The following is a 144,179-nucleotide window of genomic DNA, read 5'->3' as shown; positions in this document are numbered from 1 at the left end:
TGAGGGGAAACAATTGGCAACTGACTTATTTTCAAAGAAAGGTGAGCACAATCTAGAACTCGAAATCTGTAGTGCTAAACTGCTTGAATATCTCCGCGATCGTTAGTGCTAAAAATCAACTGAGACAACCCATTGAAAGAGCAGAACATACACTTTCAGATGATAATTTGGTTATACATGTTGGGCCTGTTTCAGAAAGGAGTTTCAACCAACTCTGAGTTAAAACTTGAACTCTGAGTTGACTTACCCTGAGATGGGAAACTCAGAGTTTTCGGTTACAGAACAGCTGAAATGAATTAGTTCAATCAACTCTGAGTTGACCTACTCTGAGTTAAGCGCGTGCACCACAACTATAAAAAGCCATTATCAATGGAGCACAGATATTATGAGTCACCATGACAACAGCGCCAGACAAAAAGAGGTCTGCACGTTTCTCACCTTTACATTTTAATTAGTTATACAGTGTTGGGTGTAATTAATTACCAAGTAATCTAAATACTGCAATTTAATTAAAGGGATTACTCTTGGAGATGTCGTCACGACACAGCGCCCCGCCCTCAGAGACCACGTCATCCTCCCCTTTCCGCCATTTTGGGAGGATACCCGCCAGCACCGTTCATTGTTTGTATTGATAGTAGAGGAGGTTGTCGCACTATTTTAGAATGCCTGGAAAACACTGCTGTGTAAAAAACTGCTCCAGTGTCTTACACGATTGTCATGGAAACCGTAGGAGCCATGTATTACAGTTTTTTCGTATTTAAAAAAAATAAATAAAAAAAAAAATCATTTTTGTTTGGCATTGGTAGTAAGTTTCTCCCTGTAAGGACCCTTTTCTTTTGCCACATTCTTCTCCATTTCTTCTTAATTTTCTCGTAATTTCTATTATAATTCCTCGCGCCGTCTTTCCTGCTCCGTCTCTGTATCCGATTGTTAAGTCTGACGTCACGCGTGACGTTTAGCCTTTTCCGGGTCCGAGCGCTCCTCTCGTCCAGAAATAACAATGGTGGAACCTGTAAATTTATTTACGACCACGTCCTTCTTAGTGAGGCACCCTTGGCGGTCAAAAAGGGTTTAAATTCCTTTAACACCAACAGAGTGGTTAGTGTAGCTCATCATTAATTAAGGGTAGAGTCCAGGCATCAATGAAAAAGAAGATTTACGAGGTTGAAGTGAGTTAGCTCGGGACACGGGACACAGCACTGCGGCATTGTAAAAACACTCAATAATAACCAAAACACTAGCGAAAGCGGTAGGTAGGTAGAGAGGACCTGGACTTTGGACCCGGAAAGAGTATTATCGGAGAGTGGTTACGTCACGACTTAACAACCGAATTGCTCTTGCACTGTTGCCCCTGGCAACCCATAGTATCCTCCCAAAATGGTGGACGGGCTCAATTCGTCACGTGACAGCAAGCTACCTATGAGTATGTCCTCATTCTCAATAGAACAATTCTGTATATTTAACATACATTTTTAAAAGGTATATTTTTTTATGTAACCTTCTCCCTCTACACACTTTGGTCAATTCAAGAATAATTCATGCAATTGTATATTGTTTATTTAAAAGCATTAAAAGTGCAGTTTCTTGTCTCTCCTTGTATTGTTCAAGTGGTTGAGGTTGATATGGGATTTAGTAATTAGTAATAAGTAGACATTAATCTAATTACATTGTTAAAGATGTCATTTGTAGTTAGTAACACAAGTAACTTACCCAACTGTTATAATATCAGAGGTGAAAGAACAGAATGTTATTCAACCTAATTTTAATTTCAATCCTGCAGGCATTAAAAGAACATGGCAGCAGCTGAAAATGAAATATAAAATCATAATTCAATTAGGTAAGGCTTGAGCATATCATGGGTGTAGGCTACCTGACTTTACATTTGACATAAATAACTAAATAGCATCCAGTGTCAAGCAGTGCAGCAGCATTTTTGGCTGAGGGAATTCCTGGAGGGACTTAAGAGCCAGTCACTCCCGAAGATCCAAGGGCCTTCGTAAAATGTAAGAGGTTTACATGTGTCATTTTTAATATAGGCTATTTTTGATATTTCCATTTATTTTACTTTGGGTTGGTTTTTTTGTTGGTCCCAACATATTCTGATGGTAATATCTGTCTTTTGGAGCCTCCTGTCCCAACAGAACCCCAGGCAGTTGTAAGTAGCCTACTCAATACACCAAAAATTATGATAAATAGTGTTATAAAGTGTACTCGGCCAAATGCTCATCTTCACATGACAATGAGGATAAAGAGTTTCTGCTGCCACAGAGAGGTAATGTTAATATTATGTGTCTACACATCACACAATCTACACATTCAGATTTTTTTCACATATTTATGTGGAGTAGCCTATAGAATATAAGTTTATATCCAAGTATAAACGGGTATTCTTATCCCCTTCCTCTGAGTATAAGTTACCTCTCTTTCAGAAACAGGCTTGACTTACTCTGCTTTCTCAGGTTTAACATACCTCCCATTCTGAAACAGAAAACTCAGAGTTTCCCTCATTTCAGGGTTAACATACTCAGAGTTTTCACTTAACCTCCTTTCTGAAACAGGCCCGTAATCTGAGGTAAAGGCTAAATAAATAAACTGTAAACTAACAATGCTGTTTGCACAACACACCATTATAATAGCCTAAATTGAAACCAGTTTAATTTTAAATGAATAGGCTATAATATCTAAAATTAGCAATTATATAGCCTACGTTGAGTGTTATATACAAAAAATAATAATAATATCATTTAGCTTAAACTTAGTAACCACAGTAAAGTAGGCTAGAGAATGTTGAAAGGAGGTTTGAAATGTGGGTGCACACATGACAAATTATCAGGCTACTCTAAGCATTTACAGTTAATAGTTATTACGCTATAAATATCTAGGTCTACAGATTCATGTGTGCAGAGGCCATATTATTATTATTATTAATTTTTTTGTGGAACATGGGGGCCCATCAGGACTGCCTATGCATAGGGCCCGGGATCTTGTGCTACGCCCCTGTACCTCACACAAATTGAATTTTTTTTTTTTTTTTCGTTGTTAATAGAAAACGACAAAAAGAAAGTATAGTATTAGACTGAAAAAGCCAAAGTCACCCTCTCCACGTGGGAACCCTCAGACGCCCAAACCTCCCCTCAGAGAAAGAGAGCAGCTAGACCAAAATAGAGAGGATACATAACATATCCGGGTTACCGGGTTAAACTCACAAATGGTCTGGGTAGGAGGTTGGGTTTTGACTTGCCAAAACCAAGATAAATCCCTAAACAGTATTATAGATACTAAACAGTCATTCTGTCAGTCTTCTCCCATTTTCTTTCTATACTGTTGGTTAATTGCAAGGATAATGGCATATAAAGAAAAAATGCATCAAATATTCAGCATTTTCTGTGTCACATGCTGTGATGTCTCCTCTTTTGTTTCAAATGATGCAAAACTAATTAGAAAATATAAATTATTCTTTTTGGTGTTCTCATCTGAAGCATTTCTTTTGTTTTTGCCTACATAGAGATGTAAGAATGTCTGACTTAAAAAGAACTGTAGTTTTGAAGTCAACCTTGATCAAAATACACCCAAATGCTAAAAGACACACAATTGAATCCATATGCACAAACAAAAACAAACTGTAAACATTAACAATGAATAAGTTTCAGCTAGAAAAATTCTTCTGTTCTCTCTGGTTATTAATTCACAGTGATCAGAGAGCCAATAAATATCATTCATGGTTGAGTAACAAGGTTTTTCAGAGCCAGCGGGTATCCTCTCACTCAATGCTCAAGGCCTAGATGGGGCTAGTCCCCAGGGTTGTACAGAGTTGGAGTTGGTTAATGAATGGTGAAAACTCTGAATATGCGGCTCAGCATACCTCTGACTCTCCAGATAGTTACAGCGTCTACGTACAAGCAGGTGCTAAAAGGCTCATGCTAACATGTCAAACCTTGATCTCTTGGTGCAGTGGAAGTGAATTAAGATAAATTCACATTGTAAAACAAAACAAAAACAACAACAAAAAACACACAGTGTATTTTTTAGATATCTATAGAGCCTTCACTAGCCTTCATTAAGCTCCACCCCATGTTGTTAAAGTAACTCACAGAAATTAACTGGAAATTTTAATTGAAAATGTTGGCCACAAAAAGTTACAATTGATTGGATATTGTTCATATAAACAATCATAAACTCACAAATCAGTTGTGGTAAACAGAAGCTCAAGCTTGTTCGCTTGACGTGCCATAACCAATAAGGTTCATTCTCATATGTGTTACATAGCACGTTTGAGCTTCCGCAAAGACCAATGAGGTTTGTTCTAGTGCATTTGTTCGCAATAGCTTCTGTTTATGTTTGCTGATCAATGTTTATATGTGAATAAAATACTAAATTCAATTTGTTCATCATATAAAGCGATCGTGTCTCTTCAGAAAATTTGGACTAAACCGCTCAATTCATAATGGATTAGTTTTACGATCTCTTTATTAACCTTTTGAAGCATCAAAGTGCTAGGTGTATAGCTGTCAATGGAGAGTACAGAATTGGCTCAGATTTTATTAAAAATATCTTCATTTGTTTTCTGAAGATAAACGAAAGTCTTACAGGTTTGGAACAACACAAGTGTGAGAAGATGATGACATAATTTAAACTTTTGGGTGAACTAACCCTTTAACTCTTTCCCCGCCATTGACAGAATTTTCAAGCAAACCATGTTTTTACTGTTATACGGTAGGGGGCCCTATTACGCATCTTCTGAAAGAGAACAGAATCTCTGGATCAAAACACAGGATAGAAGCATTGCTTATGCACATGTAAAATAACGTGAACATTAAACAGCATAAATCAAAACTGCCTAACGTTAAGTTAACTAATGTATGATGTTCACTTAAAGAAAACGTACAAGTATACTTGCAATATAAAACAACTAAACCAGTAGTTTACCGAGAATATACTTCGAAGTGTACTTTCATAAACGAAAAAAGTATTTAACTATAAACTATCAGTACACCTGACCTGTTTACTTGTAATATAGTTGCATTACAAATGAAAAACGTAGTTGTAAACTAGTTGTGTACTCAAATTTGAAAGTATACTTATATAGTTTTATACTAAAACATGGGCAAATTTATTCCCAAGTAGTATTGAAATAGTACACTTACAAGTATACTACAAGCAGTGGCGGATTTAGCAAATTGGGGGCCCAAGGCGAAGGTATGTATGGGCCCCCCCATCCGATCTTTAAAGGTGCAATGTGTCATATTTCTGAGGATCTATTGACATAAATGCAATATATAACTATGTTTTCAGTGCATAAAAACCTTACTTAATGAACCGTTATGTTCTTATTACCTTAGAATGAGTCATTTATATCTAGGCCTACATAACCGCGAGAACCCCCTTCTATGAAGATCGACATATTGTGACGTCTAAAAATCACACACTGCACCTTTAAAAATCTTTTTTTTACAGACTGAATGGCAGGTAAAGGTTGGAGAGGAGAAATAAAGCTTCCCCTTTAAACCTTGCATACACTTATTCTTATTCACACCTAAACAGAAACGTCACAATGTTTACATGGTACAATTTCTGGTAAGCTCTGTTTTTATTTTATTTTTGCTTGACAAATTTCGATTCAATTCTTGCGATTTGATTCAATACTGGCTCATTTAGATACATATTAGGTACACAAGATAGACGTTAATTTTTCTCAAGAAAAAAAAACTATGAACATAATGCGTTTTAGTAAACAATACTAAATAAGTAATATAGTAGGCTACACATATTTAGCTAAATACTCTTTATATCTTATTTTTCTAGTCAACTAACATGCTATAGCCTATATTATGGTAATTAAATGGCTTTCCTGAGGTAACGTTATGTGACGATTGTTCTCCAGCTGTTTTACCTCTTTCCACGGTTGAAAAACACTGATTGGTCGATATTATGAATAAGGAATATACTACATTTTGGTAAGTTATTACCGAAGATGATCAGTTCACGTGCCTCTAGGGATCGGTCACGTCACATTACAAGCTCCAAAGGGTATTTATTGTTTGAATTTCGTAATAGAATTGACAGAAACCGAGAGCTGAGATTTTTCATATCATAAGTAATTTAAACTGCTCTGTTTTGCTTCACGATTTTTCTGTGCGTTGGACGTTTGTTGTTCCTAGCCATAAAAAAGTTTGTCATCGTTAGCAGCTTTCCTAAATACTTACAGTATCTGAGTCTTTTTTTTCTTTTATTTGAGACTCTTGGGTAACTTCGAAACTTTTCATTTTCACGTTTAGACTCATCTTGCTCTGTTTGTGTAGTTCCTGTATCGTTAGCGTTGTTGTCATTGTCAGCGGGCATCACAAAACAAGTTTGTTACCTTATTCGGCAATTTGTCCTCCTTTTTTCAGCACCGCTTGGGTAGCTTCGCTTCATTTTTACTCTACTAGCCTACTCCTTACACTCTGTCAATCACTTCTTTTTCTCTGTCAGTTTTTTGTCGCAATACAGGCTTGTCACTTTCGCAGATGCGTAAGATAATGGAATAGTCCAATGTAGTGAGGTGGGGGGCCCCCTCCTTTCTGCGACTAATGATTTGATGCCATTTTTGCAAATGGAGTTTTAGAAATATATAATTTGCGAAAAGTAAAAAAAAACAAAAAACAAAAAAAAAAAACTTAAGCATAAGTTAATGGGGCATTTTGGGGGCCCCTAGGTAGCTCGGGGCCCAAGGCAATTGCCGACCTTTGCCTAATGGTAAAGTCCGCCCCTGACTACAAGTAAATTGATCTAGTACACTTATTACATAAAGTATACTTTAAATTTACTACAGTATATTTAACTTTTTTTTGTAAGGGTTTAGAGTTTAGTAGACTGAATTGGTATAAAGGCCCATTGACACCAAGAACCATATTAAGATAACTATAACTATATTATCATCCACACCAGTGCATGATATTGTTCTGTTTATTATAAACACAAACTGCTGTTCTGTTGTCTGCTGCTTAAAATGCTTGAACTCTTTATAGGGGTCATCGGATGCCCATTTTCCACAAGTTGGTATGATTCTTTAAGGTCTTCATGTAAAGTTTGTAACATACTTTGGTTAAAATTCCTCAATGGTTGTGTAAAACAACACCCTTTTTACCTCCTCAAAAACAGCTTTTCACAGCGACCCATTTCGGTGCATGTCTCTTTAAATGATAATGAGCAACTGCCCTTTAAAGCATGCAGGATGGAGTCTGATTGGCTATTTTTATATCAATGTTTTTATCATTCATCAGCTAAAAATCGTTTTGAAAGTGATTGCAGCGATTTCGTTCCCGTTATTGTTATAGTTATAGTTGTGGTGTGGACTTTGCTATTCTTTTACATTTAGAATGATTTTAAAATTATATCTTTATCGTTATAGTTATCGCCCTTGGCATGAACGGGCCTTGACAAATCATCATCAACAAAATGTTCAAAATATTTTAAATATAATGATTTAAGGAATATTGATGGCACACTGTTTAATAAATATATATATTTTTAAAAACATCCGATATATATAAATGCAGTCACAATGCAAGGTGTATTAGAATTATAATTTTATAAAGTGGAAAAAGTTAATAATATAACACCAGAGGACAATACTCGATTACTAACAAAAACCATGATCAGAGTACCATTGTAGGCTGTATTTCAGTTGAAGAAGTGATTTTACTTTACCTCATCTAATTTTTGGGATATGGAATTCAGAGGAAGATTTGAGATCTTGTTAGTTTTGTCAGAGGAGAGGCCCATGGATATTAATGGCTAACTTTGTGTACGGAAGGGGCTTTTAAAAGTGTGTTGATTTCTAATCAGAAAAGGATGTCGCTGAATTTATTTTTCAACTCTTGCCCGGCTGCCAATGAGTAATATTGCAGCTCTTAAACTCCTTCTATCCATAAATAATTCATACATCCCCTTGCCCGTCTTCATATAACAAGCAATAATTTGCCTACAATGCATGTCAGATGCTGTGTCAGTAGTAGAAACCCCCCCCCCAAAAAAACAGTGATTGAATGCTGAAATCATGGTTGTGTTTTGTGCACTTACCTTCCCTACTCACACACACAGACAGTAAAGCACACCTTTCAAACAAATGAGGAAGATAAATCTGTTGTTGCCAGATAGATAACATTTATCTATCCCACAGCCGTTCTTTCATGACTTCCTATATAATCATAAGGAGTCACAGTACAATACTGGATGTCTTTTGTCAGTTTTGATGCTGTCCCTGCACTCTTATAAGCTCTCCCTGAGCTTGGTGGCTCGTCCAATTGTACCAGTGGCTGAGAAAATAATAAAAAATAAAGCAAAATAAGTGTCTGAGCAAGGCATCACAAATATCGTGTTCGTGTTCAAGCAGAATAAGTGTCAGTGGAAGATCTGAAATAAAGACATATCTTATTTTTTGCCATCTCTAATCTGTTTATATCTGTGTCCTCTGCTTTTGTCGTAAGGGATCGATCCAAAGCTGCTTTTGTTCATCCGTTATCTTTTTCTCTGAAGTAGTATGAAGGGGGTTACCCAATCTAATTCTCCCCATGTGTAATATTCTGGTGAACAATAATCACATTCAGCTCCAAGTTGATAATATCACACCACAAAAGAAAAGGCAATATCTCCCCATCATTCTATTCTTTTGCTTTATTTCTTTTCCACAAATGGACCTTTTTATAAAAAAAAAAAAAAGAGAGAGCGGGAAATGGTTGCCTGCTAATGGCTGTGGGTGTGTACATGATCCTATATATTTCCAAGTAGTTTTGTTTGGTGTTTTGACATTCAAACCATCAATTCAATAAAACTTTAAATGTACACTGACTCAAATCCTGTATTACCTTGAGATTCAATGGTTGTGACTGCTGACAGTGGAATGAAAAATGGTCAAACAATTATTAAAAGCAATTTATTCCATTTATTATGTTTACAAATGGTCAAGTAGCCACCACAAAATGGATCTTTCAAACAAAACTGAAATAAGTTTGAAGCATTCTCTTTGTATGGCATGAGATTTTCTTATTTCCCGCTGCTTTCATCCTAAGGTGTTTTAAAAAACATTTTAACAAGATTGTAAACCAACCATCTGAGAACATACAAGTCCCAAATGTATCTATGTTTGCCAATGATTTTAATAATATCACAAATTCTTAATTTCTTCCCCCAGACTGCGAAAGCCACTAAGCCCACACCAATATGTGCTCATCTCCAAGCCAAGACAAATTTTAGCTAAAACACACAATTACACACCAAACACACAAACAGCACATCTACAGCAATGGCTGATGATTTCAGACCACACACATGCAAACTTTAACCAGAGCTAAACAGGCTTAAAATTCTGGTCCCATGTTGGCATAAATTTACTCAGTTAAATCAGCCTATATTATAATCTGATCTACATTATTAAGCATGAAAATAATTCATATTAGAGTTTTGCTCAGTCATCTAATTGTGCATCAAGTTAGACTTTTGGAAGGATCTCACCAGGGCTGCAACTAAAGTTTCGACTGCAACTAAAAACATTTGCAAATGCAACAATCTGTAAAATCATTGTGTACATACATATGTAATTTTGTCTGATATCTTTCTTAGAGTGACCAGTAGTGTTTCCTGTTCAACAACGAACACAGTCATGATTTACAGATTGTTCAAAAGTTCTTCTTAATGAGTCAGCCAAAAAGATTCACAAGCCATTACATTCACAACTGACTACTTACTGAATCATGATTCATTTTTCTGACATGCCCAATTATTTTGAATTGAATCACTTATGAACAGCTATATTTATTGAGCTACTATATTTATTTCTGACCTACAAGTCATTTAGATATGTTTTCTTCTTTGGCAATCATGTCATTTCTTTTTTGTCTGGAGCATGGATCTCACTTTTTTCACTCGTTGTAATGCATGGCAGTGCGGTAACTGACACATCCTTTTAGATTAAAAGTCACTTTGGTCAGGGTGACTTTAATCTCCCATGGTAAGAATCCATGAAACACACATCATTATATGGCATCGTCTCACTTCAAGGTGAAACGTTTATGCTTTTCATTTCACAAGGAAGAAACTCTTCTTCAAATGTCTGTCTTTCCCCCAGGAATAAGAGGTCGTCTTCTTTGCCATGAAGATCTGACAAGCTTTTAAGGGTGTTTCATTAAATAGTCTACATTGGAGCAGAATATGCCGTTACATTTATGTAACTGAAAGACAATCAAAAAAAAAAAAAAAACCTGTAGGCCTATGGATGATCTTTATTCCCTGCCCATGTATCAAAGTCCCTGTCTTCTAATCAGCAGGACAAATTTGTGAATCTGCAGTCGGTGATGTAGATTGGTATGCAGAAAAACCACAAGGCACGTATCCTTTTTACTCACTCGCCTTATTGGCATTCAACGCCATTGTTCTCCCATTTCAACGCTTCACTGTTTCCATGGCAACCAGAGGCGTAATCAGAGGCAGGCAGTTAAAGATGTGCCTCTATCACAGATAGCGGCACCAATTTCTGATAAAAAAGAGAGCTGAGATAAAATGTCCGACATATGTGCCTTAAGAGAGAATCTCAACTCTTATAATATATCACATAAGAGATAGACAGAACACACTGCAGCAACTAACTTCAGCTCAACATGTCTTTAAGCAGAATCAAGCATGGACACCATGCTACCTTCTAATTAATGGCTTTGGATATTTCAATTACACCTAGTAACAGGCAGTGGCGGAACTAGAGTTTTATACATGGGGTGGCCAGGGGGTGGCCACTGCCACTTTCGGGGGTACACCGTACACACACACACACACACACACACACACACACACACACACACACACACACACACACACACACACACACACACACACACACACACACACACACACACACACACACACACACACACACACACACACACACACACACACACACACACACACACACACACACACACAGACACACAGACAGACAGTGGAAAAGCTTATGGAAGGAATTGGGTCACTCTGTTTGTGTCTATAAGTGTTGTTGAACATCCAAAATATTTGCAGAAAACAAAGCTGAAGCACCAAGGAGATAAGATTCCGTAGCATGAACTTCTGCGTTTTTTACAAAAAAACCTCACATTTACAAAAAAAAAAAATTTTTTTTACATTTTTTTTTAAATTAGATATGGCAGGCATCAAGCAGACATGTACTTGAAAAATTGAAACAATTTTATTGCCCATCAATATAAAATCTTATCCTAGGAAGATTTAATACAACATAATTCTTTCTTTATAATAATTTATAATAATTTTTTGTGTTCATTTTTGGGTGAACTATCCTTTTAATCTGGCAAAATCATCTCAACTTAAATTCCTGAATTGGGTATGTGATTGACTGCCTGTGTCTGGTAGATGCTCTGACCTGTTGCTGGTTCTGAAGTCTGACCACAATGACTCTGACTAGCCAGTGGTGATGCAAGGGCTGGGGTCTGTTTGCACCTGATCTGCCTGTTAGTCCAGTCATTTTAAGCCAAAATGGGGGTCAACCTTGAACAAATTGCAACGGAAGCAAACTCAACTGATTTTGTATCCTCAATATGTCCTAAGTAAGAAAGAAAAAAAGCCCAGAAGAATCCCATTAGGGGAAAGTTTCGAAAAAGACCCAAATATAGCCTATTCATACGCCTTTTCATTCTTTCTCTCACATGAATAGGGTAAAAATGTTAACCTTTAGATATCACCATGCAAATTACTGAGTTGATTACTTACATCAAGACAAACAAAAAATGTATTACAAGTTTTTTTTTAATTGTTTGTTAACATGGACAAACGGTGCATAATCTAATTACGTATGTGCTAATTTGCATAAATACCACAACAGATCTAAACATTGGGTATAGCCAGGTGAAAATGTCTTGTTGAATCTTGTTGAGACATAACAGCAAAATACTAAATGTTAAGGTCTGAATGGAACCCATTACGGCTACCCATGAGCATTAATACATAGAGGCAGGAAGAAGTACTTTAGAAACCAGCCTTTATTCATTTTTAAGAGATGGGGTTTGGGGCTGGGTCCGTGGGACTGTTTCTGGGGGACGAGTCTGAGGGAAGAACAGGAGACAATGGTAAGGAGAATGCAGAAGACAAAAGGTAGGTAAAATAAAAAGTGAATCCCCAGAAACAGTTTTCTAAACTTTCCCCTAATGGGATTCTTCTGGACTTTTTTTCCTTACTCAGGAAATAATGAGGATACAAAATTATTTGAGTTTGCTTCTGTTGCAATTTGTTCAATCTTTTTTCATAAAAATGACTGGACTATGTTTGTGCTTATTTAAAAAGAACTCTGATATCTCTCCCTTTCTCTTCATGTTTAATTGACCCTGTTCAAAAATATGACGCATTTAAAATATGATTCCAAATTCCAATCATATTCATATTCTAATCATCATCCAATTACCAACATTTTTATCTTAACTCTTTCTCGCCAGTATATATAAAAAAAGAAGGTGTTTTTGGTCATTTTCACAATTTCATGGCACCCCAGAATATTGTATGAATATCTGAACATACCAAAAGAAAGAACAGACCCTGTGCTTTAAAAAAATAAAAAAAAATAAATCTGTTTTATTCTAGCTTTGTGCGTCTTTTTTTATCAACACTTGAATGTTGGCAAGTTTCATAAAAAGCAACATGAGCAAAAAGCTGAGAAAATCGCATTTTTATCAAAGACTACATCTAGATCAGATTTAATGATGATCAAAACACAGTAGATCGAGTCCATCAACACCCTACTACACCCATAAAGCTTCACAGTCCTATAGTGATCGCATTATGATATAGCCTATCACTTGTTTCTGCTCTTCTTTAGTTTGCCTGCGTTTTGATCTCCTATCTTCACATTAGCTAGAACATTTGTATACTGTAACGTACGGCAAGGTAGCCTACTGTATGCGTGTATTAGGCCTAATGTATTCGGAGCAAACCACCCTGATGCTAAACCTTGAAAACTTACTTCAAAAATGATGTTTTCTTATTCGGTGAAGTTCGGTATCTTGCAACCATCTCTCGTCCTCTGCTCGTCCGTTTGAAAACTGCCGGCGAACGTTTTTTTTCTTTTTTTTAATCAGCATCAGCAACTGCCAGTAGCAAATACAATTTTGGGGTGGCACCCGGGGTGGCCAATCGCATGTCAGGGTCCAGTGCCACCCCGGACCCCCCTCTGGCTCCGCCACTGGTAACAGGTGCATTAAATGAACCATACAGAAATGCAGGCTGCATCCAAAAACCTAAAAATGCTGCCTTTGGAGGACATCAAAGCATGTCCGAATCCAATGTTAGCTTCACTTCCTGTCTCCTGATATATCTTCATCTGATCGATTTTTTAAGGCAGCATAGATGTATCCTTCGCTGCCTTTGATATTCCTCAATCCAATGCATTTCATTCCGTGACAGTTGAGCTAGAAAAAGAAAGATGGTGTCTGAAAGTTGCGTTTTCTAGTCAGTTTGTGTGTAACATTTTTAGTAGGCTATGTACATTTTTGACCAATGTTTTCCACTTTTGATGTCATTTCTAGCGAGAAATTACTGCTGTAGTAATTAAATATTTGTTTAGTTTTCAACAAAGCTCACTCTATTTTGCTGTAGATCATTAAACTGTTACGCAGCCTCTGAAGGCTGTCAAAAATCAGTTTTGTGAGGTACCTTCGTGCACAAATGCTGCCTGCAGAGTCATTACCTGATAGGGCAGCGAGGCAACAAGTCAGCTGCCTACATTTTTAGATGCAGCCACAGTCAGTCTAGAGACAATCAAGTTTAGGAGAATGGTGGCCTTTCCTATTGCAGAAGAACCCAAGATGCCCGTACAAAGGCAAGACTTGAAGTCCACAATCTAACCTAACCCTAACGGCAGTACTTAACCCTTTCACACATATTCTGGCTGACCCCCCAGCGTGAGTTTTTCAAGGCGACCGTTATTTAGAACGTGTCACTTTATGGTTTCCTTGGTGACGCGTCATTGCTTGTTACGTGACACACCGCAGCAACAACAGAGCTGAATGAACGATGATCTGCTTTTATGTAATTTTTCCTTTTTTATTCAAAATATTCACAAATTTGTTTGATATGGCATGAAATATCTGATATTCCGATTGTCAAATATATGCAAGTGGAAGTGTTTTGTTGTTTAAAGACCTGTATAACGATCGCGTTAGTTGAGCTGTATGCGCGATGGGCGCCGCCATCTTAGTTTGTACCGCAGACGCAGTTCAGAGAATCGGATCTGTTGGATTTACAACACGTGAATCCATCCACTTCTCCCGAAATACATAAAAGTAAGTGGCAGGTGAACTGGGAGAAGAATAGAGTAAACTTTAAAGTTACTTACACAATGTGTATCTGATATGAATAAAACTAATTATAATGGAAAGGAATATTATTGCCTCTTCCTTTGACATCAGTGTGTATTTTACAAACTCTAAATGTATTGTTTTTTAAGTACTTATATACGGTGGCCGAGAGAGCTCAACGCGCTGCAACTGAAGAAAACACATGCAAATAGAAAAAACACCCGCAAATTAAGAAAACATCTTCATCAGTTTCACAACACATGTGTGCTCCAAATACTCACAACACAACCAAATACAGAAACGTGCTGCAAAAGTTCACAACACAACCAAATACAGAAACGCGCTGCAAAAGTTCACAACACAAACAAATACAGAAACGCGCTGCAAATAGGACAGAACACAACGGAAATGTTTCCGGGGAACCCAATAAGTGATGGAGCAATTGAAAACAGTAACCAATGTAAACTTGGGGGCTTTAAGCTAATACAGAGAGTGCTTTTCCAACAAAAAATAAATAAAAATTAACAGTGGGAGCCAGCAGCCTGTCATGGCGTCCTTCCTGAACCAACAGAATTGAACATTTATGTTGAAAACACATAGTCCTAGCTTACTGAAAAAAGTGCATATTTTAATTCTTCATTCACATAAAAATAACAACAACGTATAGTAATACACTCTGCCACTCACCTTTTTCTAAAAAAAATAAAATAAATACTAATAAAAAAAAGTGCTTAACTAGAATTTAAAGGTACAATATGCAAGAATTTTTGCCGCTAGAGGGCGCTACATTCCAAACAACAACAACGGCGTAGCTTGATGACGATGTGAAGGAGCGTGGAATGATGGGAACTGTCGTTTTAAACTCCACCGTGGATGTAAATCAGTCAGACGGGAATCGAAAAATCATGTTCATGGATGATGAGGCTAAGTTCTATTTTTATAAATGTTGCGTTTAATGACATGCTTTTTGTGGCGAGGGGGGCGTGGTTCAGCGCGGTCTGTGATGGGAGAGAAAAGAGACGAGCAAGTAGGTCAAGTGCAAATGCACCTGTGTCTTATTGCAGTGATCGGCGTGGAGAGACCGCTTATAAGCCGCGCTGGAACGAGAGAGAGACTGGAGAGAAAATTGGACGCAGAGGAAGAAAACCGGTGGATCCGAGCTCTCATTTTTGAACTGTTTTGTGCCGTCGCGGTTGCCACAGTGAATGCGCGTTGTGCGCGGCTTTTGTTTGTTTTGCTTTATTTTAATAAAGTACGAGTCCCAGTCACGACGACGCGTCTTCTTCCTTCCTGACTCTTAAACCTCATCACACTTTTATTTCATTAAAATGAATTAACCGCAAGAAAAGTAAGGTTTAATACTTCATAGATGTTACTGTATTTGTTGAATTCATTGTTGTGATAACGCTGCGCAGTTTTACATGTTCTAAACAATTGTTGTAAAAGTACATTCGAACATGCCCACATCATTTGCCAAAATACTGATTAATCTTTATGTATAACACATGCTATGTTTATTTACATGGCCATAAACACCAGACGTGATAAACAATGTCAATAAACTAAACACAAATCTAAAGCAATAATACTTTCCTTACATAAACATAACTATTACCGAATGCTACATTTGGAAAATATAAAATTAAGCATGCTTTGTCGACAGAACCAGCTGCAATCGGTAAAGAATAATTGTGTCCCATAACGACTGCAAGAAACAAGCTAAAGTTTGTAGCTTGATAGACGCTACAACTACAACTTTCGCATTTGTCCAGGACTCCACGCAGTACGAGCGGAAACCGAGGGTGACGCGGATATGACGCAATTGACTGGCGACTCCCAGCTCCCCCCTGCTCTAAGGCCCCGTTTCCTTGGTTAAAATCGCAATTTTCTCACGATTTAAAAATAGTTGGAAACATTTGGGATATTGTAAGTAATCAACTTAACAAAATATATAACACTGGCCTTGAGATTTTGGGATATTTTAATGCAAAATTCTTACATATTGTACCTTTAATAAATGGAACATTATTGTAAAGTGTTACCGATTTGTTATACACCGATTCAGACGCCTCGTGAGTTCAGTGTTGGACAGATCAGTTGTTTTAACCATTCATTAAAGTGAATCGGTTCAAATTAGTCATTAGTTCGCGAATTGGACGTGTCATTAGTGGACGTGTAGCCTACGGCAAGCGTTGTGTGATTATCCCGGCAGTTTATTTTTTACCACAATTCACACTCCGCGGTAATTCAAGAGAAAAAAATCTTAAAAGATGATGATTCTATTATGTGGGTGAATGGAGCTTAACCAGAATAAGTTTAAAGACATTTTTTTTTAGCCGTTTTTGCCTTTTGTCATGATAGGACAGAATGCGGAGTTGGAGAGAAAGAGAGAGAGAGGGACGGGATTAGGAAAAGTCCACGAGCCGGACTCGAACTTTGGCAACCTGAAGCACAACTCTGGTTAAGCTCCATTCACACACATAACCACCTTTTAAGCTACTACATCAACATCTCTCATTATAGGGATGGGGGAACAGATTCCGACAGCTGGATTGTTTGCCGTCGGATTCTGTTCCCTCCTAATGACAGTGGTGGGCTGTCAATAGTAGATTCTCTTAATTCCATAGCTTTTCTCTTGTTTATGCTGCTTCCAGTAGTGTATATTTATGTTAGAGCTTGTATCCAATCATATTTCAGCCATCATGTGTTGCCAGGGTCAAAGAAATCTGCATTGAGGCCTTCAGAATCAATAGTGCGGGCGCCTGTAGCTTAAAATGAATGGCAATGAAACAGTTGCTTTCACCAATCAGATAATCAGTCAGATTTAATCAGCCAATCAGATTTCAATTTGACTGCACCAGGGCCATCTAGCAGGCGTACAATAACGTCTGCATTTTCACGTCCTTTGATTGGATAGTCAGAGCGCGTACTATTACTAGTAGTCAGAGCTAGGACCTCAGCCATATAAGTTAATTATGAGCCTGCTATGCAGCCAAGAGAGCAGGGACAAGTCAGGATTAAACAGAACAACGGCAGGTGTCTTGGTGAGTATGGGGGGCCGGAATGTCCAAAAATAGGACTAATGACTTGTCGTGGGAAGTCACTTTACTATAGCCACTAGCTACTGAGATTCCCCACTGATAGGCCGGCGGTGGATCAATATACTCACTCTCCTCACGCAGCGAAGCGTCAGACATCGAACAGGCACAGATAGACTCCGAAGATGTCTACTGATGAGGTAATGTTTCACGATTTCATACAAATATTCCAGCTAAAGTTTGCATAAGCACAGTACACATGCCATACGAAACCTGAACCAGACAAAGGACTACGTGATAAATACACGTCACAACACCTGAGTTCAGCTGGTAAACTTGCTCGTGAGGCAAGCTGAGCAATAAAACATAACGCAAAAACACGTAAGAGAAACAAGTGTTTGTTATCAAGTCTGCTAATAGCTCTGCTAATCGACAGCTAGCTAGACATATAGGCTATGGAAATTAGTGGACAGGTCTTATTATCAACAATGGATGAATGAACAACTTCGTAAAAAATGACAAAACAAGCAAGCGCAACAACATACAACATAGAACGCAAGCAAGTTTACAAATAAGAGATTTACTTACTAGTCCATCAACAAGAACGCCAGGTCAGCATCGCTGTTGCATCCTTTGCTGCTTTTTAGCTCTCGCCAACGAGTGAAAGCCTGACCGAGTGGGACTCGTGTGTCTCACTTTCTCGTTTTCTTTTCCTTGACTCTTCCAGCCGTGTTTTCTTCGTCGACTCTGCCATGATTCACGTCTGAAATGCATGCTAGTGTCTTCCATAGAGGCTGCTTCATATGTTGTTGATGTATGTGACATTGTGCCATAAAGCAAGTCGTGATTCTCGCAAGATTTGTCGGAACGACACCTCTCAAACTTGCATTGCTACTTTTTCCAGTGGCGCCCTACTATGAGTTTGTTTACCATCGAAATGATTTTGAAGCTGTTATATTAAGGTACAAATCTTGCATAGTGTGCTTTTTAGTAGGCTAGCTTAGGCTACAGAACACTGATGGGAATATTGGTTCAGAATAAATTACATTTACAACACAAAAATGTAAAAAACTTTTCTGAATGTAGTTAGTTATTGCACCATCACAGTATTTGAAAAGGGTAGAGATTTTATTAGAATATTAGGTCAATGTACATGAGTGAGTCGCTTGCTGCGTGAGGAGAGTGAGTAGCTCACTGTTTGAGGAAAGTGAGATGCCAGCTGAGGAGAGTGAGTCGCTCGTTGCGTGCATATAAATTTTTTTTATTAAACATTACAAAGCATTAAAGCAATACAAATAAACATTAAAAAAAAAAGACAAAGATACAGAGAAACAAACAAGTTGCCAGGGTAACACAAAAACAAGAACAATGCAATGCATTTACCTTAGGAGGATTAACAGAGCTTTGGATAGTATCCATGTATTTGTCTAGATCATCTTTGAATAGAGAAAAGAGAGGTTTAGAGCCAGTAAATATTTGCTTATGTATGTGAAATTTAGCTAGAAGGAAACACAAATGAATTACTGTATGTAATATTGTCCTGTTTTCTCTTTTGAGTAGTCAAACAAATCAAAGAAAACAATAGCATATGCATTAGCAGTTATAGGAATTTTATATTTCTGTAAAAAATCTAAATAGTTGTTCTGTGAATTAAAAAGCTGTCTAACTAAAAGAAGGTCGTTTTTGAACCAGTTGTCAAAAAAAAAAAAGTGAATTATTCTTGTAGAGAATATCCTTATTGTTCCATAAGTAATATCTGTGTGGGGAAAAGTTGTGTTTGTATATCAGGGACCATGCCAAGAACATCTGCTTATGAAAATTAGAGAGTTTAACAGGGATCTTTGTAACATTATAGTTACAAAGTAGGAGAAAATTCATTTCAATCATTCAATTCAATAATTAGGGATAATATTCCAAAGTGAAGAGGGATTATTAAGGGCATTTTTAAGGCAATTAATTTTAAGTGTTGTTTAAGGTAGTAAAAAAATAAAAAAATAAATCCAATTTAATTTAATAACACTATTATTATTTCTATACAATGTCCTGATGGCTCTACAAAACGCATCTCCAAATCCAAATTTGGTAAGGCCCATATGAAATATGAAATTATGCTCAAGTGAGTCAAAGGCTTTGTATAAGTCTAGGAAAAGCAAATAGCTATCATTAGGGATGATATCCTCGTACTCTAAAATATCTAGGACTAATCTTATATTATTTGTAATGTGACGTTTTTCCATAAAACCTGATTGTGATTCATCAATAATACAGTTAAGGACATCTTTTATTATTTTTGCTAAAATTAAAGCTAGAATTTTGTAATCATTATTCAAGAGGGTAATCGGTCTCCAATTTTCTAAACATTCTTTATCTTTATTGGGTTTGGGTATCAAAGTGATGACCCCTTGAGTCATGCTTGGTGGAAGTGCTTCCGATTCCAAACTTTCCTCAAACACTTTTAGTAAGAAAGGGGATAAGCTCTCTGCAAACATCTTGTATAACTCAGAGGTTAAACCATCACAGCAGGGACTTTTATTATTTTTTAAACTCTTAATAGCCAGTAGAATTTCTGGTTGGGATATATCATTATCACAAGCTTCTTTATCTTCTAAAGGAATAACTTTATTTTGATTAATAGATTCAAAAAAAGATTCTGCTGAATTGTCACAATACCTTGATGTATACAAGTTATTATAGAATTTGGAGAAAAAATAAGCTATTTCCCTAGGATTCTCAAGAACTCTATCATTTGTACAGTGACGATCAAGAGAAAAATTCACAGCATTGGATCTTTCCAACCTAAAAAAAAAAAAATAGGCTGAATTTTGCTCTCCTTCTTCCAGCCATCTAACATAGGCTCCTTTAGCTTTGGATCTATAGAGGTAATCTAATTTACTTTGTAGTTTGGAATATTCAATGCTTTAAATATCTGTCATTGGTTCCTTAAATTATATAGCAGATAGTTGTGAAAGAACTTCATCATCTATTAATCTATTTTGCTTTGCTATATTACTTCCAAATTTTCTTAAGAATTTCCCTAATTCATATTCTAAAAGCTCCCAGTTACGTCCATAAGCTATTTGTGATTTAGCCCTTTCCCAGTAAATTTGAATTAGTTCAATAATCTGTTGCTTGGCCCTTTCATATTTAAGGAGGGAGCTATTTAATTTCCAGAACGACGGTTTGCAGCCATTAATTGTGATATTTTGCGATAAATTAACTAACATGTAAATGGCATTATGGTCAGTCAGTGGGCTGTTGCTAATATTAATAGAGACATTATTGCTACTCAATGTTTTAGAAATCAACCAATAATCAATTCTGGACTGCCTTGAACGGTCTTTGTTACTCCAGGTGTACTGTATTACAATGCTTATGATACATTTCTCTCCAGATGTCAACTAAGTCAAATTTATCCATAAATGCTACAAGATATAAGTTTGGGGAAACTGCTTTTCTTGGAGGGTGCCTATCTAGCATGTTATTCATTGCTATGTTAAAATCACCACCTAAAATCAGAAAAGCAGAAGGATATTTGCCTAAAGCATATGAAAGTTTTTGATCTAGGCTGTTAAAGAAAGCACAGTTCTCTGCAACAGAGTTGTAACCATAGATGTTGACAATACTCAATATAAAATGATTGACAACAGCAACCATTAGCAAGGTTATCAATGTATCCTGAAAGATCAATTCTGGTTTCCAAAATGTTACCATTAAAATTATACCTCATAATCCCTACTCCAGCAGAATGTTCTGACCCATGTGACAACCAGATATCATTGCCCTACTGTGACCTCCAAAATTTGGCATCTTTAGAAGTAGAGTGACTTTCCTGGAAAAAACAGAAATCTACTTTGTGCCTCTTAGAAAACAAAAAAATAAAGCCTTCCTTTTGATATTGTTTTTTAAACCACTGGCATTTAAAGAGAATAAAGAAAAAAATAAACAAGAGTATATAATACCTGAAGAACTAGGTATGAAACAGGATATCAATTAGAACATAAGAGACTAGAATAACACAAAAAATGCAGTAGTTCGCCTGACTCTGCAACATTATATAGATCCAGGAGTAACGAGTACAAGGGCATGAGTAAAAGTCTTTTTCGTTTCGCGAAACTTAAATTTTACGAGACCACTAATGAGCTCACCTTGCTTGATACCTCTTCAATTTGATTGCTCATAAACTCAAGCGCCTCAGTCACACTGTTTAGCGAGGCCGTATTGACTTGCACGGTCGCCTTTGCATTCAATTCATAAATTCCAGTTGCATTTTTTCAACTCTCTCCAAAACTTCCATCAGGTTTGAATTGGAGACCATCTGAATATCCGACGCCGCTCTTTCACCCAATTTAGATTTTTTGGCAGGCTGTCTAGGAGTTTCAGGTAGGGGAACTTTACATCCTGATGTATTTTTAGCGTCATTCCCTTTGAGCGAGGCATCCATAGATTTCCTTGCATATGAATGCATTGCACCTCGAGTAGGCTTATCTTCTTCCATCGCGCTCGTTGAAAAGTTAGAGAAATGAAAGAACGAACAAAGACTTTCTCAGATCAGTAAAGAAATTATTACTTTGTGCCCTTTTACATATTTATTATTTTGTCAATTATATAACGAATACAGAGCTTCGGCACAGGGGTGTTACTCAGTCGCCATCTTGGCCCGCCCCCCCTGCGTGAGGAAAGTGAGTCGCCAGCTGAGGAGAGTGAGTCGCTCGCTGTGTGAGGAAAGCGAGTCACCCTCTGCGTGAGTAGTGTGAGTATATCCACCGCCGGCCTATCAGTGGAGAATCTCAGGCCCTGTCCCAAATGGCACCCTAAGCACTCGTGGTCTTCCTACGAGTCCGCACTTTAGTGACGTAATGCTGCTTTGACTGTCGGGAAGAAGTCTGCTGCGGAGCCCCCATCAGTGCGGGCTCGGCAAAAGTGCGCATCGAGGGCGCATATCGACCGCAAAGGGGGCGCTCGCGAGCACCCTTCTGAGGCCTAAAATGACAAATGGGACACCTGGTCTCACGGACTTAAAGGTGAACTAAGTAACTTTTTTTACCTTAACTGAACAGCTTCGGAGTCATTGGAATGGTTATATTACTTATTTCGGGTTGAATGGTGGTCGTTTCGCACCCCCCTGGTGCCCGTGAGCGGAAAATACGCACTTGCAACTTTGAGCCGGCGGGCCGCCGGCCGCTGCGTCAGGAAGTCTCGCGTGATATCAGGTCTCGCGATGTAAACAATTGCTTTACGGCCAAAAGAAATCTGCTAAAATGCGGTCATTATTGCGCTCCCTCACGCTGTTCGAACCCGAATGAAGAAGACGTTTTAAAGAACGTCCCATCTGCTTTGATGTCGTTGATCTATAGCCTCTGGTGTCTGAGAATCACCAACGAGTTTTTACGACAGTGTTGTCAAATATCTATTCCGAAGCTGTGGGGGGAGCTCTAGAGAGAAACCTGCGAGCAAAAAGCGAGAATACAGCGAAGAAGTCCCGAAGCTACTGAGTGCTGCTTTAACGGACACGCGCACGCGGCAGCCATTGTAAGTCCACAATACCAAAAGTGCATATGAAGTGTGCCATTTGGGACAGGGCCTCAGTAGCTAGTAGCTGTACTTCCCACGACAAGTCATTAGTCTAGTCTTATTTTTGGACCTTCCGGCCCGCCATAGGAGAGAGACCAGTGTTAACTTATAGATATATCCACGTTAGCTGGCGATATGTATAACACTATGCTCAAATCACAATATTGCAGGCTACAGATTATTATCATGTATCATGCAATAGCAAAGTATTGGACCTTTACCTGCACGTGCTGTGTCAGCCATTAGGAGACAGTTTCCAGAAAAAGAGGGACTTTATAAAGGTTTTGAATGGCCCCATTTTGGTGACAATGAATAAAAAAATAATCACAATCACAACTGTCGCAACACATAAAAACTTTATATGTAGAAACAGCCAACACAAACATTAAAGTGGTTTTGTATAGATTGAAAATGAATTCTAAAACTATTTATGATAATAATAAGTTTGGTCTGCTGACTAATAACAAACACATAAATGCATTACATTACAAGTTTATGCAGGATATGTTCATGAATTAAATTAAGACAAGGCACATTTTGTAAAACAGATGTGCAATGAGTGATCTCTGATGGATCCGTGACCATATGTTTCCTGCCGGCGGCCGAACCACACTGTGACAGTGTGCATATATCGCCATCATCATATAACTCCATCCTATCGCAGGGATTGTAATCATCCGGTCTATCCACTACACATTACCGTGTTTTTCGAAGCAGATGCAGAAGTGAAGTCCCGTCTTTTCACCTGCACATAACGTACCCAGGCACAGAAGATAGCACAGTCCTTTATCTTGTTCGGACCTGACAGGCCATAGGCTAATTCACAATAATTTACCACGACGATGATACATTGAAATACAATAACCACCAAACACACTGAATCACGACCACTCCTATGAATACCAACCTACTCTGCACTAAGCGAACGCAGAGCCCGGCAAACGACTCCCTCGTGATATGACGCGATGATGAAAAAAAAGCTTTTTTTTCAACACGGTCAAGGAAACGGTCACGTTTTCTATTAAATGTGAGCCCTTATTAGCCTAGAAATCTAGACACACCCTAGCGGCTGCAAATTTTATTTTGCAGCCAGTGTCGTCAAGAAACTCTCCATTGGCTTGCGAGCTGGAAAAACCAAACTCCAGTCAGGCCAATCACATTGTGTATAGAGTCGGTGGGCGGGCTTAACATAATGACGGCAGAGTTGTGACGGTTCCGCGTGAATTCCCTGCTACTTGAAAACAAAGAAGATGGCTGCTGCTGCTGGCGAACAGTCTTCGGCCGCGACTCTGGAAGACTTGGAGTTCAGCTTTTCTTTGAGAAAAGAATAAAGAACGGCAATGAAGTCATTCTTAAAAAAGGAAGATGTGTTCAGAGTTTTGCCGACCGGAGACGGCAAAAGTTTAATCTATCAACTTGCTCCGCTGGTGGGAAAACGCTCTGGTTGGTTGTAGTGCTATCCTATTGCGTGCAGAGGGAATTTGAAAGACAGCCGTTTATCCCGCCCCTCGGATTGAGCCCTGCCAATGGTGTGTTCCCAGACCCAACATCTTGATGTGGGTCTGGCTTGTCAGGCTAAGCCCTTATATCTTGCAAAACTATTTTAAATCCTGCATTAACTTTTCATATGGTATTTTCATACAAGTTTATATATTAATAAAAAATAAAAAAATAGACCTTTAAAATATGCTGATTCTATTCTTTGGGTGGTGCTTAACCAGGATCAGTTTAAAGATTTTTTTTTTCGGGGGGGCGTTTTTGCCTTTTATCATGATAGGACAATATGTAGACAGGAAGCTGATTTATTTACTTAGCCATCACATTTCTGCCTTGTAAACAGGACTTTCACAAAAGACAATGCTTTTAAAGACAAGAAAGCAGTGGTGAAAAGATGTTTGAAGAGTTTGTTTTCTTACTTTTAAAAGACTTTAAAAAGTAAATTTATTCATGAAGGAGGCATTTAATTGATCAAAAGTGAAAACTTTCTATTCATCCTAAAATCCACAGTATTCATTTTGAATTACCAATAACAATATAAATGTTTTATTTTCTGCTGTTACCATCAACATCAACAAATATTTACCAGCAAAATTCATCCAACAGAGTGAATACTGAAATTATAACCACAAATGGTTGAAGTTGGTCTTTTCATGTGTTTTTTTTCTTCTTTTTTTTCTTGAAGGACATTTTACACTTTCTATGATTTAAGAATAAAAAAAAAAAAAAGACATGCAAGATGTCTCTGAATCTTTTTCTGGTCAATAACAGAAAGGTGAGAGACTGTTAAAGTAAATTAACTTTGTTGATGTTGATGAGACTTTCTTTTAGCTCTAAAAATCCTGTCAAAGTATCAAAATTTCCATTGCACCATGTCAGTTCCTTCAGTCATTGATTGATTCCTCAAAGGTGAAAAGTTCCAGGCACATCTCCGTAATAACAAAGCCACTCTTTTTACCTCAGTCTGACTGACATTTTCAACTGCTTTGATTCTTTTCATTTTAATGCATTTCACCTGGTTGCATCACCAAGATTCAAGCACTGTTAAAAGAATAATTATGTTAAAATTGTCAAAAATGTCACCAGCAGTGTTTGTGATTGTATATGTGTGTGCAGAGATTAAAAGGTATGTGCTAAACCTTCTTTTAGGACGTTTTAAAAATTAGGTTAAATGTAGATACCGCTATAGTGTCTGGAGTTGGAGTGTCCAGTTCCTCAAGTACACTTAACCTCTCTCCATACTACAATACTACAACCAATAGCAAATTTCACTTAAAAAAATATTTTCTAAGATGCGTAAAGGCTTGCAAACTCATTTTCTCTTTATTGAAAAGGGGATGGACTGGAGGGAGTAAATGCAAAATGTTTACTCAGAAAATTGCACCTTATCTCACGCCTTCTTTTTTTTCTTAACCGTTTCCAAACAGGTTTAACAAAAAATATTGGAGGGTAGGATGGGGAGCGTTCCTCGCTAAATTTAACACATAGTGCTTATTGCAAACAGTGCATTGAGCAAATCACAAGGAAGAGATGTGCACACGCTCAACTGACAATAACTGCCTACAGGCTGCTGCTGCTTCGCTGACTTTGAAAACAGTCACTGCTTATTGACTGGGCCTGGAAAAAGCTAACGCCCCTCCTGAAGTTAATCAGCATGCAGTCTGTTGGGAGCTCACCTACTGCTCCTGTCTCCGTAAATTTAACAAGGCCAATGCATTTAGTTTCATGGACGGCTAATTCTGTTTGTTTTGAATGGCATGCACCATACGTTAACTGGGATGCTTAATTAGCACTATTATGAAAGTCTGTTTACAAATGAGCTGAGTAATCCCTGTGCCAGCATGCTAAGTTGTGCTTCTCCTTTTCCCTGGTGCTTAAACTGCAGCACCGGGCAGAATGAAAAGAGCACAGCAAGAGGTTAGCAGCTAGTGATTTTCCTCTAAATTCCATAATGTCTATACACTTTCAGTCAAGAGCAACTGAAATGAATAGATAAAGGTCCACACAGCTGTGCCTCCTGCAGAACTCAAAATGTTTCACACTTCTTTAACTATAGGAACTGAGAGCTGCATGATGCATAGTGCATAAATATGCATGCAAAATATGCTTTAGACAACATCCTTGGGCAGAAAGGGATCTCGTATGTGGCTTGCATATCTCCAGAGCATTCAGTGTACTGTAAACATCTGTTTGAAAGATAGAGGGATGATTTGTGTTTACATGATCACCTTCAAAACCATCAAAACTCATAAGGATGTGTCCATCATAGCAACTCACTTCTAAATAGTTTATTATGTGTTATCATAGGAACTTGGGGAATTTACATTTGGTTACATTTGCATTTATATGCTGTTCGCAGACATTTTCTTACCAAAGCAATGCACAAATCATGTGAATGGCAATTGCATATACAGGAAGCTTAAATATGATGCACTGGGTAGAGCATTTATTGCAAGTGTGAAGAATAATACACGTTTTTGGAGGTATGGGCCGCTGTCAGTGACAAACAGAGTCTTGCATTAAATTCTAGACAATACTCACCTAGGCAAAGATGAGATATACTGGCTATTCGTGTACAGAAAGTAAAAATAAACCAAGGTTATTATGGAGTGTTACAGTCACTTCGTTGAAATATAGCTAACCCATAGAGCTGGGGGCTGTTCCATAAACCAAGATTAGAGTATAAGCCAGGCATATTTCGGTTAGTCAGTCTTATTTTTGGTAGATTCGGTTTCATAAATCAAACTTAAAAAAGTTCAAACTCAGTTACCCCGGCAACTTATGCTGGCAAATGAACCTGGTCCGGGGCAGGCTAACTGTCAGGCTAAGTCTGAGTTCAGGCTTAACGAGCATACCATTTATACTCACCTGCTGGTATTTCGATGTCATTTTATTTTACTTAACCACTATTAATAATTTTTTTTTTTAAATAAATAAATAAGGAAATGTACTTTACTAATAAATGTAAGAAATTATAAGGTATAAATACACTAAGAAATGTTCAAAACTTATGTGTTTAATTGGTGAGTTTGGTTAATGAGTTTGGTAATTAATTAATTAAAAGTATATAAATAGGGAGCTGAACTCGTTTCCAAACTTAACCATGGCGTGTCCTTTCATAGATGAGGTGGTGGATGTGGGAGTTATAGTCTTGCGGAGGGCATTTCAAAGAGAGAGAACTTTCAGAGACAGGTCAGACCCATTGGCTTTTAATGACAGCTACCTGTATGAGCGATATAGGTTCTCAAGAGATGGGATTGCATATATTTGTAGATTACTAAGGCCACACATTGCAAATAATACACGCCGCAACAGAGCGCTCACAGTCCCACAGACGGTGTGCATTGCACTTCACTTTTTTGCCAGTGGAACATTTTTGTACATCAGTTTGCCGCTCTGTACGAACTGTGTACCTTTCTTTAAAAAGACTACTCAATGTGTTCATCACATTCCCTGGCCACAAAGCTATTCGTACCATTAAACATGCCTTTTATGGAATAGCTGGTAAGTTCAAATAACTATAAAACATGGAAATATTTCTTGACTGTTGATTTTACATGGGACATATTTAAAACAAACAAATAATTTTCCTAGGTTTCCCAAATGTTATCGGTGCATTGGACTGCACCCATGTGCGTATTAAGTGTCCGTCTGGTCCACATGAAGCGGACTTTGTGAATAGGAAATCAGTACACAGCATCAATGTGCAGGTACGGTCCCACTGAGATGATATTGAAGGCTATGCTCTAGCACTGAGTGTTCTGTACTAAGCTGGGCACCAGTGTTTAGTTAATTGCAATTAAAATGTAGTGACCTACAGGTTTAATTTATTTTAGATGATTAGTGATGCAGATTGCATCATCACAAATGTAGAGGCCAAATGGCCAGGCTCTGTGCATGACTCCAGAATCTTTAGAGCCTCATCTCTCTACCAGCAACTAGCAAGAGGTATGCTAGTAATCACTTAAATTGCAAAAAGTCTTAAAAAAAAAAGAAGAAGAAAAACAAAAACTACATTATACATCTATATATATTAATTCTGTCTATGCAGGAGAATTCTCAGGAGTTTTGCTGGGAGACAAGGGATACCCATGCCTGCCTTACCTCTTGACTCCCTATCAGGAGCCCCAGACAGAGGCATAGCACCGCTACAACATTGCCCATGCACGCACAAGTGGTCGTATAGAGATGGCATTTGGGCTGATAAAGTCAAGGTTTCAGTGCCTGAAGCACCTCAGAGTGACTCCACAGGGCATGTGACATTGTAGTTGCTTGTGTAGTGCTCCATAACATTGCTTGTCTGAGGAGAGAGAGGCAACCAAGGATTGTTGAAGAGGAAGACTGGGGCAATGAAGCAGTATTGGAAGAAAACGAAACAGGCAGACTTATACGAGACACATATGCAAATAATTATTTTGCTTAATATGGTCTAAACCATGTGTAGCCTTTAAAATTTTCCACTGGCCCCTCAACTTTCTCCTTAGTTGAACAAGCACACAGAAGTCAAAGTATTTAATGTGATTTGTCTTTATTCAGAGTGAATCTGCCTGTTAGGGGTGAAAACACACAAATAAATGTTGTGGAAAGTGATCAAAAAGGTAATGTTTTTTTTTCCTTTTTTAAAAATGGTAGTTCTACTTGCATTTTTCTGTAGCTGTTGAATTTCCAGCTCCAACTTCCTCATCTTCAGTTTTTTATACTGGATGTCGATATCAATCACTTCCATTTGTTTAAGGAGGTAGTGTTTATACACTCCTTTTATGTTTTCTGGGTTCTGTAGCAACATAGATTTAAGTTATTTCATTGAATACTCTTGTCACATTGTTTTCATTTCTTAATACTCACTTTGTCACATGTGGTCCCAGACTGAGAGGGCTCTAGAACAGTGTCAGCATCCTGAAAACACATTATGATCATTTTATCACACAAGTACACTTTTTAATATTCAATACAGTATCGCATGGAACCTGTGACTACCTCAGGCCTCCTTGAACATACAGACACAGTCTCCTCATCCTCCTCAACTGATGGGCCTTCTCCCTGTGACCACTGATTAAACTCAGTTAAACTCATTAGCTTACATGACTGATTTAAAAGGTCTCATACTCACAGGCAACATGATGTCTGGTGGATCCATAAAGCATACAGAATCTTGATAGAAATTTTTTTTTTTTTTTTTACCAAAATGCACCATTACAGTAGCACAAGTACCTCTACGTGACATTACTGCTATGATGTACTCAGGCTTACAATGCCTAAGGAAGGAGGAAATCAGTTAGTCAGGAAGGAATAATGATAATAAAACACACACACACACCTTTTATATACTCACTCCTTATACTACGTGATATCATTTTAGATGATGTCCCCCCCTCTATTCCCTCAAGGACGGGCCTCCCTTTATTAATTTCCAAAGCCAGCTCCTCTGCAGGAGTGAAGCTGGCTGGTGGTGGCCCTCCCCCAGTGCCAGCTACCTCAGTCTTCTTTTTGGTCGCTGCAATAAAAAAAATAAAAAATAAAAAATAAAAAAACCTGAATAGTTGTAACTTCAAGCTGGCATTGATTACATATGTACATACAGAGCCGATCCTGACCTCCCTGGGGCCCTAAGCAAAATTCTGTTTAGGGGCCCTCATACCTGACCCGTGAGCCATGAACTATTTGCCATTGCCACACAGTCACACCTGACACCCCAGTGTTCCCACTACAATCCCTCCTTTAACTAGTTCTAGTGAAAATGTAATTCCTGATATCAGAAGACATTGTTACTAGTAAAAAGTTAATTCTTAATATCAAGAATTCACATTTTAAATAGTACAAATTGAATTATTGATATCAAAAATGCATATCCTGTGAATGAATAAAAGCTAAAATGGCGCCATAGCATGTCACTGTGTTTTTAAATGATAAAAGTAATTCTTGATACTCTTGATTCTTGATGGTTATTATATACTGAGGGATGTGCATCCATATTGACCAGAATCTCCAGCCAATCAACATTTTAAATTCAATGGAGCCTATCAATAGTCAATGTCAATACATTGCTTTCCATATTGCATTAGTGCAGAGTTGTAACTAAACCTTGACTTAGCGACTAGATAATCATCGTCTTGTTTTAAAACTATAATGAGGAGTGCCATCACACCCATATTGTACTGGTCCCAACTCACAACAGATGTTTCTGCTGGAAAGTGCGCGTTTCATTTCATGCACGTTCATATGATCGCATGTTAACGCGCGACGCGGTTATCTTTTCCGAGCTGCAGCGGCCCACAAGTCTACCTGATAACTGTTGCCGCAATTAACTCTCATGGTGTTTTTTTCTCTCTCTTTTCGTGACCAGAAAGATAGTTCCGCTTCATTTTCTCATCGATATTGTAAACATTGATTGACGCGCTTTGACACGAGGGGAGGCAGGGCCTTGAGTAATTTGCGGGGCCCTACGCACCTTGCGTAGTGTGCGTATAGGGCTGATCGGCTCTGTGTACATACCATTAGATTTACTTACCATTCTGAACTATATTTTTATATTTTATTTTCACCTGCTGCCAGGTTCTTTTTCCTTCACTTAAGTTGCTGCTGCGTGAAAGCAATTAACGTTACACACAAACTTTGCAATGTATTGTGACACATTCAATGTTGATAAAGTATTTTAAATAGTTTACACCGCTACTTACGCATCGAGACGATCAGCAATTTCCTGCCAACCTTTCTCTCTTGCTTTATTTATTGCCGCTGTATTGCCTTTTTTTGGTGATGACATCTTTAAATTCTTCATATGTTTCCAATAGCAAACGCTGTTCCGTTGCCGTGAACATCGCTGCTCTATCTTTTCCTTTTGTTGCCATGGTAGCCCACAGTAAATCGATTGACCCATGCTCGACTTTTCAGGACTTTTAAACAATGGCGTGCACGCGCAATTATCTAGACTATTTAAACCTGACTCAAATTAGTAAGATCACATGATCCTCAACTTACTGTTATGGAACCAATTTAAGCGCGGATGTTTAGCTCGGCTCATTCAAGTCAGGTTTTGGACTTTAATCCCCGCTTTTCTAAGCGGCTTTTATGGAACAGCCCCCAGGTGTCTTACTTTTGAATAACTGACATATTTAATCTCGTCTCAGCCTCAGACGTCACGCCCATGGACAGTTGGCTGAATGTCTAATGCATATGGCACACTTTTCTGGAAACACTTCAGGAGTTGCGAAGTCGTGATCTGATTGGTTGAATTCTACAGGATGTCCAGGAGACGTGTGTGTGGCGTTCTTTATCGGTCCGCCTAGAAACAAATTGCTGTGATGCCAAAACCCCTCGTGGAAGAAGAAGGCTGTTGTGTTTACAACTGTGACAATGAATGCTTACCAGGATCAAAACGCTGGATTTTCAAAAGTATGTGAAGTTTGCGGCTCCATTATTGCAATAAACGTATACAACGTTCTTGTATTAATAATTTATTAGATGCACACCAGTCTGTTATTGTAGGGACATCGACATTATATTTTCACGCTACTAAAAATTACACGGGACAAAACATTTTGTGGGCAGGAGCGGGAGAAGGTAACTAAATCTATCCATTCTCCAAAACAATTGTCATGGGGATTCTGGGATCTATATATTGATTACAGTTAAGAGTTATGGTTTCGGCAGTCTCATGCCAACAATCAAATGCATTCTGAATTTGTAATACATTGCTGTCGGATGAAAACCTTGCATCTCTATTTCTTGTATTTTTCCCCCATAAATTACATTACATTACATTACATTTATTAATTTTGCAGACACTTTTATCCAAAGCGACTTACAAATGAGAACAATAGAAGCAGTGAAACTAACAATAGGACAACAATATGCAAGTGCTATGACCCTTCCCAGTTTAATCTAACGCAGTACATGTACTTTTTTTTTTTTTTTTTTTTTAAAGAAAATAGATATAGAATAGAAGATAAAGTGTTAGTATTAATGGATCAGGTGTTGCCGAAAAAGATGCGTCTGCAGCTGTTTCTTGAAAATGGCCACGGACTCAGCAGCTCTGGTTGAGTTAGGCATATCATTCCACCAGCAAGGAACAGTCAGGAAAGGGTCAGAGAAAGAGATTTTGTGCCTCTTTGAGATGGCACCACAAGACGGCGTTCACTTGCAGAGCGCAAGTTTCTGGATGGCACGTAAGTCTGAAATAATGAGTTTAGGTAAAAGGGAGCAGAGCCAGTGGTTGTTCTGTAGGCAAAAGCCAGTGACTTAAATTTGATGCGAGCGGCAACAGACAACCAGTGCAGTTTTGTGAGGAGAGGAGTGACGTGTGCTCTCTTCGGCTCGTTAAAGACCACTCTTGCTGCAGCATTTTGGATCAGTTGCAGAGGTTTGATAGTGCAAGCTGGAAGACCTGCCAATAGAGCATTACAATAGTCCAGTCTGGATAGAACAAGTGCTTGGACAAGGAGTTGTGTAGCATTCTCTGATAGGAAGGGCCTGATCCTCCTAATGTTGTACAAGGCAAATCTGCAGGACCGGGCAGTTCTAGCAATGTGGTCTGTAAAGTTCAATTGATCATCAATCACAACTCCAAGGTTCCTGGCTGACCTTGATGGAGTTATGGATAACGAACCTAGCTGAATGGAAAATTGTGGTATAGTGATGGGTTGGCCGAGACCACAAGCAGCTCTGTCTTTGTGTAGCAGGATGCAGTTGTCTGGCTCAGTGGTTCCCAATCCTGGTCCTGGGGACCCACAGCTCTGCACAGTTTGCATGTCTCCCTCATTTAACACACCTGATTCAGATCATCATCTCGTTAGGAAAGAGCTCTGAACTGAACTGGGTGTGTCAGATAAAGGAGACATACAAACTGTGCAGAGCTGTGGGTCCCCAGGACCAGGATTGGGAACCACTGGTCTGGCTCATGCCTCCTTAAGTGACGCTAATTTGCTGCAGCTGTGAGTGGTTCTGGGCAGTTAACTTTGAGCCAATCGCGAGGGCTACACCCCTTTATAAACTGGGACTTTTCTTTTGACAAATGATGTCACCGGTACGCGACTTGTCTTGTTTACCTGCCCAGCGACCTGATGTCTGCCTGGTTATCTGTCTACCGTAGCGCCGCAGGTATGGTTGGCTCCGTTTCTCTTTCCACTCGTTAACTTTATAACGTGGGCTTATAGGGAATGTTTCGTGCCATAGAATCCCCGGTGCGACAGCATCCCTTTCACCAGCTGAGTGTGCGCCCTGCAATCAGAGCTCAGGGCCTGTGACGCAACGCTGTTAATCATAGGTATGTTGCTATACTGAGGAATGGTTAATGTGGGACATATTTGTAAATGGACATCCTGTGCATTTTAGGGAGTGCTATTTAACCGGGGGTGCGGCCGCCAGTTGGCTACATCGATGCTGAACATCTGCTGCTTTGCTTATGCTTTTCACGTTACGTGTTTATGGATTTTCGTCATACCCGGCTGCCTTTTCACACGGGACCAAGGATTATTAAACCTGTGGTTAACAGGCGGCTGGCTGGCGGTTCCTGTCATTGTTGTGAATCAGTGTTTGAGTGTGGACTGTTCGATGGACTGACACCATTTTAATTGTTTGTTCTGTTTTATTTATTTCGAACTCTTGTATGGAGGCCTTTTCTTGCTGCTGATATCCAAGAGGATTGGCCTAATTGTGATTGTTCTTTTGTTTGATCTTTTTATGTGATTTGTCCATGGTTAATTGTTTATTTTGATTTATTGTGTGATTGTGAGTCTCTGTTCATATTGTTAGCCCCAGTACCACCTTGGACTTTAGAACGGGTGACTTATTAGACCTTGTTTATTGTGATTTTTGTGTGTAATTTTGTTTAACTTCCACTTGTCTGTCCAGGTGCTGAGAACTGCCAGTGGGAGCAGTGCCCTTGTGGTGGCGGGTCCCTTGGTGTGTGCTGTGGCTGCGTGTTCACCAAGTGTGGTCATTTCTCTTGCGGTGTGTGTGTGTGAAATTTGACACGTGTGATTGGGGTGTTTTTCATGGATGCTCATTGCTCGAGCCACTAGCCTCCCACTGGTAAGATTCCGCCCTATTGTCCTCCTCTCTCGTGTGTGTGTTGCGAATAGAGTATAGTGTGTGGAGTGAATATTGAGTGTGTTATTTTTTGTTGTTTGATTTGGTGTACAGTGCATGTTGTTTGTTGTGAAATCTCAATCATTGTTGAAGTGAAAATAAAGATTCTATCTTTGTACTGGACCACTGTCTCTGGCTATCCATCAACGAACTTGAGTGCCTTGGTTGAACAAAATACTTAATTCTTTGGGTGTAAGTCCCATCGTGGCGTAGTCTGCAAACTGCCTGGGCCTAAGCCCTGAAATGTGTATTCCTTCTGCCACATTTGCAAGGTTTAGTTGAAGGTGGTGGTCCTTCATCCAGACAGAAATGTCTGTCAGGCAGGCTGAGATGCGAGCAGCTACCGTCGGATCATCAGGCTGGAATGAGAGGTAGAGTTGTGTGTCATCAGCGTAGCAGTGATAGGAAAAGCCATGTTTCTGAATCACAGATCCTAGTGATGTCCAGTCAAGTAGATTGTTCCAAAGCGGCTTTACAGTGATAATAGGAAATTAAAGTAACCGAGATTGTTTTGGCTTTATAGCAGCTCTAGAATAAAGTTATTGTCCAGCTAAAGTTAGTTTTGACTGATTCACTTCCGTCGCAGCGATCATTAGTTATTAACTTAGGGGCCGCTAACATAACACCGTTTTAACAGAAAACTCTTAAGTTCTCTCTGCGCAAACCTGTGAGAACGCTGATGGCGTGGACATGCGTATTACGAGTTCAGTCTATAGGTATGCGCGTTTGAATATATGTACGCAGGCGTGCAGTCATTCCCTGCAAACCAACCCTCAACAAACTACTTGTCTGGCCTTAACATTTCTTTAAAAGATCCGGCGGACTGCGGTAAACCTCGGGATAAACCGAGAGACTAATATTACCGTAGACGCCATTCTTCTTATGATGTAACGAGTACATCAGGATTTATGGGAAGTGTTCCTGGTTCCGGCTGACCTAATCTATGCAACCTAACATTGAATTATAGAAGTCTATAATGTGTTGTGTATGCTAGGTCAAATATATGTGTTTTTAGTCTAGCTTTGAACTGACAGAGTGTGTCTGCTTCCTGGACAATGTTAGGAACACTGTTCCAAAGTTTTGGTGCTAAATAGTAAAAGGATCAACTGGCCAGAATTTTGAGATCGCAATAGACGTGAAGGACTATATTGCGTTAAGAGCTCACTCAAGTACTGCGGAGCTAAACCATTTAATGCTTTGTAAGTAATAAGCAATATTAAAAAATGTATTCAATGTTTAATAGGGAGCCAATGCAGTGTTGACAGAATGGGGCTAATATGGTCATACTTCCTGGTTCTGGTAAGAACTCGAGCTGCTGCATTTTGGGCCAGCTGTAATTTGTTTATTAAGCGTGCAGGGCAACCACCCATAAGAGCATTACAATAATCTAGCCTTGATGTCATGAACTAATTGTTCCGCATTTGTCAATGAGAGCATATGACATAATTTAGATATATTTTTAAGATGGAAAAATGCGGTTTTACAGATACTAGACACGTGTAAGATTGAATAATAAAAGATTGGTATCAAAGAACACACCCAGGTTCCTAACCGGCGACGAAGATTGACAGAGCAGCCATCAAGTGTTAGACAGTATTCTAGGATATTACGTGAAGAAGTTTTTTGTCCAATAATTAGAATCCCTGTTTCTTTTCAGAATTAAGTAGTAGGAAATTACTAGTCATCCAATTTTTTTATATCAGCTATGCATTCCGTTAATTTTGTGAATTGGTAAGTTTCATCAGGGCGTGAAGAAATCTAGAGCTGAGTATCATCAGCATAACAGTGAAAACTAATGCCATGCTTCCTAATGATATCTCCCAAGGGTAGCATGTACAGAGTGAACAGCAACCGTCCTAGTACTGAGCCTTGTGGTACGCCATACTGAACTTGTGATCGATGAGACATCTCTTCATTTACTGCTACAAACTGATAACGGTCAGATAAGTTTGATTTAAACCATGCTAATGCAATTAGCTGCGTCTGTACGCGCCGCCATAGGCGTGTACAGACGCAGCGGCTCGACGTCTCTCCAGTATTTACAATTTAGTGTTTATTTACCTGGCTATTTTGCTTGTTTTCACTCGAAATACTTGGGCGAACCGTACCTACAGCAGATACACACTATTGGATATTCAACAAAGCTGCAAGAACTCTGTCTTGGATCATCCATTCAGCTTTGATAAAAAACCTCCGGAGTTAATCAGACAAGCGCGGCCAGAGGAACAACTCATCCCGAGCAGTAATGCTCACCGCCGGCGACGCGATCGTAAACAGAAACGGGGTAAGCGTGGTGGAGTGCGATTGAGGCTAAAGCTTAACCCGCACCGAACTGCACTCCAAACACTGCATATTTCTACCAGAAAGACTCGGGAGATAAAATGATATAACGAGTACATTTATTAATAGCTCAGCAAGCATAGTCTTTGGCGTAGGCCCCGTCCTTAGCAAGCAATGCGAGGGTAACGGAATCTGCAAATCCCGCCTGAAGATGAAGGCAGGGGCGCAGCCGACCCCCTGGAGGCAAAGGAAGGGACCATCCTGGTGGTGGTGGGGAGGATGGAGGGAAGGGACCATCCTGGTGGTGGTGGGGAGGATGGAGGGAAAGGACCATCTTGGAGGTGGTTGGGGAGGATGGAGGTAATTGGCGCCGTCAGTATCTGCGAACTCAGACGGATGTAAGTACCATTCTTTTATACTGAGAGTGTTAACACATGATTGGTTAGAAGTGAGTTAATTCATGACGCGCTGATTGAGTCTTCCTGGCAGAACTTAACGCTAAGCTTACATTTCTTGCCAACGTGCGTTCCTTGTTAAATAAGCTGGACGAACTTAAGATCTGGACCCTCACACAGAAACGACTTATGGACTGTAACATCATGTTTTTCACTGAAACGTGGCTTAACAAAGACATTCCAACCTCCGTGGTGGAGTTAGAAGGACGTTCTGTATTCAGGGTGGACAGGACAGCGGAGGCTTCGGGTAAGAGCAGAGGAGGCGGTTTATGCATTTATGTAAACAAAACTTGGTGCACAGACTGCGTCACTGTTAGTAACTATTGCTCTGCTGAACTGGAATACTTAGTCATCAAATGCAGGCCCTTCTACCTTCCACGTGAGTTCAGCTGTATTGTTGCTATTGCTGTGTATGTACCACCTGATGCAAACAGCAAAGCAGCAATGAAAGAACTTTCCTTTGCCATTAACAAGCTTCAGACTCAACATCCAGATGGGGCTTTTATTTTCACTGGGGACTTTAATCACTGCAACTTAAAGACTGTGCAACCTAAATTTCACCAAAATGTCTCATGCTTCACTAGAGACAATAAAACCTTGGACCACGTCTACACGAATGTGACTGGTGCCTACAAAGTCACACCCCTCCCCCACCTTGGTCAGTCTGATCACCTCTCTTTGTTTCTCCTGCCCAAGTACACCCCGGTCATCAAACGTGTGAAACCAACAACTAAAGCCGTTAAGGTCTGGATGGAAGAGGCAGACTTCACTTTACAACAACAGTTCCAGCACACTGACTGGAATGTGTTTACTGCTGACGCCATTATAGACTCTCAAACAAACATTCACACATATACCAATTCTGTCTTGGATTATATCAACGAGTGTGTAGAGGGAGTGACTACACATAAAACAGTAAAATTATTTCCTAATCAGAATCCCTGGATGAACAAAGAAGTTCGCCTTCTCCTCAAGGCTAGAGATGCAGCCTTCAGGTCAGGAGACCAGGAGGCGTACAGCTCAGCCAGATCCAACCTGAGGAAAGGAATATCCAGGGCTAAATTCCACTACAAGAAAAGGATTGAAGAGCACTTCAACTCCTCTGACCCCCGGCGTATGTGGCAAGGCCTACATACAATCACCAACAAATCCCCCTGCAACTCTCCTCTACCCTCCACTACTTCCCTCCCAGACGAGCTGAACCACTTCTATGCTCGATTTGACCGAGAAAACAATGAGGCTGCCTGCAAGCCAGCTGTTTCACCGGACGAGGACATACTCCAATTTTCCACCTCAGAGGTATGCAACATCTTGGGCAGGGTGAATTCTCGGAAAGCTGCTGGCCCTGATGGAGTCCCCGGACGTGTGTTGCGAGCCTGCTCGGAGCAATTGGCTGGTGTCTTCACCAACATCTTTAACATGTCTCTGACACATTCAACAGTCCCACACATCTCTAAATCTGCGACTACTGTTCCGGTGCCTAAACACTCTACAGCCAAAGAGCTGAATGATTTCCGTCCTGTTGCACTGACACCCATCATTGCGAAATGTTTTGAGAAGCTGGTCCTCTCAAAATTTAAATCATGTCTGCCTGCTACACTGGACCCATATCAATTTGCCTACCGACGCAATAGATCAACAGAGGATGCCATCAACACAGTACTCCATCTGGCACTTACTCATCTGGAAAGCCCCAATACATATGTCAGGATGATGTTCATTGATTTTAGCTCAGCATTTAATACTGTGATCCCCTCCAAGCTGATCTCCAAGCTCAGCCAGCTCGGCATCAGCAATTCACTCTGCAGCTGGATTATGGACTTCCTTACTAACAGACCCCAGACTGTTAAATTAGGTTGTCTGTCCTCATCTATTATCACCCTGAACACTGGTGTGCCACAGGGCTGCGTGTTGAGCCCCCTGCTCTACTCCCTCTTCACCCACGACTGTGCCCCTGTTTATGGCTCCAATGCTATAATCAAGTTCGCAGATGACACCACAGTGGTGGGTCTGATCAGAGGGGAGGATGAAACAGCATATAGAGATGAAGTGCAGCACCTAGCTCTGTGGTGCAAAAACAATAACCTGGCACTCAATACCCAGAAGACCAAGGAGATCATTGTGGATTTCAGGAGAGCGAAGAGCAGGGCACACATCCCCCGCCAGATCAGCGGTGCTGAGGTGGAACGAGTGTCCAGCTTTAAGTTCCTTGGAGTACACATTACTGAAAATCTTTCATGGTCTCTCAACTCCTCCAGTCTGATGAAGAAGGCACATCAGCGCCTTCACTTTCTACGAACTTTGAAGAAAGCACACCTATGCCCTAGGATTCTAACAGACTTCTACCGTTGTACCATCGAGACTGTACTCACTAACTGCATCTCTGTATGGTATGGCAACTGCAATGCTGCTGATCGCAAGGCACTACAAAGAGTAGTGAAATCTGCTCAAAGGACTATTGGTTCACAACTTCCATCAATCCACGACACGTATCACAAACGCTGTACAAACAAAGCCAAATCCATTGTTAAGGATCCCACCCACATAAACCATGGTCTTTTCAGTTTACTTCCATCCGGCAGGCGTTACAGGAGCCTGCGCTCTTGCACCAGCAGGCTCAGGTACAGCTTCTTTCCAGAGGCTGTAACTCTGCTGAATAAAACTTCACCACCTGTATAGCATTTGTACTTTAGCTGTTACTTGTCTACCTGTTTACTTTTTATTACTGCACTGTTTACCTGTTTATACTGCCACTTATCTTTGTAGACATGTCATTTGGAAAGAACCTGTATTACCCAACTATACATTGTACATTATTTATCTCTATTGTGTATACAGTCATACTCTACCTGCACTTGGTACTTAATGCTTCTTTGCACTTCTGGATGGATGTCAACAGCATTTCATTGGCCCTGTACCTGTACTTTGCTAAATGATAATAAAGTTGAATCGAATTCCACTAATGCCAACATAATTTTCGAGTCTATTTAAAAGAATGTTGTGGTCAATAGTATCAAATGCAGCACTAAGATCAAGTAACACTAATAGCGAGATACAACCACGATCGGATGATAAGAGCAAATCATTTGTAACTCTAATGAGAGCAGTCTCAGTACTATGGTACGGTCTAAATCCTAAACCTAAATGTTGTCGATTTAGATTTAACGAGTTTAGAAAATTCTTCCTCTCCTATAGCAATGAATTAATCAAATTTTTCCTTAGGGAGACTACAATGCACTCCCTGATGCGATACTGTAATAAGCGGTTGCATAGTTATAATTTTCTCCCTGATATTATCAATCTTATAAGTGAAGAAGTTCATAAAGTCATTACTGCTGTGCTTGAAAACTTCTGGGCTTGAAGCTTTATTTTTCGTTAGTTTAGCCACGGTTTCAAATAAATACCTAGGGTTTTGTTTATTTTCTTCTATTACCCCTTTTCCACCAACAAGAACCAGGTGCTGGTTCAGAGCTAGAGCTATTGCCAGTTCGGAGTTGGTTCGACTGACGAGCTTACTAAGAACCGGTTTGCGTTTCCACCGGCCAGAGAGCCACAACAGAGCTATATCTTGCGTCACTGCATACGTATCATATTGCCCAGCAACGCTAGTGCAGCAGCGCCAAACACAAACACACCAGACTTGTTCGAGATGCATCGGCTTCTCGCAGAACGATCAGCACATGAAATCAAAGCACTGCGAAAGCGATCAAAAAGCACAAGGAGTCGTATGATCTCCAAACACTCCCGCAGCTCTGATCGGTCCACGCTGCTCCGATGCATCTCGAACAAGGCATCAACAATAATAGACGTTGCGTTACTATGGATGCTCATGGGTTTGCGAAAATAAATCGGCATCCAAACACGGCGAATCCAACGCGTTCGTGCAGCTCGCCGTAACTTACATAGACGGATATTATAATCGAGCTGCTATTAGCTCGACTAGCTGCTATTTAAAAATGGCGGTCACAAGTTTCTCTTCAGTCTTGTTGGCCACGGTAACCCCGCCCCCAGCCTCTGACGCAAGCGGTTCTTTCTTGGCTCCGTTCTAGACCCTGCAATGATTTGGTGTTACTTAAGAACCAGTTTTACTGGTTCGGAGCTGGTGCTTTGGCGGTGGAAAAACAAAGAACCGATTTGAAACTAGGCTCTAGCTCCGAACCAGCACCAGCTCTGCCTTGGTGGAAAAGGGGTATAATAGGGTTGAAAAATAGGCAGATCTAGTAGCTTTTAAGGCCTCTCTGTATGCAATCGAGCTCTCCTTCCATGAAATGCGAAATACCTCGGTTTTGTTTTCTTCCAGTTGCGCTCCATTTTTCTGTCATGTCATGTAGATGGAGAAGAGAAGTGGTCCAAGCACTGAGCCCTGAGGCACCCCAGTAGCTAGATGTTGGGTCTTAGACACCTCACCCCTCCACGACACTCTAAAGGACCTACCTGAGAGGTAAGACTTTAACCATTGGAGTGCGGTTCCCGAGATGCCTTTCGTCTTTAAGATTGACAGAAGAATCAAAGGCAGCAGACAGATCCAGCAGGATGAGAACTGAGGATTTGGAAGCTGCTCTTGCCAGTCTCAGAACTTTAATTACAGAGAGTAGGGCAGTCTCAGTTGAGTGTCCGCTTTTGAAACCAGACTGGTTGTTGTCCAGGAGGTTGTTCTGTGTAAGAAAGGAAGAGATCTGGTTAAAAATAACTAAAGTGTTCAAGTGTTTTCACGATGAATGGAGATTTTCCAGATGTGCTGGATTTAGAGTGGGTTTCTTAAGCAGTGGGGTTACCCGAGCCTGCTTAAATGCTGTGGGAAAAGTACCAGTATGAAGAGAGGTGTTGATGATGTGTGTGAGTGCAGGTACAACTGAGGAAGAAATGGCTTGTAGTAGACTAGTGGGAATAGGATCAAGCGGACAGGTAGTAGGGCGATTGAAAAGGAGGAGTTTGGAGATTTCTGCCTCTGAAAGCAGGTAAATCATTCCTATTGGTCACCCTTTACATCTGTCTGTGGGTTTTGCACATATTAACCAATGAAAAGTATAAAAAAAGAGTTTGTGACTAAACCTCGTAAATTCATTGGATTCTCAAACTGTCAATAAAACCTTATAACTCCACTTCGCCTCTATTGAGAAGAAGTGCCGTACACAGGGCCCTATTTTAACGATCAAAGCGCATGGTCTAAAGCGCACGGCACAAGTGCAGTTAGGGCATGTTCAAATCCACTTTTGCTAGTTTAACGAAGGGTAAAAAGGTCGGCGCACCAGGCGCATGGTCTAAAAGGGTTGTCCCTGTTCTCTTAATGAGTAATGGGTGTGTTTTGGGCGTAACGTGCAATAAACCAATCAGAGTCTCATCTCCCATTCCCTTTAAAAGCCAGTTGTGCTCGCGTATTCGCGTATTTGCTATTAACATGGTGGAATTTGCAAGCGGAAAAACTGAACGCTTCTCTAACGAGGAAACATCTGCTCGTGTGCGAGATTAAAGCGCGCGAGCAGACCATCTACAGGACAAAGTGCATGCGCGTTGTGGACCTGCCTATAGGTCTAATTACTAATGCGTCCTTTATATAACAAAAAAATACTGCGCCATTGACTTTAGACCAGGTTTCAGTTGATCAATGGCGCAGCCTATTTCAGTTGCCTCAAAATAGCAACGTGCCAACAAAGCGCCTAAACACACCTCGTTTTCAGACCAGCACGCCCATGGGTGCACAAATGGGTGCAAATGCATTTGCTATTTATACAAAGTGGCATAGAACGTGAAAATGATAACTGCGTCGGGCTGAAACTATAGCAAAAAAACACTTGCGTCACGCCTGGCACTGCATTGTGCCGGGTTCGATAAGGCCCACAGTTTTGACAGCTTATTCTTTGAATAAGTACATGGTTTTCTTTAATCAAAAACACAATACTGTATATATAAAGCCACAATATAAACTTTGACAATGCAGTGTTTAATTATTTGAGAAAGTGTTTTTTGAAGATACAAAGTTTCCGCCGTCAATGACGAAATACAACACTGAACATGAGCACAGCAGTTTTGTAGAAAATTTAATGTAATGATGTGGATGACAGCAAAGTTCTATAAAATTTGATATATAGTCTGTACAATTTTATTCACATACATACTTTATACTCACATAAAACAACATATACTACTTTGCAAATCTCAAGTGCTTGATAGGTGTTATCATCTCAAAATGTGAACTATATTATTTCCCCAACTTATAAATGATACTATAAGGCATGAAGAAATTAAGATATAAACATTAACTTAATGATTTTCTGTAAAGCTGCTTTAAAACAATGTGAATGATTAAAAGTGCTATAGAGATTTAACTTGATAGTCTTCTTTCCAAAACATCTGGCTGCTGAATGTTGTGATTGACCAATCAGAATAAAGTGTCCTAGAGAGGTGTGGATTATACTTTAAACTCTTCAGTCACTCTCACAGCCTGTGATGTGGCAATATATTATTCATTAAAAATGCCTGCTTGGATATACACAGAAAGATATGTGTGTCTTGTTCACAGAGGCACCTGTCACAAGAGGGGGGAGTTCCTATTACAGGAGCCCTCTGTGTTTTAAAGCCTGTGTGATGACATTTGGTAAATTATTTAAACGTGCATGGCAGGTGTCTGCTGAAGGTGTCAAATGCTATACCAGCGCATTTTATTTAGCCTTTTTATTTTCTTGCCAACTAAAGTCTGCCTCCTCTTTCTTTCTTTTCTTCTTGCTTCTTTTACTTTCCCAGCATGTCAAAGAATCTTTTTCTCCCCTCTCTATGATTGCTATACCCTGAAGCATTATTGGAGGTGCTTCAAATGCAATTCAGAGTGTTGGACCCATTATTTTCATGTCCGTACTGACGTTATGTGTACACACCACGGTAAGAAGAAAATAAGCTTTTTATTTGGTCTCTGGCAATTGTTCCCTTTCGTCAGCTTAAAGCATTTAGACTTACCATCATCTTATGTTTTCTTTTCCTCTCGCAGTGACACTCAGATGTAATCCCCTTGTGAGGAATGTCAAAGGAAGTGCAGTCTCTCCTCCGAGTCCACAGAGTATTTTAATACCATTCCATGATCTTTTGATCAGACTTGTGAACAGCAAACAACAAATTCCTGTGTAAGATTATACCTTTTACCTCACAATCGAATCATTACAAGGGCAAAATACGGACTACACTTTTTCGTTTACTTTCTTTTTTGTCTCGTCTATACTTGCCTTGGATAGTTGCCATATGAACAAACCACTTAGCAATGTCATGATTAGAAAAGGCCATGTGTTTGCATTACCTGGATAAATAAAGTTCTACCAGAAAGACTCGGAAGGCAAAATGACATAACAAAGCATTAATTTATTAACGGACCAGCAAGCAAGTATAATGTTATGAGGTTCTTTGGCGTAGGCCTTGTCCGTAGGTCACAATCATAGGATAACGGAATCTGCATTTACTGCTTGAAGACGAAGGCAGGGGCGCAGCCGACATCTTGGGAGGTATGGGCAGGGACCATCCTGGTGGTGGTGGGAGGATGGAGGTGAATGTTGGCGTCTGTGTAAGTACCGATCTTTTATACTACAAGTATTAGAACACGATTGGTTAGATATGAAGGTAATAAGCGACGTAACAGTTGAACTGCCGAACTACCCGCAAGTGCTAAATTACTACTCAAACTGGTCAGTTTATTTGACGAATTTAACTTGTGAGGTAGCGCAGCACTGTTTCACTTGGTCTAATGTTACACTATCATACTAAACTGCATTTGAGTGAGTTGAAAGTTATGTTATTCTATGTGTTAGTTTGTTGGCTGTATGAGACTAGCAGTAAGCTAGATCAACATTAGAATAACATACTGATCTTTTTATAACATTTCATCATGTTGAGCTATATAACATTGGTTTGTTTATGTACATTTGCTCACCTGTATAATAAAGTACATGCAAGAGAGGCGTCTCTGTCAAGTCGTGAAGCTCCGTCAAGTCAAAATTTGTCGCGAACGCGGAGCTCTCAGCATCTTGAAAACGCCACGCCGATATTGATCCTAGTTTTATTTCTCCTTTTGTCTCAAAGTCTACTTGCCATGGTCCATAATGTTTGAACAAAACAACAACAGCGTGCCGCTTGATGTTACGCAGTTGTCCACGTCTGCTTACAATGGCAGTACAAGCAGAAACCAGGGATAACACAGATATTACGTCACTGACAGGCGACAAGTGACAAGGGACGGGCACTATTTAACTATTTTACTATTTTGAATTTCTCTGAATTTACAAATTCTTGGAAACATTTAGGATAATGTAAGTACACAATTGAAAGAAATATAGGTTACACTTTATTTTAAGGTGTCATTGTTACAGTGCAATTATATATTTAAGTACTGAGTAATATTAAGCAACTACATGTAGCCTACTTATTATATGGTTCGGGTAGGATTAGGATTTGGTTGAGGGTTAGTTGCATGTAATTATGCATTATTTAATGTTATTACTATAGTAAGTACATGTAACATAATATTATGTAACAAGGACACTGTAAAATAAAGTGTTACCGAAATATTATAACACTGTGCAAGTGGTTTTGGGATATTTTGATTAAAAAATTCTTACATATTGTACCTTTAATGTTCTCATCATAAACTGCTGTAATTGGTGAGAAACACCATAATTTTCATATTCAACCCTGAAGAAAACAACTTTTTGTCAAGCACATAAGACCATCAAGAAACACACAACATTGAACTTGACCCATTCACATAAAGGAGTTTTATGATACTTAAAGCAAGAAACCACAGGTAAAACATTTTAATTATCACCATACCACCCAGTTGATTAATCACATTACATTAAACAATTGTTTTGTTTTACAATGTGTTATGTTTAAATATGCAAATGAGGCATCTAAGGAAATACACTAATCTGCATATATTTCCAGACCAGAAATCTGAACATTGAATAACAGGTTCAAAATTCTTGTTTAATTTTGCTGGAATAATTAAAAGGGTCATGACAACCCTTGTGAAAAAAAAGTGCACTTAAGTGTACTTTTATAAAGTGTACTTATTACATAAATAATATACTTTAAATATATACACTTAAGTGTGAATTAAATGCCATCTTTTCGGCGCACTTAATGCACATTAAGTGTAATTAATTTCAGATATATCATATATTAAGTTGAAATAAAATGTAATAAGTTGCCATTAAGAGTGATTTTTTTGGAACAACTTAATTGGTACTTTATTACAACTTTATATATACTTTCATAATTGCTTCTAGTGTTTTTAAAATATACTTAAAGTGCACTACAAAATGTAATGACACGCAATTAATGTGATTTATATACTTTAATGTCAGTTAACAATACACTTAAGTGTGAATTAAATGCAATGTTTTCGACACACTGAATGCACATTAAGTGCAATTAATTTAAAATATATCACATATTAAGTTGAAATAAAATGTAATAAGTTGCCATTAAGAGTGATTTTTTGGAACAACTTAATTGGTACTTTATTACAACTTTATATCTACTTTCATAATTGCTTCTAGTGTTTTTAAAATATACTTAAAGTGCACTACACAATATAATGACACGCAATTAATGTGATTTAAAATATACTTTAATGTCAGTTAACAATACACTTAAGTGTGAAATTTTGGTATGTTTTAGCTTACCTCAAGGGCATCCAAGATGTAGGTGTCTTTTTTTCCGCAGTAGTTTCAATTTTGATATTTTTAGGTCAAACCGTTCTTGTCTGTCAGTCATATAATGCAGGTCTATGGTCACCCCCTAAAGAGCAAGCACAGAGTCCAAATTAAACAATTTCCCATCGTAAGTACACATTGATGGCCTAAGACACGAAACGAGCGGTTTGTGTGAGAAAACGAACAGTATTTATGTCGTTGTTATCTCTTGAACACAACCACGTCCAAATGATCTGAGGGCGCGGGCGGGTATAGATATATACACTAGATGTCGCCTTGGCTACTGCAGTTCATTGGAACGAAACCGTAGCCAAGGCGACATCTAGTGTATATATCTATACCCGCCCGCGCCCTCAGATCATCTGGACGCGGCTGTGTTCAAGAGGTAACAACGATATAAATACTGTTCGTTTTCTCACACAAACCGCTCGTTTCGTGTCTTAGGCCATCAATGTGTACTTACGATGGGGAATTGTTTAATTTGGACGACGGGGAATTGTTTTAATTTGGACTCTGTGCTTGCTCTTTAGGGGGTGACCATAGACCTGCATTATATGACTGACCGACAAGAACGGTTTGACCTAAAAATATCAAAATTGAAACTACTGCGGAAACAAAGACACCTACATCTTGGATGCCCTTGAGGTAAGCTAAAACATACCAAAATTTAATTTCAAAGTGAACTATCCCTTGAACAATTTTAGCAATAATATAGGGATAACAAAAATGTATACGTTTTATCTTTATTTAATACTACCCTGATGAAGCAGTTTATTCTGCAAGGTGTATGTAAACTTTTGACTGTTAACTGTTGATAAATTGTGTGATGTGATTGATTACCTCAGTCATCAGGGCCACATCGTAGTAGAAAGCTGGGCAAGGTTCCTTCTATTTCCCACACACACCAGGATTCCACTGACTACGCCATCTTTACTGACACTGGGCTTAAAGTGATTAAAAATAGAGAACCTTTTTATTGCTACTTTACAGGGAATTAAGCATAACTTTATTAATTACACAAATATAGATATATGACCCATGCAAACCCAGGACCAATACAAATTAAGAAAGGTATTCTTACATTTTAAGCTTGCCCCACATATCTTCATGAAGGATGTTCCTGTTCCTGTATTTACCACGGTTGACAGCAATGCTGCAAGCCTTCTTCCTTTGGTTTGTTACCTATAAAATATATGATGATTAAAGGGGCATGTGTAAATGCACAGGTGGGAATTTATTACTTGCACATGCAAAAGATTCAAAACATTTAAAAGCTATAGGGATAGTTAGTGACTTGAACGTAGTGTTTTAGCTTGATCAGGATGTGCTGTCATGATAAATCTTGTAACATCACCTCCTCAATACAGGTCTGTGATTCCACACCGCTTGCACTGTATCTCCAATAACAAATATGAACTAATCCTGCAAAATGAATGTTTAAATCCAGATAAAGCCAAAAATATTACATATTCCAAAACAAATAGTAATTGAACAACTCTTTAAATACAAAATGAAATTGAACACATTTCAAGCATTTTTTCTAGAGGTGGGTAATATATTAAATATTTATGGTGGTTATAAGATTGATTATTTGAATTAAATGCATATAAACGTCTTCGAGTGTTACAATATTGGATCAGCATTCAGCAAATGTTTAGTAGCTTGTTTAAAATAATTTAAAAAGTCGGTTTAGTTTAAAAAAAAAAATCAGCAACCAAATTCCTCGAACACGACCACACACGCCTTCCTCACATTACAATGTAAGACATTATTAGAATGCAATCATATATAAATGATTGAAAACATGATTAATTCACCTCCCGAGTCTATTGAGTTTATAATATCTGCGAATAAAATGCACTCAGCAACTGACATGTTACGGTGAGAAAAAAAATAACTAAAGAAAGCATCAATATACTTACTTGACTGATTATTTACAGCATAACGTCTCATCTGCAAACAAACATCCAAACGTGGTGCTCCTTTTGTTCTCGTTTGGCTAGCTTCAGTATCATCACGCATCGCAAACGGATCGCAAAACATAGCGCATTTTTCAAACTCAAGTGAAGTAGAGCGTCATAATGACGTAGTATTTCTCGCGCATGCGCATTAAACAACATATTCATAAATCATGCATGGTTAAATGTTATTTCAGCTGTTTAAGTTGTTCTAACTCATTGTGTTGTTAAACTCTGTAAGTTCACAAAACTTTACTCATTAACCTAACTAAAAGTTAATCTTTTTTTTTTCAATGTAGTCTAGTGTTTTTAAAATTAAATGTATTTAACTGAATTTAAATGCAAATTCATTTTGTCTACATTTGTTTAACTTTTGCTCGCAATTAATACAATTTTAAATGTGTGTTTTATTGACTTAGAACAACATAATGATATTGAAAGTATTATGTTCACAGATGTAAAGTAGCTACAACACATTACTATTAGACTCCTCTCATATATAACATTTTATTTTCAAATATTATGTACAAAGCTGACACTAGTTGAGTTCATAGAGCAAGGGCTGGTGATAAAATGTCAACAATAAGTTGTACTGGATTATACTGTATAAGCAGATGTATTGGAAAAATACATTTCAACTGCATAATGCACACAGTATATATTATAGACAAAACACATTTAAAATACATTAACAAATACATTTTGGACAACACACTTGAGTTGGAATTAAAATCAATTATTTTCCATGTTTTCCATTAAAACTGTTATTTTATATTTTAGTCAATACATCAAAATAAATTCCCTTTAATAACTTATAACTTTAACTTTAATAAATTTAAAACACTATAAATCATAATTATTTAAAATGTATTTTTAAATAAAACTTAGCAAACATTACAAATAGCATTTTTTAAAACATGCACTTAAGTGTGTTTATAAATATTGTCATGAAAGTGTTCTTTCTTTAAGTAACATTTAATTAGACATTATTAAAAAGTGCATTTGTAAAAAGTGTACTCAGGTGTGTTAAGAAATATTGTGATGAAAGTGTACTTACTTTAAGTAAAACTTAATTAGACATTATTACAAAGTGCATTTTTTAAAAGTGTATTTAAGTGTGTTAAGAAATATTGTGATGAAAGTGTACTTACTTTAAATTAGACTTAATTAGATATTATTACAAAGTGCATTTGTAAAAATTGTACTTAAGTGTCTTTATAAATATTCGATGAAAGTGTACTTTCTTTAAGTTAAGCTTATAATTAGACATTATTACAAAGTGCATTTTTTTTAAATGCACTTAAGTGTGTTTATAGATATTGTGATGAAAGTGTACTTACTTTAAGTTAAACTTAATTAGATATTATTACAAAGTGCATTTGTAAAAACTGCACTTAAGTGTGTTTATAAATATTGTGATGAAAGTGTACTTACTTTAAGTTAAACTTAATTAGATATTATTACAAAGTGCATTTGTAAAAATTGTACTTAAGTGTGTTTATAAATATTGTGATGAAAGTGTACTTACTTTAAGTTAAACTTAATTAGATATTATTACAAAGTGCATTTGTAAAAACTGCACTTAAGTGTGTTAATAAATATTGTCATTAAAGTGTATTCCCTTTAAGTACACTTAAGTGGTCTTTAATTTTAATTTTATTATATTATCTGCAAGTGCACTTTTCAAAAAGTATACTTTGATTATTTTAAGCACACAAAAAGTACGCTTTCAATACAATTAAGCACACTTCTTTTTCACAAGGGAATTTTTTTGTTGTTGTTGATTATTTAAAAATGTTCCTTGTGGTTCACTTATAATGTAATAAAAAAAAATGTTGTGTGTGTGCGTGCACAAAAAAAAAAAAGAATATATACAGTATATATGGGGGAAAACAGGTCTCATTACATCCGCTTGTCAGAGAAAGTGTTAACGGCAGAATGGAAGGTGATATCTATTGACTTTTAAGGTAATCAGCAAACCTAGATAGTTCTTTTTATTGTTGCCGTTTAATCACATTCGACTTAAATATCTAAATGTGAGTGATAATAACTTTTAGATATTAATCTGCATATGCGATGGACATCGCTTATGCTCATTTCTATTCGCTCCTTTGAAGGTATCTTGAGTAAAACGGCTCTAACGAAGCACATACAAAAGACCTGGGCTGGATTTCCCGATAACGTTGTCTCTTACCGCGCTACGAAGACTATAAAGGTATAACTTATCTAAAGGTATACCATTTATAGGCATGTTTCCCGAACTATACCTTAGGAAGTTGCTTAAAGGTAGGGTAGGTAATCATTTTTCTAAAAAAAAAACATTCCAAATTTGTTTAAACTGTCTTTATACATAATTAAAATGTAAGTACTCTGAAAAAGAAAATATAAAAATCGAGTGACTGTAGACCTTTTAATCTGCAATAAACACAGCTCATTATTTCCATTCACTCCACCCCCTCCCTTCTGAGCTCCTTCCAAAGCCACGCCCCCAAAACACATGAACGCGCGACGCCAAACGCTCAGGCAGGAAAAAGACGCATTTATTACTTGAGACGAGTGGAGAGGAAGGAGCGCAGTACATACAGTGACATCATGTCAGAATCACATGTAATAAAATACCTAACTTTATCACTATGAATATAAACAAATAAGATTTATTTTAGTACTCACTATCAAGCTAGCATATCGATAATGGTAAAGTTTCATTCGGTAACGAGCTATATTTATAAGGCAAAACTAAAAACAGGTTGCATTGATACACGTTTTTCCATTACCATCAGTTACACTGTGATGAAGATGAATTTCGTGTAAGATTCATAACATATACGGTGTTTTGCATGTAAGAGTTTCCATGATGAAAACATTGTTGACTCTAATGAAGACTAACGTACACTCCGAGTCCGGAGACAAGTACCGCATCGTCGGTTCGAGGACAGGTCCGGGGTTGAGGGCGAAGCAGAGGAGGTCGTTCAAGAGCGCGGGCAGGGTCCGAGGAAGTAGTTTTTGCCTTGTTTGCCTTCGCTGACTGCATATGCAGGTGCTTTGAGCTGAATATTTCCGGGAACGGTGACATGTGATGAGTGCACGCCGGGCAGCGCGCGCAGTGGGGCTCGGGGCGGGCACGAGACATGAAGGCATCTGATTGGTTCTTTACATTCGCACCGAATGGCAGTGATTGGTCAGAGTTTTTACTGTCCTGCAGCTGCTACAGAGGTCTGATTTTTTTCATTCCTTTTTCTAAACACATAATGTATTGACTACTATCAGGATGGAAGGACCATTTCACCCAGTATAAAAAAAAAAGTGTTTCTGAACAGGATTACCTACCCTACCTTTAAGATACCTTCTTACATGCGACGTTACCAGGTGCTGTTCGTGGCGATGGTGCTGAATCTGTTGATATCGATGGCTCGAGAATCAATTCACTCATGCAGGGGCTGCTTCACTGCATTATGTGAGGAAGCGGTGTTCTTTATAAAATAATTCAGAAATTGTATTTATTAGGATTAATGAGATATTATAAAAAATATTCCAAACTATAATAGCCGAGCCTACATATTTTAAAATTGTATCATATATTGCTATCACAATAACGGCCCATTTCAAATGTTTCAAATGTAATTTCAGTAATAAAAGTGTACATTGTATGTACGGTGCACCGGCAGTGATAAAAAAGGATTTAAACAGTGAAGTTTGAAGTGATCTCTTCTTGTAAACTCAGAGATGTGGATTCGGACGGCAGATAAATTACCACGCGCACATGACCATGGTATTTGACAAAAAACAGTAGGTAATTTGGCCAAGGATTTTTACGCGGGTGGTGGAAGAAAAACACTGACATTCTGGATTCGGACGGCAATAAAATCACAGACTAACCCCTGTAAATGTTGAAAATACCTTACGACCCCATGAGAAACAATTACCGTCTGAATAGGGCTTAACTGGCAGTATGCTTTCACTGGCCTTTGAAATAGCTCTTAGATTTAGCACAACTGTTCGCTGTATCACTGCCATAGTTTGAGCAAACTCCCCAACTCAATCATTCCCTTTAAATAGAGTCCTAAGCCTTTACTGCCTAATAGTTTGCCAGCTGATGTATACCTTTGGATAATATAATTAAAAAGCTAACAACAATCAGTGTAATGACAATTTTTTTCTTTGCATGAAAACATTTGAATTAGCCTAATTGAACACTGGGTGTATTAACTTCAGAATTATATTCCTATAGACTGTCAACAGTGATAAGTATAGCTAAGAGTGGTCCAGACCAACCTTCCGAACGTTTGACTTACAGAAGATATACTTAACTAAGAATGTTTCGGGAAACACGTATTAACGATAAGGTACAGCTTAAGGAATAACTTAAGAACGACATTGCGTTAAGAAGGTTTCGGGAAATCCAGCCCTGGAATGGAAGTGATGCAACCTGTTTTATAGAATACCCCCATAACCCCCATTGTATGTGAATAAGTATTTTGAAAACATTATCCATATAAAACAGTAATTTACAGACAAAGCATTATGAAATCCTTAACTTACGGTTTGTGGTGCAGCAGCTGCAATATCAGTTGGCTGCCTCATCAACAAAAGTTTCTATGCAAAGTCTCGTTTACAAAACAAAATGCTCCGAACCATATAGTCCTCCGATGCCATTAAAATAATCGATCCACTTGTTTCTGAATGCTTGGATCCTTTACAGAAGTCTATACAGAGATGCAAACGAGCTGTTTAAACCGCGGATCTGTACCCTATACCAGTGGTTCTCAACTGGTTTGGCTATGGGACCCACATTTTCCAATGGTCACTAAGCGCAGCTTATCATAAGATACTAAATCAGGACAACACATTTTTCTTAGGCACTCTTTACTTAAACTGCATTTGACAGAAGTCAACAGCTTTCATGCACGTCTTTTGAAATAAAAATCTCATGTCAGAATTTTTTTTTCTTTGTGACCCACTCTGTGACGCAGTCAGAACGGTCTGGAAGCAGTCATAAGCAAATGTATTTGCCTGTGTGACATCACAGATCCCACAATATCAAAACGAGCCCTTTTTGAGCTTGATTAAATGAATGCTTGGTTTATAACATTTTAAGCTCTGAAACTTGTAGGATGTTTTAATGATACGAAGACCTATTTTAGGTACAGACCTCATTTTAGATATCTCTTTTTAGCACTCCATAAATCACAAAAAATACTATCAACAGACAGAAAAATAATACCATATTTGTTATATAAACTAAGCAATTAATATATAAACAAACCCGTAAAATCCTTCAGAATAGAATAAAACTGGAATGATTGGTGTGAGTGCTAATGAAGTGGACATTTCTGGCTCAGTGCCAAAAAAAAAAAAACATTCTTTACTGATTGTAATTGTAATTGAAATGTACAGACACAAACAGATAAAGTGTCTTGCCTATTCATTAGTATATTAATTGAACTAATTGTTAAAAACAATTAGCCAGAATACACAGCTGTTTTTGAAGGGCTGTCAACAAACATTCAGAAATGAACAAACATTACTTACATTTATATTTATATTTATATTTATTAATTTAGCAGACACTTTTATCCAGAGCAACTTACAAATGAGAACAATAGAAGCAGTGAAACTAACAATAGGACAACAATATGCAAGTGGTATGACCCTTCCCAGTTTAATCTAACACAGTACATGTACTTTTTTTTTTTTTTTTTTTTTTTTTAATCAATAGAAATCGAATAGATGAGAAAGTGTTAGTATTAACGGATCAAGTGTTGCCGAAAAAAATGGCTGCGGACTCAGAAGTTCTGGTTGAGTTAGGCAGATCATTCCACCAGCAAGGAACAGTCAAGGAAAAGGTCAGAGAAAGAGATTTTGTGCCTCTTTGAGATGGCACCAACAGATGACGCTCGCTTGCAGAGTGCAAGTTTCTGGATGGCACGTAAGTCTGAAGTAGGGATGCACCGATCCACATTTTTTCACTTCCGATCCGATCCCGATACCTGAATTTGGAAATCGGCCGATACCGATACTATTCCGATACCAGAGTTGTGTTTGCTTTAATATTATTATTATCATTATTGTTTATTTTATATGATGCTGAAATAAACTTCTCTCAACAGGCAAGTAAGTTATGATATGTAACGTTACGTATGTATGTCCCAAAAGGCAACTTGAGGTAAGTAACGTTATAAAGTCAGAAAAGGAAGTCAGAAAAACAGGAAATCCTGTTAACAGTTAAACAAATCCCATTGAAAACAAATATGCAACTGTAAGGGTTTCAAATTGATTGGCATGTCAATATTTATTACATTCCCAAAATGTCAAATACTTGAGTCTTGAAATATAAGAAAAGTGCAAGTGTAAACATCTTACACACACACTATCTGAAGGGTGATCCTCGCTCCGATGCGGTAACTCTCTCAATGAATGCTCGATCAACATCAGCATCTTGCAAACAGACTAGCGGATTTTGCCTCAGACTCACGTCAATTTCGCTTCAAACTTTTGCTTTTTACGCGCATCAATTTTTCTCTGGACGCGCCCATACAAAAATGTAATATATGGCCATATATGTACTTATATTTTAAATAGCATGACATATATGTATACATATATTTGACTTATCTGAGAACACAATATATGCCTGCAACATATATCTATACATATATTTGACTTATCTGAGAACACAATATATGCCTGCAACATATATCTATACATATATTTGACTTATGAGAACACAATATATGCCTGCAACATATATCTATACATATATTTGACTTATCTGAGAACACAATATATGCCTGCAACATATATGAACATTTATGTGTCCAAACATGTGAAGAAAATATTTGAGTTCATCCATATATGATACCATATATCTGCATATATTACAGTATAGTATTGGTTTCTCGCATATATGGACAACATTAATTATAAATATGTGACATACATATTTGTTTTCCACATATTTAATAAATGTATGTAAACACACTGTAACCCTTTACTGTAAATTTACAACGAATTTCTTACAGAATTGTACTGTATTTCCATAATACAGTATTAAGCTGTATCTTTTACAGAACAGCTGTAAATATACAGCACATTTCTGTTTTCGTCCTGATAAATTCGTTATATAGGATCATACCATCATACTGACTGAAAAGGCATTGCATTGTGGGATTGATTTCTTTCGCGCTCAATTCAGTTCAAATGTGACGCGTCATGCGAGCAGACAGTAACGTTAGGCAGCTACAACAGGCAAACTTGTTTCGTCAGCGGGATTCAACTGAACAAATAATCATTCCTGTTATCAAGATAAACAATAGGTGTTTCTCAATGTCAAGGATACTTCCTTGGCAGGACTGGTCCTTCCAAGTCACTTCCTTCAGAGGCTAGGCGAGGCTCCTCTTTAGCATTCGGAGAGAACACATTTTTCAACGGCTCTGGAACAGGCTAGCAAGTGCACGTCATTGCGTCATTACGTCAGTGAAAATGAAAAACAGAGCGTTGCTATGGACGCAGTTCTGTTCACTCAGGCAATATAATCGTTTTTAAATCAATAAACTCCTTTTTAATCATATTGATTCTTTGACTGTCAAGTGTGTTTAAACAGTGCGGATCAATTTGACCCATAACATAATGGATGTATTTTTTTTTTTTAAACAAATGTTTGGTAACGTAAATATACTTACATTTGAAAGCATATTGCGCCGTTAACGCTCCGACTCCGTTAACGTCCGACATTTAGAATTTTTTTGAAAAAGATATCAAAGCTGCGCGCATAGGATTGTGGGTGATTTGAGAGCGCGAAGAACGCGAAGGCTACACATATGCATCCTTTCCTGTATATGGGTATTTTTCGAACGAAGGACTCAGTCCTTGGTTGAAATTCCGAGGATCCTCGACATTGGAACAGTCCTTCGACGGATGTCGATGACGTAGCATCCTCGAAATTCTGGCTTCCGAGGATCCTTCCTTGACATTGAGAAACGGCTAATGTCTGCGAATCTGTGAGCAATTTTAAAGCTTTTTTGAGGTTCGGTTCGTGTTTCAAACATTAGTTGCCTGTGACGCAGCTGGACGACGTTAAAGGTAGCAGCTACCTGAGGACGGATGGAAGAATTTGTCATTGAATAATCTGCGCGGGACGATAAATGGGATTTAGAGTTTGAGAAGATGGAGAATTGTTCAACTGAGTGATACGGTAAGCCAATATATAAGTTATTATTTATCTTTTTTTGCGTTCGCATTTCTACATTGTTTTCACGTAACGTTATTTGGTTTGATTTTGCAAACGCGGTTTACTACCGTGGCCGCGCAAGCAAGTCACTGACTCTGTTCACCTGTTTACCAAGTAACGTTAACTTCGACATTTCATATAATAGGCAACCTTTACCATGCTATTTGCATGCCGTGCATTTGATATATATTTTTTTCTTTGTAATCTGATGGCCATTGTTAATGTAAGTGCTTTTAAGTAGCCTAGTGGTACATAGTCTATGGGGTAAAAAAAAAATGCTGTCAAATTCTGTCAGGTCTGTGATCGTGCTTTTGAATCGTTGTTTTGAAACAATGAAAATCCATGTTCCTAATTCTGTTTTCAAATGTAGTGGGCCTATTCCTGATTGCCATCCCATGGTCCTACAACTACTCCCTAATTCAAAGAAGTTAGACGGTGTTATCCTTCAAGCAGATAAATAGAGATTATTAAGCAAATCTCATTAATCTGTAATATGTTTTATGTTTTGGTTCTGTTGATCAAGGTTGTGCTGTCCTTTTTAAAAATTGTTTCAGGAATTTGCATCGCTGATGTCCAGCAATCTACATTTGCCAGAAAGTCCACGACTTATTTCCTGGTATGTAAACATTAAAGGGGTAGATGAAACCTAAAATGAAAAGCCATCAAATGACCCCACTGCAAAATATGTTTTTTTTAATTAGTGTTTTTATTTTGTTTCCAGTCCAGATATCTACAATTCTTACATGAAGAAGCATTTAAGAGACATGTAAAAATGGTCTTGTTTTCTGAAAGAATAAGTCAAAATTAACTGAGTTTATGCTTAAAACAAACATAAATATGCCAGTGCATTCTAGCATTCTAACCAATTTTAATTTTTAGTTGAAAATTTTTATTCATAGAACTATGAATAGACAACTACATCGAACCACAGTGGAACCCACAGTAGTTATTTTAATTTTTTTTTTTAATTTTTTTTTTTTTATTCCATTACAGGTCAATCTCTAAGCAACCAGTGCTGGATATTAAGTTTGGAAGGTCAAGGTGTGTGTGAAGGATCACAGCCTGACTTCATCACTGGCCTGGCAGCGCTGTTTGCCTCCTCCTATGAGTTCAGCTTGCAGTACCAGGAAGAGGCAGCACCTTGAGTTTGTTCAGAGGTTAGTCATTGGCATATTTGCCATTCATATATATATATGTATATATATATATATATATATATATATATATATATATATATATATATATATATATATATATATATAATATATATTAGACTGAATTGTGTCACTAACCTTGACTTGACAGTATTTATTATGTTGACTACTGGTATGAACAATATGGCCCTGGTTTCCATACAGGGCTTAGCTTAAGCCAGGTCTAGGCCTTAATAAAATTAGGGTATTTAAGCAGCTTTTATAATAATGTATCATAAAAAAAAAAAACATTACTGGTGTGCATCTTGAGATAAAACAGTGGCAGTCATATATTTTAAGATATGTCAGTGCAAGTTGTTTTCAGTTGAAGGATTAGTGAAAATTCTGTCATTAATTACTCACCCTCATGTCGTTCCAAACCTGTAAGACCTTCGTTCATCTTCAGAACACAAATTAAGATATTTTTGATGAAATCTGAGAGGTTTCTGAACCACCCATAGACAGCAACGTCTTTGCAACTTTTAAGGCCCAGAAAGCTAGTAAAAACATTGTTTAAATAATCCATGTAACTAGTGCAACCTTAAAGGAGAACTCCGGTCAATTTTAACATTGAGCTCATTTTTTTGTAAATTTGGAGTGCTGTCAATACAGAGAACAACGACAAAAATCGGTGTTGCCTACACCGTGTTATCCTCTTTTTAAAATTTGCACCCTGTTGACTTAAATGGGGCAATGTTTAAACCTGCTTTTAGCCTCTTAATATCCTTGATGTGTCATACAAGTGCCCAGCCATGTGAGTGATTCCTTCAGCGTGAACACGGGTGAATCTGACTGCAGTAGATGTGAAATATCTTGTTGAAACATCTACAAATGTCCATATATAGGTGAAAATGCCCCTTGAAATCAATTTAAGGTGGCAAATATTACCCCTTAATAAAAAAATTTAATTTCTGTCAGTGCTGTAAACTGACCACTGCATAGAATATGAAAAATATGAATATCTTTGTCAGTCAGCTGTCAACAGGCCTAAACAAGCCATGGCACCAAGCACAGAAACACAATCAGTAAAATGTTATCTAATTATTATCAAGAAAACTTTGAAAATATCGATCGAGACATATTTTGTCAATATTGCACACCCCTAATGCATGGTATTAATTTTGATTTCTTCGGGTCTTAAAAAGGTCTTAAAAAGCCTTAAATTTGACTTTAAAAAATGTGCAGAAACCCTGCTTCATAATATTTAGGTTGAACCACTGTAGCTATATATTTACCAATGTTTTTACCACTTTTCTGGGCTTTGACAGTTGCAATGATATTGTTATCAATGGAAGGACAAAACTATCGGATTTCATCAAAAATATCTTCATTTGTGTCCCGAAGATGAACAAAAGTCTTGAGGGTGAGTAATAATGACAGAATTTACATTTTTGGGTGCAAACATGCATTTTAGTCTGGTAAATCATGTCATATATGCAATAAACATTGCAAGGCTTGCAATTAAGTTAAATTATTTCTGTCACAAATGTTTGGGCTGGATTCTGGCAGTGTGTGCTCTATATAAACGGAGAGTCTAAAGACTGCCTTTCCACTGATACTCTGATGGACCTGATGAGGGGATGATATTGTTAATGAGCTGGGTGATGAGTAGACAAAAGTTGTAGAATAAAACTTTAAATCTGGCAACCCCACTTCCAAAAATTTAGTTAGTTGACAGTGTTGCATGTAAACAGACACATTGAGTTGATGTATTTTACCAGGGCAGAAAAAATATCAGTTATTGATCACAACATCCAACATTGCATTTTTTTTTTCATGTTGTTCAGTTTTAGACAGCTTTTGTGCTTTCTCTCTTTGTCAAAATATATACACTCAGTTAATAATATTTAATAGTTGTTTTTTTTCTGCCTTTTAGATGCTTTCTTGACATCAATCCTGAACGTGGATCAAAAACAAAGAAAGGACAAGTAACTTTAAAGAAAACTGGCCAAATTGTGCAAAACAAGAACACCACTGTAAGCCTACAGGTGTCCTCACTTCTGCAAAACCTTGCAGACTTTGAATGGGATTTCGTTTTTACTTTTATGGACTTCAAAAAAGAAACAGCATTTCACTGTCGTTATAAAGCTTGGAAGAGCCAGGACATTTTTTAATAGAACTCTTGATTGTATTCGTCTGAAAGCAGAATGTCATATAGGATGACTTGAAGGGTGAGTAAATCATGTGCTAATTTAAATTTTTGGGTGAACTATTCCTTTAATTAAGTGCTAACTGTTACCTGTTTGTTGTTAAGTGTTAAAATTGCATTTTATGTTTAAAAAGTAATTCAGCCAACATGTTCACAGATGGCATTTTAACTAAATAAATGTTTTAAAACCCAGAAAATTTTGTTTTCTTTTTCCTAGTGTGACTACTCTTATGAAACCTTAAAGTATAATATTTTAATTATGTAATAATAAAAGCAGTATTCCCTGTAAAAATACAATTTATTGCTGTCGACAAGTTTAATAATGTAAAATGTGGTATAATTGGTAATTACAGTGGAGTACTGTAAATGCTGTTTACTGTAGTAGTGTTGTAAAAATACAGTATGTGGATGGCAACCCAGCTGACAGTATTTTACTGTAAATTTACAGTGAAAAGTTTTACAGTGTACATGCATGTGATACTGATGCATTTTTAAAGCTGTGGCATATGGTTATGGTACTTTGTGGATGTATTTGTCAAAAATGACAAAGAAAACACTGCATTATTGTATTAAAATACTATATTTGGTATTCACACAATAGACAAAATCTCCAACTATAGGCATTTAATTTCAAGGCATTCAGATATAAGATTTGTATCCCTAATATGTGAAAGTATGTACTATACAAATGTACATATATGCATGTATACATACATGCGTCATATATGCATGTATACATATATGCGTCATATATGCATGTATGCGTCATATATGCATGTATACATATATGCGTCATATATGCATGTATACATATATGCGCCTTACATATATTTCACATTTATGTGCATATACGGGAAAATATATGGCACTTACATGAAAACGGCCATTTTTGCTATATTTTGAAATATATGTTTCATATGTGTATGTGTTTTACATATATGAATTTTGCATATATTCTCATATATGCAGCAGACATACATGGGCACTAACATTATATATGTAATTTACATATTGACATATATTACATTTCTGTATGGGCGCGAATGGATTCAAAATATTCAAGCGTCCAAATAGACGCGAATTTGACGCGCTATTCGCGTTTGGTGTGAACGCACAGTAACGTGGTGCTTTTTTAAATGTTTGATTGCGTCCGTTGTGTTGTACGACGCGAGGGAGCTTCAAAGAGCAATGAATTACAGCTTTGCAAACATTGCATTTCGCTGTCTTGCTCTCTGCGGTGTTTCCAGTGTGAAGTATTTCCACACAGCGGACGTTGTTGGCTAGCCGCAAACTGCGGAATGGATTTCCTGAGCGGGGGCGTGTCTCATAACTCTGTGTCTCATTGAGCCGCGCCTCCGTTCAGTAAATCCATTCCGCAGTTTGCAGCCAGCTAGCAGACTAGCCGGAGGGAATCACTTTTGGAGTAATTTAAGCAGAAAACGTTAAAGTGCAGACATGACTCATGGATATCGGATATCTCCGCAGGTTGGATCGGGAAAATCCGATACGTGAATTACGCTGGTATCGGTCCCGATACCGATACTGGATCGGATCGGCCCCATCCCTAGTCTGAAGTAATGAGTTTAGGTAAAAGGGAGCAGAGCCAGTGGTTGTTCTGTAGGAAAACTTCAGTGACTTGAATTTAATGCAAGCGGCAACTGGCAACCAGTGCAATTTTGTGAGGAGAGGAGTGATGTGTGCTCTCTTCGGCTTGTTAAAGACCACTCTTGCTGCAGCATTTTGAATCAGTGTCAGAGGTTTGACAGTGCAAGCTGGAAGACCTGCCAAGAGAGCATTACAATAGTCCAGTCTGGATAGAACATGCACTTGGACAAGGAGTTGCGTAGCATTCTTTGATAGGAAGGGCCTGATCCTCCTAATGTTGTACAAGGCAAATCTGCAGCACCGGGCAGTTCTAGCAATGTGCTCTGTAAAGTTCAATTGATCATCAATCACAACTCCAAGGTTCCTGGCTGACCTTGATGGAGTTATGGATGACGAACCTAGTTGAATGGAAAAGTTGTGGTGTAGTGATGGGTTGACCGGGGCCACAAGCAACTCTGTCTTTGCAAGGTTTAGTTGAAGGTGGTGGTCCTTCATCCAGCCAGAAATGTCTGTCAGGCAGGCTGAGATGCGAGCAACTACCGTCAGATCATCAGGTTGGAATGAGAGGTAGAGTTGTGTGTCATCAGCGTAGCAGTGATAGGAAAAGCCATGTTTCTGAATCACAAAACCCCAGTAGCTAGATGTTGGGTCTTAGACACCTCACCCCTCCACAACACTCTAAAGGACCTACCTGAGAGGTAAGACTTGAACCATTGAAGTGCGGTTCCCGAGATGCCCTTCGTCTTTAGGATTGATAGAAGGATCTGGTGGTTAACTGTGTCAAAGGCAGCAGACCGATCCAGCAGGATGAGAACTGAAGATTTGGAAGCTGCTCTTGCCAGTCTCAGAGCTTCAATTACAGAGAGTATGGCAGTCTCAGTTGAGTGTCCGCTTTTGAAACCAGACTGGTTGTTGTCCAGGAGGTTGTTCTGTGTAAGAAAGGAAGAGATCTGGTTGAAAACAACTCAAGTGTTCAAGTATTTTCGCGATGAATGGAAGAAGGGATACCGGTCTGTAATTTTCCAGATGTGCTGGATTTAGAGTGGGTTTCTTAAGCAGTGGGGTTACTCGAGCCTACTTAAATGCTGTGGGAAAAGTACCAGTGTGAAGAGAGGTGTTGATGATGTGTGTGAGTGCAGGTACAACTGAGGAAGAAATGGCTTGAAGTGGATTAGTGGGAATAGGTAGTAGGGCGGACAGGTAGTAGGGCGATTGGAAAGGAGGAGTTTGGAGACTTCTGCCTCTGAAAGCAGGGAGAAGGAGGGTAGAATGTGTGTGTTAGCTGGTAAAATGTGTGTGTCAGTTTGTGGTTTGGTAAATTGGCAGCTGATGGTGTTTTTTTATTTATGAAGAATGAGGCAAAATCGTCAGCTGTTAGGGTTGATAAAGGAGGAGGAGAAGGAGGAGGAGGAGTAAGAGGAGGGTTGAGGAGGAGGAGGAGGAGGGTTGAAGGTTTTAAAAAGCATGCGAGAGTCAGAAGAATTGTTAATTTTGTTGTGATAGTAAGTCATTTTAGCAGTATAGAAGTTAGCAGAGAAGGAAGAGAGGAGGGATTGATAAAGACCAAGGTCAGTAGGATCTTTAGATTTGCAGAACTTCCTCTCTGCAGCCCTGAGATTAGAACGATGTTCGCGGAGATCATCAGATAACCAGGGGGCAGAGGGTGTGGCGCGGGCTGGCCTGGAGGAAAGGGGGCGGAAGTTGTCGGAGCCGGATGTTAAAGTGGAGAAAAGAGTATCAGTTGCACTGTTAGTATCTAGTGTTGAGAGCTGATCAGGGGGAGGAAGTGTGGATGAGACCAAAGAGGATAGGCGAGAGGGTGAGAGTGAGCGTAGGTTTAACCGAAAGGTGACCTGTGGAGGAGTGTGTGTTGTGTTCTGAGGCAGGGTAAGGTTGAGAGTGAAGAGGAGTGATCTGAGGTGTGCAGTCTGAGGTGTGCAGATCTGATCAGTGGAGCAGTAGCAAGTGTAAAAAAGGTCCAATTGGTTACCTCATTTGTGAGTAGCCGCAGTAGAAACTCGTTTGAGATCGAATGAGGCAAGCAGAGTGTGGAAATCAGCAGCCTGAGGTATTTCTAGGTGGATGTTGAAGTCTCCAAGAACTATGAGAGGAGTACCATCCTCCGGGAAGGATGAGAGTAGCACATCAAGCTCCTCCAAGAAACTGCCAAGCTGACCTGGGGGACGATAAACAACTACAAAATGGATTTTAATAGGACTAGTGATGGTGATTGAATGTGATTCAAATGAGCTGTTGTCACACAGAGGTGGTAAAGGATCAAATTTCCAATCGTTTGAGATGAGAATACCAGTACCTCCACCCCTTCCGGTCAGGCGGACCGTGAGAAAGTGAAGTGAGTGGAGAGGGCAGCAGGTGTGGCAGTGTCCTCTGGTCTGATCCAGGTCTCAGTCAGGGCCAATAGGCTTAGACCTGAATGACTAGAAATAGATGTAATGAAATCAGCTTTGTTAACAGCGGACTGGCAATTCCAGAGACCGATGGGAAAAGAGAATAAAGTACTAGAAGACACCGTAAAGGTACGCAGGTTGTTAGGATTGTACTGCCTCCTACGTGTGACATTTGATTTACGTGTGTTAGTAGTAGTAGGGATTTGAAAACACATACTGAAAGAGTGGTTGTGTAGAAGAGAAAGGAAACAAGAAGAAAATAATACTCGAGTGCCTTGTCACCGACAAGCTTGCTCGGTGGAGTCGCGCAGGTAGAGTCGCTGGTCTTTACACAAGGGCTGCCACGGTGCACTAATCAATTATATACGCCTAATTCCCCGTTATCGAATACAGCAGGCCACGCCACTACCTAGCAAAGCGAAACTCAAAAGCCAATGCGAGATGCACAGCAAACAAACAAATGCTACTTCAGCACACGTTTTACCACAGTAAACACAGTAAACAAAACAAAGTTTCCTAGCAACGAAGAACCGCGCTAAAATCTAATGAGAAATGTAAACACTCACAAGCTGATGCCCTCTCCTGTTGCTCGACTGCTTCTTCTAACAAGTACTAGCAAACACGGTAGAATAAGTACTTTAACTGGCTTTGGCCACGCCCTACTGCTTAGCAAAGCGAAACTCAAAAGCCACGCAAGATGCACGACAAACTTGGTGTAGTTATGCATGCATGTACTGTATATGTTGATTTATTATGGTATGAAGTAACTTCAACATAGCCTGGCTAACGTCAGACCTCTTTCTCTTTGAGACGTGGTCTGGGAACCACATGTTCATTTTCTCGTATTTGAGGCGTGGTTTACGAATGCCCAGAGCCGTTTATTGGGCGCTACAAATGTCTATCAAATGCGCCTATACGTAGCTCATAGCCAATCGTTTCAATTATACCAGATGACGTATGTAGAGCGACAGATATTCAACGAAGACGACGACGGGTCAGAGATTTATTTGTACACCAGAGTCCTGCACGGGTCCGATTTTGTAAATTTTTGTAAAAAAAAAACACCCGCCCGTACCCGCAGTGCTTAAAACCGCACCCGACCTGTTTTCCGACAGCAGCACTAATTAAAATCTGCACCCGACCCGCTTAAAATAGAACCGGCACACGGAATAAAATCAGTTTAGACTCACATTATAGACACACTTACAAAAATGTTTATTGCCAGGTCATACAGAAGTTATTACACGACAATTAACACAAGGACAACTTATGCCGAAGCTGTCAAAAGGCATGAAGAACATGAAGAACATGGCTAACGTTACCACAAAACTGAGTAGCCTAACATTTTACCAATCGAACAGACGCGGCTACAACACTATATGCCACGCAATTTCATCTAGCCTACATCTGACCATTTTGGGCGTTTCAAACACGCCCTGCACACCACACATACTTAGCAGTGTTAAATATGAAAAATACCGTTCGATAGAACTGCTTTGTTACCACAGTTTCTGCGTGCTTCCTCAGGGATGAAGTTCCACATTTGCGGCTATCCAACACGAAAATGTTTGCAGCAAAGCCTTTCACAATATTTTCTTCAGATAACTCCAAATTTCTCCCACACACTGGACTTGATTTTTTTATGACGTATTGTCGACAACTTTACAATCTCCACTAGCTATTCTTTTCTTCAACTCCTCAGCATCCATCTCGACGACTGCAAGCAGATCGCGCGTGCGGTTATGATGAATTTTTAAAAATGAAAGTAGCCTAGGTAACGTTATAGATCCTGGGAGGGCGTGGCGCGTCGGCACAAATAAACTGATGTGGATTTTAAATTATTTTATCAACTTGAAATACAGGCATATTTTTGTAGATGTGTTCCTAAAGATATGCATATATTTTTACGTCTGTCATGTTGGATCCATAGATATAAACAAACTGCTTCAGTGTGTCGCATAGATGTCGTCATCGTCTTGCTGCTCCCTCCCCGTTCTGTGATTGGTTCCCTAGTTGAGGCGAAAATCTGGTCCATGGAATCCATGCTGACTAGCAGCGTGAATAAAATCGCGCTGCGCTCAAGGCAGCATGGGGAAACCCAGGCTAACTTCAACATATAATTTAAAAGAAAAATGTTTTTTAGAGCCTTTGATTATTGAATTATTGATTATTAATTGAGTGAATTACATCCAGTACTGGACTAACCTGGATTGGTGCTGATAGTAATTACAAACTTGAACAAATCACAAGTTGTTCCTGTGTGATCCCAGTACAACTAATTTAAATCTTTATTATCATTTCTCATGATTAACTTTCTCCCAAGGCAACCTTATCGCAGATGAGTGGGAGTTCAGAGTCTCTCATCTGAGCCATATTGAAGGGAAAGACTGTTAAGTGTTGAAGGGAGAGGCTGTTCAACATCTCCTGTAGAAACAGGTCAGCTCCTGAAGAATACAACAGGGGGACGTTCTCTAGCTGCATGTCTGCACAATTATAGTATTCATCTAATTGCTGTTTGTTTCCTGCTGCCACTGAAGATGTCACAGTAGGGTTACTTTTGCTCTCTGCAGCTGCCCACAACTGTTCATTAAGAAATGTGCCTGCCAGTATAAATAGGTGTACATTACATTTAAGTTTCAGTATCGTTTATTGGCTGATATTAGAAATCTTAATTTGTTTTCATTTTGTATCAGTCAGATATTTAATGTGCACAATTTCCCTCGTTTTATAGATTACCTTCGCTGTCATCTAACATTCAAAGTTTATTTTTAAAAACCCTAATAATTGAGTAAAATTTCAAATGTAATCTTTAGCAAATCTCAAAATTAATATCCAATTTTTTTCTTTTTTTAACTGCAGCAATTTCATTTCTTTTCTTTTTTTGCTTTGTCATTATGGGATATGGACTGTAGACTGGAGGAAAAAAGTTATGCTTTAAGTTTAAAAGGTAATTTAAAGCAGTTTAGCACAAGACTGCAACATATAATGTGATTTTTTTTTTTTTTAAACAGTTAAAAATATATAAATTATATATCATTCAAAAGTTTGGGTTAGTACGATTTTCCAGAAAATATTAATACTTTTATTTAGTAAGGTTGTATAATGTTATAAAAGATTTATATTTCAAATAGTTCATTGAGCAGCAAATCAGCATAGTAGAATGATTTCTGAAAGATCATGTAACACTGAAGACTGGAGTAATGATGCTGAAAATTCAGCTTTGCCACCACGGAAATAAATGAAAAAGAAATAGACACCAAGTATTTTAAATTGTGATTATATTGTTAATATTTTAAAAGTAATGAAACTGCTATTTTATTTTTGTATTTTTGCAGCCTTGGTTAGCATATTCATGGCAAGTTAACCAGCAGAGTGTACAATGAAATTAGGACCATCACCATATTTGTCCATGTGTAATTGGATGTGATGATGTCATCACTTTATTGGAGTATATAATAATTTACTCTCTCTGCAATTACAATAAGAGCTGTCATAGACATCTGTGTGATGAAGAGTCATATAAGAGTCAGAAAGAGCACGTATTGAAGAAAACCAGAACAAAGAGTAGGCTACTAAGAATGTCAGTTATTGAGGAATCACTCTTGAGCTCAGGGTTTGGAGTGGGTGCTGGATCTGGGGGTGGGGTGGTTGTCTGTTAGAACAGAACATTTATTCCATTTCTTGTCCAGTTCATCTCTTTTCCCCTCGGTACCCTCCAGGACCCTGGCTTGTGGTATGTGGCCCAGGAAACATAACAAAAGGGGCTCTGTTGCATATCTGCCCTCCAGCCCAGCTCTTCCCTGAGGTCTGCCTGACCATCGATTGCAAGCTACATGACAAACAAGCAGAATGAGCCGCCCGGAAAGCAGGACCACTTCAAACCGGACTCATTCTGTGCCTGTCAATTACCCACACTTACTGTGTCGAACTCGTTCGTTTTCAAGGTCCCCACCAGCTGTGAATGAGCAATGTTCAATAATGCCTTTGTAACTGTTTACACTTAAAAAAAAAAAAAAAAAAAAAAAAAAAAAACTGTTTTAAAGCAAATCATATATGCCACATTCTTTGTGGTCTCAGTGATGAGTCTCACCACAACAACAACAACATTTAAAGGAACAGTTCACCCAAAATTTTAAATATGTCATCATACATAATCTATCCTTTTCTTTCTTCTGTAAAAAAAAACAACAACAACTGAGAATTGCATAGCACAATGTCCAAACTGATCTGTTTCAAACAATGAAATAAAATTGTGACAATGGCTGTTAAGCAAGATTTTCAGGGAATAACAACTTACACTGCACTCTGTTAATCACACACAGCTGTTGTGGCTTTGAAAGACTATTGTTGCATTTAAGGGGTATAGACTACATTTATAATACTTTTTTGCCCTTTTTTTTTTTTTTTTTTTTTTGGGCCCTGAAAGGAAACATTTGTCAACATTTCAAAACAAAGTCATATTAATTTGAAATTACATGCGGGTAAAGAAATAACAATTTTCATTTTTGGGTGAATCATGCATTTAAATATACATTTAAAATTATTTACTAGATAAAATGTACTGGCATTTCTTTGACTTTTTTTAATTTTATTATTCAAGGCTATTCTATTTCTGCCAACATTCACCCCCATTCCCCGATCTGCTCTCACTCCTCTTTTCCCCATTGCCACTGAGTGGCAGCCTAGAGGACGGATCTCATGCTTGCAAATGGGCTCCTCAATGGGAGTGCTCATTCAAGAGCTCCCTGGTGGATCTACCAATTAGCCTAGGCCTTCACAGCTGGAGCTGTGAAAAAAAATGGCAGTCTAAGAGAAGCTTTTTGTACCTGAAAACCTTTAGATGGGGTCTGATAGAGGAGTTTAGAGAAGGACAGCATCCTCTAATCACAAATACATACCAATAGAGAAAGCGGAAGAGGAAGATGAAAGAAAAATTAATCTATTTTGTCATTTTTACTGCAAGTTGTACAAAATTCTGAATTTAAGAATTAGCTCTCATTTAATTAATGACCTGGACTATTTAAAACTTTGGGGTTGGTAATATTTTTTTATGTTTCTGCTCACCAAGGCTGCATTTATTTGATCAAAAATACTATAAAAAACTGTAACATTGTGAAATATGAATACAATTTTAAATAACATTTATTTATTCTAATCATTCAGAAATCATTCTAATATGCTGATTTAGTGCCCAAGAAAAAAGTCTTATTATCAAAGTTATGCCTCTTTAATATTTTCTAGAAACCCTGCTATATATTTTTTTCAGGATTTTTTGATGAATAGAATGTTCAAAGAACTGCATTCATTTGAAATATAAATATTTTGTAACAATGTAAACGTCTTTACAATCACTTCAATTCAGTTCTGAGCACAACCCTGTTTCCCTGATCGTTAGAAAATCTATTTTTGAAAAGTTTCAACCAATCGCCCATTTATTTCAAAGTTTTGTCGAAGCAACATTCAGGTACTTAAATTCACCCACATGTAACTTGTTAGCAACTTTACAGCACAGCCAAAGTCTGCTTAGACTAGTATCTTCAAATAGAGTGCAGCATTGAAGGTGGGGGTAGGGGAAGGCTCCTGAAGTAGCAGTGACATTGTGGAGGTAAAGTTTGGCAAAACTCAGAAGGAGACAATGGCTGAGAGAGGTTTGAATGCTGTGATTAGCGGCAGGAGTGGAAAAGGGGAAACAGCTGGAAGGTGAAGATACTGTTTCTGCAAGCCTCAACCCATCTCTAAAGGGTAAACACAACGCGAGCTTGTTTGATTTATGGTGCACGTCACACACAGAGTGGCCATTATTCCCTGTGAAAGGCCCGAGCATCATGGGAGGAAATGTGTCCATAATGTAGCTTTTCACAGGTAAACTGGAGAAAGTAGAGAGTGTGATTTTTAAAAATACATTTCCTGCCTGTGAAATGCAGTTTGATGAACTGTCCCTTTCTGCCTCTTCAATGTTGTGTATTTTGTTAATGTTTTTGTTCAGAAGTGCCACAAATTATGGGAGACATGAATAGAAGCCCATCTTTTTCTCTTTTCACCGCTTACAATTTGGAGTATGATTAATTTCCAGATACCTCTCCCCTTTTTTGCTCATATTCTCGTGCATGATCCCCGCAATGCTTGTTTTCCTATTTATGTGTCAAGCACGCAATTCACAACAAGGAGGTGTCAGCAGTAATTAATAGGACCTATTCAGACTTGCCCTAATGAATAGTGGGTGAGAGTCGGAGCTTCAACAGCCATTTAAAGGAAGTTCAGTGACAGGCACTTTATTGTTTTTGCCATTTTACTCCTACTTCTACATTCCCTTTCTTTTTGGGAAGTTTCAAAAAGTGGTCCAAAGTAAGAAATAAATAAATAAAAAGCCTAGGCTCATTGGAAAAACATGTCTCTACCCACATTTTTGCAAAACTTCCAGTTTCCAGCTGAAATGAGTAAAATACCAACAACTTTTTTACAATATGATTACGAGGCAAATGATCAATTAATAAAGACTTATTTTCACACAGCTCCTCACAATACTATATTATGACCTCAACTCTTTAACCATAATACATGATTTAAACTAATACATTTTGACGTTTGAATCACATAAACAGCTCCATATGTATGGTATTTCTTAAATAGTAAACTTGTTCGGTAGCTCACCTGGTACACCACTGCATTTCCTATGCGAAACACTTGGGTATGAGTCCAATGAAAAAAAGGTCATGCCACTTGTTTAAGGATCTCAAAGATTTTTAGAAGCAAGCTAAAATTGCATGGTTCTTTCACTTCTGCTTCTGGTAACTCTGTTGGTTAGGTTTAGATCAGTTGTACATTATTTTCAAAGGCGATAGAGCATTAACCTTTTAGAGCCACTCACCAGACATTTCATTTACAAACTGCCGCAATATGTACAACAACCAATAAAGTAAAACGTTTCCAGATTCACATTCATCCGTTTCGGATAAAACTGAAATGTTGTTAGTGACATTTACTGGTCATTTCACTCTGAAAGTGTTGCGAAAAGTGCAAGAAGCAACATAATATCTTATTGCAGAAATGTTGCCACAGACGTGTTTTTCCAAAGAGAACAGGTTGAATGAATCATGAACAATAATTAAAAATGACATCAATTGTTTCATTTCAAGATCTGGAATATTGGTCTGTTTCATATCCACCCCCATAAAATATACACTGACATATAGTATCCTCTTTGAGTGATATAAAGGGTGCTGATAGCCTTAGATGGACACAGTTTAGCCCTCATAATACCGCCAACAACCCAATCGGCATCCATTACCTTTGTGCGCTAATGGAGGCACGAAGTGACACGTGTGACTCCTAAGGTTTTTAACTAAAAGCTAGATGACAAATTTAATCAAATGGCAGCTGTTAAGTCTGAGCTTACTCAATAGCCTTAAAAATCAAAAACTCATTACTCATATTAATATGAAAAGATATAACAAGCAGAAGTTGGAGCAAAAATGCCATCTGACCGCATGAAATGTAAATCTTTCACGGGCCGCCCATCCTCTAGCTATTACCGGAATTGCTGTGGTCTTTGCTTTTGCAAGCTGTTGACCAGGAATAAGAGCTAATTGACTTGGTGCAGGGGAGGTATGGGAATATACATAAACATGTCAACCTTAAGTACCTTTATAATTTACCAGAGCTTGGGTGGAATTGGACATTAGGATTTTTATAGGTTCCACAATGGAGACACAATTGTTCTTTAATATAACCGAGGATTTATGGCCTTTTCCTCCTGCAGTAATCAATTCTGGATTTAGCCCCCTACTTTAAGAATCATTCCATTGTTCCAAGTGTAGTTTGCATAAAATGAATATTCAAAAAACGGTTCCTGCAAAAATAGGCACACCAGATTTCAGATGAATAATATGTTAGCATTAGCACCAAGGTCATAATTAAAGAGGCTGAAAACTGAAAACTATTATACTTTGACCTAAGACGACAAAAACAACCAAACAGTGGCACAGGCTTTCATTATATATAGTATTGAACATATCATATAATAATATTGTGGACATTTTTTGACTCTTCAGTCCAAATTATGCTAAAGTACTTCTAGATATGTGCTCTCTTAATATGACAAAAAAGAAAGCATCCCTGACTGGCAGAACTTCTGTGTGGTCTAGTATTGCTGAGCAACTACACGGAACAGAGGAGCTTTGTGAGTATTCCAGAGGATTGTGAAATCACAAAAAAATATGACTATGGCAGCTGCCATGAAAGACATCTATGACAGCTGCTGCTGTGACGGGCCAGGCAGCCAATAACTAAATCATCCAGTGTTGAGGAAGCTAGTGTTTTGAAAAACTATTTAGCTACACTGCATGCTACAAACAGTAGTTAACTACACTACCGTTCAGTTAAGTTTGGGGTCAGTAAGATTTATTTTCCATTTAAAAAATAAATATAAAAATTAACACTCATTCAGCAAGGAAACATTAAATTGATCAAAAGTGAGAGTAAAGACATTTAAAATGTTACAAAGATTTATATTTCAAATAAATGCTGTTCTTTTCAAATTTATATTCATAAAATGATCCTGAAAAAAATCTATCATGGTTTCCACAAAGATATTTAGCACAACTGTTTTCAACACTGATAAGAAATGTTTTTCATATGCCGAATCAGCACATTAGTGTCACAAGATGGCTGAAGACAGGATACAAGTATAAACGTGATTTAATAAAACAAAAAGGCAGACAGGCATAACAGTGTGCATTACATAGCATACACAAACAACAACCAACAGCCGAAGACTGAAAACGCCTCGGTTACGACTGTAACCTCGGTTCCCTGAAGAGGGAACGAGCGTTGCGTCGAAATTGACGCTATGGGGAACGCTTTGCGTGATGACGTCTTGAAGCACATGTAAAATCAGTCCAATGGTGTGGCGGAACGTCAGAGGCGGGTGACGTCACGTACCAGGAAGCTATAAAAGCCAGCCCGAAACAGAAAACGAAAGCTTCGTAGAGTCTGAAGTCGTGCTGACAGACATGAAGGAGATATGGCAAGGCGACGCAACGCTCGTTCCCTCTTCAGGGATCCGAGGTTACAGTCGTAACCGAGGCGTTCCCTTTCAAGGGAACTCGCGTTGCGTCGAAATTGACGCTATGGGGAACGTCTATACCAACGCCACCATAGCTACAAATGTCTGTCCTGTGTGAAATCAAGTGAGCAGCACTAGGAAGACAAAACCTGAGACCCTGGAGTAGAGTCTAGGTCTAAAGAGTAGCACCTGACGAAGGTGTGCGGTGAGGACCAGCCTGCCGCATCACAAACGTCCTGCAAAGATACTCCTGATATAAGGGCCTTAGAGGCCGCCATACTCCTAGTAGAGTGCGACCGGACAGCCCAAGGAGAAGGCTGCCCAGCCGCCTCATAAGCAAGTGAGATAGCCTCAACCACCCACTTGCTCATCCTTTGCTTAGACACTGGACCTCCCTTGTTAGGGGACCCAAAGCATACAAACAATTGATCACTTTTACGCCACAGGGCAGCTCTGTGGACATACGCGTCTAACGCCCGAACAGGGCAAAGCAAATTATTCGCCTCCTGGTCCGCTTTTCGAAAGGGAGGAGGACAGAAGGCCTCCAAGTGCCACGAGGGAAACGAGATACCAAAGGGTCTTTCCCCACAGACATTCCACCCAAAGGAATGTGGTAAGCACCTATGGCCGCCACATAAACCTTTAAGGTGGACGGGGTCAGACCTGCAGTGAACCGGTCCTGCAGGAACTCCAGAACTGTACCAATTGGGCAGTTGACTGGATCCAACCGACGGTCACTACACAAAGAAGGGAATACTCTCCAGTTCAGGGCATAAAGTTTCCTCGTGGAGGGAGCTCTGGACTGTAGAATGGTCTCAACAACCTCAGTTGAGAGACCTGACTCTATGAGCTGGGCCCCCTCAGAGGCCAAGCCCACAGGTTCCACAGTTCCGGTCGGGGGTGAAAAATCGAGCCCCCTGCTTGGGACAGAAGGTCCCTCCTGACGGGTAGCTCCAGAGGAGGCCCGTCGAGGAGGGACACAAGATCGGGAAACCATACTCTGCCCGGCCAGCGCGGGGCTATAAGAAGCAGACAAACCCGGTCCCTGCGAACTCTCTCCAGAACTCCCGGGAGCAGAGAAACTGGGGGAAAGGCGTACAAACGTAGCCTCGGCCACGTCTGTACCATAGCATCCAGTCCCAGAGGAGCTGGATGCGTGAGGGAGAACCAAAGTGGACAGTGAGACGTCTCTCGAGACGCAAACAGATCCACTTATGCTTGGCCAAACTCCCTCCATATCAGCTCCACCACCTCGGGGGTGACAGCAACTTCCCCTGGGACCACAAGAGGATATGGCGTGCCAGATTGGATAATGGGTGCGAGTGCAAACCCCCTTGGTGGTTGATATAGGCGACTACCGACGTGTTGTCCGTATGCACTAACACATGGTGTCCCCTGAGACCTGTGATAAAGCTCCTCAGAGCCCGGAAGACAGCTAACATCTCTAGGCGATAGATATGCCAGGAACGATGATGGTCTTCCCACAGACCTTGAGATGAGCGACCCTCTAGGATCGCTCCCCAACCCGTGAGGGAAGCATCCGTCGTTAGCAGTTTGCGACGACAAGGAGCTCCCAGCACTGGGCCCTGGGACAGGAACCAAGGTTTCTTCCACATAACCAAGGCACGTAGGCATCGCCGCGTGACCTTGATTGTGCGAAATGGGTTGCCCCTCGGGGAAACCCCCTGGTCCTGAGCCACCACTGCAGGGGCCTCATGTGCAGCAGTCCAAAAGGTATCACGTTGGAAGCTGCTGCCATGAGACCCAACAGTCTCTGGAACTGTTTGACAGTGAGTAGCTGGCCTAGCTTTACACTTTTCACAGCTGCCAGGATGGAATCTATGCGTGGCGGTGACAGGCGCGCCTGCCTCGACACTGAATCCCAAACCACGCCTAAAAAAGTGGTCCTCTGAAATGGAGAAAGCACACTCTTCTTGGCGTTCAGCCGTAACCCCAACTCTTTCATATGGGCGAGAACAACATCTCGATGTTGAACCGCCATCTGATGCGACTGAGCTAAAATCAACCAATCGTCGATGTAGTTCGTGATGCGAATACCCTGGAGGCGCAGAGGCGCCAGAGCTGCATCCACACATTTGGTGAAAGTGCGGGGTGATAAAGCCAGGCCGAATGGAAGAACTCGATATTGGTATGCTTTGCCCCCGAAAGCAAACCTCAGGAACTTCCAATGACACGGACGGATGGAAATATGCGTCCTTGAGGTCTATCGTGACAAACCAGTCCTCGGACCTGATCTGTGGCACGATTGTCTCAATGTTAACATTTTGAACTTGAGCTGCATGACTGACTCATTCAGAACTCGAAGATCTAAAATGGGACGCAATCCCCTGTCCTTCTTTGGAACTATGAAGTACCGGCTGTAAAACCCGGTTTCCCTGTTGGAGGGAGGTACATATTCTATGGCCCCTTTCTCTAACAGAGTGTTTACTTCCTATTCCATAACCAGAACCTGCTCGGGGCCCACCACTGTGGGCAGGACCCCCATAAACCGAGGTGGGCGTTTCTAGAATTGTATCTGATACCCTTTTTCCACGGTCTGCAGGACCCAACGCGAAACATTTGACAGTAGCTACCACGCTGTCAAAGATTCTACTAGAGGTACCTGCCTCTAGAGACTGGTTTCTGGATTGTGTTGCTGTTGAGTAGTCGGTTCGTCGCCCTGTAACGGCGCACCGGCAGGGAACGACTGAACAGACTGCTCTAACACCCTCCTCAGAGGGGGCGGGCATCCCGAGGCCACTACGTTTCCGGGTGGTCCTTGAGATATGTGCTCGCCGGAGACCGCTGCGCCCTGAAACACCGGAGGCGGCAGGGTTGGCAGACCGGTCCCCTGAGGGCACCGAAGAGAGACGGGCACCGTATTTTTCTCCTGCTGTTGAGTAGTCGGTTCGTCGCCCTGTAACGGCGCACCGGCAGGGAACGACTGAACAGACTGCTCTAACACCCTCCTCAGAGGGGGCGGGCATCCCGAGGCCACTACGTTTCCGGGTGGTCCTTGAGATATGTGCTCGCCGGAGACCGCTGCGCCCTGAAACACCGGAGGCGGCAGGGTTGGCAGACCGGTCCCCTGAGGGCACCGAAGAGAGACGGGCACCGTAAAAAGAGGTGTTGGCCGCTCTACTTCGGGGGGGACTACCCTCATTTGTCCTGAGCCCTCAGACATCAGGACTTTTTCCCAGCAGCCTTCTTGGCGGTAATAACGGTCCGCAGATCCGTTTTACCCCTCGAAGACTGCTGGGTTTGAGAGCGCCCTCCGTGTCCCCGAGATTTTTGTGGGGGAGCACGGGAGGAAACGCTCTGTTTCTGAGTGGCACGGTGCTCAGCGCTCTTTTTAGAGGAGTGAGGCTGCTCCCGCTCAGAAGCCTCATAGAAAGAACGGCGGGGGAGAAGTTTCTGAAGTGCAGCTGCCTGTTTTGAAGCTTCTTGTGACTTCGCTACAGCACTATTAACTGCGTCTCCAAATAAACCTTCAGTGGAAACCGGTGCATCCAAAAGAACATGTTTTTCTTTGTCCTTTATATCACTTAGATTGAGCCACAGATGCCTCTCAGTGGCCACCAGGGCTGCCATAGAGCGGCCGATGGATTTAGCCGTCTCCTTGGTGGCCCTGAGAGATAAATCCGTGGCTCTACGCAGTTCGGACACAGTATCGGGACCAATACCCCCGCCCTCCTCACAATCACCCAATAATTCTGCCTGGTATGCTTGCATTAATGACATAGTGTGCAAACATGCTGCAGCTTGGCCGGCGGCGGCATAAGCTTTATGAACCAGGGAAGAAGTGAATTTTACTGGTTTGGATGGTAATGCAGGAGCCTTCAGAGAAGATGCCGTCGCTGGAGAGAGATAGCTCGCAAGCGTCTCTTCCACCTTCGGCATCTCCCCATAACCATGCTCTTTATAATTGTGTATAGAAGAGTAGTGGGATGTTTGTGCAGTATATACTCTGTATGACACTGGTTTCCCCCACGATCTCGACACCTCGGTGTGGAGATCGGGGAAAAACGGAAGGCTTCTGCACTGAGGCTGTGCCCGAGATGGCAGGAAACGTTCGTCGAGCTTGCTTTTCGAACGAACGCAATGCCTATCTTCTGGCCACTCAACAGATAATCGCTCGACAGCTCTTGTAACAACATCAAGCAATTCCTCAAACGCATGAGACTGAGGTGGCGAATCCTCAGACTCAGCGTCAATACTAACAACGTCCAACTCCTCAGAGCTGGACAATTGCAGTATTGGTGCCTCTATCGGGGGGGGGGGGGGGGGAAGAAACCGCAGCGCGTGCTTCCACACCCTGATGAGAGGCACTGGATCTATCAGAAAGAGGCTGAGATAAGGCAGAGCCCGTCTCAACATCCACTGATAGATCCATTTGCGAACCCCAGGTCTGAGATCAACGCCGTGCCTCGGCAGTGGCGGGACCCGAGCCCTGGGGAACGCGATCCTGGTAAAATAAAGCCAGGCGGGATCTGAGCGTACGCATAGGAAGCGCGTCGCAATGCTCACAGCCAGCACCCTCGAGTGCTGACTGGGCATGCTCTTCACCCAAACAGACAACACAAAGAGTGTGAGTGTCCCCACCCGTTAAATAACGCGGGCAGGGGTGAACACACACTCTAAACTGCTGCTGCTTACTCGCCATAGTTCTGAATATATATATATATATATATATATATATATAATACAATATAGACAGACAACACCAAATAACAAGGACAGATTTCACACAGAGCGCAACTGAAGACTCAGAAAGCTTTCGTTTTCTGTTTCGGGCTGGCTTTTATAGCTTCCTGGTACGTTACGTCACCCGCCTCTGACGTTCTGCCACACCATTGGACTGATTTTACATGTGCTTCAAGACGTCATCACGCAAAGCGTTCCCCATAGCGTCAATTTCGACGCAACGCGACTCACGCGAGTTCCCTTGAAAGGGAACAGAGGAACTACATACACAGATATACTGAAATAATAAACAGGTGTGATGATTAGATGAGTGTGTGCAGGTGTGAGCCAGGAGAGATTATGGGAAATGTAGTGTGCTGAGGTGACTGGTCTGGTGACTGAGGATTGTGACAATTAGACAGATTTTTGAAGGATCATCTGGCCATCAAATGAATAAATACCATTTAAAAAAGTTTAAATATAAAACTGCTAGGTTACACTTTATTTTCATGGTCTGCATTCTACTAACTATACATGTCAACTAACACTTATTAGAGTATTAGTATACTGTAGTAGACTGTTAGGTTAGGGTTAGTAGAATAAGTTGACGTAGTTGCAAAGTTACTTTGTACAGTAAGTAGAATGTCTGTTGGGGGACCATCAAAATAAAGTGAAACCCAATTTTGTTTTAAACATATCCAATTTTATAATTTAATCATCAGAGCCATATTATTCTGAAACAAAAACATTGGAATTTAAATAAACTAAATATTACTAAATGTTCTGCTATAAAAGGACGGAGGGGCTCAAATTGATGAATCAGTTCATTTACACAAATAATCCAAACAAACTGATTCATTAGAATGAATCAGACATTCCAACTCTAAAGAGTGAAATACAAGAGTGTGTTTCACTACCTCAGCTCTCTATTGCATGCTGCACAATACAATGTGATACAATGCTAGAGGAGAACATTACTAAACAAATTATTCAATGTAAGTTACATTGTCAAGATTCAAATGATAGATTTCAATAGTATTATTGCTCATGTGAGTCTGTTACATTTCCAATGTTTTAAAAAATTCAGCAGATTAGTTCAGCTAATCAACTGATGTTTTGGAGATTATGATATTGTGGCTAAAATTTTGATGATTAAATGACAGAAAAGTGGAAGTCTCACTCACTAGCAAAGGAAGTGGGAAACTTTAATCAGTGACTTATCATACCAAAGCTGAATAGTTAAGATGATAAGTGGCAATATTTATTGGTTTTCATGTGCAGCCTTTTAAATATCATCCTCATGCTAGGAGCTGTAAGATTCAGGAAACTGAACTGAGCAATGGACAAAAGCTGCACAAAGGGTTACAACATAATATTTTTGCGTTTATAACTGCAGTCCTTTATTCTTGTTCACTCTGACAGGTGAAGCCATGACGCTTTTGAAGTGTTTGAGTCCTTTGTTTAGCCTGGCTGTTCACTCCATGTATACAGACATCGCATTTTGCTCATGGTTACCATGGTGCTCAGACATCACCGACGGCTCATGTTCAGTTCCAAGTACGTCTCTGTCTGCCTCTCTCTCTGTTGAGCTCTGTCTGTTCCCTCGATTGCCTCCATAAATAGTAGGCCACTCAATAATATACAAAGTCAATGTATGGCATGCAAACTGCAGTCATAGATGTGATGTGTGCGATTTTGCTAAATGAATTAGCTTAACAGGGGCTGCTCAGACAGGATGTCCTACATTAGACAACACCCCCATTATTTCAAATGAAATGGCTTTGTGCAGGTGTGAAACCCCATGGATCAATACTCTGGAAAGAGAAAGCTGTTTAACTGATGCTGTTTTTTTCTGCTGAGTCGTGGTTCGTGGAAATGTAGACGTAACAAAATGGCTTTGTGATTTTCGATCCAGTACATGGAACGCTGCATTTCATATTATGAAAGCTATAATAGCTAAAAAATAAATAAATTCAGCAGTTAATATGTTGTGTTCTAACTGAATGCATTTTATCTTGCATTTCCATTTAATTATCAAATACTAGCTGGAAACCAGCTGTGTTGTTTTTTTCAGGTTCAAATGATTAATGAAATTATATTACAGTAGCACATTGAGTGCCTCCTCTAATTTTTCACACCATGAACTGTGTTCTTCAAAAGGTCCAGCAGCTACTCGATAGTTTCATGGGACCATGTCCTTGTGGTTTAATCCATAGTCTTTTATATTCCCTGTTGTTTTAAACAGCACCATTTGTCTAACTGTGACATGGGTTTATAAATTGAGCCTTCTGTGACAATTTTCTTGATGAATCATTAGAGTTTGCTCTGCTGAGACATTGTATCAGTTACTGCACAGCTTGGTAAAGGCTCATAACTCATTACTCTTTCTAGTTAGTTAGCAACATTTATTTAACTTGATAAACAAGTTCATTGAGACAATCAGCAAGTTAGACGACAGCAATGGAAAACATTTTATCATAATGATAAATAAGCAAGTAAAAAAAAAATTATAAAAAAAACTATATTAAGTGTATTTCAACAAAGAATTATTTATTAGCTAAAAAAATGTAGAGTGATGGTGTAAGCAAAAAATAAATGCAAGATATGTCCCTTACACCCAAAATATGTGTACACAGATTGTTCATTATATGAAAGGTATTCTACACATTTTGCAAGCTAATAAAAAATATTATAAATATTATATTATGAATTTATTAATCTAGAACATAACCTGACTTGAACAAAACTAACATTGCCTTTTCATAAGGTTAAACTATGTATGTATGTATGTATGTATGTATGTATATATATATATATATATATATATTATATATATATATATATATATATATATATATATATATACATTTAAATTAATGTTCCATCATAATCTTTAATCAAAATAACTTCCCCTGCTTGAAGCAACATCTTTTTTCTCTGATGACGTGTTTACTGGTGCGAGGGCGGGACAACCTGTCTCTCACATGACATCACATCAACAGCAAACCCCAACAATTCAACCATCCAATCCTGTTAGACAAAATCAAGACAAAACAATTTTTTTTCTTGTTTAAGAACTGCTTCGCTTGGATATGTCACAATAGGGAAGAAAGGACTCATAATCACAACATCTGTTTCATGCTGACTTTAAATAATACTTTGGCCATTATGGGTGTTGATGTTATACTAAAATCCCATCTTGCCAGTGGTGAATTCTCCTTTTAAGATGGCTAATATGAAACTTAAATGACAGCTTTCTTGCTAGTCAAAAATAATTTCCTTGCAGTTTGTTAAAAATAATGGGCCGTCAAATGGGCACAATTTTCCATCTACACACAAACACAGTACAGTTTTCCTGGACTAAATCTGGCCAGGAAATTATACATAAAGCGTTAACTTTATGTTAAATATACAAAGACGAAATAAAGACTAAATAAGACAGCAGCATAAAAGCATAGGCAAGATTGGAGGTTTTTGAATGGGGTCTTGTATGCCTATGGCGGTGTATTGGACAAGCCCATGCAGTTTAGGCCATGAGTTATCCAACTAACTGACAGTCTTTCTGCTGGTTGACCCATGGATGTTTTAAAAGCAGACACCAAAAACGCTGTCCCCGATGAGGGAAGGGGCAGTAATCACAGCTTCTAGCCCAGTTACATTTGCTTTGATAGCTCTCTGGCCATCATAGCAATCGATGCAATGCACAATCAAGTGTAATGTGCATTCGCAGCCTGCCCGTTCAATATTGTTCTATCTTAAGCCAAAAGAAAGAGGGACTGTGCCTTTCATTAAAATCAATGGCATTGTCCTTACAAGAATTAGTGCGATTGGAGGAGATTATTGTTATTTTTCTGTCTGAAACTCTTAAAAGAGAACATTGTGATTGAGTTGTGGCGGTGAAAGCTCAGTACTTCATTGTGCAGTACTTCACTTCTGTCCTATTAACCCACTTTTCAGTTGTACTCCTGGTTCCTCAACAGTCTGGCCCATTAAAAATTTAAACCCATCATTGTGTCTGTGAACTCAAAGGTCCTGGAAAGTGGAAACAAGGGGGATATGTTTAAAAACAGTGATGTTGTAGTGGTGGTTGACAATGGCTAATGTATCAATGATGTGACACTCAATGACGCTTTGTCATATCTATTAATACATTTAAAAATACATAAAAAAAACAATTATTCAAAAATAAAAATAAAAACGTTTCATAAATATCAGAAACTTATTATTAATATGATTGTGCCCCATAAAGCCAAAAATGTCAGGGTGCTACAATGATCCTGACAATGAAGACAAAACCCCATTCAAACCTTAAGAAGTAGTTTTCTTTCGGGAATGTAAACATCACAACATTCCTCATTTAGATAATTCCTGCCTAAGGCATAATCAAAAAAGGGGGCGAGGCCTGTTTGAGTTGGATTAGCGGTTATGATAAGAGATGTGACTTTTTCGAAAACCTAAAGTGGTTGACCAATCACAACACACTGATCCAGTCGACCAATCAGAGCACTTAGTGCTTTTCGGAAGGAGGGGCTTCATAGAGACAGGAAATAAAGTGTGTTTCCTAAAAGCATTCTTAGCTAACCATGGTCGCAAGTTCCACTGAATTGTGTTGAAACTCACGGTTATAATAAGAGACCTGACATTTGCGAAAACCTTAAGCGGTTGAACAATCACAACACACTGATCCAGTCGACCAATCAGAGCACATTGCGCTTTCCGGAAGGAGGGGCTTCATAGAGACAGGAAATAAAGTGTTTCCTAAAAGCATTGTTAGCTAACTATGGTCACAAGTTCAGTTGAATTGTGTTGGTAATGTTGAAACTTGTGACCATAGTTGGCTTCGGGAAAAGCACCCCAGAATGTTATTGACAGACTGGCAAGAGAGGTCCGGCAGCAATGTAAAATATGTGAAAAATAAGGTGTATTTTGAACAATCAAGCATGCAAACCTATTCTAGAAGACCTCAAAGACAAAATCAAACCTTTGTAAAATGGCATATTATGGACTCTTTAAAATATTTTTTTAGCAAAACTCCTTGATGATTATTATTTGAAAAATGTTTGTTCTCCAAATCAAATTCACATGGTCCGAACAACATGCAAGGAAATAACAATAAAACACAATAGGAAATTGTATCATATGAGAACCCCTGCAAACCCCTTACGATTGTGTCAAGGTCAATAAGTCTCTTAAAACATCAGCTTATTTTACCGTTTTATCACATAGCAAGGTTATTTCAGGTTGTAAAATCTAAAGTTGTGTGACTCTCCCCCAACATCATAATATTTGTGAATAATTCATGTTTGTAAAAAAACAAACAAACACTACTTCATGAATAAACTCTACACACACACACACACAGTTATTTAATGTGTAAGGAAGATACGTTTTTTTTTTTTTTTTTACATTTACTTGGTAACCCTTGACATTTTAGAATCAATAAACTCAAACTTTCCTTGAAAATGTTATAAATGTTTCCTATAACCAACACGAGTACAAAAATACAACATGACAACAATGGACACGTGCACTCTCCAAAAACAACTTTTAGGGTTCTAGTATTTTCCAAAAGTGTGGAAAAAAATAAATCACATCAGGATTCTTTCTAACCTTGAAGACTACAGAGAGTTGGTTCTTGACCCCTCCTCTCTCGTTCTGTCTCACCCTCCCGTCTCTATCCCCACTGAGACAGAACATCGCGGTGGCCTCTCAAACCTGAGCTCCAGTGATTTCTGGAAAGCGGTGAAGCAGGGTCAGCCTAAACACATCGCTGGTCAACAGATGCACAGTGATCAAAGGAGAAGACTTGGGAGTGTAAAACTGCTGGGATTTACAGTTAAGCTGCTATTTCCTGTTCAGATTCTAAACAGAATCTTCAGACATGTGTATCAAGGTGTTGAACAGTAGATAAAAATAAGAAAAGTACGGTCATTTTCTCGTAATGCCAAAACATGTTTTTTGAAATACAGCCCATGTGATTATACTAGCATAGCGATTCATTGTCATGCCAGCCACATATGTGAATTCATTGTTCGTTTACATAGCACTAAAGTAGTTTTAAGCAATTTCACACATAGCCCAACAGAGGGTAGTATTATCTCAGCATGTAAGCCAGTGTATAGAGAGCACTGCATTAGAGCTGAGCTTTTAGTGCCCTGAAAAGTACTCAAACTGTGTTGTGGAATTTCACTCTGGCACATAATCTGTGTTCTAAAAGCTGGCACACATTTCCATAGTCAAGGGTGTAATGGGTGGAGCTTGATCTAGTTCATCTCCACCAATGTGGACCTAATGGGTGGAGCTTGACCTAGTTATACTCCACCCATTACATCCAGAAATGGGGGACTGGACGTCAAGCTCTACCCATTTGATTGGAGTTCTGCATACATAACCAAAGAAAAGTCTGGCGTTTTTATGGAAGGTCCAGTTATCACATTTTTATTCAACATTTTATATTTTATTTTTATTTTTATCAAATAAAAGATTAAACATATGCACGCATGAATTGTTCACAATAAGATCTATAATATGCAGTTAAACATGCATTCAAATAAATGCAGTCTTGGCGAGCAAAGAAGACTAAGAAACATTTCTGGTAGTAATCCAGGCTTTGGATAAAAGTGTGTGCTACATGAATGAATAAATGTAATTAACAATTCTTATTTAAAATCATTTATAATGTCCACAAGAGTGATACAGCAGTAGAATCGCACACTGGTCAGACCATTTTGTTCATTTTAGTGTCACACACATATGACACTAAAATAAACACACCAAAAAATCATTCTTGTGAATATTTCCAAGAGAAGACAAAAAAAAAAAAAAAAAAATTATGTAATCCCGTCGGTCCAACTGGCCCCGCTCTGTAATTGCAAACAAAGGTTTCTGTACCAAAAATTAAGTTCTGCTTTTCTGATCTATCAAATACTTATGTCATGCAATAAAATGCTAATTCATTATTTAAAAATCATACAATGTGAATTTCTGGATTTTTGTTTTAGATTCCGTCTCTCAGTTGAATTGTACCTATGATAAAAATGACAGACTTCTACATGCTTTGTAAGTGGGAAAACCTGCAAAATCGGCAGTGTATCAAATACTTGTTCTCCCCACTGTATATGTTTTATAACAGAATGTACAGTATTAGAAAGTGAAATTGAGAGTCTCACGACAAACTCATGCTAGTAGTTCACTGCAACTAAATGTAAAAAGCCACCATCAGAGAATAGAGTTCACCTCAATAAGTCGTTCTAGGCAGAGTCTGAAGGTCAGAGTGCAGGGAATGAGGGTCAGTACTTCTGAGGTGAAAGGTTAAAGTCCTCAGACTCAGAGCTCAGAACCCCCAAGGCAAGATAAAGATACCTCAGGCTGGATGAGAAGCACCAGTGATGCTGTACCACAACTGGATGAAACCCTTGACTCCTCTGAGACTCTGGTGAACAATATTTATTTTGTGCAAAGAGAAGGAGATAATGTTTAATTAACAAGGAACATCCACATTTCTATGAGCAGAGCTGCTACGCAACTACCATAAAGTAAACATATTGCACTAAAGATGCTGTTCAGTACTCTTGATAGGTTCTGTGTCAGCTGGACTACACATTTAAATTTTGAAAATATGGTGGGTATATAATTAGCGCACACTCTCTCCACTTGTTTGTGAAGAACTAAAATAATGATGATAAATCCTTTGAACTGTCTGTCTCTCACACACCCACAAACATAAATGAAGTATGACTCTTAAGAACACAGTTGTCATGGGAACACGTAGGCTTACAAAATACGACAACACAAAGGCATTACAGAAAACAATCAGCCACAAACTTCATCAAACTTTAAACATATCCTATGATGTCCGCTCTCTGCAACAACTGCATGGTCAGTATGGGGTAAGAATTGTTGCATTATTCCAAATAAATAGATTGAGATTCACAAACAAATGTAAAGAGATTCACAAAAAAATATCAAATTCGCAAACAGATTAAGATCCACGTGCTACGATTGGTCAGCTCAATGTCAAGTCAAGTCAAGTCAAGTCAAGTTTATTTGTATAGCGCTTTTCACAATACAGATTGTATCAAAGCAGCTTCACAGTATTAAATTAAAATAATACAACAAAGTTTGTTTCAAGAGGAATTTATTGATTGATAAAATTAAATTAAATATCCCCAAAATAAAAATGTGGCCGTTATCTGATTGGCTTGAGTAAACGGTGAGTGAAGTCCACTTCTTTGTGGATTTGTCTGCACGTCGACGCTAGAAGTGTTTATAGATGTGTGAGGGGATTTACAAATGCACAAGAAGCAATTCACAAATGCGTGCAGCGATTTACAAATGCACAGAAACCAGTTCACAAATATTATATATTTTTTTATTTGCAAATCTCATTTTATTTATTTGTGAGTTTAATACATTTTTGTGAAACTCTTTACATTTGTTTGTAAATTGTTGTCTATTTATTTGGAATAATGCAACAATTCTAACCCCATAGGTCTGTCGTTTTTCTCATGATAATTTGTCATTGTTGCTCTGTGATCATTATTCCCGTCCCTCAGCAACACAATGATCTGCCTTTGATGTCTCGTGTATGCATGTGACTAAAAGCTCATTAAAACAAAATGGTTGCACTTTGATGGGAGAGTTATACAAAATATTAATACAACAAATGCCAATTTCTATCATCAGTTCAATTATGATCAGGTACTTGTTGAAATACATAATGAAAGCTGCAACATATTTGTGGGCTCCTTGCTGTGGCACAAAGTGTTTTCATTGTTTAATAATTGTGTCTTCTGTGTAATTTGTAGACGGGGTTTAACATTTATTGTCAAACCTGCCAAAAGGGAATAGATTGAGAAAATTCATCAGCCATAAACATTTCTTAACATGAAATTGCAATTTGCTTATGTGTGTATGTATTTATTTATTTATTTATTTATTTATTTTTTAATAATAATAATCATATTTGCAATTATATTACAATATAATTGGGGGGTGTAATAGGGTTATTGGGACTTTCCATAGATATATTGTTTTTTATACTACAAACTGTATATTATATGCTAAACTTACCCATGTCAGAAAACTTTCTGCATTTTTACATTTTCAAAAAACATAATTTAGTATGATTTCTAAGCTGTTTTACTCATGGGGACCAAAAATGTCCCCACAAGGACAAGGATTTTGGATATTGCATTTTGTCCCCATAATGTAGGCTATACCTGAACCACACACGCTGAGTGTAGCAGTGCGCTAACCCCAACGAAAGAAGCAAAGTGCCACCAACAACTTGAAGAAAATTCTAACACCTTTGTGAACACACAATAACACACATGAATGTTGGTTCCCCATTACCATGCACCGCATGTCTGACGAGGGATTCACTGACCTGTGTAAGAGAAAGTAAATTAAACACCAAAGGCAAACACATTCAGGAGAATTATATATTCAAGGCTGGGCTTCTTTCAACCTCCTAGCCTCCATCTCCTCTGAGAGATGGCTTCAGCTGTGGTTACATAACGTCAAACTGAGGAGTCAGAAGGTTAATGGTGAGCTGGGTATTTCCATTTTAATTTAAAGTGTGTTATTGTGTCCCGTCTGACAAACATTTAAAGTGGTGTCGGTGTTGGGGGAGGAGAATGGAAATGAGACACGAACAGGAGTGACAGCAGCTCAATGGATAGAACTTAGATCCCGATGGACCCACCTAAAGCACAGAAAGCTGATAGGCTCATTACCCTTTTGGTTACTTCAGTCATCTACAGCTACATACAGCAAGTTTGTCAATGTGAGCCAATTTAGATAGGCAGATCATCAAAAATAAAAAATATACAAGTATACAAACTCACATAGGCTACATGTGGTCCAAACATTTATTTAGTTTAGTTTTTTTTTTTTTACACTTAAATGGATAGTTCACCCAAACATGAAAATTATGTCATAATTTACTCACCTCAGTTGTTCCAAACCTGTATGAGTTTCTTTCTTCTGTTGAACACAAAAGAAGATGGTTTGAAGAATGCTGCTAACCAGACAGTGGACGGTAGCCATTGACTTCCATAGTAGAAAAAAAGACACTATGTGAGCCAAAATATCTTCTTTTGTATTCATCAGAAGAAAGAAATTCATACAGATTTGGAACAATTTGAGGGTGATTAAATGATGATAGAATTTTTACTTTTGGGTGAACTATCCCTTTAAAAGATGCTTATTATATTTTGTGTCTTGATGGAGATTAACCAGCATTACTGTACACTGTAAACAATTTCTAACCTCTCCAAGTCAAACATTTCTAGTGACTGGTCACATCTAAATTTTTTATTTGGCCCAAGTGTATTTCTTGTTGCAATAGTCTGTTAACATTGGCTCAATGAGAAATAATACGTCAGACTAATTGAAAAATTTAGATGTGACCAGTCACTAGACTGAAATTTTTTTTTTTTTACAGTGTAGTTTGATCAATATTAGAACCTCATTGTGTAAGAAACATGGGGGGAACTGAATCATCAATCACAACCCAGCAGTCGAAATCCGTTCCCTCACCCTCATAATGAGAGATGTTGATGTAGTTGCTTAAAAATTCTGATTCTATTCTGTCTGGATGGAGCTTAAATGGCATCAGTTTAAAGATTTATTTTTGGCTTCTCTGCTTTTTATTATGATAGGACAGTATTGCATCAAGAAAAGTCCAAAAGCCTGGATTTGAACTCGGTTGCCCAAATCCCAAAACCACTAAATGTCAGTGCACTGACCACTAGACTATTGTCAGCATTAAAATGACATCAGTTTGATAAATATTAGAACCTCGAGGTGTAAGAAACATTTGGGGAACTGAATCCGACGGCAAACAATCAAGCTCTCGGAATACGTTCCCCCACCCCTATAATGAGAGATGTTGATGTAGTAGCTTAAAAATGCTGATTCTATTCTGTGTGTGGATGGAGCTTAAAAGGCATCAGTTTAAAGAATAATTGTTTTGCCGTCTCTGCTTTTTAGTATGAAAACACGGTATTGGATCAAGAAAAGTCCACGAGCCTGGATTAGAACTCGGGTCGCCCAAAGCCTAAAAGCACTAAATATCAGTGCACTGACCACTAGGCTATCTATAGCAATTAATCAGCATCAGTTTGATAAATATTAGAACCTCATTGTGTAAGAAGCATGGGGGGAACAGAATCCAACGGCAAACAATCCAGCTGCCGGAATCCGTTCCCCCAGCCCCATGATGAGAGATGTTGATGAGGTGGCTTAAAAGATGCTGATTCTATTCTGTGTGGATGGAGCTTAACCGGCATCAGGTTAAAGAATTATGTTTTGGCGTCTTTGCTTTTTATTATGATAGGACAGTATTGCATCAAGAAAAGTCCACGGTCCTGTATTTAAACTCGGGTCACCCAAATCCCAAAAGCACTAAATGTCAGTGTACTGACCACTAGGCTATTGGCAGCAATTAAAATGCATCTGTTTGATAAATATTAGAACCTCATTGTGTAAGAAACATGGGGGGAACAGAATCTGACGGCAAACATTCCAGCTGTCGAAATCCGTTCCCCCACCCCCATGCTGAGAGATGTTGATGTAGTTGCTTAATGCCGTAGGGCTATATTCTCTACAGAACTTTCAAATGTGTCAAACTGCTGTTCTTTTTACATTAAACAACTGTTGTTACAGGTGTCAGTTCTAGTCAAAACACATTTCACACTACAGGACTGGATCACTGACAGGTCTATATATTTTATCTGCTAAATATCTCTCGGGCACTGGCAACGCATTGGCCCACCTCTCAGATCATGACTTTGATCATTCAAACATAGCTACTGTCACTCACATGAACGAGAACCGATTTGCCTCTGAGTTCGGGTTTTTGCATTTGGGATCTCCATTACATGATTTTAGGCCTGATTTTTTTTCTTGCCAACAGTTAGTGTGTGGACAGCGTAAGTAACACTTAAAAATGTCTTACTGTCATTGTTTTAGAAAACAAAATATTGAAGTGGCATCTCCAAACCAATTTTTCTAAAGTTTTTTCTCACATCTTACTTTTCTGAGGCAATTACTTTCAAACAGCTGGTGTCTTTCACAAAAAGAAATGTTTTTTTTTTCTTGAAAAGGTTCTTTAAAAAACAAAAAACAAAACAAAAAAAAAATGTTATGTCATGCAATTAGGGATGCATCAATAAAAAAATTAAATAAGCTGGTAATTATTTTCATGTTCACAAGCAAGAACCACACCACAATCATGAATGTTGGAAATTATTTATTGAAGAGAATTGGGGATGAACAGGGAAAAGATGAAGTGAAAGGGGAAAATGGGGCGCTAGTCAGAAGAGTTGGGGATGAGTTGGGGATGAATAGGGAAAGGATGAAGTGGAAGGGGAAAAGGGATAGTTGTCAAGTTGATCTGGGCGTCTGGTGTTGGCAGCCAGGAGACTCAGAGTGGGGGCATAATCTCAGTTAAATGTAGGCCGAGTGATTAGGACCCCCGATATAACCTGAAAGGGAAGAGAAGAGGGGATGATTTGGATGGTTGAATGAATGAGAGAGGGTTGGGAAGGGAGGGTTCGAGAGAACAAGCCAAACAGCACTGTAAGGGGCGGCCCGATATAAGAAGGTTTTGAGAAGTCAGGTGACTGGTTGAGGCGTAGCCCCGCTCCCAAACCTTAGTTAATTTGTCAACTCCATTTATGGCAGATAACCAATAAATGGCTGATATTAAAATTTGTTAGTGTTTTTAAAGATTAAAAAGATAATCTTAAATCCACCCAACCATCCCACTATGGTACCGACATATCATGAATACCCAGTGCAAATTCTTTTTTTATATATATTTCGATGTAGTTGAGCCCTCTCTCTCTCTGTGTGTGTGTGTTGAACTGACATGCTCTGATTTATGCCTACCATTCACAGATTGTTCTTTAACATTCATGATATTGTTGTGAATCATGCGTCTAATATATCTTAAAGTCACAAAGATGCTGAACAGGGTTGAAACATACATGAGTCAAATAGCAGAGCAGAAGGTAGACCAAACATAATTGAGGGTGAGTAATTAACAGACAGACTAAAACTACACAAATATCAAATATAAACATGTATACTGCAATATAACGGTAAATATTATGATATCAATAAACAATATAGAACAGATAAAGGTGGATGATGTACTTTTTAGTAGTAACCATATGCATGATGGCAGATGGACTGCCCCCAGCTGATGTCACAATAACTAGCCATAATGGAATATAGATGTTATGGATAGTTTTTTTTTTCCCTTCTGCTGCTTCTTTTTAAAAAGCTGCACAGAACAAGTAAAGTGAAATGAGAGAAGATGTGAAGTGCCCAAAGCCATGTCCTAACACAGATACACAGTAAGTTGGAGCTTGTTATCCATACTGAATTTACCCTTAGATGGAAACCAGGCATCTCCTGCAACCCTATCCAAACAAGTCATCTTGCACAGACACACTCTCTCCAAAAAAGAAAAGAAAAAAAAGAGAATAATTGGAGAGTTGCAATGGGGTGGACAAAAGAAACTTGTGAGACCAGTGGCAAACGATTCATCTGTGGCCAGACTTTCAAAGATGACTGCATCTAGCTCTGGAATAACTCAGGAACTTTGAAGAAATAGATACAATAACACAGTTTTACAGCATTGAGATTTAATGAGGAAAAATACAGCATATGAAAAAAGATGTTTCACGCCTCATTGGCCAAAAAATCTTCTCATTATGAAGGCTAAAGGTAGCTGGGCTTATGTGTCGATTTCTTTGTTAATTGTTTGAATGATGTGTTTATGTAGAACAAATCCTCTGTGTCTACAAGGTAGGGAACCTAATTAAATGGCAGTGATCACACCTTAGCACATGCTAGTCAAAATCAATCACTGACAACATATAAATAAATGATGGAGTGCTGAATATTGCTTGGCTTTCATTGATGATATTAAGTGACTCAGGCATTGATTCTTTGGTTCCAAGTAATATTTAAAATTGTATCTGAAAAAGTTAACTGATTAGGAAAAGGACACTGACAGTAACCTTTGCCCACATGGTTACTGTTGCTGTCTTAGACAACACATTCACTATGGTATTGTGAACTCTTTAGTTAGCCTATAACCACACTACAATGACCAATATGTCAATGAATAAATGTTTAATTAGTAATGATAAATCAATAGGGCAAATGTAAGTGTCCTTAATGTTACACTTGTTCATCTGGGAATGGCGGCAACATACAGTTTAATCCACAGAATGACTTTATAAAGATTTATTTACAGATTAGATTTTTTTTGTGATTTTTAATAAGGTTCAAGTAACAGCATAGATACAACATAAAATATACACACACACACACACACACACACACACACACACACACACACACACACACACACACACACACACACACACACACACACACACACACACACACACACACACACACACACACACACACACACACACACACACACACACACACACACACACACACACACCAAAGTTTAAAACTATTAAAGACAATGCTGCACATTATATATATATATAAAAATAATATTTTGTGATATATATTTATAGCTTCATTTATACATTGGTTTCACTTTTAAGTTTATCAGACAAAGACAGAAAAAAAACAATGAATCTCAGAAATAAACGTTCACTGCATGGAGGATGTGTTTTTGTCATGCACCTGTCAAATATGAGAGTAATCGCACATCTGCTACTCAAATCACAAGTGCCAGTTTTGTTTGGTTTCACAAACACTTAACCCATGACCACTTGCTATAACGGTTGCTGAATTATTGTGTTATTCAGCAAAACAATGTCCACACACAAGGCCGCATTACAGTTTTTTTCGATTGCTAAACGACAGTGAGCACAACTGGAGCTACATGTGCAAAACTCTAACTACAGTCTGCACTGCCAACAGTCACCTGAGCTAAGTTCACATCACCTGCAAAACTCATTCCAAGCAACACAACTCTTAACACACGCGGCTCAAAACAGCCTCAGTGCAGCCAAACACTATGCACAACCCTCACTGAGATAACACACACTGTCACTCAGAACACACTGAGAGTAAAAACACTAGCATCAAACACCAATATAGAAAATACAAACTTTTCATCTTTACAGTTTGAACAATTTCAGTGACTTCAAACAAAGTAATATTTTCTTCAAAGAAAAGAGTGACATTCTTTCACATGATTTATTTAAATTTTTAGAACATAACAATTCTCTAAGGTAAATGAAAATTAGCAGTTTGCTTCAATACTCTGTAGTAATTTATGGAATTACAGTAATAAGAAAAAAAAGGTAGAAACTAAAAGTACATACTGTAATTCGAACAAATAATTGAGGCGCTAATCCTGCCTCTCTATAGCATCAGGCCACAAGACAATTAGTCTTTCTCCTATATATATATATATATATATATATATATTTATATATATATATATATATATATATTTATATACTGTATATACTGTATGTGTGTGCATGTTCACTATCAAGTCTAAAACAAGACACCTGCTTAGCCTTTCAGCTGAAATTGCACTCAGCAGTGTTTGAAAGGCACAAGGCTGAAATCTATTCTGTTTTGAATGTGTGGTTCACAGTTTTGACAGCAGTGTGTTAGCATTTGAACAAAGTGCTGTAAATCCACAGTGTTGTGCAGGTTGTGGTTAAAGTCATGGGATAAGTGTGTAGAGTTTTGAAAACTGTGTTCAAGCAATGAAAAACGAACTAGAGTTTGGTCCACATGAACTGCTGCTGTGCAGACTGTAGTTAGAGTTTTGCACATGCGACTCCAGTTGTGCCCACTGTCGTTTAGCAATAAAAAAAAACTGTAATGCACGGGCTTACCTGGGTTGAAGCCCAGGGGCCTCCCAAGTTCAAGGGCCTCCCATGTTGAGGTTCATGATGAGCTGAAAAGGTCATATTGTTTTGTAACTTGTCAGGTTTTCTGTCAATCACTCTAATCGCACGTTACATGTCTGCTGATTGAGTGACCCACGTGGCCCCATAAGCCCCGTTCACACAGCCAGCGATTTTGTCGCTGTATGTCGCTAGTCTCTATACTGTGAAGTCGCTTGTGGGCGTTGTTGGTGCTTTCGCTCTAATGTTATTGGTAGACTGCTCATCTGGCCACATCTATACAAAATGTATACTTGTATAGATGTATATTTGTGATGTATGCATCTATACATCACAAGTGATACAACTATATTATTTTAATTTGACTAGGAATTAGGCTCAAAAGAAACAGTATGCTGTTAGGAGAGTGTTTTTATATTACCACACAGCAGTGTTCAGTGGATTAAATAATTTACTAGATTAACGATCGATCAATCTACAAATTAAACTCACTCATACTGTCATAAATTACTAAAACGTCATCCGAATTTCACAAATAATAAATTTTCTTGTCCCTAATAGTCAACATAATGCAGGGGAAACTGTAAAATGAACTGCAGCAGTGCTAAACTTGCATCATAAAACTACAACACTCGAACTATAAATGTATGAATTAAACTTACTGAGACTGTCGACAGTTTCTTTTCCATGCATCATTTTATTATATCCATGTTTGTGGTTAGTTACAGTCAAATCATATAAAACAGTGAATTCGCCCTCAAACTCTTCTGTCTTGCCTGCACTTACACACGAGACGGTGACGGGAGCTGAGCTCAACTGAAAGGCTCGCGAAAATCGCTTCTCATTTGCGTAAAGTTGACATTTCTCAACTGTGATGTAGATTACTAGCCTGGAAATCCAGACCTAAATCTAAAAGATTAATGGTCTGGCGTCGACTAATGAAAATCGGCCAGCTCGAGGGGCGGCACCAAGCATGCATTTGAAAATCTCACTGCACGCAATAGGATAACACTACGACCAATCACAACAATAAACCCCATACGCTTAGATACCAGCGGAGCTAACTGGTAGATTATACTCTTACCGTATCCAGTCGGCAAAACAGCAAAAACGTCCTTCTTGCAAAGGAACGATTCGAGCGGCGTCTTCTGTTCCTGTTTTAGATAAAAAGCCAAGTCTAACTCGTTCATTGTAGCTAGCAGCCAAAGCCGTTTCAAACAACTGGTGTTCATCTATAGCCACCTTGCAATGTTTACTAATGACTTCGACGTCGCAGCGCTGTCGTCATCTGTTTAGCTCGCCTCTGGCCCGCCTATATCAGATAACCCGATGTGATTGGTGCAGCTCAGATCGAGGGGCATATTTAATGAGCATTGTTACTCAACACCAGAGTAACTGTGCTCTCGCGAGAACTCTGGATTACCAGGGTAGTAGATTACCTAGATATTACACTTTTTTAAAATGAGACTCTATATATAAAAAAAAATGTCTGTCAGAGAATCATTCAGAGCCATTACTAAGTGGATAGACATGTTTGATTCAAAACGAACCAAACAAGCAATATTTACTTGTTGTTGAGTAATTAAAGATACATACATATTCAAATTTTTAAATATATTAAAATGAATAATGGTATTATAAAAAACATGTACATTTTGAAAATAAATAGTCTATAAGCCTATGAGGTTGAAATTACTAAGAAAAACTTAGCTTGCTTTTTTTTTTTTTTTTTTTAAACCTATAAAACAGAAATGCCACAAATACATTCATACTGGAATACAAACTAAATACAACTAGAGACATATCCTAGAAAGCTAACTTAATTTGACAATCTATAAAGGATCACTTCATCAGCACAGAGCAGTAAAAGTTAAAGAAGATATGAACTCAATGAATCACTTCTTAACAAACCTTTATCAAGTGATCCTGTAATTTATCAGTTAAAAGTTTTCAATGTCTTTTTTGTCTGGAACCCTGAGACGAGGGTTGCTAACAGTCCATATGCATTTGTCAGTACAAGAAGCAGGCTGTAACTACATATTTTGTTATTCACAATGTTAGTTCATGTTATAAGACTTGATTTTTTGCTCCCTTGGTATATATATACAGTGGGTACGGAAAGTATTCAGACCCCCTTCAATTTTTCACTCTTTGTTATTTTGCAGCCGTTTGCTAAAATCATTTAAGTTCATTTTTTTCCCTCATTATTGTACACACAGCACCCCATATTGACAGAAAAACACAGAATTGTTTTGTTTTGCACAAATTTGCTGGATTTTTTTCACATAGCAGCAACATAAACTTAAATTACTCCGTCATTTATGGTTATACAGAAAAAAGAAATATAAAAAAATAATCTGTGATATTTCTACTTTTGTATGTGTCCACTTACAATCAAATCAAAACATTGTGCTTTTGTAAAATAAAGAAAATAAACAGGGTGTGCGTTCTGCCTCTCCGTCGCGGTGAACTTTTTTTTTCTTGAGCACGTCTATAAACTGAAACATAACTCAGCGAATACTTCTCACACATTTATGAGCCATATACCTTTATACACATTTAAGTGTGTACTTTTAAATGATCGGATTCAAACTGAAAACAAATATTCTCTGTTTAAGTAATTTGTATAAAACCAACAGGATGTCCAGTATCTCAAACGCTTGCTAATTACTTTTTAATTCGACACGCCCACTCGCGCAAAAGTGATTCACATGCAAATCTCCACATGGAACGCGAACGCCCTCTTACCTCAAACACAAAACACCAAAACACTTCACAAGTCTCTGCTTTTCGTCGAGTTTGGAAGACAGGTCTGGGCTTACATTGGATTTACCCCCAGAAGAAGAAGAACGCGATTTGAAGACAAGAAAGATGTAAGGTAAGAAATTCTTACTTATTAGTTTATGGTATTGTTGCATAAACTTCACATTGCAGTTGAACTGTTGCTAGATATATGGTGAATATTATACTATTTAGACCCGTGTTTCCTGTTAAATACTGTTTGTGGATATCTGCTCAAACATAGATATGTATAACCATAATGTTTAATATTTTGGAGCGATGGCGTTTGAATGTATCCGCTGTGGGTTTTAATGTATCATATTTTGGAGCGCGATTGCGTTTGAAAGGAAAAATGCACCAAACATTAGGCTTTATGTTTTTACTATTATCTCATTTCATATCATCATAACGAATGGAAACATTTGAAGTAACATATGATAATCAATATATTTTTCTCTAGCGTAGTTGTTCTTGAAATCTTTTGGAAGATTTAATTTATTGTTATTATTATTTTATGCAGCACTGCGTAGCCTATGCCTACAAGGCACAACAAACCTGGTGTTCATTATATATTGTTGGAAACGTGTGTGTGTGTGTGTGTGTATTCTGTGAATTTTAAAAAGAAATTTTAACCAGAAAAATCTAAAATCTATTCCCAAAATCGTGCAGCCCTATAGTTTCTCTTGATATCAGTATGTTCACAGTTTTTTCTTTTTTTTTTTTTTTTTCAGGGACCAGATGCAACTGAGTCCTGCTGACTTCAACATTAACATGAGTCTCTATACATGAACATGGTAAAGTGAAAATCAAACACCTTGGAAATGAAAGGTATGTACAATGTTTTTAGGAATGGCATAAAGGTCTCTGTCTTTGGATCATTGTTTTCAATGTGCTCTTTTGTCATTTGTGTTTTTGGATTGTGTTGTGTTGTAAATAAATCCAAACAATCTAAAAGCCATTCTTTTTTAAATCTCCTCATCCTTTGTGCAAGGTTGCTCTGAATGACAGGGCCTGATCGCTCCTAATAGGGCAGGTAGAGGAGTGTCTTTGTCTTTCTCAGGTGTGAAAAGCTTACATATTCATGAGATGATCACGCCTCTTCGCATATGGCTTTGTCACACAAAACACGTCTTAGAAATTTTAAATCAATATATTGTCTTATCTGAATGAGCAGTCAGGGTGATTTTCACATAGTTTTGGAGCAAATATTCTAGGCTATGTCATACAATTTTCAAAAGTCTTGTGAAGAAATAATCAGTATGGGTTTCATGGCCTTATTTCAGTGAGAATTTTTTTTTGTATTTTCACAAACCACGCATAAATGTCATTATCTCAAAACTACAAACTTTTACATACATGCTGCTGATATATTATTGTAGCAGAGTTTGTGCTGAATACAGTGTAATTAGACTTTAGCCATGAAAATGTCACTACAGAAAAAAACACAAATGTCAGAGCATGTCAGACCACCTCCAGGGCCCAGAAAACAGCTCAGACCTCAGAGGGTTAAGGTTCCTAAGAGCACAGTGGCCTCCATAATCCTTAAATGGAAGACGTTTGGGACGACCAGAACCCTTCCTAGAGCTGGCCGTCCGGCCAAACTGAGCTATCGGGGGAGAAGAGCCTTGGTGAGAGAGGTAAAGAAGAACCCAAAGATCACTGTGGCTGAGCTCCAGAGATGCAGTCGGGAGATGGGAGAAAGTTGTAGTAAGTCAACCATCACTGCAGCCATCCACCAGTCGGGGCTTTATGGCAGAGTGGCCCGACGGAAGCCTCTCCTCAGTGCAAGACACATGAAAGCACACCTGAAGGACTCCAAGATGGTGATAAATAAGATTCTCTGGTCTGATGAGACCAAGATAGAACTTTTTGGCCTTAATTCTAAGCGGTATGTGTGGAGAAAACCAGGCACTGCTCATCACCTGTTCAATACAGTCTCAACAGTGAAGCATGGTGGTGGCAGCATCATGCTGTGGGGGTGTTTTTCAGCTGCAGGGACAGGACGACTGGTTGCAATCGAGGGAAAGATGAATGCGGCCAAGTACAGGGATATCCTGGATGAAAACCTTCTCCAGAGTGCTCTGGACCTCAGACTGGGCCGAAGGTTCACCTTCCAACAAGACAATGACCCTAAGCACACAGCTATAATAACGAAGGAGTGGCTTCACAACAACTCCGTGACTGTTCTTGAATGGCCCAGCCAGAGCCCTGACTTAAACCCAATTGAGCATCTCTGGAGAGACCTGAAAATGGCTGTCCACCAACGTTTACCATCCAACCTGACAGAACTGGAGAGGATCTGCAAGGAGGAATGGCAGAGGATACCCAAATCCAGGTGTGAAAAACTTGTTGCATCTTTCCCAAAAAGGCTGTAGATCAAAAGGGTGCTTCTACTAAATACTGAGCAAAGGGTCTGAATTCTTAGGACCATGTGATATTTCAGTTTTTCTTTTTTAATAAATGTGCAAAAATGTCAACAATTCTGTGTTTTTCTGTCAATATGCTGTGTGTACAATAATGAGGAAAAAAAATAAACTTAATGATTTTAGCAAATGGCTGCAATATAACAAAGAGTGAAAAATTTAAGGGGGTCTGAATACTTTCCGTACCCACTGTATATATATAAAACACAATAATTCAGCAACCGTTATAGCAAGTGGTCATGGGTTAAGTGTTTGTGAAACCAAACAAAACTGGCACTTGTGATTTGAGTAGCAGATGTGCGATTACTCTCATATTTGACAGGTGCATGACAAAAACACATCCTCCATGCAGTGAACGTTTATTTCTGAGATTGATTGTTTGTTTGTTTTTGTCTTTGTCTAATAAACTTAAAAGTGAAAGCCATATATATATATATATATATATATATATATATATATATATATATATATATATATATATATATATATTTTTTTTTTTTATTTTTTTTTTTTTTACAGTGACTGAGAGGGGACATCTTTGGTTCACTTAGTTTTGTCATGGTCATTACATATTAACTTTATATGTATTAACTGACATTTTGTCTATGGTAACGACCTTATGTTGTGGCCACGCGATGTGAAGTTGTGGCCTTGAGATCCTATGTTGAGGGAACTCAACAAGTTTAATGGCTAAACAAACCTGCATGACCTATAGCAAACCTAAATGGATATTATTAATATATATATATATATATTTTTTTTAATTAAGAATGAATTAAGAAATATATTAACCTATATTAAACTAATAAATCAAATTGCTCGAAATATTGCCCATAGACAGCATTCGAATGAAGTTTGTTATTACCAATAAATGTTAAAAGAATATGCAAGAGCATAACATAATATCACCCATCCCATCCCATGGTCTTTTAAATCCAGTAACTAAATGTTTCTTTTTTAATATTTGTATATTATTATTATTATTATTATTAATAGTTATATTATTATATTCATTGTCATGTATTTACTTTATTTTCATTTGTATTTACTTTATTTTCATTTCATGTTTATCTTTACCTAATTGACATTATATAAAATACTTAAAGTAGCTTCCATATGTTTTGTAAATTCTGTAAAGGGCTGACAATCATGCCAATAAAATTTTGACCTCATGACTGTATTTCAGTAGGCTTAGGCTACGCCAGTATGTGTCGATTAATGGGCATCTGTTTTTATTTACAACAGGACACAAAACACTTATTCATTCGTCTACGAAACGCTGCTAATTTCATGTTTGTGATTATAATTACTTACAGTATATAGCCTATTAATCACTAGCCAAAATAAAGTGAAATATTATGGCCTAATAAGTTCAATTCTGTAAAGGGAACTTCCCATAAAGTGCCTATACAGAAGTAGAGTCAAAGCTTTATTGGCATGACTTTCAAGCATTTACAGTATTTACAAAACATAGGCTATATAAATAGGCCTATTAGATAATACAGAGTATTAATTGGGTAAAAAGATGCATAAGATGAAGAGGAAAACCAGGACAAAAATATTTAAAAAAATTTCATCCAGGACAAAAATAAGATACATATCAGTGAAAAACTAAAAACACACACACACAAAAAAAAACGTTGGGATGAGATGAATAAAAAGTCACAAGGGTACATTTTCTGAAAGCTAAATAAATAAGCTTTCCATTGATGTATGGTTTGTTTACCACCATTTGGCCAAGATACAGCTATTTGAAAATATGGAATATGAGGGTGCAAAAAAATCTAAACAGAGAAAATCACCTTTATAGTTGTCCATTTATGTTCGCAAATTTGCTGCGTTCACTCACAAATATATATATATATATATATATATATATATATACAGTATATATACGGTAGGAAATTTACACAATATCTTCATGGAACATGATCTTTACTTAATATCCTAATGATTTTTGGCATAAAAGACAAATCGATAATTTTGACCCATACAATGCTTGTTGACCCAAACAATTTGTTTGCTATTGCCACAAATATACAATGCGACTTGTGACTGGTTTTGTGGTCCAGGGTCACAATATGTATGAGAAAAAGTGTGGAGTGGTAAAGTAACAGAGAGAAAAAAAAAATCTAAATATACTCACATAGGCATATTTTTGAAAAGATTAAAAACAATCAAAATAAGGATATGACATCAAAGAGCTATGAGGAGACTTGGCCCGGCTCCTTTCTTGTGACCACGGTGTGAATCTTTCATCTCACACTACATTAATTATCTTCCCCTTTTTTGCAATCACATCTTGTTTGACAACAATACACCCTCACTAATTTGTCTCTTGTTTTCCGAATATCAATCTGATGCAAGCAGAACATAAAATAAAAAAATAAAAAAATAAAATATTGTACATGCGGTACATGAAGAAATAAAGCTAATTAGTACATTTTCATATGTAAATGGTTCAAATGTTTATTTCTGATATCATTAGACGGTATCGGTTCCTTTTTACATCAAATTGGCATGATGTCTCTGGAAAAAAAGCACAAGCTGCCACGACCATTAATCTCATTTTTTACCCAGCAATTAAATACTTTTATTCAAGTTAACTAATCAGCAAGCATGGAGTAAACGTTCTGTTAAATTTATTTGCTTCTGTGTAAAAAAACAAAACAATTCTGAAGCATTCAATATCGTCATCATGGCTGTTGTCCCAGAAAGCTCATCTCTGCATTGGGGGCTGAACCCCTGTGCAGCTCAGTTATTCTGATCAATTCGTTTAATTTACTCTGCACTTCGATCCCCACCAGCAGTCATTTCAGCTGCTGTATGGCTCATCCTGGGAAGATAATTATTATCGGATTGTTACAAGAGTGAGATTTAAACTCAGCTTGGAACCGCTGGAATCTTGTCAAATGGCGGAACGTTAGACAGGAGTAATGATGCCTAGATAAACCTAACTTCAAATGCTGTGCAAACTTCACAAAGATGTTGTACTCATACAGTGACCAACATTTCTATGGATTAAAATGTTTAAAGGCCAATTTCTAAAGGTGTAGCCACATTGAAATAAACTGTCTCTTTTCATTGTTGTTCTTGTACTGTAAATTCCCAGAGTATTTTAGCAGATGCTGTTTGATCAGAGAAAGTTTATATTCAATGAGGGGCTTTTAATAAGCTAAAAGTAGCAATGCTGCTAACTAAACTTATTTCGTCAGTATCCGCTGTTTTCAAATGAATATCTTTTGCAACAATATACTTTTTCCAATGAGCAATTAAGATGCTTCATTAAAAAATAAATCAGTTTAAAAAAGTCCAAGTACAGCACTTTGACTTTTTCTCTGAAGCAATATTCAAAATATACTATTTATTACAATAATTCTACATAATGACATTACTAATGTAACCGACAAAAAAAAAAAAAAAAAAAAAAAAATTAAATGTGTAGTTGAGATCAATGTCATGTAGTGATAGTGATGCATATATGATGTATAAATAGCTACCTGTTCAATTCTGTTACATTATGATGCTGGCCCTCTAAGATTTCGGTGAATAAGATCTCATCTGGGAGTTAGTCTCTAAGTTAGTGAAGGTAGTCTCTAAAACACCAAAAGGGTGAAAAATATTCACTTGTATTAGGCCAATATTTAATTGCTGTTGATATTTTTTTTGATATGGAAGTTCCCTTTCAAGGGAACTCGAGCTGCGTTTGAGACGTGGTGGGAACGCCCTGCGTGATTGCGTCGTGAAGCACGTGTATAATCAGTCCAATGGAAAGACGAGACGTCATAGGTGACGTCATCGACCAGGAAACTATAAGGCAGCCCCGCTGACACAGATCGCGTTAGCTTCTGTGCCTTCAGCAAGCGCTCTCTGTATATCTGTCCTTGTCTATTTACTGTTGTCTGTCAGAGTTCAAGCACAAACACACACATATATATATATAATGGCGAGCAAGCAAGATTTTAAGCGATGTGTTGTTCCCTGCCCTCGTTACATCACGGGTGGTGACACACATCAGCTTTGTGTTGCTTGTTTGGGAGTGGAGCATGCCCAGTCAGTTCTCGAGGGAGCTGACTGTGAGCATTGCGTTAAGCTGTCCTTGCGGACGCTCCGCTCTCGCCGGGCGTTCTTTGAGGAGGACGGTTCGGTTCGCGCTCCCCGAGGTGCGGGTCCCGCTGCTGCCGAGGCACAGCGGAGGCTTTCATCTTGGGGTACGCATATGGATTTAGTAGCGGGGTTTGAGACGGGCCCCGCCCTTCCTCAGCCCTTACCTGCTGAATCCAGTGCCTCTGCCCAGGAAGGAGCCCGCTCTGCGGCTTCTCCTTCCCAGGTTGAGGCACCAATGCTGCGGCTATCCAGTTCTGAGGAATTGGATGTCGTCAGTGTTGATACAGAAAGGGAATATGAGTCCTCGCCAGCTTATTCCCATGTTGATGAGGAGCTTATGGAGGTTTTGACTCATGCTGTTGCTAAATTAAATATTGACTGGCCAGCAGATGAAGTTGAGAGTGATTCAAATAAAAAGAGTTTGTTAGATGAAAGATATTTACCATCTAAATAATGACCTCTTCGTCGGGAGCTTCCGTTTTTTCCCGATCTCCACACCGAGGTGTCGAGATCGTGGAATAAACCAGTGTCATTCAGAGTACATAATCCACAGACAGCTAACTATAGTAAAATAAAAGATATTTCTAACTATGGTTATTTGACTATGCCTCCGGCGGAAGAGACGCTCGCGAGCCATCTCTCCCCCGAGACAGCATCATCTCTGAAAGCCCCGACGTTACCCACCAAGCCATTAAAAGCTACATCTATGATGGTGGGTAAAGCATATTCGGCAGCAGGTCAAGCCGCGGCATGCTTACATACTATGTCTATTTTACAAGCATACCAGGCTGACCTGCTGAAAGACATGGACAATTGTGAGGAAGTCAGCGCTGACGCAATTCGTCGTGCAACAGATCTATCTCTCCGGGCCACCAAGGAGACGGCCAAATCTGTGGGTCGATCTATGGCAGCCCTGGTGGCCACGGAACGTCATTTATGGTTAAATCTTTCAGATATAAAGGATAAAGATAGATCTGTTCTTCTGGATGCGCCGATTTCGCCTACAAGTCTGTTCGACGACGCTATAAATTGTGTCGTCGATAGGTTTCAAGAAACGAAAAAACAATCTGCGGCGCTCCAGAGGTTTCTTCCTCGCCGGTCCAATGTCCCCGAGACTGCTGTTCGTATTGTTAAATCTGAGCAGTCTCGGCCGTCTACGAGCTCCTCACAGCAGCACAGAGTGCAACAAAAGCAGAGCGTCGCCGCTCGGGCTCCTCCACAACCTGGGGAGTCTGGGTGGCGGTCGCAGTCCAAGCCTGTTAGGGGTAGACAGGATCTGAGGACCGTCGTCTCTAAGAGAGCTTGGACTAAGAAGAAGTCCTGACACCGAGGCTGTCAGGCTTCTGAGGGTGGTCCCCTCCGGGGAGAGACGGTTTCGAGGAACCGTTCCTCCTCGGCGCCCTCTGGGGGGCAATTCTCCGAGGAGAGTTGGAGCGCTGCCACTTCGGTTGTTCCCTGCCGGTTCGCCGTTTCAGGGCACCGAAGTGTCAGCGTCCCCTCCTCGGAGGATCGTAGAACGGTCAGTTCGGTTGTTCCCTGCCGGTTCGCCGTTTCAGGGCACCGAAATGACTGTTCAACCAAATCCAGAGGCCAGTCTCGAGAGACTGGTTCACTTAGCGGAATTTCTGGTAGCGTGGAAACTTCTACCAAATATTTCGCAGTGGGTCCTGAATGTAATAGAAAAGGGTTACAGAATTCAGTTCGGTTCTCGTCCGCCCAGATTTCAAGGGGTACTTGCCACAGTGGTGAACTCCGAGCAGGCTCTGGTTATGGAACAAGAAGTACTGACGCTTCTAAAAAAAGGGGCTATAGAAAGGGTTTCTCCTCCCAGCAGAGAGTCAGGGTTTTACAGACGTTATTTCATTGTTCCAAAAAAGGATGGGGGGTTGCGTCCTATTCTAGATCTGCGTCAATTAAACAGCAGAGTTCCGAAACTCAAGTTCAGAATGCTTACGCTCAAGCAGATTGTGTCACAGATTCAGTCCGAGGACTGGTTTGTCACAATAGACTTGAAGGACGCGTACTTCCATGTATCTATCCATCCTCATCACAGGAAGTTCCTGATGTTTGCTTTCGGGGGCGAAGCATACCAGTATCGGGTTCTTCCCTTCGGCCTAGGTTTATCACCCCGCACCTTTACAAAATGCGTGGATGCAGCTCTGGCTCCTCTGAGACTCCAGGGCATTCGCATATTAAACTATCTAGACGATTGGTTGATTCTAGCTCAGTCAGAGCAGATGGCAGTTCGGCATTGAGATGTCGTTCTGTCTCACATAAAGAGGTTGGGGTTGCGGCTCAACGCCAAGAAGAGTGTGCTCCTCCCAAGTCAGAGGACCACTTTTTTAGGTGTAATTTGGGATTCGACAACAATGCAAGCACGTCTGTCTCCTGCACGTATTTCTGCGATTCTCACAGCCATAAAGGGGGTAAAACTAGGCCAGTCACTCACTGTGAAACAGTTTCAGAGACTGTTGGGGCTCATGGCAGCTGCGTCCAACGTGATCACTTTTGGCCTTCTGTACATGAGACCTCTGCAGTGGTGGCTCAGGACCAAGGGGTTTTCTCCGAGGGGAAATCCATTTCGCACGATCAAGGTCACGCGGCGATGCCTTCGTGCCTTGGTCATGTGGAAGAAACCTTGGTTCCTCGCCCAGGGCCCAGTGCTGGGGGCTTCTTGTCGACGCGTAACGCTCATGAGTGGCCGCTCGGCGAAAGGTCTTTGGCACCATCAACGTTCTTGGCACATAAATCGGCTAGAAATGATGGCGGTATTCAGAGCTCTCAAATACTTCCTGCCAGACCTGAGAGGTCGCCATGTGCTTGTCCGCACGGACAACACATCGGTGGTCTCTTATATCAACCATCAAGGGGGTCTGAGGTCACGTCATTTATGCAGGCAGGCCCATCAGATCCTCCTATGGGCCCAGGGGAAATTGCTGTCACTGAGGGCAGTATATATTCCGGGGCATCAGAATCTGGGAGCGGATATCCTGTCGAGGCAGGGGCTGAGACCCGGAGAGTGGAGACTTCACCCCGAGGTGGTGGAGCTCCTTTGGGAGAAGTTTGGTCAAGCTCAAGTCGATCTGTTTGCATCATCAGAGACGTCACATTGTCCCATGTGGTTCTCCCTAACGCACCCAGCTCCTCTCGGACTGGATGCGATGGTGCAGGTGTGGCCGAGGCTACACCTGTATGCATTTCCCCCGATATCAATGCTTCCGGGTGTTCTGGAGAGGGTTCGCCGGGAAGGGATCCGTCTGTTACTGGTAGCCCCTCACTGGCCGTCTCGAGTGTGGTTCTCGGACTTAGTGTCTCTTCTGGACGGCTCTCCCCTGGAGATTCCTGTCAGGAGGGACCTTCTGTCCCAAGCAGGGGGCACAATATTTCACCCCAATCCGGAGTTGTGGAAACTGTGGGCCTGGCCTCTGAGGGGGCCCGGCTTATAGAATCCGGTCTCTCGACTGAGGTCGTTGAGACCATTCTCCATTCCAGAGCACCTTCCACGAGAAAACTTTATGCACTGAAATGGAAATTATTCTCTACCTGGTGTGGTGTACGTCACCTAGATCCTGTTAACCCCCTGAGGTCGGCTGTATCGCCGGCGATACCAGCTCGCTTTTTTTTTATCAGTGTAAAAGAAACTCATAAATACTCTGTTGACTTTGATTTTCCATAAGAGTTTCATACATCAATCGATTCTGTTAAATGTGTATTATTTTTGTGTATACTCACAATAAAAACAAAGTGTTGTGCTTTTTGCCAAATAAATAAAAATAAAAACGAAGCGAGTTCTGCCTTCTCTCTGCCAGTGTAGTCCATTCTGAAACGTGTCCGAAAATGAACAATAACTGAGCGAATACTCAGTCAAACAGACATACAGACACACAGGCATGAAGCTTGAATTCTCTTCTTTTAAATGAAGTAATTTATATAAAAAAACTAATATTCTCATCTTGTGAAATCTGTATTAAAAGAGAGCGATTCCAGTCGACCTCATTACAGCTAATTCAGATGTAATGTGACACGCCCACGGAGAGCGCGCGCTATTCAAACGCAAATGGCTGAGGCAATCCTGTGATCAGCTCGAGAAAACACACAAGTTTATTTAGATCATTACTTGTTTACACCGTCTTGCAGCGCTGTGAGGAATAATACTAATGGAAAATGTCCCTCAGAAGTGCGGGTATATCGAGGAGCGAGCTGAGGAATACTAGTAAGTTTTTTCCTTCTCACGTGAATTTCTTCACGTGGGTTTCTGTTTATGAATGAATAAACGGCAGAGATGCGCGCTGTTTACCACAGCTGGAAAAGACAGTTTAAATTTAAATCGCGTGTGTGAATGAATGATGATGTTTTAGCAAACTGTATTGCTATACTGAGATGAGTAAAAATCGACTGAATGTTGAAATAAAATGTAGGCTATTTGTATAAGCAACGTATTAAACTGCAAATTAACAATATTCCCTAATATTTAATGAAAACAACGTTACAGTCAGACGAAATATGAAAGACAACATTTTGTTTAGTAGATTTGGGTACAGTTTTTACTGTAGAATATACTGCCACATCAAATAAGCTTTTGTTTAGCAATTTCTATATATAAAATACTATTTTTGTCAAAAATAAATTCATCAACTAAGATGTTAGCTGTTCCAGTGTTGGCTATATTCAAACTAATGAATACATAGATAAAATGTAGGCCTATAATCATTTTTTTTTACAAAGAAAGAGTACACTTGAAATATTGTTGAAATTGTAATTATTGTTGTAATTGTAACCGTTTTAATAAAATAGCAAAACATATTTACAAGATAGATGTAAGCAAAATCTTAAATGGTCAATATAAGTCTTCTTCTAAATATATCTTTTGTCCTTGCATTGTGGTTCACTGTGTCACACCTGAATGAATGGCTAATTATGCAGAGTGGGTGGGACAATGTATTCTAAGGTGTAAACCACTCCTCGTTCACGCCCCCCTCGCATATTGGCTTTCCAAGCAAAACCTGTTTTACATCAATTTAAATCAATGTATGGTTTTATGTGAACGATAAAGCAAGACTATTTTCACATAATTTTGAAGAAAAAACTATAGGCGACGACATCCATTAGTCAAAAGTCTTATTGCCACATATTTAGTATGTGTTTTGTGGCCTTATTTCAAAAACTTAAATTTTTAGTTTTTTCGATAACCACGCATAAACATTATTCTCTCAAAAATGAAAACATGTACATACATGTGGCTCACATATTATTGTAGTCCTGTTTGTGCTATATAGAGTGAATTTACACCTTTGCCATTAATATGTTTATAAGCAACTGAAAAAAGCACAAATGTCAGAGCATGTCAGAACACCCCCAGGGCCCAAAAAACCGCTCAGACTCCAGAGGGTTAACTGCCCTGTTGGTTCAGTTCTTGATTTTTTGCAAGACCGTTTCTCTGCTGGATTATCACCTTCTACCTTGAAAGTATATGTGGCGGCTATATCGGCCTACCACACCCCTCTGGGGGGCACTTCTCTTGGGAGAGATCCTCTAATTATTCGTTTTCTCCGTGGTACATTGAGGTTGAGACCTGCATTGCACTCTAGAGCACCGGCTTGGGATTTGGCCATTGTACTTGAGGGTCTGGCCTTGGCTCCCTTCGAGCCCATTGAAGAGGTTTCAGAAAAGTTCCTCACTCTAAAAACTTTATTTCTTCTCGCTATTTCTTCATTAAGAGAATTGGAGATTTGCAAGCCTTGTCGGTTGCTCCTTCATGTCTGGAGTTTGCACCTGGTATGGTGAAGGCATTTCTTCACCCTAGACCGGGTTACATCCCTAAGGTCCCTACTAATGTTGCGGGGCCAATAGTACTGCAGGCCTTTTATCCTCCACCATTTAATACCCCAGATCAGGAAAATCTTAATCTGTTATGCCCTGTGCGGGCTTTGGATGCTTACGTCCACAGAGCTGCCCTGTGGCGTAAATCGGAACAATTGTTTGTCTGCTTTGGGTCAACTAGGAAAGGGTGCCCTGCATCTAAACAGGTGATGAGCAAGTGGGTAGTTGAGGCTATTTCACTGGCTTATGAAGCGGCCGGACAGCTTTCACCTTTGGCTGTTCGGGCTCATTCCACGAGGAGTATGGCTGCCTCTAAGGCTTTAATTTCAGGAGTTTCTCTTCAAGATGTTTGTAATGCGGCGGGCTGGTCCTCACCACATACGTTTGTCAGATTTTATGATCTAGACCTCCCCACTCCTGGGGCCAGGTTGCTTGCTTCTTAGTGTGCGCAAGGACTTCACACAGAACGAGCATTTGGCATTATGGCGTAGTGGGTATGGGGTTCCCACCGCGTCTCAAACGCAGCTCGAGTTCCCTTGAAAGGGAACGTCTCAGGTTACGTATGTAACCCTGGTTCCCTGATAGGGAACGAGACGCTGCGTTCGCCTGCCATACTTCCTGCATGCCCTGACCGACTTGCTTCAGGCTTTTCAGAAGCTAACGCGATCTGTGTCAGCGGGGCTGCCTTATAGTTTCCTGGTCGATGACGTCGCCTATGACGTCTCGTCTTTCCATTGGACTGATTATACACGTGCTTCACGACGCAATCACGCAGGGCGTTCCCACCGCGTCTCAAACGCAGCGTCTCGTTCCCTATCAGGGAACCAGGGTTACATACGTAACCTGAGACGTTTTCTATACATTTCATGCAAGTATTATGGATTTTTGCAAATTCAAGCATAATATGTTGTAAAACTGATAAAGTGATACTATTGTATAATTAAGAGACAATTTGAATGATAAATGTGGCATTATAAATGCAATTGTGTATTGTTTGTATTTTCAGGGGTGTAAAGGCCACTACTGTTGTCTTTTGTTATCCTTAAAAAAGCCACATTGGTAGGTTTTTATTGTTTTGTACTTTTGTGAGTTCCTAGATTTAAGAATGGAAACTAATTCCAGGTTGTTGTTTTTTTCTGTCTTTAACATTTTTTGTCCTGTTCTGTTTCCTAAAACATTTTCAACGACGAAAAGCCAAAGCTATTTTTAATGCTGTGTTCCTACGGTCACAGTAGGAAATAAAAGACCCTAAATTTAAGTTTGCCTGTGTATTGGACCTTTTATTCCTCTGACAGCAAGCTGTTAGCCCGGCAACACTTATTTTTGGTACCAGGAGTGGTCTCCTTGCTAGCTGTTGGGGTTTTAGTTGGGTTGGTGGCATACCGATATAGACAATTGTAACCCAGGTTACCAGTGGACAGAGACAAAATGCACTTCAAATTAAAAAACAGAGTTAAAATATGAAAGCTACTTTCAGATCAAATATAAGACTGCAAACAAATTAATTATATAGAAATGGAGAAATATAAAATATTGAATGTTATAAATATGTCCAATAGCGTTATCTCCCTTTACATATGCCTCCAATGAGATCGCATTTTGAATGACGTCATGGAAAATTCTGCTATCGCGGCACTTTTAGAGAGCAGCGCATTCTGGAACTTTCTTTTTCTTCGTGAACCTCTGACCTGAGCATATGCTTGTTTTGCTCCGGGAGATTTGAAGCTCCGATTTGAGTCGAGAACTGATGTGAGAGTTGTTTAAATGCCTCTAAATCATTTATATGATGACGATGTAGAAATAATTAGCAGTTAAAATGAGTTGAAGTGATATGATTGTTTAAGTTATGTGTTGACCGCATGTCAATGACGCCATATTAGCGCTAGTTTAAAGCTAATATAGTGTGTGTCGTGTGTGTATATATATCTCTAACTAAGGATTCAGAGAGAAGCAGTTTATGCTCGAGAAAGACATTTTGAGAACGTGTATCATCTGGAACTTCCCGGGTTCCTCCGATGTACATGTAAACGAGTTCCTTGGTGAGTTAATATAGTTTCAATAATTTCAGTATTGTTCAAAAAGGTTCATTAAGGATCATATTAAGTGTGTTACATCAAATTATTGTTTATTTGGTGCAGTATAATGGCAAATTCAGCCTTAAGTGTAAAATGAAAGATGAAATTAGGCATTTATGTGAAATTAATGCCATGAAATGCAATGTGTGTGTTAAATAAGATGCTTACAAGCAAGTATGTCAAAAATTTATTTATTGCATAAAGACAATTTATTGCATAAAGATAATTTATTGTACAGAGTCCTATAAATGGATGTTATTTGCTGTGTTTTATGAGAAGTTGTGTATAATCTGAATTGATTTGTATATAGTGTCGAATGCTAATTGTTTTTTTTTGGCCTTGTGTCTTCAAGGCCAGGTTTTTTTGTTCTTCTGCTTTTGTTTCCATGTGAGTGCTGTGATGTCCAGCTGATGAGTGTGATCCATTCTGCATGTGAATCGGACGAAGTGTGAATCATTCCTGAATTGTGGATTGTCTCAGCTCTTCCTGTGTGCGTAACGGTGGGGTTGGACTGGCGAGCCGCCCATTTAACGAATCCTTTGATTACCCTGTTGAAAGAGAAACCGAAGCCGAAACTGAACTTGCTCGTCTTTGAACGGTAGGATTAGAATCACACATCAGTTTATTCTGTTCTATCCAGGGCAGAATAGGACGACTGATTTAAGTGCCTCACGAACTTTTGGACTGAGTTTACGAACTGATCTGTTCATTGAGAAACATCAGACTTTTGGAATTTCTGAGTATTTACGTTCAGAGTGAACGAGATTTTGTTTTGTTTTGTTTGTTTCATTTTCTATTGTTTTCCTTACGCCTGTGTGAGGTTATATGGGTCCATGTTCAACTAATTGATTAATCATTACAATCTAACAACAAGGTAAAAGAAAAGAAAATAACATATTCAGTAAATTCAAACTTGTTCTTACCTCATCCTTTTGTTTGAGTATTCACTGCTGTTGCACCATCTCTCTCCCCGGACGAACCTAATCTTTTGAGCCCACTGGTCCGTTAGTAAAGTTGACACAAATTTATCACGTGTAACGGGTTACAAGTAAAAGTGGCGAGCCAGCCGGGAGAGAGATTGGCCTGCAGCAATAGTGACTGGTTTTGAGTCAAATTAATAATTTATATACTCAGCAGAATATTGACAAAATGTAAATTGTAAAAAGAGAGAATGTAGATGTCTCAAATGCCGTAATAGTCAGCGGCTTAACATTGACTGAAACAGATCAGGACTTAGAAGCATGGTTGTTGAGATATGGCAGCATTAGTCGCAACCTTCTCATTGATGACCCAAACTCTGAATTCCATCAACATGCCATTATAGAGTTTACTTATAGCTCCGCTATGAAAACACTAATGCCCCTTCTGCCCGTAACAATGGTCAGTACGTCAAACCCAGATACAACTTTCATAGTGCGTGCCTTAAGCTGTGTCTACACTCAAGTAGCTAGTGACAGTGCCACTAAGCTGTATTTCGAAGAACTACAAACTATTGCTAGCGCTAGTGGAAAGTCAATTGAAGAAGTGCTCCAGGAGGAGTTAAAGAGGATGAAAGCTGGCTGCTCTGTTGCTGAGCCCATAGATGCTTCAGGTGATAGAGTTGAGTATCCACATGCTGCAGACTCTCAAACTCGTGATAGCAGCACCACCAGCTCACTGGATGGACCGTCGTCCCCAGCCAACTTACAGAGAGTGACCACAGAACAAGTAGCCCCTCCCTCAATTGAATCTGAGACATCACAAAACCTGTCCAAGGAAAGACCCAGCAGTAGAACTAGCCATCCTGCAGCTACGGTGTTACCCCATCCAGTACTTACAATGGACATGATTGATCCGCCCAGCGTTCAAAAAGTTATAGTTGAACACATTGTCAGAACAAACGACACTGCTACATTACAACCTGCCTCTTTCCGTCTCAGGTCATTCTCTGGGAAAGTTCCTAGGCCAGTAAACGAGCCAGACTTCGACACATGGCGGGCAAGTGTTCAATTTCTATTAGATGACCCCTCCATTTCGGACTTGTCTCGCACAAGGAGAATACTTGATAGTCTGCTCCCTCCTGCTGCTGATGTCATTAAACATGTGAGTCCCCAGTCTTTACCTTCAGTTTACTTGGAGTTGCTAGAGTCAGTTTACGGATCCGTGGAGGATGGAGATGAGCTGTTAGCAAAATTCATGACCATGCTACAGAACCCAGGGGAGAAGCCCTCCAGTTATTTGCACCGGTTGCAAGTTATGTTGAGCACTACTGTAAGGAGAGGCGGCATTGCGGAGAGTGAGCAAAACCGCTGTCTGATAAAGCAATTCTGCCGTGGATGCTGGGATAATGGGTTAATTTCCAGCTTACAGCTAGAGAAGAAAAAGATCAACCCACCTTCTTTTGCAGAGATGGTAGTGCAAATTCGCATGGAAGAAGACCGACAAGCCTCAAAAGAAGACAGGATGAGAAGTCATTTTGGAATGAACAAACAGAGTAATGCCCCCAAAATGAGAACTGCTACTCATCAAATGTCAACATACTCCCAGCATGCAGTTGGTGGAGCAGCTGAAGAGGTGGATACTATGAGGGCTCAAATATCTGAAATTAATGCTCAGGTTGCTGCTATGCAAACCTCAACTTACCAGAAGTGCAAGCCTGATTATTCCAAAAATTCTGAATTGATCCAGCTAAAGAAAGAACTAGTAGAACTACAAGCAGAAGTAGAGGCTATGAGAACATCCATTTCTGGTAAAGTGCCAAAAGAAACCCCAGCAGCTAAGGGAATAGTGGGACTGAAGAAGCAAGTGGCAGAGTTAAAGGCTCAGTTGTCAGCCCCTGACATACCACAACATCGGTCAGGCAAGACTGCAACATTCCAGCATAGGCAAACTGAGAGGGATGAGAACAATCAACTCAGAAGTGGTTCAGTGACAATCACTCGTCCTCGTCCTGGATACTGTTTTAGATGTGGTGAGGATGGACACCTTGCCATCAACTGTGAAAATGACTCGAACCCTTCTAAGGTAGAGGAGAAGAGGCGCCAGTTGAGAGAAAAACAAGCTCAGTGGGACCTAAAGAACCAAGCCACTACTACTCAGTTAAACACCAGACAGTCTCTGTAGCAGGGCATATGGAGACTGGGACAAAGCATCATTGCCCTAAAAGCAAACTGCCAAAAGGACTAATTGGAATGAAATGTACTGCCCAAATCTATGTCGACACAATTGAAGTGAACTGCCTTTTAGACACTGGTTCCCAGGTGACTACCATCCCCTTGTCATTTTACAAAAATAACTTTTCTCATCACCCCATGAAACCCCTGGAATCTTTGCTGGAAGTGGAGGGAGCCAATGGGCAGTCAGTGCCTTACCTCGGGTATGTGGAGTTAACTTTAATGTTTCCCAAAGAGTTTCTAGGAACAGAAGCTGAGGTTACCACGCTAGCACTGGTGGTCCCAGATTTGTACAAATCTCCTCATCGGTACAAATACCTTGGATGCACTTTACTCCAGTTACGTACAAAAAGAGACTGTCAGTCCCAAATTAGCTTCTAAAGGGTATGCAGCCGTACTGAAGACACTTGATGTGAGGCATCGACAATCATGTGCCAAAACCCTTGGGTGTGTGACATTAAAAGGGGCAGTCCCTGAAATAGTGCCAGCAGGATGCACTGCTGTTCTTGATGGAGCCGTCTGTCTGAATTACCTTCCAGCAGAAACACTGACTGTTATAAGTCCTCCCACCATACCTTCTCTGCCAAGTGGTCTTTTAGTTGCTAGTGGGTTGCACGCCTTACCTGTGAGACGTTTCTTCTCCTTGCCTGTGGTAGTCAAGAATGAAACCCAGACTAACATAGTAATCCCTCCCCGGTCTGTGATTGCAGAAATGCATGCTGTCCAGCAGGTGATAAACAAGCCATTAACAAGTGATGTTTCTGAAACACCAGAAAGTCCTCAGATAACTCTCGATTTTGGAGACTCCCCACTGCCCTCCGAATGGATAGAACGGCTATCAGCCTTGTTAAACTCTATGCCTGAAGTTTTTGCTTTGAAGGAAATGGATTATGGGCACACAGATAAGGTGAAGCACCGAATTAAACTGAGTGATGAAACTCCTTTCAAGCATAGAGCTCGTCCCATCCACCCACAAGATATTGAGGCTGTCAGAAAACATCTACAGGAGTTGTTAGCAGCCGGTATTATACGAGAGTCTGAGTCCCCATTCGCATCCCCCATTGTAGTAGTCCGAAAAAAAGACAACTCAGTGCGGCTATGTATTGACTTTAGGAAGCTTAACTCTCAAACCATACGAGATGCGTATGCACTCCCAAACCTGGAGGAAGTGTTCTCCATGTTAACTGGTTCCAAGTCATTTTCTGTTCTCGATCTAAAATCCGGGTATTACCAGATTGAGATGGATGAAGCGGACAAGCAGAAAACAGCATTCGTATGCCCCCTCGGGTTCTGGGAGTTAACCGTATGCCGCAAGGGATAACCAATGCGCCAAGCACATTCCAGCGGCTCATGGAGCGCTGCATGGGTGACTTAAATATAAGAGAAGTCTTAGTTTTCATCGATGATCTTATCATCTTCTCCGAAACCCTTGAGGAGCATGAGCGCCGACTGATACAAGTCCTGAATCGTCTAAAATAATACGGATTGAAGCTCTCACCCGAGAAATGCAAATTCTTCCAAACATCTGTGCGCTACTTGGGCCACATTGTCTCCCAGAACGGTGTAGAAACTGACCCATCAAAAATTGAGGCCATAAAAACCTGACCAAGGCCCCAGAACCTGCGGGAACTAAAATCCTTCTTAGGATTTACAGGATATTACCGTAGATTTGTTAAAGATTTCTCCAAGATTGCAAAGCCGCTCAACAACCTTAAAGCTGGCTATCCTCCGGTTCGAAAGGGAAGAAGGAAAGATAAAGATCATACTTACCTTAATCCAAAAGAGTCTCTGAGTGACAGATGGACTACCGAGTGTCAACAGGCATTTGAAGGCCTCGTGGAAAGGTTAACCTCTGCTCCTGTCTTGGGGTACGCAAATCCTTTTCTGCCTTACGTATTGCATACAGATGCTTGTGCTACAGGACTAGGAGCAGCCTTGTATCAAGAACAGCAAGGACACATGAGAGTCATAGCATTTGCCAGCCGTGGATTAACAAAGTGTGAAGCCAAGTATCCTGCCCACAAATTGGAATTTCTGGCTCTCAAATGGGCAATCACCACAAAATTCCATGACTATCTGTATGGGGCAGATTTCACAGCGGTCACTGATAGCAATCCCCTCACCTATGTCCTTACGTCTGCCAAACTAGATGCTACTAGTTATAGATGGATATCCAGTCTCTCAACCTACAATTTTAAGATCCAATACAGAGCTGGAGCACAAAATCAAGATGCGGATGGATTGTCTCGTCGTCCCAATGGTGAACCATCAGATGATTGGGAATCTAAAAAAGAGCAAGAACGAATCAGACAGTTCACTCTACATCATCTTGGAGATCTTGAAGGCAACACTAATACAATCTTACCTGAAGTAGTGGAGGCCATCTGTGAAAAACATCAAGTCAATCAATCCCATGATTTTCAGTCTTTCCTTTGACCTTGGTAGAGTCTCTGAGCATGAATGAAAAGGCATTACCTCCAGAAATCCAGGAAGAAGATGGCCATGGTCTCCCAGAGATACCTTGCCTGTCTGAAGAGGATCTGATCAGGAAGCAGCGAGCTGACCCTGAAATTAAAGAGGTAATTGAGCACTTAGAGTCTAACAACAAACCTGCAAACTTGAAATTCCACTTACCCGCAGTAACTTTGTGGATGAGACAATGGAACAAACTTGAGCTGAAAAATGGGTTGTTATATCGGAAGAGGATGGACGGAGACAAAGTGTTAAACCAACTGGCTTTACCTGAAGATCTTCGAGGAATTGTACTTACCAGTCTTCATGATGACATGGGGCATCTGGGTCTGGAGCGAACTCTCGATCTTCTCCGTTCCAGATTTTACTGGCCGAAGATGGCGGCCGATGTGGACAAAAAAATCAAAAGGTGCGAGCGCTGTGTTCGTAGGAAGACTCCTCCACAGAAAGTGGCTCCCTTGGTGAATATTCAGACTCATAGGCCATTAGAACTAGTTTGTATGGTTTTTCTGTCACTGGAACAATAGAATCTGTCTGCATCCTGCAAGACTTCAAGTTACGCCCCTTCAAATTATGTCATTTCAAGTTACGCCCACTTCAAGTTACGCCCCTTCAAGTTACGTCATTTCAAGTTACGTCCACTTCAAGCTGCTCACTGTTTTTTTCGACTTAAAGCTGCGCTGCACAGACCGGTCTGTGTATGATATCAAAGTACCGCGAGAGCGATAAGAGCAAACAGACAGTTCTGAATGCTTTTGAATCGCTCTCGCACGAGTTTAACATAAACAGAACAAACAGTGTTTCCCACACATAGACTAATTCGTGGCGGTGTGCCACAGAATCAACACCGGCCGCAACATATTGCGTTTCGTTATAAAAAAAAAAAGAAAGTACGCTCGCTATTTAAAACACGTAGCGTATTCATTCAGCTGCATTTCCTTTCCCTGCTCTCCCTCCGTCTCTCTGTCACTCACGCGTCTCTCTCACAAGCGATTTTTTGTCTCGCCAAAGCCTTATTTGATCGGTAAATGATGTAGATGACTGCTGTGCTTGCGATAGGAATGAGCAGAGAGAGAGAGAGAGCCCCAGTCGCGCGCGCGTGCGTCTTCAAACTGTTTGGCTCTCTCTCGCTCCTTCGCGCATATTAATCAAAATCTTATTAATCAGTTGAGAATTGACATGGTAAAAGATCGGAAGACCGAAGTTTCAAGTGGAGCATTCAGATATTTTTTTCCTGAATTACCGCTGGGTGTGAATTGTAAAAAAAAAAAAAAAAAAACTTTGATTATATTACTATTATTATTATTGAAGAATAATGATCTTTGGTCTTATGTATGTCATTGGTAATTCATTGTGTGCCACTGGTGTTACTGTCTTTTTTTTCTGTCACATTAAATAAAATATCACATGTGACATGATCATTTTACATCCATTTATTCTGCATACACTCAAAAGTTAAGATTTAAACTAAGGATTGCATCATTAGGCTACTTGATTTTAACTGGTTTTCAAATATTTTCATCATTATAGCAAATACATGGTTGCACAAATGAACTAACATCATTCAACATACTTTTAACAAACATGATTAAAATAAATAAAACAATTTCCTTATTTGCTGAATTATTATTATTTTTCTGTACCTCTGACTACATGTGCTTACATTTTTTTGGAAATAATATTTAATAAAAACCTTTAATATATTGCCAAGCTGTCATTTATGTGTATTCATAAAGTCAAAGGGTAATCTAATAATGTGGTTTAAATGTTACACTTACGACATTACTAAATGTCTCTAAACGAGCTGGCATCTTGCCGACAACATCTCATTTTGAGTTTGACATATCGTGTGGTTCTGTGTGATTTGGACAACTTCAGGTTACGCCCACTTCAAGTTACGCCCACTTCCTGTTACTCCCCTCTCTTGCAGTCCGCAGACAGACCCATCTCCACTGGAACCAGACAGCAGTAACACCAAGGATATTTTGGTCATCACAGACCATTTTACCAAGTACTCTGTTGCTATTCCTACTCGTAACCAGAAAGCGCAAACAGTTGCTAGATGCCTGTGGGATAATTTCTTTGTCCATTACGGTTTTCCGGAGAAACTTCTCAGCGACCAGGGGCCAGACTTTGAATCTCGTACCATCCAAGAGTTGTGTAGAATTGCTGGCATCCGAAAAGTGAGAACCACCCCCTACCATCCTAGAGGGAACCCGGTGGAGCGCTTTAATCGGACCCTCTTGCAGATGCTAGGCACCCTGGAGAACAAAAGCAAAGCTCATTGGAAAGATCACGTCAAACCATTGGTGCATGCATATAACTGCACAAGGAGTGATGTAACTGGATATTCACCATATGAGCTAATGTTTGGGAGGCAGCCTCGACTGCCGGTCGACCTTGCTTTCGGACTTCATACCAACCTCCCATTACAGTCCCATTCGCAATATGTGAAATCCCTAAGGAGACGATTAGAGGAAAGCTACAGAGTTGCTTCTCACAATGCATCCAAAATGGCTGATCGGAACAAAAGACGTTTTGACAGAAATGTAGTTGCCTCTACACTTGAACCAGGTGATCGAGTCCTTGTGCTCGAAGTTGAAACACAAGTTGTCAGATAAATGGGCCTCTGAGATCTATGTGGTAGTCCGGAAAGCAGGTGACATGCCAGTATATACAGTCTGCCCAGAAGGGAAAATTGGACCAGTCCGCACATTACACCGCGATCTTCTACTGCCTTGTGGGTTTCTACCCCTGAATGAAATTGAAGGAACAGACCCTCTGAAATTCGTCGTAGCCTAGAACCAGATCCCACTCTGCACATGAAGCGGTTCCTCAAGAACATCTGAGTAGTCAGTCTGAATCAGAGGATGACTCTTATATTGGAAATTCAGGACGCCAATTGGAGTTTAGTACAACAATTATTTCACCTCCAGAACATCCTATGACCGTAGAGAACTTACCTGAAACACAGTTTCTCAACTCCCCTGCTGCTGTGGTAGAACCTGTGAATGAAACCTTACCTGACACTGGAACCCTTCCGGCTGCCGTAGACCTCTAGTAAAAGAAACATTACCTGACATCAGACTAGAAGAAGACTCCACAGATAATCAATCAGAAAATGAAGAAGAAAATTGTATACCTGTTCAAGATGGAGACACTGTTGAAGTGGAGAACTGCAGAAGCAAATGCATTGAAAGTACTGAGCCCCCAGAGTTGTTAGCACCTATGAATGGAAATGTGCTGGAGTTTTCAGGTCTGTCGGACACTGTGACGGAGGAAACACAGTCCAATGACACAATCTCACCTGCCCAGGATGTTACAAGTAACCAGCCTGTTACAGATGATGACCTTGGAGCTATTGACCCTAGACGTTCCAGAAGGCAGCATGGGCCTCCTAACAAATTCCAGTATCATAAACTAGGAAATCCCCTAACACTAGTTATCCAGTCCTTACTGCAAGGGTTGAGTTCTGCACTTACCACTTCCTTGGAAGAATCCACATCCATCAGTGATCATTCCTTGAATATGTCTGGTGCTTTTCCTATAGTGGTGACAAGTCAACCCCAAGCATGCCCGAGGACGTGCCTGAATTCAGAGGGGGAAAGTGTAACCCAGGTTACCAGTGGACAGAGACAAAATGCACTTCAAATTAAAAAACAGAGTTAAAATATGAAAGCTACTTTCAGATCAAATATAAGACTGCAAACAATTAATTAATTATATAGAAATGGAGAAATATAAAATATTGAATGTTATAAATATGTCCAATAGCGTTATCTCCCTTTACATATGCCTCCAATGAGATCGCATTTTGAATGACGTCATGGAAAATTCTGCTATCGCGGCACTTTTAGAGAGCAGCGCATTCTGGAACTTTCTTTTTCTTCGTGAACCTCTGACGCGAGCATATCGTCGCTGTCGGGCGGAAACCTCGTATGTCCAAATTTGGTCAATTTCATATTTTTTCACAAATCGATGCTATTGGTCAGTCCCCACGTGGTTCTGTTATTTTTACAAATTATTAACCAATCTAAAGTGTTGAAAATAGCTTGAGAGCAAATCTCGTAACTCCATTGGACACTTCAACTGTCTGAGAATCCTCGTAACTCCACCTCTTCTTCACTCCGCGGGGGGCGGGAGCCTCGCGGCATTTTGTCTCCTCAGGATTGAAACTCGCAACGATTAAGAAACCCTCGTCGAGCAACACGTAAAGCAAGCCTTAACTCTGATTTTATCTGTGTTAAACTATGATATCAGTTATTGATGCATTTTAAATGTCTACGTATTACTAGGCTTATTATTAGGCTCATTATACTTGTGCATTGAAGTTTTAAAATGTATCTAATATTATACTTGAATTGAATTAAATGTTTTGGATACCAGCTTTAAATGATTGTTTTTATTATTATTTTACTGACTCGAAGTTGGCACTGTGCATGTAAAATACCCCAAGTAGCAGGTTTTATTTATGGGAGAAAAAGGGTCTGTCTACTGGCGCCAGTAAGTTAAGCCTATTTTTGCATAACTCTGTCTGTTTTTTAGACAATAACGAGTGAAAATAGTTAGGTTAGATACATTTGAGTAGGCTTGTTTTGTTACAAATCGATAGCTGTAATGCTTCGGTGCAGAAGGAAGCCCGTGAGCCACGGAGGTAAGTTTGCGTGCAGATTAGGCAAATGTCCACCTATTAGACAACGTTAGTCAGATCATCATTTTTTGTTCTGCTTCACTTATAGCTCTTAAACCTTTAAAATGGAGTTTAGGAAGATGTATGTAACCACGGTCGTTAGCTTTGATTAACTATTGAAGCCTTTTCTCTTGTCAAAAGGCTCAACGCGACCGCCGATTTTGTTTGCGTGCAGATAATTTCCGCCTATTTTAGACAGCCTAATATTTTGTTATTGCATCACTCATATCTCTTAAACGTTTAAAATGGAGTTTAGGAAGATGTATGTAACCACAATCATTAGATTTGAATAGCTCTTAAAGCCTTATCTCTTATCAAAAGGCTGAACGCGACCGCAGACTGTGATGAACACTGCTGGCAGCAGCGCCGTCTGTGTCCGTTCCATTCTAATCAATGACAGCGTAACCTCGTATCTCCCCGCTCCCAAGTCATAAATCTCGTATCTCCGATTAAACATGATTTTAGGGAAATGTTTTGTTAATGTTGGTATACAACAGTATATGATAGCAATATATGGTATAATACCAACTTTAACGATACAATGTTTAATAACTCAAAAAATATGCAGTTTTTTTAATTTCCTGAAAAATAATGGTTTTGGAGATACGAGGATTCCGCCCGACAGCGACGATATGCTTGTTTTGCTCCGGGAGATTTGAAGCTCCGATTTGAGTCGAGAACTGATGTGAGAGTTGTTTAAATGCCTCTAAATCATTTATATGATGACGATGTAGAAATAATTAGCAGTTAAAATGAGTTGAAGTGATATGATTGTTCACGTTATGTGTTGACCGCATGTCAATGATGCCATATTAGCGCTAGTTTAAAGCTAATATAGTGTGTGTCGTGTGTGTATATATATCTCTAACTAAGGATTCAGGGAGAAGCAGTTTATGCTCGAGAAAGACATTTTGAGAACGTGTATCATCTGGAACTTTCCGGGTTCTTCCGATGTACATGTAAACGAGTTCCTTGGTGAGTTAATATAGTTTCAATAATTTCAGTATTGTTCAAAAAGGTTCATTAAGGATCATATTAAGTGTGTTACATCAAATTATTGTTTATTTGGTGCAGTATAATGGCAAATTCAGCCTTAAGTGTAAAATGAAAGATGTAATTAGGCATTTATGTGAAATTAATGCCATGAAATGCAATGTGTGTGTTAAATAAGATGCTTACAAGCAAGTATGTCAAAAATGTATTTATTGCATAAAGACAATTTATTGCATAAAGACAATTTATTGTACAGAGTCCTATAAATGGATGTTATTTGCTGTGTTTTATGAGAAGTTGTGTATAATCTGAATTGATTTGTATATAGTGTCGAATGCTAATTGGTTTTTTTTGGCCTTGTGTCTTCAAGGCCAGGTTTTTTTGTTCTTCTGCTTTTGTTTCCATGTGAGTGCTGTGATGTCCAGCTGATGAGTGTGATCCATTCTGCATGTGAATCGGACGAAGTGTGAATCATTCCTGAATTGTGGATTGTCTCAGCTCTTCCTGTGTGCATAACGGTAGGGTTGGACTGGCGAGCCGCCCGTTTAACGAATCCTTTGATTACCCTGTTGAAAGAGAAACCGAAGCCGAAACTGAACTTGCTCGTCTTTGAACGGTAGGATTAGAATCACACATCAATTTATTCTGTTCTATCCAGGGCAGAATAGGACGACTGATTTAAGTGCCTCACAAACTTTTGGACTGAGTTTACGAACTGATCTGTTCATTGAGAAACATCAGACTTTTGGACTTTCTGAGTATTTACGTTCAGAGTGAACGAGATTTTGTTTTGTTTTGTTTGTTTCGTTTTCTATTGTTTTCCTTACGCCTGTGTGAGGTTATATGGGTCCATGTTCAACTAATTGATTAATCATTACAATCTAACAACAAGGTAAAAGAAAAGAAAAGAACATATTCAGTAAATTCAAACTTGTTCTTACCTCATCCTTTTGTTCGAGTATTCACTGCTGTTGCACCATCTCTCTCCCCGGACGAACCTAATCTTTTGAGCCCACTGGTCCGTTAGTAAAGTTGACACAAATTTATCACGTGTAACGGGTTACACAATGGTAGTGATGAAGAGTAAGTAAGTCAATTTTATTTATATAGTACCTTTCACAGACAAGGAAAGGGTCACAAAGTGCTTTACAGTAAAAAAAAAAGTAAATAAATAAAATTAATGAATAATAGGACTTCAGAGCCATCGCCAAGAGGGTCTACAATGAGTGGTGTGGCGTGCCTGGAGAGATGTTGAGGAAGCAAGGCATTAGTGTTCTGAAGCAGGAAGTTGCTCACATTGTCGAAGAGGGTGAAGGGGACCACACAAGGCAGAGAGCTTCAAGTGAACCTGTCTGCAAACTGTTACTGTTTTGTGGCAGTTGTGCAGTCTGAGCCAGAGACTGCATCGGAACATGGACCAGGACCCAAGTCTGCTTGACACTCAAGCTGGAACCAGCCACAATCTAGATGGGGCAGAGGCTGTGGACCATGGTGATAGAGGGAACCCGGTGGTACAGTTCCAGTCACATATTTTGGAGCTGGGGCAAAAACATGACCAAATACTGTCTTCTCTTGCCAACATGAATTCATTCATTCATTCATTATTTATTTGTAGAGCACATTTAAAAACAACCCATGGTTGACCAAAGTGCTGAACAGGACAAAATAATCAATACAAGGAAATAGTAAAATTGCAAGAGCAGTCAATATGATTACAAGCATACTAAAATAAATAACACAGAATATAATACAATTACAAGTTAAGAAAATAGATTAAGGATCAGCATTAAGAAAGTGTCTTTTAAGCTTTGATTTGAAAGTGGCAACTGACGACTCTAATCTAATTGATAATGGTAGGCTATTCCATAATTTGGGGCCTGCTATTTCAAAGGCTCGGTCACCTCGATGTTTCAGTCTCGATCGACGTACAGAGAGCAATCCAAGGTTACTAGACCTAAGTGACCCTGGGTGGGTTGTGGTAGTGTATTAGGTCCGATAGGTACCCCGGTGCTAGGCCGTGTAATGATTTAAAAACAAAAATTAAAATTTTGAACTCTATTCTCTTTTTGACTGGTATCCAATTTAGAGAGGTTAGGATAGGCGTAATGTGACCGGACTTTCGACTACCAGTCAACAGCCTGGCAGCAGCATTTTGTACTAATTGAAGGCGCCCAATTGATGATTGGTTAGCTCCAAAATAAGGTGAATTACAATATTCTAGTCGTGAAGTGATAAACGCATGAATGACTATTTCGAAATTCTTAGAAGAAAGAAATTATTTTACTTTTGCGAGATGCCGTAAGTGAAAGAAACAGGATTTAACAACAGAGTTAATTTGTTGATCAAACTTAAGGCCTGAATCGAACAGGAAACCTAGATTTTTTGCCGATGAAGTAACATGAGGATTTAACTCATCAAGATCTAAAGTACCGGAGTCATAGCGATCATTTGGTCCAAACAGTATGACTTCAGTTTTGTTTTCATTAAGAGCTAAAAAAATTTGTGTAAGCCATAGCTTCACTTCCTGAAAACATGCAAGAAGGACTTCTAAAGAGCTTGAGTTGTTTTGTTTAAATGGAAAGTACAATTGGGTGTCGTCGGCATATAAATGAAATGACACTCCGTGTTTAGAAAAAATAGAACCCAATGGTAACAGATAAAGAGAGAATAATATCGGAGCTAGAATGGATCCCTGTGGTACACCGCAGGAAAGATGTGCTGCTGAGGAAGTGCAATTTTCAATACATACAGAGAATGTTCTATTAGTTAAAAAAGACTGAAACCAATTTAAAACGGTGCCATGAATGCCTAAATTCTTCAGTCGAAGAATAAGGGTTGAGTGATCGACCATATCGAAGGGAAAACAGGAGAGCTCTGCGTTGTTTCTGGTCTTAACCTTATTATCTTTGTGATAAAAAAAGATGACAAATTTTCACATAAAGAATCAGACACATCAGGGAAAGCATCAACCACAGGGTTTAAAACAGAGTCAATGGTGGAAAATAAAATTATTGGTCTATGCTGATTTTTGGAAACAATTTCAGCAAGGTATTTTGATTTGGCAGACTTGACAGCTTTCTGGAAAACATGAAGAGATTCTCTCAAAATATCATATGACACCTGCAGTCGATCCTTGAGCCATTTGCGCTCTGCTCGTCTACAATTTTGTCGGAGTGAGCGGATAGAGTCATTAACCCAAGGTGAAATTTTTTTTATAGAACGTTTATATTTTAAAGGAGCAATGATATTAACAATGTCCAAGCAGGTATTATTGAATAAACTTAGACATGTGTCAACGTCCGGGGATTCAGAGATCCGTTTCGTAGTTAGTAGTTCATTAGCTGCTTTATAGGCAGTGGAAAAGTCCTCACTGGCAGTGGATGAGAAATAACGAACCCAACGTGTCTGAGCAGGTTTCGTATTTGATCGACGAGATAGGGCAGTTGTAAAAGTAACGGATTTATGATCAGAAAATCCATTGTCTCTTATGTCCATATCTTTGATAGAAAATCCATGAGCAAAGACCAAGTCCAAGATGTGACCATGAACATGCGTAGGACATTGTACATATTGAGAAAAATCAAGAGAATCCAATAGATTACAAAAATCTTTGGTTAGCAGCTTACTAGGACAACAGATATGAATGTTAAAATCACCAAGCAATAAAATTCGGTCATATATTACTACTACATTCCCCAAAAAGTTCGCAAATTCGCTCAGAAATAAATTATTGAACTGTGGGGGCCGGTAAACAACTGCGCATAGTACTGGATTTTCCGTGTTCATTAAGGACATTTGAACCTCAAAGCTTGTGTAAGCGTCCGTCGGAATGAAGCGGCCTTGAAAAGAGTTTTTAAAAACAACGGCCAAACCTCCCCCGTGACCGGAGTGTCGTGGAGAATAAAAAAATGAGCAATTTTGGGGAACAAGTTCAGAAAAGGGACTTGAGTCCCCCAATTTAGTCCAGGTTTCCGTCATAAACAATCCAGATTTCGTGAAATAAAAAAGTCATGTAAAATGAAAGTTTTATTTACCAAGGACCGCACGTTAAGTAATGCCATCCTTAGCGGCGGAGGATCGCTTTCTGGTTGAATCCCTCTGTTTAGCGGGCGCAGAAACTGAGGGTTCACTCCACCTCGACGAGCCCGGGGAAGTAGACACACCATAGAAACATCAAGGGAGTCAGGAACAATAGGCCGAATCCAACGACTCCGGTAAGATAGATCCCGTGCAGCACAGCAGACAGAAAAATCCACTCTGGCTTTCAATCTAATAGCAGCACCTCCTCGTTTGCCGCGTCTTCTACGGCGTTTTTTGCGAAGAGGATTAGAGGTGTGCCGGCACAGGTGTTCCGGGATATTCATCCAGGGTGATGAATGAGGCGATGAATGAGGCGTTTGAATAGGGCATGGGAACATGGCTGCTGGTGGGACAGATGTGGTAACAGCTCTCCTGCTATACACTCTGATTGTCGGTCTCATACCATCTAATGTTGACCTCAAACTTGCTGATAGCAAGCAACAACTTATCTTCTGTGGGAAAAGGTTCTTCAGCAGTTTGGATCTACTTTACAAACAAACAAACAATAACGTCAAGCCAAGCATTGGTTATGGAAAATACCTTGTGGCTATGACTTTCATTTATCCTCATCTCTATAAACAAATCCGAAAAAAAACAAAGACAACTTCACGCCTACAATGGACAAATGCACTGATCATCTCAATCTGTTTGATATTATCTGGAGACATACATCCATGCCCAGGACCGCACCGCGTTACACTGGAGGAGCGCACTACTACAGTCCTACAGGTATGCCCTTTGTATGATGCGCTACAATGTAATCCTGTACATTCTAACCTTCCGTGTCCGTCGTCTTCCCTTGGTGCTGGGACGCTGGGGAGACGTGCTGGTGCTGAGACGGAGATAATGGATCGGCGGGCGCGGGTTTCTCATGCTGGTGTCGGCGTGGGTGGAGTGCGGCGTGTCCTCGGGGGATCACGGAGGTCGAGCCTGCAAAGTGATGACTTCGCGGGGACATCGGGTGGATCCTGTTTTTCCTCGGGGCTTGAGGTACATGCTGGCCTGTCTAGACCCCATAGTTCTGCGACCACTTCAAAAAAGGGCGCTTTGCGCGTCCCTATAGTAACGCAGAATGTAAACAGGAAACGTCTAAATCCTGGGATTGCGAAGAACAGGAAGTGGGAGGTGTTTCAGACTGTCAATCATTCACGAACAATGTGGGACCCTAGGGCTAAACCAAAGGGTCTTCTAGGTGGACATCTAAACGTTAGAAGCATACTGTCTAAAAGTGAGCAAATACAGCATCTTTTATCGGATTCAAACCTGGACTTTTTATGCTTATCTGAAACCTGGCTTAATCAAAATGCTCCGTCGGCAGCTCTGAATATTCCTGGTTATAGCATCTACAGGAAAGACAGGGAGGGATCAAAAAGGGGGGGAGGAGTGATGGTTTATATAAAAAGCACATTACAGTGTCACAAAATCAAATGGTCAAACAATTTATTAGAATGTTTAGGTCTCAATATCACCCTTTCACCACAAATGTCATTTGTCCTTGTTGTAATGTATAGGCCTCCCTCTGCAGATAACAGTTTTTATGAAAACTTTGAGCAGCTGCTAAAAGAAAGCAACCTTGATAAAGAACTTATCATAATGGGGGATTTTAACATCAACTGGGAGGACAAATCCTGTAGAAAAAAGCTTAAACAAATCACTGACAGGTTTGATCTAACACAAGTTATACGTGGGCCAACAAGAATAACGTACTCGGTTACTAACGTAACCTCGGTTCTCTCTAGAAGAGGGAACGAGTACTGCGTAAGATATCTTACGCTAGGGGAAAATCCTTTTTCCGCGAGATATTGAAGCCAAAAATTATCCTTAATTTTGTAATAATGCAAAACGCGTTGCGGCAGCATGCAGACATAGGCGAGGCAGCTCGCGCGCCTATTGGCTGCTCTGCGGCAACTGCAGCAGCCTATCGAGCGAGGCCTGGCGTGACGCCAGACCCAATCAGGGCACTTCGCGCCCGCTGCGTCACGTCCCGCCGAAATGGGCGTGGTCTAGGCCTATAAATACCGCTCGCAGGCAGCTATTATCTGGTTTTTCATCATCGAAGCAACCAGAGCGTGTGCATGCACGGCAAGATACGCAGTACTCGTTCCCTCTTCTAGAGAGAACCGAGGTTACGTCAGTAACCGAGTACGTTCTCTTACGAGAGGTCTCTCGTACTGCGTAAGATATCTTACGCTAGGGGACCCAATGCAAAACGCCGTGCATGCTGAGATCTGACACCAAAGACCCAAGGGCGAAAGCCCGGGGTACATATAGTGCACAATCACTCAGGGAACTCACAGGGAGTCCGGGAAGAGGGAGGGGCGAAGCCGCACTCTTCCACATATGGCAGCGTCGCTGAGACGCGAATTTCATACAGACAGGGCGGGGTACGGCCTGAACTGATGGGGGAATGTGGGTCTTACACAGTCTGCCCAGGCACATCTCGTGCTGCTACTTTTTACTGTCGAACATTGAGCTGTGCTCAGTAGACGCAGCATTCTGAGCTGATAGCATCAGGTCAGATAATACTGGTAAACTTAGACCGACAGCAGCCTGGCCTGCAGGGCGGGAACCTCTAGGTTATAAAACCTTATAAATGTAGACGGGGAGGCCCAGCCTGCCGCCATACAAATATCTTGCAAGGCAATCCCACTTGACCAGGCCCACGAACAGGCCATGCCTCTCGTGGAGTGCGCTCTGACACCCAACGGGCACTGCATGCCCTTGGAGGTGTATGCCAGCGCTATAGCATCAACTATCCATCTGGATAGGCTCTGTTTCGACGCGGCTAGTCCCTTAGAACACCCGCTAAATGAAACAAAGAGCTGCTCCGTCTGTCTGAAAACAGACGAGCGAGACACATAAGCTCGTAATGCCCTGACTGGGCAAAGGAGGCTCGCGTCTCTTTCCTCATCAGGGACCGGTAGGGCTGACAGGGAGATAACCTGCGCCCTAAACGGTGTGTTGAGGGATTTTGGAACATAACCGTGCTTAGGTTTGGCTGTGCCGGTAAACTTGACAACCGCACCACCGCGGTTGTAAAGCGCCACCGCGGTGGCTGAGTAGTACCGGCGGTGGTTCGCCAAAAAAATATTTCGTTTGTGAATGCTGTTTTACATTAATATTATGACACACAAAGCTTTGTTTACAAAAGACATAATAGGTTAGCAATTAAATGTTATATCGCAGCCATGGAAAAGTTTGAATTCATGACGAATGAGAGAGTTGAGCCCATAAATTTAAACTTTGTCGGCTTTGAATTCTGGTTTGCGATCTGGACAACCGATTATCAGAGAATTTAAATATATCCATTAGTTATTCCTTATAGAAAGCTTGAATTGTCTACTTTTAAACAAAACAATTCAAAACGAAAATAAACCGACTAGCATATGCATTCCGTATGAAGTGTGCATTTCTCTCTATAGGCGCGTTCACTGCGAAGATGACGAGTCCGCAATCGTCAACTTCATCTTTGCAGCCCGACACTGACACAAAAAAAACACTTTATTAATAAACAATTCAAATGTCTCCTTGCTATATTTGACACATTCATAATCATTACTTTTGCCGGTTCTTTGTGACAGCTGTTATGTGCGTTACTGGCAGCGTCACCCTCTGGTTACATGAACGCGTCACCACCGCATCAGCACCAGAACATGGAGATTTTATTTTAGAGAATAATCGCACAACATATTAGATATTCTATAATTAAATCAACTAATCGAATATTACAAAATCGTGACTCATCCCTGCATGGAATCTCTTGTTTCTTTTCCCATATCTTCACTCGCGTCTCACCCATTTCCAAAGGGGATTATAAACGTTTCTTCCTTTGTTCGCTTTTAATTAGGTCTATTATTTTCGTATTCTTTACTGTGGTAAAGTAGAAAAAACGCTGTAGGACAGATAGCCTACATTTTTAGGCTACTTGTACGTCAAATTCTTTTTTAAACAGTTTGTGCTTGTTATTAGACATATGGTAATTGGTAAGGCGCGTTAAGTTCATTTGTAAAGCGCGTTTCACACGCGCGGGTGATTTTAGTTTGGCTTTCTCTGGCAGCGCGCAAACATAGCCTAAATGCCTTGCCCTTGTTGAAGATAAAATTCGCTCTTCATAACTTTTACAACAAGTAGTTAACATGAAGATATCATAAAAGAGATTGATGGTCTCTTTCCTGCTCGTGTCCCACATCCCTCTCAAAGCGCAGAGCGGTAGGCTATATCACGCGTCTTTGTGTGGAAATATTAAAAAAAAAATTTTATTTTTTTTTAAATAGATTCAACTTTATTATATGATGTAAGTTACTAGTATTTACTGATATTTATTTCAATGCTTTACCGGCTTTAGTGTGTTGTTTTTTTATTTTTTATTATTCATTTCAAAACAACCTCCCAACCACCGCAACACCGCCGGTAGTTGGTCCCTTACCACCGCGGTGGTAAAAAACTGCCACCGTCACAGCCCTATTTGAGTATAACTTTTGAGTCATTAGGCCCAAACTCCATGCACGCCGCACTCACAGAGAGCGCGTGTAGATCCCCTATGCGCTTCACTGAAGCGAGAGCCAGCAAAAACACCGTCTTGAAAGACAGGTGTTTCAAATCAATTGACTGTAAAGGCTCAAATGGCGCACCTTTCATGGCTTCCAGAACCGTAGAAAGGTCCCATACGGGGACTGAGGGAGGTCTGGGAGGATTCAGTCTCTTAGCCCCTCTAAGGAAGCGGATGACTAAATCGTTCCTTCCTATTGACTGACCAAGCGTTGTTCCTGAGAACGCTGCTATAGCCGCCACATAAACTTTGAGCGTGGAGGGGGCCCTGCCCTCATCCAACAGCTCTTGTAGGAAGGAAAACACCTCCGTCACACCACAGTCTGTGGGTGACACACCACGGGCTGTGCACCAGCCCGAAAACACTGACCATTTCGAGGAGTAGAGCCGTCTCGTAGACGGAGCTCTAGCCTGCGTGATCGTGTTTAATACTCCTTTAGGGAGTCCAACATGTACCCGTTGATGGCCCAGACATGAAGGGACCATAGTTCCGGGTGAGGATGCCAGATCGAGCCGTGGGCCTGTGAGAGGAGGTCTCTCCTCACTGGTACTGGCCACGGGGCAGTACTTGCTAACTACATCACGACTGGGAACCAAGGTTGGTTTTTCCAGAACGGTGCCACTAGCAATACTGAGCATCCTTCTTCCCTGATCCGTTCTATCACCTGAGGCAGGAGAGAGACGGGGGGAAAAGCATAGAGCGGGCGGCGGGGCCACACATGGGCCAGCGCGTTCCTGCTCTTGGAGAAAAATTCCGGACAGTGAGCGTTTTCTTGAGACGCAAACAGGTCTACTTCCGCTCTGCCGAATTTCTTCCACAGCAGTTGGACTGTCTGTGGGTCATTTCGAGGCAGTTTATGTGCAGGAGCTTTTCCCGTTCCGACCACTGGCCGAAGAACGGTCTGCCCTCGAGCAGCGCTCCCCATCCCGAGGTGGACGCGTCCGTGGACACCACTCTCACCCTCGAGGAAGTCCCCAGGCTTACACCTGATTGGTACCAGTCGTTCGCTCTCCAAGGTTTCAGAGTTGTGACGCACTTCTGATTGACCCTGAGGCGAAGCGAACCGGATGCCCACGCTCTGCGTGGGACTCGCGCTTTCAGCCAAAACTGCAGCGGGCGCATGCGGAGCAGGCCCAGCTGGAGCACTGATGATGCTGAGGCCATGAGACCTAGCATCTTCTGAAATTTCTTGAGCGGGACAGACGCGCCGCAGCGAAACGAGTTCGCTGTGCGTTGAATGTCTACCGCGCGCTGTGGTGATAGTCGCGCTATCATGGACAGCGAGTCCAATTCTGTGCCCAGGAAAGATATCTTCTGACTGGGTGACAGAGAGCTCTTCGCCCAATTGACACTGAGACCCAAATCCTTGAGGTGATCGAGTAAAATGGTCGTGTGTTCTATGAGCACTGCGCGAGATTGCGCTAGAATCAGCCAATCGTCCAAATAGTTCAGTACTCGCATGCCTCTCATTCTGAGGGGTGCGAGCGCCGCATCCATGCACTTCGTAAATGTACGGGGTGCCAGGGACAAACCGAACGGCAGGACTGTGTACTGATATGCCTGGCCCCCGAAGGCGAATCTCAAATATCGCCTGTGACGTGACGCTATTTGTATTTGAAAAATACGCGTCTTTCAGATCTATTGACACAAACCAATCTCCTTGGCGAATCTGCACAAGGATTTGTCTGGTCGTGAGCATCCTGAACTGTCGCTTCACAAGCACTTTGTTCAGTTGCCTTAGATCTAGTATGGGTCTGAGACCCCCGTCTTTTTTCGGTACCAGGAAGTATCTGCTGTATAGCCCTCCTTCGCTCTGAACTTGAGAGAGAGGCTCTATGGCCCCTTTGCTCAATAGTTTCGCCACTTCAGCTCGAAGTAAATGTGCTACTTCTGTTTTTACCGTGGTCTCGACGCGCGCCACATAGCGGCGAGGGCGTCGGCGAAACTGTAGCGAATAGCCTCTTTTTATAATGTTCAGCACCCACTTCGAAACCCCGGGCAGCTTTGCCCATGCGTCCGCATGAATAGCTAGGGGTTGAATACGAAGCGCGCTCCGCTCGCTCAGCGATGGGGAGGCTTCGGAGTGCTGTAACACAAGCGTCGCGCTCGTGACATTTGAGGCATGGGGCGCGCTGATAACAGCGGGCAGATTGCCCGCGCTCGACTCCTCTGCGGTGGTCAACCGCGAGGGGGAGGGCTGGGCGGTTCCCGTAGGAACTGTCATGTCTATGTGTGGATGTGGGCGCGGGACAGCGGGCACATTTACCACACTGAAAGCATCGTTCGCTTGAGTGAAGCGAATGCACGTTGGTTTCGTTTTTACAGAAACCGTGAGACATGCATAACGTGGTGTTAGTGGGCACATTCACCATGTTTGAAGCGCAATCGATCTGAGTCGATTCATGTGCGCGAGCCCTGTGTGACGGGCTGTGCTTGTGTGTAGAGATGGGCACTGGGCAGTGGGCATTCTTTCTACACAGAAAGCACCATCGGCCGTGGCCGGGACACCAGAAAAATTCACACTTATGGGATTTATCTGGGTAGCCGTAAAAACGGCGTTTGTGTGCAGGCAAGCGGGTGACAGAACCGACTTGTTTACTGCAGGATACACTGGAACAGTCACATTTACTGGAACTGAACGAGCGAGAAGTTGCCATAGAAACAGAGAGCGTCAACATGCTGGCGTTTATTGCAGGCCTGCGTGCATTACAACAGGCTTGTTCACTGCAATATTGACATTTCCAGTCGCCTGAATTCCAGAGGGGAGTGGGAAATGTATAGGAAAAAGGAGGTTGGTCCGTCCGCAGCGGGACCAGAAAAACTCCCTTTTTTTTTCCCTTACGCCAGTGACGCACGGAACACCTTAGAAACGGTGTTTGGGTGCAGGCGAGCGGGTTGTACAACGCGCTCGTTGGCTGCAAAATACACATCTGCAGTCGCCTTTTCAGGGAACTGACAGAGCGAGCATTGACGGCATAATTTTATCTGCCGGTAGACCCGGGGATCGAACGCGGGTCTCTCGCGTGCAAAAACCTGAGAGTCTGCCACTGGGCCACAGGGGGAGACACATTGTAACTCAGTTAGCGCGAGTATTATAAGAGAGCGTCAACTGGCGTTTGTTTGCAGGCATGCGTGTATTACAACAGGCTTGCTCACTGCAATACTGACATTTCCAGTCGCCCGAACTTCAGAGGGGAATGAGAAATGTACGAGAAAGAGGAGGTCGGTCCGTCCGCGGGGGGACCAGAAACGCTCTTTTCTCCTTTCGCCAGTGACGCACGGAAACCATAGAAACGGTGTTTGGGTGCAGGCGAGCGGGTTGTGCAACGCGCTCGTTGGCTGCAAAATGCACATCTGCAGTCGCTTTTCAGGGAACTGACAGAGCGAAGCATTGGCGGCATAATTTTATGGATGCCAGGTGAGTCCTCAGAGTCACCATAGGCAGTAACTAACTCGCAGTGAGGGCAGTCGCCGTCAGCGAGTGCGAGAGCTGCGTGATCAGGAAAAGGGGCGTCTTGAAAAAGACGCCCAGCTCTTTTAGTGCAATGGGAGTGTGTGTCGCGGCGGCGAGCACACACACATACATAAACACAGTAGCAGAGAAAGGATATAACGCCGGATAGCGCAGCAGGAAGGCAAGGAAGGCGGCGCGGCCAGCGACTTCAGTGACTCGTCCCGCTGAAGGTGCTCTCTTTCAGACGGCGCGGCTTCTTATCCAGCTCCAGCGATGCGTGTGCTTCGCTTGAAGGATGAAAAATCAGATAATAGCTGCCTGCGAGCGGTATTTATAGGCCTAGACCACGCCCATTTCGGCGGGACGTGACGCAGCGGGCGCGAAGTGCCCTGATTGGGTCTGGCGTCATGCCAGGCCTCGCTCGATAGGCTGCTGCAGTTGCCGCAGAGCAGCCAATAGGCGCGCGAGCTGCCTCGCCTATGTCTGCATGCTGCCGCAACGCGTTTTGCATTATTACAAAATTAAGGATAATTTTGGGCTTCAATATCTCGCGGAAAAAGGATTTTCCCCTAGCGTAAGATATCTTACGCAGTACGAGAGACCTCTCGTAAGAGAACTAACTCTACCAAGACACAAATCGATCTCATATTTACCAATAGACCTGAAAGAATGATAAAATCATTTAATATGTTGACAGGTTTATCGGACCACAATCTAATTCTTGTCACAAGAAAGCTTGCCAAAAAACGTTTTCACCCTTGCACTAGAGAAAAAAAAAGAGACTATTACAATTCCTAAAAATAATTATCAAAACTTTGTAGCTGCAGCTAACCAAATTCAATGGGATGACATTTTATCTTTAGTTGATTGCGAAAGAGACAGCCAAATATTTCTAAAAACACTTGAGAGACCTATTAAAGAATTCTCACAAAAAATCAAGTACAAACAACACAAAAACACTGTACCCTGGATAAATCCAGACATCATAAAAATCATGAAAGAACGAGACCAAGCCCTAAACCTAGCAAATAAAACTAAATCAAGTCATGACAGAGGACGTTTCGCCATGTTGAGAAATAAAGTTGTAAGGTCATTAAGAAAAGCAAAGGCAGATTTCTTCTCACTATAATTGAAAAATCCAATGGAAATACTAAAACAATATGGAATCAGCTAAGAAAAATGATGGGTGATCGCCCCAAAGAACAAAACACTCCAGTAATTAAAATAAATGAAAAACCGACAAACAATCTTCCGGTTATAGCAGAAGCATTTAATCACTATTTTATTGATTCTGTGGCTAACATAGCGAACTGTTTTACACCAGAGAACATATACACCCCGTCAATAGACAAAAGTCAATTAGTTTTTAGTTTAATTAACATCACAGAATCAGAGGTATCACAGACCATTAAATCACTCAGACCATCAAAATGTAAAGATATTTTTGATATGGATACGGTAATGCTCAAGGCACTAAGTATATCAATCATATCCCCCATCACCAAAATAATCAACATGTCGATTTCACAAAATATTTTTCCAAGCATGTGGAAACCAGCTGTTGTTGCTCCAATTTTCAAAAGTGGAGATCCTCATTCCATGTCAAACTACAGACCCATCAGTATATTGCCTGCAATGTCTAAGATTGCAGAGAAACTAATAGCAAAACAAATTATTAACCATCTAAATTCCACACCCTTTGCCCTCCACCCTATGCAGTTTGGCTTCAGAGCCAATTACTCCACCGAGACTGCGACTTGCTTCTTTTCTGAAAACATCAGAGCTCTGTTGGACCGAGGTGGGGTTGTTGGTGCGTTGTTCCTGGATCTCCGGAAGGCTTTTGACACTGTTAATTATACAATTTTGTTGGCAAAACTATGCAGTTATAACTTTTCCTCGGATGCGCTTAAATGGATTGAGTCTTACCTCACTGACCGTCTCCAACATGTCAGAGTCCAGTCTTTTAAATCAGTCGCTCTTAGTCTGTCTACCGGTCTTCCTCAAGGATCTATTTTAGGGCCTCTAGTGTTCTCACTTTATATAAATGACCTTCCGTCCGTCTGTCCTGATGTCTCTATGCAGATGTATGCTGATGACACTGTAGTCTATGTTCATGGTAAGAATTTCTCTCAGGAGGCTGAGAAGCTCACTAAATCCTTGGATAACATTACAGCTTGGTTGAAACACTCCTGCCTGCAGCTGAATACATCAAAAACAGTAGCAATGTTTTTCACAAAGTCCCACAAAAACTTTAGTGTTGAGCCAGATATTTTCGTTTCTGGGGAAAGGCTGCAGATCGTGTCAGAATACAAATATCTGGGGGTTTTGATTGATTCAAAATTGTCGTTTACATCGCATGTAAAAAGGGTCTGTAATCGCATCAAATTTAACCTCATGAATTTTAGACACATTCGCCATCAAATGTCCACACAGGCAGCAAAAATGTACATGCACTCTATGATCTTATCACATATCACTTACTGTCTACCCATCTGGTCACACGCTAGTGTTACATCTCTGAAACCTCTGCAGTCACTTTACAAACGATCTGTTAAAATTCTGGATAAGAAACCGATTATTTCTCATCATTGCCCAATATTACAAAAACATAGATTACTCAGCTGGGAAAACATGGTCAAATACTCAAATCTATGTCTTCTATACAAAATTATTCATGGTTTATCATCTCCTCCACTCCACCAGTTTGTTAACATCCGTACAGCTGATCATAGCAGAACCAGAGGTGCAGCGAGGGGAGATTGTGTCATTCCTTTTAGAAAAAGTGTATTTGGTCATACTTATTTTTCTGTTCGAGCTGCTACTGAATGGAACCGCATTCCTTTAATCATCAGAAATCTAAACACATATTGTACATTTAAGAACCATTTAAAGAAATGGCTTCTTGAATTTCAGATCTGTCAAAATTAACACATTCCTAGACCTGCTCTATCCACTGCTGGCTTCTTGCCTTGTGTGTGTGTATATGTCATGTTTTTGTCAGATGTTTGTTTGATTGTTGGTTTGCTGTATTTTGACTGTATTTTTTAACATAATAGGATTTCTTACTAAATGTATTGTACAATTTTTTTTTTATATTATGTAATTTTATTCTCTTTTAGGGTGACTTTTAACATCTGTCCGGGGACTGCAGATGAAAAATAGCCTTCTGGCTAACTCTGGCATATTGGCAGAAATGTTTATTAATATGCACTGTCCCTGTAATAATAAATAAAAAAAAATAAAAAATGAGGAGAACGGGTGAGAACCGCTCCATAAATCCTTATTAATATTAATGACTGAAGTTTTCAAATCTAGCAACATTTGCCGATCATAAATAAAAGTTGTAGGCCACGTTTTGATCACAGAGAAGCAAAACATACTGAAAATAATCCACAAAAGGAAGAGCGACAGACGGCTTGCCAAACACAGCGGCGCCATCTTGTTTCTCAGTCACAGTATCAATATGTTCACTCAAACATAAGACAAATAAGAGATAAAACAACCTCAGGAGCTGTTTTCTTATTTAAGGGGAGCTTTTAGAGATAAATGCACAACACCACAGCTGTAACATGTATTTTATTTATGCAGAAAATCAGATGGGGAAGATTTTCCCATGCTTTGCCTCAGCTTTTGAATGCTGCTCTCCAACAGTCCTCTCATGCTGTGTCTGACCCACGGCTAGCTCTCAGAGACCAGTTCATTGAAGGGGTGCAAGACTCTACCCTTCACAGGGAACTACGCAGGTTTATGAGAGAGTGGCCATACTGTACGTTTTTTGACGTCCGTGATGAGGCTATTTCAGGCCAATGTATACCAATGTGAGGGAGTAGGACACTTAGCTCGAAACTAGACAGCACCACATGGCTAGAAAGCTGCTTCCAGTTCTGCCTCAGTGTCTGGAGTACCAGGAAACGGGGTCCCTCCATTGCAGTGAGCCGAGTAATGCGAGGTAAGCCTGAGCGTGCAGTAGGCACATGTCCAGAGGTAAATATCTACATTGGTGGTGAGCCTGTTCATTGTTTATTGGACACAGGGAGTAACGTGAGCAACCTTTTTCAGAGAACATCTCCATGGTAATGATCAAGACATTCACTGTACAGCTAAGTGGCTCAAGATAACCGCAGTCAACAAGCTACCTTTGCCGTACCTTGGATATGTGGAATTAGACATCCAAGTTATGGGACTGACCATACTGGAATGTGGATTCCTGATAGTCAGGAATGAGGATGTTCCAGAGCCAGACTCGACTCCACCTGGCATAATAGGAATGAATATAGCTCAGAGATGCAAACAGCTTGTTCTTTCTGAGTTTGATAACACTCTAGGAGGTAATTTGGACTCAGTGTGGAGGGAAGCTTTCCATCAAGTAAAGGAGATTGAACTCATTGAAAAAGGGTCAATAGCCAGAGTAAGTGGCAAACACGAAGAATATGTACCCGCATCCTCTGTTGCCACGGTCGATGTCAGAGTCTACAAGGGACCAACGCACAGTGATGCTTGGGCATTGTTAGAGCCATGAAACAGACCCTTGCCTGGTGGGTTGGTCCCAGTTCCAACCTTAGTGCCCCCTCATAGTCATGTGTTTCCAGTCGAGGTGGTACATTTTTCATCAGAGGATGTTTGGTTGCTTCCTAAGACTCTGGTGGGTGTACTTGGCCATTGTCAATGCATGGAGAGTAACCACTGTGAAGTGAGGTTTCAACGCATGATCAACCACTGATCAAGAAGAAATGAGCATTGATCAAGAAGTTAGACAAGAGCCTGACAGTGACATGGGACACCTGCTAGATGGACAGAGCAACAGACTGAGCTAGGTGTACTTTTGAAGAAATATGATGATGTGTTTGCAGTCTATGCAGAGGTCAACCACTGCATAGTGCAAATTCAACGCATGATCAACCACTGATCAAGAAGAAATGAGCATTGATCAAGAAGTTAGACAAGAGCCTGACAGTGACATGGGACACCTGCTAGATGGACAGAGCAACAGACTGAGCTAGGTGTACTTTTGAAGAAATATGATGATGTGTTTGCAGTCTATGCAGAGGACCTTGGGTACACGGACAGGGTGAAGCATGAGATCCATTTGGTGGATGATACTCCAGTTGCCCAACCGTACCGACACATACCTCCGAACCAGTTTGAAGAAGTCAGGGAGCATATTTCCAAGTTGCTCAGAAAGGGTTTCATACACGAGAGTTCCAGTTCCTATGCCTCACCAATTGTGCTGGTGCGGAAGGCTGATGGGAGTCTCAGACTTTGTGTGGACTATAGTAAATTAAATGCTAAGACCAGATGTGATGCTTTCCCATTACCACGCATAGATGAGAGTCTGGATGCATTGGGGGAGCAGAGATTTTTTTGACAATAGACCTCGCCAGTGGCTATCATCAAGTTACCGTACCTGAGAAAGTCCGCCACAAGACCGCATTTATCACTCCATTGGGGCTATATGAGTATTACTGCATGCCTTTCGGGCTTTATAATGTGTATAAAGTGATAGAGGTCCAAGGATCAACGTGTGCGGTAGAGCCTATAGAAGGAGGATAAGAAGAGTACACCGATCCAATCTCAGACTTTGCATAAATAAGGTTTTGAGTGCAGATCACCGCTATATTTTTGAAGCAATTAAATAGATTTACGTACCAAAACAAGATACAAGGTATGACACGAGAGAACGTGGTGTAAACGACTAAATTTTCAGTGTCACATGATCCTTCAGAGCTCATTCTAATATGCTGATTTATAAAGATTATTTGATGAATATAAAGTTCAAAAGAACGACATTTATTTGAAATAGAACTACCTGACCCAAAACTTTTAAGCGATAGTGTGCTTTAATAATACAAAAAACAATAATATAAATGTAAAATACAGTATTGTGTGCTAGCTGTGAATATAGTGTGTAGGCAGCCTGGCTGTAGTTTAACTACTTTAAAATATTAATTGTCTGTATCTTGACAAGTTACAGTTTCAAAGCAGCTTCCAACACTGGTCATACTGCATCAGAGCCTTTCCTATACAACAGAGCAACACAGAACATTCCCTTTAGGTCTAAGGATGGTTGTATTGATGTCAGGTTGAAAAAAACGTCACAAACTATTTCAAGTACCCTCCTCTGAACATAAAGTTTGCATTTATTTAATGTGGGTGGCTGTCCTGTTGTGTTCAATTTTTACTCAGTATCTTTGTTTTGTTTTTTTAAATATATATTTTTATTCTTTAACCATGAAGACAGGGCTTGCTGGTGGAGCTGATAGTGGTGGGAGGCAGAAAGTGGCTGACATCTGTTTCATTCAGATTGTGGGACTCTCAGGAGTGCGCTTTTAAAAAACTCATTCATAGACAATAGAGCTCAAATGCATTTTAATGGCTAATTAATGCCCGAAAACAAACAGACACCAAAACAGTGCAACAGTGAGGGCTCCTCTCTCTCAGGGCTCTCTGGGTACTTTAAAGTCATTTATTTCATTCTGAATGTAAGTACTGAAAATATTTTTTTCTTATTCTTCATGGAAATCAGAGTGTCTATTATCTGCCTAGTTCATTGATCAAACATGATTCAAACCTGAACTGTGGGAGCAATGGTGAGAGCTGATGGATGTCTTAGTACATCAAATAGAAGAATGTGCAAGATAATAGAAAACATTGAAATATAGAAATCCCCATTAAAGGGATAGTTCACTTTGAAATTAATTTTTGGTATGTTTTAGCTTACCTCAAGGGCATCCAAGATGTAGGTGTCTTTTTTTCCGCAGTAGTTTCAATTTTTATATTTTTAGGTCAAACCGTTCTTGTCTGTCAGTCATATAATGCAGGTCGATGGTCACTGTCTCAAAGAGCATGCACAGAGTCCAAATTAAAACAATTCCCCGTCGTCCAAATTAAACAATTCCCCATCGTAAGTACACATTGATGGTCTAAGACACGAAACGAACGGTTTGTGTGAGAAAACGAACAGTATTTATATCGTTTTTACCTCTTGTACACAGCCATGTCGAAGTGATCTGATCTGACGTGTACGCAGACTGGTGCATAGATATATACACTAGATGTCGCCTTAAAGACATTCGTTCCAATGAACTGCCATAGACAATGCGACATCTAGTGTGTATATATCTATGCACCAGTCTGCGTACACGTCAGATGTGCATGCTCTTTGAGATAATGACCATAGACCTGCATTATATGACTGACAGACAAGAACGGTTTGACCTAAAAATATCAAAATTGAAACTACTGCGGAAAAAAAGACACCTACATCTTGGATGCCCTTGAGGTAAGCTAAAACATACCAAAAATTAATTTCAAAGTGAACTATCCCTTTAAAATATAGAGACAGAGATATATACTCTATTTGTTTGCAATAACCAATGCTACCAATGTAGCTCTGTGCAAGAACTGTTTAACCAGTTACCTAATTCCTATTGCCTACTCTCAAACAAAGGGACGAGGGACATATTATACTTCACGTCAGCCGTGTGCTTCTTTACAAGGCATTATTTTTTCCTATTTGCTATGTATTTCCTGTATAAGTCAGCCAGTACTCATTTTCTATGTGTTATTCATTTGCAATTCTTTTCAACTGAATTCTCTTCTACTGAGTGTCAGAAATGTTTTTGGTTTGTACAAGTAAGGGAAGTCACTGAAATCACATCTGTTCCAGTGTGGTTTTACACCATCTGCAGCTTTGTTCCAAATGGAAGAATGTGCTATTGTGCTATGAAACTATCAGAGGATAGTTGAAAATTGTTTATAGGATTAGTTCACCCAAAAATGAAAATTCTGTCATTAATTACTCACCCTTGTGTCGGTCCAGGATGGTTCCTTCCCCTGCATCCTCCCCACCACCACCAGGATGGTCCTTTCCCATACCTCCCAGGGGGCCGGCTGTGCCCCTGCCTTCGTCTTCTGGCAGGAAATGCAGATTCTGTACCCTCGGATTACGGCTACGGACGGGGCCTACGCCAAAGAACTTTATATCATAATATTTGCTTGCTGGGCTGTTAATAAATGTATACTTGTTACGGTATTTTGCCTCCCCTGAGTCTTTCTGGTAGAACTGCTAATAGTCTTACAAAATAGTCATAATTTTTTTTTTTTTTTTTTTGACTGTTCATAACTTTAAGTCAGTTACATAAAAACGTAGATTAGTCTAATTTGATACCGAAAAGTAAGACTGATTATCCCTAACTAACTGCTAGATGGTCATACTAGTTCTTAAGACAGTCTTAACATAATTGCTATGTTTATGCAACTGGTCCCTGTATGCATTGACTGTCAAAAAATATAAAGCCTTTTTGGGTCAAGGATTCATAAAAGGTAATTTATCTGCAACAGAACTTTGTGACAATGATTTTGCTTTAGAGAAAATAGCAATCAGTGGAGGAACATTTACAATTATTCATGAGCCTTTGATTCTTTTAAACCCCATTGTAATTAGTTGCAAAAGCTATACATCATAAATATCATATATTTATGAAGAGTTCAGATGCAAAAGCCTCTCTGAAATTTTCTTCTAGAATGATCATTTTTATCAAGCTCGTATATTTAAGTTCAGTAATTTCACTTACATGACAATTAATAGGTAATCTTCATTGCCATTTAAGTGAAATTACTTAATATACAAGCTTGATAAAAATGATCATTCTAGAAGAAAATTCCAGATGGCACTTAGAGGCTTTTGCATCTGAACTCTTCATATGTCCCCCAAAGTCATAGAATTCCATATACACAAAGTATTTTAAAATCTAATTACCCGGTGCATTTCATCTCCAAAGGCCTTTTCTTTGTATCACATATCACAAACCATTTGTAATAAAAAAAGTGTATTGATGATCCTAAAAAAAATAAAAAAAATAAAAAAATAAAGATGAAAAATAAATGACAAAGAAGAGTGTATCAGAAAAAAAATGAGAACTAAAGCATTTGTGTGAAATAAGATTGAATAAACTTTGATCTCAAAATGCACAACATGCTCATTTTTCTACATCTAAGGAAAGCAATTAGCGGATTCCAGCAAGATTGAGTTTTCAGTCAATTTAAATTATTGTGTCGAAGATTTGTTTTGTCACTAAATATTGCAGCAGATATAATTGCCACTAGGAAGTTCACTGTATTGTTCACTTAATTGGTTGACTGTGATTCAGTCCCAACATGCATATTATAGGTTTGTTTTGAGATGGTCTTCTTTTGACCTCTTTCACTTTATTTTGTGACTTGATATCAGCTAGAACAGACACCCATCACGGCTCACCCATTAGAGCGCAAGCTTTATTTTTCTGTAGCCTGCAAGAAAAATCCATGTGGCAATGTGCTTCAGATGAGTTTTCCAGGAATCTATTGACGAAATGAAGCTATGTTAGACTGCAAATTTTAGATGTCTCAGGGTGACTGAACCACACGAGACCTACCTGTCTATTGCAATTAATCATGAACTCTGCTGTTTTGTTGACCTGTTGAAGCAAGAATGGAC

The 144,179-nt window shown here is 39.8% G+C and overlaps 3 long non-coding RNA genes across 4 annotated transcripts; 2 read left to right on the top strand and 1 right to left on the bottom strand.

Annotated features, from left to right (window-relative positions):
- Positions 1 to 27,889: 27,889 nt before the first annotated feature.
- On the top strand, positions 27,890 to 29,040 carry LOC309505237. The gene is made up of 2 exons (XR_014208375.1): positions 27,890 to 28,143; positions 28,270 to 29,040. It is a non-coding gene; the product is annotated as an uncharacterized lncRNA (long non-coding RNA).
- Positions 29,041 to 36,901: 7,861 nt separating this feature from the next.
- On the bottom strand, positions 36,902 to 117,994 carry LOC309505241. Its single transcript, XR_014208377.1, has 2 exons — positions 117,455 to 117,994; positions 36,902 to 37,290 (listed from the first exon to the last, which is right to left on the bottom strand). It is a non-coding gene; the product is annotated as an uncharacterized lncRNA (long non-coding RNA).
- LOC309505230 lies at positions 57,582 to 60,350 on the top strand. Of its 2 annotated transcripts, XR_014208367.1 has the most exons (4): positions 57,582 to 57,750; positions 58,128 to 58,291; positions 59,596 to 59,690; positions 60,204 to 60,350. It is a non-coding gene; the product is annotated as an uncharacterized lncRNA (long non-coding RNA). The 2 variants fall into 2 exon arrangements; XR_014208368.1 differs by lacking the exon at positions 59,596 to 59,690 and having other exon boundaries at positions 57,585 to 57,750.
- Positions 117,995 to 144,179: the final 26,185 nt, after the last annotated feature.

The sequence above is a fragment of the Leuciscus leuciscus genome, assembly GCF_965113295.1.
Source record: "Leuciscus leuciscus genome assembly, chromosome: 8".
In the NCBI taxonomy this organism is placed as follows: Eukaryota; Metazoa; Chordata; class Actinopteri; order Cypriniformes; family Leuciscidae; genus Leuciscus; species Leuciscus leuciscus.
This window is presented reverse-complemented; position numbering and strand designations above follow the sequence as displayed.